General features: G+C 33.6%; 4 protein-coding genes and 1 pseudogene across 13 annotated transcripts; 1 reads left to right on the plus strand and 4 right to left on the minus strand.

Moving 5' to 3' along the window:
- Positions 1-7,945: 7,945 nt before the first annotated feature.
- LOC132305326 (VQ motif-containing protein 4-like) lies at positions 7,946-9,021 on the minus strand. The gene has a single exon (XM_059802989.1). It carries the CDS (start codon positions 8,899-8,901, stop codon positions 8,188-8,190), a length of 714 nt encoding a protein of 237 aa, XP_059658972.1. The 5' UTR covers positions 8,902-9,021; the 3' UTR covers positions 7,946-8,187.
- Positions 9,022-44,802: 35,781 nt separating this feature from the next.
- On the minus strand, positions 44,803-53,758 carry LOC132305337 (eukaryotic translation initiation factor 3 subunit D-like). 2 transcript variants are annotated; one of them, XR_009481620.1, is made up of 3 exons: positions 51,849-53,758; positions 45,846-45,902; positions 44,803-44,963 (listed from the first exon to the last, which is right to left on the minus strand). XR_009481620.1 is itself a non-coding variant. In XM_059802996.1 (2 exons), the coding sequence occupies exon 1, from the start codon at positions 53,572-53,574 to the stop codon at positions 51,871-51,873; it is 1,704 nt and encodes a 567-aa protein (XP_059658979.1). In that variant the 5' UTR covers positions 53,575-53,757; the 3' UTR covers positions 45,701-45,902; positions 51,849-51,870. The 2 variants fall into 2 exon arrangements, 1 of the variants encoding a protein (XP_059658979.1); XM_059802996.1 differs by lacking the exon at positions 44,803-44,963 and having other exon boundaries at positions 45,701-45,902; positions 51,849-53,757.
- On the minus strand, positions 45,701-103,355 carry LOC132305346 (eukaryotic translation initiation factor 3 subunit D-like). 3 transcript variants are annotated; one of them, XM_059803008.1, is made up of 2 exons: positions 101,511-103,355; positions 45,701-45,902 (listed from the first exon to the last, which is right to left on the minus strand). In XM_059803008.1, exon 1 carries the CDS (start codon positions 103,234-103,236, stop codon positions 101,533-101,535), a length of 1,704 nt encoding a protein of 567 aa, XP_059658991.1. In that variant the 5' UTR covers positions 103,237-103,355; the 3' UTR covers positions 45,701-45,902; positions 101,511-101,532. The 3 variants fall into 3 exon arrangements, with proteins under 3 accessions (XP_059658991.1, XP_059658988.1, XP_059658996.1); XM_059803005.1 differs by lacking the exon at positions 45,701-45,902 and adding an exon at positions 95,343-95,535 and having other exon boundaries at positions 101,511-103,353; XM_059803013.1 differs by lacking the exon at positions 45,701-45,902 and adding an exon at positions 97,977-98,177.
- Positions 103,356-118,232: 14,877 nt separating this feature from the next.
- Positions 118,233-123,005, plus strand: LOC132305364 (urease accessory protein D-like; annotated as a pseudogene).
- Positions 123,006-128,774: 5,769 nt separating this feature from the next.
- Positions 128,775-136,269, minus strand: LOC132305370 (uncharacterized). Of its 7 annotated transcripts, XR_009481622.1 has the most exons (4): positions 136,127-136,267; positions 135,038-135,760; positions 133,694-133,865; positions 133,089-133,454 (listed from the first exon to the last, which is right to left on the minus strand). XR_009481622.1 is itself a non-coding variant. In XM_059803042.1 (3 exons), the coding sequence occupies exon 2, from the start codon at positions 135,685-135,687 to the stop codon at positions 135,040-135,042; it is 648 nt and encodes a 215-aa protein (XP_059659025.1). In that variant the 5' UTR covers positions 135,688-135,760; positions 136,127-136,267; the 3' UTR covers positions 128,775-129,006; positions 135,038-135,039. The 7 variants fall into 7 exon arrangements, 6 of the variants coding, with proteins under 6 accessions (XP_059659025.1, XP_059659017.1, XP_059659014.1 ...); XM_059803042.1 differs by lacking the exons at positions 133,089-133,454; positions 133,694-133,865 and adding an exon at positions 128,775-129,006; XM_059803034.1 differs by having other exon boundaries at positions 133,076-133,886.
- Positions 136,270-144,179: the final 7,910 nt, after the last annotated feature.

The following is a 144,179-nucleotide window of genomic DNA, read 5'->3' on the forward strand; positions in this document are numbered from 1 at the left end:
GATAGCTTTTCTTTATATTTCACAATATTTTTCTCTTATCCTCCTTTCATACTATCTCATGTGCATAAAATGTAAGGCTCTAATGCATTTAAAATAAATTAAAAAAAAATAAAATTAAATGACGTATTTAAGTGGAGCGAGTTGATTCTGATTTTTTTTTAATACGTCTTGACGAATCAAAACGAAATTGTTGAAACTATATCCAAAAATGTGTCGGCTTCATATTGGCTTTCAGATAACAAACATTTGCGTAGTTTTCGACAAACCTACAACTAAGTGGGGAAGGAATTTGAGCACATCTATGAAAAAATATATATATATATATTCAACACCCCCACTTGGACGACCACTGACACGAGTCGCACACAACTTCAGTGCACGAATAGTATAAAGTGAGAAACTGAATGAACACAAGCTAAGCTAAATAGCTTTTGACATTATTTGATCCAAACTGATACCACCAATCTCAAACTTACATTCAATTCTCATAGCATCTTCTTATGACTTCTTTTACAAAGTCTATATATATATATATATATATATATGTGTATGTATGTTTATTGAAATCATATGAACCCTTTATGCTCCATTTGCCTTTTTAAAAGAAAAGGAAGGTAAGTGGTTAAAATGATAAGAAAACATCGACTTTCTTTCTAAAGCATTTTTGTGCATTGTCTCTTCTTTTAAACTTTATCTAGGCGCGCAAAGAGAAAGCTAGTATGTCACTACTAGTATTTTTCTGAGTTCTTGTTATAATTTTATGTATTTTTATAGATGGTGCTTTCTGTTCTTTAGAATAATTTTATTTGCACTGTACCGACAAGAGAAACTAAAGTGTTGATCGAGCTAATTTCTTGCGTCCTTGGATGCTTGATGGGAGATTCACATACTTATGTCCCGTTTGGTTGGAGCGATAAGAAAAATAGATAGAATGGAAAAGAAAAGGGATGACTGAGGCATCATGTGAAAAAGAAGATGTCTCTCTCAAATTTTGTTTGGTTGAATGAAATAGATAGTAGAAATGATAGATGAGGTGAAACATTATTTTTATTTGGTTGGAAGGAATAGAAAGAAAGTTTTTAGATTCTTTTTTATAAAAATTCTATATCCACTCCAAGTTCATAGTTCGATTAGAAATAGAAAATACATATTTTTGTTAATTGTTACTTGTTTCTATCTCCTCTTCCTCCCAAATTTGGCCGGATAAAAAAATACAAAAGAAAGGAGGGATGCTTCATCTTCCCCTCTTTGCTTCCTCCCTCTTTTTCCTTTTTTTCAATCAAACATGAAAAAGTTGTTTTATTCACTCTCCCTTCAATCCCTCTCTTCAACCAAATATAGTCTATGCAAAGAGATCAACTAGACACTTCTAATATTTTGGGCAAGTGTAAATAATAAATTTTTTTAGTATCCCCGTAAAAATTGACATCGCTAATTAATTATTTAAATAAAAATAATATATTTTTATAAATCATATCACTACATATTGATATTTAATTAATCAGTTCCTATTATTATCTTTTCTTATTTAAAAGTTTTTTTTTTTTCCACACCTCAACCCCTGGATGTTTTTCTTGTGGAGAGTAATATGATTGATATCTAGCCTGGCACTATGGTGAGTCACAGACGTTGAAAAAGTAGACTCGTGACTCACAAGCATTTAAAGGTCCCATCTGTGGTCAAACTTGTCATGCTTGAATTAGCTGTTACACTATGTTTTCATTTATGAACTGTTGAATATGTAGTTTGCACCTTATGGACCAACCCATTGTTGCTAATAATGAAGAAAATGAACTTTATTATTGGCAAATGAAACATTGACCAAACAGTGCACATGAAATTTTCAAACATTGCAATCAATTATCCACCAACCACAGGCCCAAAGTCTACAATTCTTGCCCATATAAACTAAATAAAAACTAGACAAACCAACAAAACACAAAGAAGCCATCCCCCACCACCATGTTTCATACCTTCTCATTCCCCCGCTCCCATAAATACATGATTTCGACTCATTAAAAGTTTAATATACAAAAATAATAATAATAATAATAATAATAATAAATAAATAAATAAATTATATCAAGTTGACACATTTACTTTTGTGTCAAATTGTGATCAACCACGAAGCTGACATAGAATCGGTGGGGAGGAATGCCCCCACTGGAATTTTTTTATTTTGTATTACTGTTTATGTATTTTGTTAAAATTTAAAAAATGTCCCCACTCAATTGTTATTTAGGATAAATTACATAAAGCTCCCCTACGATTTGTCATAATTACATAGACTTTCCCTGTAGTTTGAAAAATAACTCAGACCTCCCCCCTAAAAATGAAACTAATCTACACAAATCTAAAAAATTGTCTAATTTTTTTGGATCTAAAATATACTAAAGTAATCCGGCTCTCTCTCTCTTTAGGGTGTGTTTGAATGGGATGATTTGGAGGGATAGAGTGAGAAAAGAATAGAAATGATAGGGTGTGAGTGTGCTTTGGTGGGTTAAATGAAGAGACAATGGAGGATAGGGAGAGATAGGGAGGAATAGCTTTCTCTCCAATTAGTTATCCATCCCTATCCCTCATTTGCTTTCTCTTTCTCTCCAATTTTGAAGAGAAAGCAAATGAGGGATTTTAGTTGTATTTTGATAATATCAAAAATAACCTTCACAAATCAATATACAAATTTGTTATTCCATTCAAGTCCTAATAATTATAAAAGGGTAGGACAGTAATTTGGTTATTATTCTCTCTTTTCTTTTCTCTCATCTATCTTATCAAAATAAGAATGACTATCATTTCTTTTCTCTTATTCCCTGTATATCCAAACATGAATAGAAATTATTACTATCCTTTCTTTTCTTTTATTTTCTTTTCTTTCCTAACTAATACTATTCTTCTTTTTTTCTTTCTCTCCTATGTATCTAAACGCACCCTAAGTAATCAGGTTCTTATGATTATTATTTTATGTTTTAAAAAATTTATCTTTAAATTAGTTTTCTTCAATGGCACCCCTTCTCAACAAAATTTATGGGTCAATTGTTAGTTATGGTTGACCAAAATCATATAGTGTAGTAAGTTTTCCACACGATAAATACTCTCTCTCTCTCTCTCTCTCCCCCCTTCCTTTTTCTTTTCTTTCATCATCACAAGTGCCACTTCCCTCCCACCTTCACTTCCTTGTGTCTCTATTCATTTTGGTCTCTTTTGAGTCAAAAAGAGAGATGGAGGGTGTTTGATATAGAAAAAAAAAAAAGAAAAGAAGAAGAAGCAAAACTACCTATGCATGATTTCTTTACACCAATTCAAAGTTACATTAATTGCTTTTCCTCTAAGTCCACATATAAAATTTCGTGTGGTTGAAAGTAGTGTTCCAATTTGGTCATTCAGACCATTAAATTGGTAAATTTATTGCAATCGTTTAATTTTAACTTAATGACAGCTTCAAGTCGCCCATTTCTGAATACTATAATATCTCACATGATTTAATATAATAAGATTGAAAAAGTAAACAAGGTCATGTATAATGTATAATTAAAGGTTTTGAGTCTTAATCTTTTCACAACTCATTAGATATCTCAACTCATAAAATTACTTGTACTACATATATATATATATTATAATTTTTAAAAGGTCAACACTCACTCGATTGAATAGGACCCCATACATATTAATAGATGTTTACTTTTCCACCATGAACTATGGACCACAACAGTAGATCTAACCCACCAAAAAAATAAATAGAATTAAAATAAAAAATAAAATAAAATTGTTATAATAGAAAGAAGGAAATATTGTGGTTAATAAGAAAAAGAGTTTAATTTTCTAATCGGAATAGCGTGAATGATGGCAAAGATTCTCGATTCATTGTTGGGAGTTTGAATTCCCTTGAACTTATAAATAAAAAAATGAACCGATTTAAGTCTCTCTTTTACAAGTCATCTAAATATCTCAACTTTTAAAATTACAAATAATACAAATATTTTTAACAAAGAAGAATAGTTCAACACTCACTCATTTTTTTTCTTTTTTTTTTAAAAGGTAAATTGAGTAAGTGAGATCAACACTCATTTATTGAATACGACCCCATACATATTAATAGATATTTCCATTTCCACCGTAGACCACAACAGAAGATCCACCTCACCAAAAAAAATAAAATATATAAAATAAAATAAAATAAGTTTTTAAAATATGTGATGTTTAAATTTTTTTTGTTAGCTGCGGAAATGTTTTTAGTGATTAAGTTTCATTCTTTGTGCTGTTTTTCCTTGTAATATTTTTACTTTTTAAAATATTATCTCTAGATTTCGAAAGGTGCAATTTTAATTCTACAATGCACCACCTAAATATATGTGATTGTTTAAAGTTTAAACTATGTGATGTTTAAAATTTTCACATTTTAAACTGTTTTTTCTATTTTCCAATATTTTTAAAGAACTAAACAGGTCTGTAACTATTGTAATACAGAGCAAATGATGTAAAAATAATAATGAATTTAAAAATATATATACAGATCAACAAATTTAGTCCCATTCAACAGAGCTAAAATCTGTTTTTCAGAAGTTGAAAATTGAAAGCAACCTTTGTATTTTGTAATAAATTTTGTGGCTCACGTGGGCCGCATAATATAGATGGAAAGTCAATATGAGAAAAAAGTACAAAAAAATAAAGCATACAAATTATTGTTTTTAATTACTTTCATGTCCACATCGAGTGATATAGTATCATAGTAATTTTAAAAAATAATTACTTACATGTCATACTGACGTTCGTATCAATCATTTATCATTTATAAACGAACAATGCTTGTTTTATGTTGCATAAAAAAGAATTTCTTTCTTACGATGAAGTGTCCAAATAAAACATCAACAGGTGTTTAAGTTTTAAAAGAAAAAAAATAATTACTGCAGGCAATAGAAACTGTCTCTTTCCTCTTTCTCTTTCAATATATTATTTCTAAATTTTGAATCTAAAATCAAACATTATTATGGAGAATATATATATATATATACACACCACAAATTATAAAGAGTTGGGTCAAGTGGGAGGAATGACCCTAAGCCTACATTGGCTTTATCACGAATGATGATGTTCCCTCTCTCAAATACAAAATTACATATTATATATAAGTATGAATGACACAATATACCAAATTAAATAACTTTTTCGATAGAAAATTTTAACAAATCTATTTTTATTATTTTTATTTGGTGATAATCATCTTTAAACAATTAAATTTGGATGAGAAGTTTGTAATTAGATACAAAAGAAAAGAAGATGAATATGGAATGTTTTGAAATTTAGGAAAGATTGGGATGAGAAAAGAAAAGAAAAATAAAAGAAGATGAACATGAAAATTTTAAAAATTTATACATAAGCGAAAAAAAAAAAAAAAAAGAGGAAATTTTTAATTTCTATATCAACGAAAAAACCTAGAAAAAAAAAAATAATAAGTGGCTAATAAATAGAGTGCCAGTCTTTCACAATTCGTATCATGAAAATAAATTTATGATAAATATCATTCTCCATGAATTTATAGTAATTATTTGTCCCAACTCTCATGTATGACTGAAAGATGCCGATCTAATATATATATTTTCTTCATAACAATGTTCGATTTTAGATTCAAAATACAAAAATAATATATATCGCTGCGTGAGAGAGAAAGGCAATGGTCAGTTTCTATTGCCTATAGTTATCATTTTTTTTTTTTTTTTCATTTAAAATTTAAACACCTATTGATATTTTATTGGACCACCTCATCATAAGAAGGGGGTTCCTTCTTATGCGGTTTAAGGCAAGCATTGTTCTTTATAAATTCAAACCTTTGATATTTTTACCTGTGTTTAAATAAGTAGCAAATGAGAGAGCAAACCTATTTTTGTGATAAACCCTCAATTATGTTATTAAATCTATTCCCCTTTTGTTATGCAATTGTACCCGCCATTTCATTTAAGGCAAGTTAGGTTAGATGAAAAAAATAAAAATAATAAAAAAATTAATTCTTTGTGAAAGTTTTTTGAACTTATAATAATATCATTCTTATCAAGGTAGGTTTTGTGCTATTTAAATTATAAAATAATAATTTTTAATACACGACGAAAATTTATTTTACTTTTACTTTTCATCTGAAGCCTTAATGGAATACAAAATCTTGCGTTAGGGTAGAAAATTAAACCCTTTTTTCGATAAATTATTACATAATTGGATAATCATTAATCCCGACTAATCACTAGTTAACACATAAGTAAATATATCAATTTTATTTAACTTTTTGCTTATGTATCAACTAGTGGTTGATCTGGTCTAGGACCATGTATGAAACAATTATTGAGAAAATTGGTCTAAAGAGGATTCAAACTATTGACTTGTAAGATGTGAGTTGAGAGTTTTTGTTGTTACGCTATTCTGGTTAAACAAATTAAACTCTCAATCTTTATGTCATCTTTGTGTTACATGCACGGAATAATTTTTGAAAAAATTCTCTCAATTGGTCTTAAGGGGATTCAAACTCCCCGCTTTTAAGACATGAGCGAGTTTTGTCATTATGCTATTTCGGTTAGAAAATTAATTTCTCAATCTTTGTGTTAGCTTTGTGTCACAGAACAATTATTGAGAAAAATCTCTTAGTTGGTCTCAAGGGGATTCAAACTCCCTGGCCTTTAATATGTGAGCTGAGAGTTTTTGTCGTTAAGCTATTTCGGTTAGAAAATTAAACTCCCTATCTTTGTTCAGCTTTGTGCCACATGCACGTAACAATTATTGAAAAAATTCTCTTAGTTGGTTTCAACGGGATTCCGTCTTTTAAGATGTGAGCTGAGAGTTTTTGTCGTTACGCTATTCCATTTAAAAAATTAAACGCCCAATCCCTGTGTCAGTTATGTGCTACATGCACGGAACAATTATTGAGAAAATTCTCTCAGTTTGTCTCAAGGGGATTCCGGCTTTTAAGATGTGAGCCGAGTGTTTTTGTCGTTACGCTATTCCGGTTAGAAAATTAAACGCCCAATCTTTGTGTCAGCTTTATGCCACGGAAAAATTAGTGCAAAAATTTTCTCAAGTCTCAATTCAAACTCTCGGCTTTTAAAATGTGAGCTGCTATTCCGGTTAGAAAATTAAACTCCCAGTCTTTGTGTCAGCTTTATGTCATAGAACAATTATTGAAAAAAAATTCTCAGGTCTCAATTCAAACTCTCGGCTTTTAAAATGCGAGCTATTATTTCAGTAAAAAAATTAAACTCACAATCTTTCGGTCAACTTTATGCCACATGCACGGAACAATTACTGAAAAAAGTCTCTTAGTTGGTCTCAATTCAAACTCTCGGCCTTTAAAATGTGAGTTGCTATTTCGGTAAGAAAATTAAACTCAATCTTTGTGTCAGTTTTATGCTGCATGCACGAAACAATTATTGAAAAATTCCTCGATTGGTCTCGAGTGGATTTAAATCAACGTTAAAGATGTGAGCTGAGAGTTTTTATCATTACATAAGTAAGTTGGAGAATGTGTGTATAAAATTTTCTATTTTCAAACTAAAAAATATGTTTTCATCCAGTGAAGTACACTGTACTCAATTTTTTTTCCAGCACGGTACACCAGGCTTTCCTGGCATCTTTTCCTATGTCACAATGATAACGAAAGAGTCTGAATGACTAGAGATTCCATGCCCATTTCTCTACTACTGTATTTTATTGACAGATACCCCTTTTGCCAGACCACTTTGTGCCTTTTTCCTCATTCATTCGTACACCCACATAGTCCATTTCTCTTTCCAAAATTTGATATGTTAATATATTAAAAAAAAAAAAAAAATGAATTAGATTTTTTCAACCAAAAATAAATAAAAATTTGTATTGGATCTTGTTCATTCATTCCTTCCTTCATCAATCCATTTTACAGAGAGAGAAAGTGACGAGAGAGAGAGAGGGAGAGAGAGAGAGTATGCAATTATCCCGCACAAACTCATTACAATCCTTAATTATATTTCAAGTACCAAAAAAAATTAATCTTAGAGATACAAAAATTAAAACAAAAAAAAAAAACACAGATATACAATTGGAACAAAGAGACTCTCTCTATATATATCTTAATAATAGCCCATTGCAAATTTATAACAACATTTGCCACATTAAAGCCCAATTATATATATTTATATATAAATATATAATCATACAGTAACAAAACTCGTTTTAAGAAGAAGAAGAACCTGAAACTCGGGGCGATTTGACCGGAAACAGAGGCAAGAGTCGGGGCTCGGACTCTCTCGGAGTACTCGCCGGCGATGGATGCAAATAAAAACCCTTTTCCGCAATCGCTTTGTTCTCAGCTTCCATATCCAAATTCGCACTGCCTGGGTTGTGTGGAGATCTGTTAAACGGGTCGGGTATCAAAGGAGTGACCGGGCTGAGAACCAGCGACGGGAAGTCAAGCATGCTCGGCGACAGGATCTCCGGCTGGTTCGGGTTCCGGGGAGAGAACCCGGGATTGTGAACGAGGAAGGGGACGAGTGGGCTGATCTTGAAGTTCTTGAGGCTGTTTCTTCGCTCGTAGAGCTTGGAAGCTGCTTTCTCTTTCATGGGTCCGGTCTTGATGGGCGGAATCGGATTCTTAGGCGGGTCGGGTTTGGCGGCGGCGGCGAACTTCGCCGTCTCGGAGGATCCGGTGAGCATTTGGACTACTTGTTTGAAGGAGGAGGTGTCTGCTTGGACGAAGGTTGTTGGGTATGGATTGTTGGGCTCCGATCTGGTGATGGGTCTGGGTGTTGTTGGCGATGGTTGTGGTGGTGGGTGGTGGTGGAGTCCATTGCTGCTGCTGCTACTGGTTGTGCTATGGGTGCTAAGGCTGTTTGGGGATGGTATCAGAGATGGGTTTTGAAAATCTTGAGGTTTTGGTGAGTGTTCCATTGATGGGTCTGGTTTTAGAGAGAGAAGGAGAGGGTTTTAGAGAGAGAGAAAAGTGAGAGAGTGGGTGAAGACGAAGAAGAGGAGCCAGACAGAGGGTGTGAAGAACAAACTTTGATGAAAGATTAGATGAGATGAAAGTTTGGCATTTTGCTTGCCTTGTCACTTTCTTTGGTTTGGTAAGAAATGTTTTGTTGGGCACTTTGAGTCTCTAACTCTAAAACGTACGCACCCTTTTACTTGCATTATTTCACGCGCTGCCCTTATATTTGAAAATACTTTTTCCAAAAACATAAATAAATAATAAAATTGAAAGAAATATAATCAATATATTGATACGATTACTTTATATCAAGAGCGAGTTTAGAAATTATGAATGGAGTGGATTAACATTTTTTTGGATGGACTAATAGTAGTAATAATATATATATATATATATATATATATATATATATATATATATATATTGGGCTGGACTAAAATTAGGTATAGTAATTTTATTTATTTATTTTTAAGCCCACCCAAACTCACCCCTGAATCCGCAAAACAAAAAAGGGCAGTAGTAAAGAAAGGTGCGTTCTATTTGATTAATTTGTCACTCCGAAAATAGTTTTTGTTTTTAGAAAACTAAAAATACAAAACCTTTGTTTGGTTCAACATTCTATGTTATAAAAAAGTCGGTTTTTAAAGAATTGTCTCCTATAGTTCTCTGAAAAAAAAATTATATTTTTTGAATTTTGAAAAACAGTTTACAATGTTAGAAACTAAGAAAACTCTAAGATTATTAGATATATATATATATATATATTTTTTTCATACTGCTAAACAACTAGCATGTTGGTCAAGATTGAACCACACACGCATATGATTCGCCTGTGATAAAATTTTTGAATTTGTGTGAACTAGCGATCGCTAAGTGAGGATGCTGGAAGTAAAGAGATATATACTTGACCCACTCCAAACCTTGCAATAATTAGAGTCTGATGCACTGAATTGGCTCTTTTATTGTTTAATGTAGATTTAGTAATATTTTTTTTTTCCTTTTTGGGGTGGAGTGGCATAGGGTTTAGCCAAATCCATCCCAACTCCGCCCATTGCCATCTCTAACTAGAGTTAAGGTTATATATAGTTGACCTCTTCATACTATACAATAATGAGAGTCTCGTGTATTGAATTAAATATAGTCGGTTGTTGGATTTAGCAACAATTTTTTTCTTTTCTTTTTGGGGTTTTTGTTTTTTGTTTTCTTACCATGCTCTCGTAGGTGGGGTAATGGGATTGGAGTGTGGAGACACGCATTGGTAAAGAAAGTGGAAATGAGTGGGGGAAAAGAGTCCAATTGGTGACGGGCCATTGGGGGTGTTTGGAATTTCAGACCAGTGAGAGGTGGGGCTGCGAGTGAGCGGAGAAATTGTCAAACAAGTTTCAATATGTGCCATTGACTTGCAGGGGCCCGTGAAAGCTGACTATGTAATATCATATGTGGCCCACTTTTGGTAATGAGAGATGCAACTGCAAATTCAAATCAACAGCAGAACTTGTTAGATTTAGATGCTTCCGAGGTCCACCCTTTCTTTGCCTTATTACAGAATTGTCAACATTTGTGGACTATACTTTTAATTGTGCCCCTCTTAGCTTAGTGGCCCATGGCTTGTCGAATGATAAAGGTCCACTTAAATATCTAATATTGCACAATTGTGAGATTATGGTGCGACTGTCCACGGGCTAATTACATCATATTGATCCAAAATTTGTTTTCTTTTTGAATTTTGGGTAGGTAAGTTGAGTATATAAATAGAAAAAGGAAAAAGAGAATATGTGGAAGAGTCCAAATGCCTAAAACCACCCACCATGAAAATGCAGAGGTCAAAGAATAAAGAAACCAATCCTAAGTAAGGAAATATTTCTCACATAAAGGAATGGGTAAAACATAGTAATCCTTTTGGGCTCCGCTAAAGCCATTTAGTCAACTTCCATGGACCTGATATGGGTGATTCCTAACCTTATGAGAAATTGTAGAGTGCTTTGAGGGTGCCAATGATGTAATATTGGTCCAATTTTCAGAATTTTTTACGTGCAAGTTTATGATCAATTTTATTTAAATTTTTAATTGCGTGTCATATTGCGTTTGGTGAGACCATATAAATACTAGATACATAATAATTTATCCAATTCTCTCTCTTCCAAAAATGGCATAGCTTCGTATGTGTGATCTTTCATTTGTCATGTTTATTTTGTTTTACTAATATTTTCTGTTACGAAGTGTGTCTACAGATCAATTTGTAACCAATTTCTAATGCCATTTTTTGTTCTTAAAATTTGGGAACTAAAAGTTATTAAATGACCAAAACAAAGGAAAAATGAGGCTATAAATCATTAATTTGAGAAGAAAAAACATATTTGGGGTAAAAAGTAGGGGTGTCAAAAGTTGATATAATACGCTAAGTTGCTAACACAATTGGATCCAACACAATATTAATGTGTTAAGAGTTAACTTGAATCTTGTCAATTCCATTAATTTATCTAATTAATCATTATGTTTAGATTTAGGGAATATCAACCCGCTTAACCCGATTCTTATTTAATTAATCATGACAACTCAATCCAAATTTACCGTGTGGCATCTCTCAACCTTTATAGCTCAACCCCGTTCCTATCAAATTGTTTTGCTTGTTTGTTAAGATAAAATTCATAAATTTTCATTTAATACATTATTATAATTGTTCATATTTAAAAAAATAGTATATAAACATGTTAACAAACGAATCGCATTTGAATTGATTTAACACCCAATTGTCCTAAGTAGATAAAGGATAAATGGTGACGCTAGAAGAAGATAAGTTGGGTAAAAACAAAGGGATAAAAGGATAAAGATTGAAATGTTTATATCACTTCTTACCTATAAAAAAATAAAATAAAGATAACTAACTTTTTATTTAAACTTTTTGAGGAGTTCAATCTTGTCATGAATTCCCTCGAATTATCACCTCAAGACGGATTGATTGATGCTTGTTGCCAGGATCTTAAACCTACGTTACCAAAGATAAAAAGTGAAAAAGAGAGGTGAATCTAATTCTCATTTGTACAATTGAAAGCAATTGCCATGAAAAGTTGAAGGGACCACATCTTTTCTTGGTGTAATTCTCTCTCTTAATAAGAGATACTCTAATTTTTAATTAGGATTAAAATAAAAAAAATAAAAATTTAACTTTATGAGGTAACAAAAGAAGCTAGTAAAAATTGTTGTTCAGTCGCCGCCCAATTTTGCTGTCAACAGGTAATACATATATATGTATATGTATTGTTGAGAGCATATAATACATATATATGTATATGTATTGTTGAGAACATATAATTGTAGTAATAGGGGAGGGTTATATTGGTCTATTCATAATTCTTCTGTCTTTGTTAACTAGTCAAAGGGTTAAATGGTCATGGTGTAGTATATCGAAGGCTCAAAGTTCTGGAAGGGTGTGTATGCAAAATTTCAAACCTTATTGGGGGGATGGGATTAACCAATAAGTGAAATTGATTAAAATTTTAAAAAATTAACCCTAAATAATAATATAAGTGATGATAGAGAACAAAATGTCAAAACTTTAGTAAAGTACTATGTTAGTAAAGTTTAGCTGTACAGTACGTACCACAAAAGATATTTGGTTTGACAACTTAATTTAAGACCTCAACCAAAAAAAAGTTCGACTTGGTCGCATATTAATAGCAAATGTATAAATTTCTCAACAGTCAACAAAGCAAGGGCATACATCATCAATGACTCTGTACTTTCATCTTCACCATTCAATTTTGTAAAAAAATAGATATTTAGTGTTTACAATTGAAGGGTTATGTATTAATTATTATTGCTTTGTTTTACATGATTTAGTTAGACTTAGTGTGTGCACATATATGATAATTTAATTTTAATTTTCCTTTTCTTTTCAAATATATCCACATTTGTAAGTTGTGTTTGGTAATATCAGAAAAGTTTTGTATAGACAAGTCTTTTTTTGTTTTCTTGTTTTCTTTTAAAAAACGGCAAGAAGAAGAGATTTATGAGACTGAGAGAAGTCGAGTCATCAATGACCTCTGCTTTGTGAGACTTTGTATTATGACCATTTTTTCTACACCTTAAAGTTATATAAGGAATTTTGAGGAGATATTTTAAGTGTTTTGTACAACAACAATTTTAATTAATGATTGAATTAACTCTGAGCAAGCAAAATTGCAAAGAATTAAATAGCTAAATAATTATAGAAAAAAGTACGAAGTACATGAGAATGCATCATCTATGGAAGTTCTAAGTTTTTTTTTTTTATTTTTCTTTTGTCTTTAAACTAAGTAGAATTTGGCGTCTGCATTACTTGAGTAAAGTTGTTTGTGTAGAGATTGTTGAGTAGAGTTGGTATTTTAGAGTTTTCACATTTATGTGGGGTAGTGTAACGGGTAGGCGCTTGCCCATTTACCCGAAAGCTCAAACTATTGGGTAGCATACCTACCCATTTATACACACTTCAACCCCCATCCAAATTCGATGTGGGACAAATTTCACTTGTAACATTCTCCCCCACCCGAACCAACGCAACGCCCTCGTTGCGATTGGACCACCCTGTCTATCCGGAGGCAGACCTGGACGCCTTCCGGGTCCGGGTCGGGTGCTTGGCGTGACACCTGATTAAGGACTGGGTCTGACTCTGATACCAACTGTAACGGGTGGGCGCTTGTCCATTTACCCAAAAACTCGAACTATTAGGTAGTGCTGCATACCCATCCATTTATACACACTTCAACTCCCATCTAAATCTGATGTGGGATAAGTTTCACTTGTAACAAGTAGTGTAGAGAGAAATGAAGGATTCTAAAATATGGGAGAGTTAGTAGGAATTAATGATTGGAAATTTTTTTTTGAGGAAGTTGCCTATAAATAAGGAAGGATTTGTGTATACGGGTAATTATTTACTGATTATATTTAAAAGTGAGAAAGATTCACAAATATTACTAGAGATTTTGAAAAAATTGAGAGTTTTGACAATAATGTATAATACAACCCTCTTAAATCATATAAGGGCAATATTTTTAAAAGTACGACACTTCAAATATTGAGATCATTTTTTAAAAAGAGTGGAGGTAGATATTTATAGCGGATTCTATTAGGAAATGCCGTAGGGACTTCATATGCTACTACCATATCCCTCACTAAGGTGTTGTTTACTATTACTTTTTTGTAGGTTTAGATTTTTCTAATGTGCTGTGTTCCATTTACTGCCGAGGAGCTTTGCTGGTTTAGTCTGTTGAACTACCTTTGTACATATTTTTTTCTTTTATAAAGCTTATCCATTTAACTAAAAAAAAAGTGTTTGCCGAAATTAGTTATTTTAGTAACTCAAATTGCCAAAACCAATCCAAGCACCCTAAACCATCTAACAATGAGTGGTAGTATGTTTTAGACCACCCAAAATGCTCTATAGTAGCCTAGAATTTTAAACGAATTTTTTTTCTAATATTTAATATTTGATTATAAAAATATCAATTAACTACATATAATTGGATAGTCTCAATCACTTTGACCATAATTGGAGACGTATGCAATAATATATTCATTTTTGTTACCTATATAGTGCGGACTGTTATAGGCTTTCCCATATTCAAATGCTTAATCGTAAGGTACACAAAGCTCCTGTTTAATTAGTCTTGCTAACTAAATTAATGAATCTTGTCTAATTTACTAATTGGTGGGAAGATACTTAACTTTTATATTTGAAAATTGTTACAGGAAGAATCTGTGAAGTAGATGGTGGTTGATAAAGTAATCATTAATTATAATTTCCAGTATAAATATTATGTCCAACATGAAACTTGCATATGATTGGTAGTATAAACACCGATTCTACTGGTGAGACCTAATTCTATCTTCATAGAATTTTTTAGGTATTTTCTTACAAAATTTTGTTATAGCATCTATAACTGCTTCCGATTTTAGTGGACAACTCGGTATATAAACATACACAAGAATAGCTTATCAACTCCACGGACAATACTATTAAGAATCGATACTTAGCATTCCCCCTCTTATTTTAGTGTTATATATATCATCTTATGTTGGAGGCTAACATGATTGCAGCTTAAAGTAATGCTCATAGAGAGCCTTGCATTGTTAATACTGCTTTTCTTAATCAAGAAAGTAGAAGAGGGGAGAATGCTATCGAATGGGAAAATCTACTTTACCAATGGGCCTGAGCTAGCTACTATAGATACTTTTTTCAAATTTATCATGGCCCAAGCCCACCGGACCATGTGGGCCAAATTAATCACCAAGAAAATGCCATGATTACAAATAGAAGCACGGTAAAGGCGCACTGAACCCATCAGAGCACAGGGGAGAGTGGAAATCACTTCACTACTGCATTCACAATCCATGATTTCCTCAATGCACTAGAAAAAAGGATTCGAATTCAGATTTAAGAGCTTCTCTTTTCTTTTCCCTGATAATCCAAAACCTAGCTACATGGGGACAAGTGAAAGGCATGCAGATTGCAGAGGCTACAGATTTATAAGAAGTTGAAAGCATGCATGTGTGATACATCATTACATTGGTATTGATTACTACTACCATTTTCTCTACAACCACAATTAACCAAGTTCAAAATGTATTAGTAATAAACAACAATTAAATACAAAGTACATATTTATTTATTATGAATATCTATAGATATCACTTTATTTTTCACCAATGCAACACACGTACAGTACCAAGTACAACTCAAACAACCACTAAACAGTCTAAACCAACACACATGCATGATAAAATTAGTACTCTAATGGACTGTGACACACTTGAACACATAATATAGATCATAATTAACAAAGTAGTTGATGATCAAGGTGGGCATTTGATTTTGGCCGAGGATTGAAAGGCAAATGGACCAGCTGAGAAGAGCTCAAATGGGAGTTGGTGAGGGACAGGTGGCAGCTTCGAACGCCTCAACGTGGCACCCTTCAGTCCACCATGTAGATTTGTTGGCTTGTTGCATGTAGCCAACGATGATGAGACTATGAACACCCTGCACCTGTGGAACCCAAAGGTGCTGATCGTTTTTGGCGCCATGATGAAGAAGAAGCCATTCTTGTCTGTAGTTGCTACTTTCTCTATTCTGTACTTGGTGTTGTAGCATCGTAGTTTCACCACAGCACCTACAAAAACAATTTTACATGACTCACATATGGTCAATATTGATGCAGTGCAGCAAGGAAAGGAAAAAAAAAACAAAAAAAAAAAAAAAACAGATGTACTTCAGACTCTCTTTCTCTATATAATATAGTCAAACCTCTACAGACTACGGTCATGCATGAAAATCTGAACACATGAATACATTCAATGTACACACATATATATAAAAATTTACAACGTTCAAACAAGTTAATTCTAAGGTCAACAAGCTCAGAAACTCAGAATACAAAAAAAAATATTTTTTTCAAAAATTATAAAAAAACAGGTCTCTCTAAAGACATTCTATATATATATATATATATATTTTTAACTGAACCAATTCTCAGTGTTATCTCAAAGTTTAACTAAACAGACCCAAAAATAGTTTTTTGATTTTAATTTATCGAAAAAAAAAAAAATTTGACCAAACAAGCCCTTATTTGTTTTTTTAGTCTCTCGGCACGCATGAAATACTAACACACGTTACATGTATGGAAATGGGCATAAATGTAACCACTATACATATGCATTGTTTAACTTAATCTCTCTCTCTTACCAAGAAGTGGTGAAGCTCCCAAAAGGGTGTCAACCCCAGGGTACTTGCATGACTTGCAAAACACAACGCCTTGCACAGCTATAGGCTTCCTAACGGGACGATAACTGATCGGTGGGTGAGCGGGAGAGCTCTTTGGTGGTTGACTCTTGTGGTGGTGGTGGTAACCCGGAGGTGGAGGTTGATCCCCAATAGGGGAGTCAGCCGGAGCCAGAAGATGGTCATGACCAAACACATTGAAGCAGCAGCTCAGTAATAACACCGACAGCTGTATAAGCACAAATGCTTTTGCTGCAACGAACCCCATTTTTCTAGAGAGAAAACGATACAGTAGCTAAGATGTGAAGTACCCAATATATAGGGCCTTAAAAGTGTTTTTTTTTTTTTTTTTTATTATTATTTTTTATTCGTCTTTAACAGTAAGAGTATACTTTATAATAAGACACGTGAGAGATAGGGCTTAGAATGATTAAATTGAGACTGGGATTTGTATATGGCTTAATTAATTAGGCTCACTTTTATTTTTGTACTATTATTTTGAGATTGGGGTGGACAAGTGGCACATCACTCCACATGCAAAAGAGCAGATATTTTTTCGACTTCTAGCATCTTGCAACGCCCAGTCTCCACATTTTTTTTAACGGCTAATTAATAAAAAATATTATATATTTAGAAGCTTAATTTTTGAAAGGTTAGAAATAGTTACTAACGGACCAATAACCTAATTGTACTAGACTCATATTTTTTTAAAGAAGTTACGACAAACGTTATGGAGTAGTGCTGTTAGGACGGATCCATAATTTATTAATGGGGTGAGCTAATATTTCTTTAGGTGGCTAATAATTGTAACACTTTTTTTTTCTTTTTTTTTTGAGAGGGGGGGAGGGGGTTTAAAAAAAATTAAATCTTTTTGGGAGTGGGCTTAAGCCCACCAGAGCTCATCCCTAAATTCGCCCATTATTGAGTAGAGTAAAATCTTTTGAACTACAATTATCAAATTCATTAAATAATAAAAAAAAATAATATTACAATATATTGAGGTTAATTTTTAAACATCTATATAAATAGTGTCGGAAACTTCTTCTTTTTATTTATTCTCACAAAAAATATTTGTTATAATAAATCAAGTTACAAACTTACAATGATTTAAGTTTATCTAAGTTATCGATAGATGTACGTGAATATATACACTAATATATAGTATTTTAAGAAATTTTAAATTTTTTTATTTTTTAAACTTAAAATATTAAAATAAACAAATTTCCCCCCTTTTAAAGATAGAAGAGTAATGAGAGTTGTGACCTATTCTTCTCCAGCTGAATATCTACTGTCTAGATACGTGAGTTTATATTAGGCTTTATATATATATACACACACACACACGTATGGTCTGACCTCCATGCATTCTTAATTAGTTCATTTGTGCAGAAAGATATGATTCTCTTGCCAGAATTTGAAGCATAAATCTCTATACCCTAAATAACGCCTAAATTTTAGCTAGAAATCTTTATTATTTTTTTAGTCTTATAAAACTAGTGCAGCTTCTCTATCTGAATTTTCTAATGTCACATTGTTTTAAGAGAGTAATGTTTTAGAGTTTCACAAAATTAAACACTTGGTATTTATTTTTATGAAAATTTTGGAAATTTGGAGGCTATATATTCTAAAGATTTGTAATAAGATTTAAGCTGATAATGCAATTCAATATTATAAATTCATGCAAACAGAATAAACCATCCCAGAAACTAATTTTCTATCACATAATTCGAGTTACTATCGAAAAATTATGTTTGAACTGAGTAAAAAATATAAAAAAACTATTTTCCGGTATTCGAAATCCAAAAAATAAATAAATAAATAAAAAGGTATTATTGCAGAATCACTATTAAATACATTTCTTTAATTTCGATTACCATAAAGTAATTATTTGTTGGAGAGAATGACAGCGAGCAAAATCAAAATGTGATTAAAATAGAGATCAAAGTGATGAGAATCAAAGCAGGCCAGCAAAAAATCACGTGGTGGTGGGTTCCAAAGTCATGCAACGAATAGAGAGCCAGAATTAAAATACAAATAAGTAAATTCATATACTTTGGAAGTACTCAAAACTATAGATTAATTATTGATTTAACGTAGATCCCACTTGTTCTTCTTGGGTTTGAGGCCTTTTAATTGAATGGTTTGACCTTGGTAACCCAATCGAATGAGTAATTTTATCAAGTTAAGTCGATGACAGCGTTTACCGATTGATAATATTGCCAATTAATTTCCATAACTCATGCCATTTTTCATTGAAATTTATAAATAAAATAATAATGTTGCTTAATTTTCTTGGTATTACAACTTAATTAATTTATGCTATTCTATTTATATGGTTATAGCCATTTTTCTCTTTCACCACTGTCCTCCTACTCCTACCTCATGCCTTACCTCATAACAACTCTAATCTTTGTTGTAGGAGACTTCATTATGATTGATGACGTTCTCGTAACGTTATATACTGCGTAGTCGGATTAGTTTCGAGAGTCTGGTCTGAGTATTCTAAAATCTTACTTTTGAGATATCTAATAATTTCTCTAAAATACACTTTGAAAATTCTGAATCGTTAATGATATGATATCAAATAATAGTACATATTAAGCATTTTACTTATATCTTTTGTAAAATGACTTTAAACCAAACTCTTAAACTTATTTATTAGATTTAAGGATTCCATCCATTTGATGTAGTGAATGAGACCTGCCAGTAAATCCATCTGTGATCTTCAAATGAATAGAAACTCGTAGACTTGACAAATACGTCTATATACATCATTACTCTATTTTTCTTATTAAATAGGTAGTAGCATTTTAAGCCCACGCTTTCGTCAAAGTATTGGGCTCGGGGTGAAAGCAAGAGATGCTTTGGGCCCAACAATGGGTTTAATCAGTTCGCTTGGTTTGTGTGGATCTATGTTTGTGTAAATTACAAAAAGGTTTTATTGGATCGGATATCCGAAAAGGTAAGTATCGAATTTGGATTAAGCAAGGATGTCAGATCATTATCAGATCGGATTACTCATTGTATTAATTGGAATCGAATCGAATTGACACTCCACTCCGAATCCGACCCATTGTTCTCTCAATTTCCTTGAGAATAATATGAAATAATAATTTTTCATTGATTGAAATACCGTATTCTTAATATTGGCTATCAATACTTTCTCTTATAATGATGACGTGATATTACAGAATAATTAAACATAGTCACATTAGTAAAACACATTTATTATAGTGGATTACTGGATTCTATTATGTCAGTAAATATTTAGTGTGTTATCATTACACTTTTGTCCTCTTTATAGCTGTTCTTTTTTCTTCTTATTGTCTAAGCAGAATACTGATATGATTAATTGTACTCCTTTTATTATAGAATAACATTATAATATTATGATCCATTTATATTGCATGAGTCTGGGTTAAGATAAGTATGACTATTGCTTATAAAGCTACATTTGATCTTATCACATCAATTTTAGATATTGCAATTGATAAAGAGTAAGATTTAGATATTGGTATAGTATATATAAATATGGGTAAGATTTAGGATATTGGAGAAAATTAAACATTTAAATTTACTCGAAATATGAAGATCATATCCAAATATGAAGAACAATACAAACAAGTGTGTGACTTGTTTGTTTTTTTTTTTTTTTCGCCCTTAAAACGATGAGCAAGTCAAGCGAAGCACTGACTAAGCTGATCCTCTAAGAATGAGACTGACTGATGACTAACAACGAATACTAAGGTGGGGCAATTGAGCATTAGTATAACCTTTGATGTCCGAGATTACTCGGGAAAACTCTGTTCAACAACGATAGAGAAGTGTGTCAGTTTGAAAATAAAGGGTTAATGAGAATTATAGATGATTTTATAAGTATTGTTACATATTCTTGTAGTTAACAGAGATTGATTATTGATTTGTAGCAATGGTTTTTTTGGGTTAGATTTTGTTTTGTTGGGTTATTTTTCTTTTGGGCTTTGGCTACATGCTTTTTCGTTATATATACTTGACTTCAAAAATAAATAAAAAAGATACACTTGTGTGGATTTCTTTACTTGCTTCCCCTCATGTGATGGAGGTAGTGGTGTTTGAAATTATAATGTGTCCTAGTTTATAAGTACTAATATCCGACTTGCTTTTACTTTATTTGTAAAACATGATGGTAGGATGCTTTGATATATATATATATATATATATAAAAGTACTAATATCCAACTTGTTTTTACTTTATTTGTAAAACATGATATTAAAGTAAGGTAAAAACAAATAAAGTAAAAACAAATACAAATAAAGTAAAAACAAGTCGGATATTAGTACAGGACACATTATAATTTCAAACAACACTACCTCCATCACATGAGTCTATTCGTTCAACGATATAATCTCTTTCTTAAAACGAGAGGTAAAAAGTTTGAGCTTATACACAATTCATAAAAAATGTGTGAGCATTTACCAAAAAAAAATATAAAAGAAAATTAAGAAAGTCTTAGCTAGAATCTTCTAATTAGGGAAAAGAGTGGAAAAGTTTCATATTGAAGTAAATAAATAAAACTACTCAGATCATAAATCCTCGCAAACTTTTTTGTAAGTATCTAAAAATTACGGAGTAAGTTGTTTTAAACCTTTAAATTAATGAATACTACATAAAAATTTAAGAATTCAAGTCATTGGCAATTTGGCACTAAGTTTTCAGCTGGTCTAATTTACTTAGAGGTTACTCTTGATGAATCAAATCCCAAAGTAAATACAATTGGCGGCTGTCATTAAGATGTTCATAATAGTTATTGTGTAGATCATTTGCACGGAAGATAAACCATGGTACCTGTATAAATAAGGCTAATGGGAATTGATCAAAGAAAATAAATAAATAAATATATCTACACACACATACATTTTGAAGTTATTTATATGCCAAATCATAAATGTTATGAGCCATTGTTTGCCAGTGTACTTGGATTGTTTTTGACATTTTGTATTTGTTAATTTATTCAAATGAAACTACATTAGTCAAATACCACTCAAGAGAAAGAATCATAATCTTCCCTAATTTTTTTTTTATTTTATTCCAAGGTACTAAACGATACGGTGATAAAATTTAAAGTACAAAACGATAACATTTTGATAAATTTGTGCCATCGAAAATTCAAATAGTAATATTTGAATATTTCAAAAAAAAAATTGAATTTTCAGACCTAGCTAGAGCTCGTGATATCTTATGAGATGATAATAAGTTTGAGTTATTTGTTAGAATTTAAAAAGAAATAAATAAATATGTTCATAGTAAAAACTAATAAGAAGCACGTTAAATGATTTTGATTCAAAAAAAAAGAAAAAAAAAGTTTCAAATAGGGAGAAACAAAAGATTTACATTATTTTGTGTAAATTAAAAGAGAAAAATATATTCTAAGAGCAAACGAGGTGAAGACAACCTATCAAAACTTTCTAGACACCATTTTGAATCATTTTATGGTCCTGTTATAGTTAATTATTTAATTAGGCACTAATCTATTTTTCGAACATATAATACATGCAGTTGCAGAATATCATAGTCCAGAGCCATCCAAAATTCGAATCCTTTGTGGATTGGGTTGACAAATATGGGCATCTCCACTGTGAATTATTCAAGGTGAATATGCCTTCCTCAAGACACAATAAATATAGTTTTTCATATTTGTTGTATGTGTGTATATATGATATATTTTATGTGTATATAATACATGCATTTACCTGGAAAAACTAAGGAGAAAGGTGTGATCTATGACCATTGACCACTCGAGTATCTCAACCACTGCGGGTAAAAATCTCACCCACTGTGTGGATTGGATAAATAAGGCTCCCGGACTGTATTTTTCCTCCCCTTTAATATAGTCCTCTGTTTGGTGAAAAAAAAAAAATTTTAATTTGTAGAAAATCCTTGGTGATCCGATTCATACTCGCAATTTTGATAGTATGAACCATCGAAGAGCGAAAACTGAGATATCGAACCATGGTGAAATGCCTTTTGCTGATCACTCTAATCGAGTCCAATTACAGGGCATTCACGTTTTGGGCGGCAAGAATATAAGATCTTGTGGCCGCGAATTGATTGGTTGAGAGCAACGATGAAGCCGTCGAATTGTTGTTGGAATCGGAGTGGTGGAAACAGTTGATGTCGTCTAAGGAATGGATTTTTTTAATTCAATGATTTCCACATGAACTACATCTTCCGGACCAATAACGCCACCAAGATCAACACCAACGAACTGGGTCCCCAAACTGGAACTCACCCACTCGCTCTGCACTTTTCCCTTTTTGGTTTGAATCACCGCCGTCCCCGGTGAGTCGGAATCATCGCCATCAATAGTGATCCATCTCCTCCTCCAATCTCTTAGGTGAAGCATCGTGTCTCAGAGTTTCAAACCCGCCGTTTCCACCTCCGACCTTCCCGATCGCCGGCTTCGGCGAGAGCCAGAAACCCCATGCGTCGCAGCACCGGCGGGCAAGGAGAAGCTCGGCTGTGAGCGACGGCGGAGACGACAGACGGTGGTGAGAAGATGGGCTCGGCCGTGGATGAGAGGTTGTACCAAAGATTTGCGAAATGGGTATGGCTTTGAAGGTTGAATTGGGTTGTGATGGTGGGTTTAGAGAGAGGAATTGATGGTCTAGAGAAGTAGGTAGTGGGCAGGACTGAAGGTAGAAGATGGGGTTGTAAGAGATTGGGTTTGTAAAACCATTTCACTTCACCGTGTGAGATCAATCGCGCTGCCTATACTCTCTGCAGTTCCTCATCACAGCCGACCACCACCGCCGCTACCGCCACTTCAGCCAACGAGCCGCAGTTCTTCCATTGCCGATTCAATCCAGCCGGGCTCGTCGCCGTCGCCGTCATCCACGGCCGCTGCACCAATTGGAGTGTGATTCAGACAAACTTCGATTTTTCGGTGGGAGTGGTTTCACGCAACAGAAGACTTGGTTTTTCCATGGGAGTGATGCCGCCAGTGTACGTAGTTATGGGGACAGTGGTGATGGTGCCATCGGTGGGGTTGGCGAGGATGGTGGAGGAGTTGGTTTCGATTGTGCCACAAATGGGTTCACAATGGCGATGACGATCGCGATGAAGACATGTATGGATATTGAGTTGTTTTGGTCTGTAAAATTGTGATAAGGTTGTGTGTCGTTGTTTTCTAAATGGGGTCACAGTGGCCATGGAGATACAAAACTCAGAGGAAACAAATAATCTGACTAAGGTTGACGTGGTGCCCATCAACGGTGGATCTATCGTCACCTGATCTCAATTGTTGCGGTGGATATATATATATATATAGCTCACACACGTCTCTGTATCACAAGAACCTTCCAACAGCCCTAAATCAATACCCATCGGCTTATATTACAACATTCACTGCCAAAAAAAATAAAAAAATAAAATCCATCCTCAATCCTTCGCCAAACAGAATAGGCACGTACCACAAAAAGAAGAAGAAAAAAGAGTAGAAGACGAAGAAGATGAACAGAGGAAAGAAACAAAAGAAAATATATATATATATATATATATATATATATAAGGGGTGTTAGTGTCTTTTCATGCTCATAAGGGCATTATGGTCATTAAAATCATTGTGTGTGCCACGTGACCATCACATGATCACTTGAACAGTAAGATCCGGCCGGAACCTTGCCGGATGGGGCAATCTCCAATAAAAATGCATAGTTTAAAGGATTAGTTACAATTTTAGTAGTTTAGGGGGTTAGTTGCTGATTCTCCAATAGTATAGGGGTTTTTTTTTTACACTTTTCCCTTTAAATAATTCATGTACAAGAACTTGGAAAAAGAAAAATGGGGTGTTTCAATTACAAATTAACTTGCCAAACCTTTTAGAAATACTTATCTAACAACTCAATATAATCATTATTTTGTTGCATAATGCTATACTTTTATTTTTTATTTTTAAATTTTTTTTTTCCGCATAATGCTATACACCACCTCTGTTTTCGTCCTCAATCTGTCATTAACGATCATTAATTTGACTGTAAATAAAGAAATCTAAGTAAGAATATAAAGGGTGCTCTTTTTGTACAACATTGCCTTGCCCTAAGAATATAAAGGGTGCTCTTTTTGTACAACATTGCCTTGCCCAAAAACTAATATGGTGTCATTGCAACATAAGTACCACTAAGCTATCAAAATCCTCCCTATATATATATATATATATATATATATATATATATATAAAGGTATTCCACAATGCAACCTCGCAACATTTATTTTAAATTTATCTACATTTCACCCGAGAAAAACTTGAAATTCAAGTACAAAAATAAGTCTTTTGATAAATAGGTGACATGATTCTTTTGTTTGTAGTTAAATTCAATTATTATAATAAATGAGAGACGTAACACTTTTTGTATGTTTTTTAATTCATACTGAATTTGAAAGAGTAAAAAACAAAAACAAAAATGTACAAAAGTGTTACGCCACTAATTTATTAAAAATAAATAAAGCATCACGTCATTATATATATATATATATATATATATATTTGATAAATAAGTTGCTTGACAGTCATTAGATTAACACTTGAATAATTTATACTGAAAAAGATTTAAGGGATAAAATAGAAGTCTTTTTTGATAAATTGTTGGATTCACACTGTTAACAGTTGATTTAAGTTCCCATTTGTGTAAAATAAAAGATTTAAGGGATAAAATAGAAGTATTTTTTTCTTTCTTTCTATATATATTTTTTAAAAGAAAAATAAAATTCAGAGTAACAGCTGAAAGAGCACGTGAAAATAAATGAGTTTCATTTCAGTAAATACAAGTTCCAAAAAGAAAATAAAAGAAAAAAAATAGTAGAAAGAAAAGATATACTCGTATTACATTAATTTATGAAAATTAAAAGAGAAAAATATCTTCACTAAGGCCAAACAAGGTCAACGCAAACCCTGGACTCTGGAAGATCTTCCACCAAATCGTCCTTGTTGCATACATAAATCGACTTTGTTGTAGAGTCTCCGGCCACCCTTTTGGCCGTGAAACACCGAGCAGCGGCGGCAGTGGCGGCGGTAGAGCAAGAAGAAGAGGGTAGTGGTGGTGATGTGAGAAGAAGGGCTGAATCTGTAGATTGATGTCTAAGTAATTCAGACAACAGAAGAACAAGAGAAGCCATACAGAGCTGAAAAAAATACAATCCACTTTGATAAATTGATTTGAAGGAAATATGAGTTAGCTTTAGATTATATACCAAGAAAGAAAAAAAAATAAAAAAAAAGGAAGTGTGTCTGTGTGTGTTAAAAAGGCCATTGGATTAATGTTGGGTGAGACAGGTGTGACTTTAATGTGTTGTTATAAAGTTGATTTAATAAAGGGAAACAAGGGGTGGGGTGACAAAAGCCGTTGGCTGTTTGCTGATGGTTTATTTGGATTACTGTGTGTATGTGTGTGTGTCGTCCTATTTATGAAAAGGCACCGCTTCTCCTAATTAAAAACCATGAATGGAAGCCATTTGGTGGCGTGTCGCAAAATCTGGTATTTGGTGGTCAGCCATCTGTATTTATTTTCAGCCATATTTAGAGTTGCCCATCTGTTTTTATGTTGTCTTTTGAAGTTGGATCTTAGTGTAACATTGAAGTTGTTTCACTTTGATATGAAATCTCGATTGAAGCACAATAAACGATTTTCTTATATGCGGAAATACAACTTCGAAGATTTGATAAAAATTTTCACTACTCCAACGTATTCCAACGACTGACATTCAATTTTGATGTGCTAAATTTTTATACCCCTTCCATTTCAGTTGAAGTGTTGGCAATAGAACTGTACCCATCAAATAATAATTTTGGGTACAATTTCAATGACGACACTTAAACTAGAACGGAGGGAGTAATAATTTGTATTTTAATGACTGACACTCAACTTTGATGGAGTATAATAATTTGTATTTTAATAACTATCATTACCTATTTTATCTAGTTTTTGTTGTGTTCATGTGGAGTAACTTTTATTTGTGTTTTGAAATTGACATATTTAAATGATCAAGTAATGAAATTTCAAAATAACAAGTAAGATTTAAGATTATAATGACTGACTCACACTACTCAATTTTAATGTCCTAAAAAATAGAGATGACTGACACTATACAAATTATTTGTAATGCTCATTAACGTATTATAATGACTGACACTTAGCTTTGATGTGCTAAAAAATTTATTCAATTTTGTTGAAGGTGGTATCATAGAATTATTAAACATTAACACATTAGTAAATATGTTGTCCAAAAATACGGTCTAATTATACTATATACTATAATATTATTTATTTAAATATTATCGGATTAAAATAATAATTTATAAATATATAATTTCTTATAATATATAGTTTAATATAATCAAATAAAACTATAAATGAACCTGATTAAAAGTCGAGGTTAGAATTTGATTATATATCTTTAAGATAGATTCGCCCCGCTATGGTGCTAACGGATTCAGTAGCGTCTATCTGTTAAAATATGTGTGCCATAGCATAGCAAATTCTAATTTTGGATTGTAAAAGTCATGATTCCTTATCTAAATATTATTATTAAAACATTATACAATTGGTGAATGGAATATATTATTTTTCGATTCATTATGGAATTGATTGTGTCCACTTGATTACAAGATATATTTATATATGTATGTAATGGCAATTAATACTATGTTATAAATTAGTAATCATAAATGGTTCAAAGTCGGTAATTATAGAATAATATTTAATTAGTTAAGACTTGAACCGAGTCCACGATAGATTGAGATATATTGCGAGAGCTGTCGTATGCAATTGCTCTCTATCACAGTCATGACTTTTGACTCTCAAGCATGAGAGAAGTATAGACTTTTTTATTAATTAATAATTACTTTGATTTGTTCGGCGGATACCTCGGGATCCTTAGATCGACACTTTGGGTAGTTATGAAATTAATAGTTAGAGATCTATATTTTCAATATTTGCATCAGTGCTATTTGTATTTTTTTTGTTTTGATTATGGTTTATCACAAATTAAATTCGAAGGCCTTCGTATATTTTAGACAAATGTTTTCTATATATATTTATTTAGTAAATTATTATTTTTTTCAAATAAATATTTTATTGTGATCAAGCCGGAAGTAATCAAAGGTAACAAAATAATTATATTAATTATATTGTCGGATTGATGGCTTTAATTATCCGATAAATAATTAAGCATAGAGGGGTTAAAATACAACATTGACTTAGAGGTTATTTACTATTTAATTGGAGTGCAATTAATTTCTTTTAGTGGAGTAGAAATTAATTTATGAATTAATTGAATTGAGTCCATGGTTTGATGGACCGGACCAATTATTAATTTATAGGAGCCAAGAAAATAGTAAGCCCAAAAGGATTTTCACCAATAGCCCAAGTTAATATTGGAGTCCTATTAGAATTGAGAAAGTTGAATTAGAGATGGAGAATGATTTATTGTTTCCTTATTCTTATTTTTTTTTTTGTCTATATATACATGGGTTCATGTATAATTTAGGGGTGACTTTTAGAACAAGAAAAAGTAATACACTTTCTCTCTCTAGATTTTAGGGTTTGTTTTCTCTTCTAAAGGAGGCTACCACAAGCCTAGATTCCAAGGTCATTCATCAAGGCATAATGGTGATTCCTAAAGGGAAGATTTTAACCAAGAAGAATGAGTAAGGATCTTGCTAAAGAGATTTACAATAAGTGAGAACATTCACTTTACAAGAAAGATTAAAAGGTTTTACTCAGACCGTTGATGTAAGTATTCAATCTGTTTATTGAATTATACATCATCTTTTATTTGTCTTTGCATAAAACTTGTCTCTATGTGATAAATCAAGATCCATGATTGCAAGTCCCTCAAAAGTTTTTAAAAACTTGCACGTTTCCCAACACTATCTCCCAGAATACAACGACTTGTCTTCCTTCGGTAGTAGCACTGCAAACCAAAGGAATAGGCGAACCAGCTCGGTGTAGTACTCTCTAACTCGAACTTGACTGACTAAGGCTCGAACCCACAGACTAAAGAGAGGAGGAGGAAGAAGAAAATTCAGATGAAGAGAAGAATTATCTGAAATTTGGTGCGATTTGGAATGAACCCAAGGAGGGGTATTTATAGGTTAGATGGTGCCTTTTTCAAATGGGTGCAACCATTGGTTCACAATGGTTCAGAAAAAACTGCAGGTGGTTTATTTTGCAAAAGGGTGCAACCATTGATTTATAATGGTTCATAAATTAAAACCATTACTGTTCAATCCATTATGAAGCCAATTTTGCCATCTTAATAAGCCCAGCAAAATAAAATTAAAATCCAATCACACAAGCCCAATTTCATTTAATAAAAAATTAAACATATTTCACAATAAAGCCCTGCCCCAAGCCCGAACCGGGCGGGCAGCGCACGCGTGTGTGGTAGTTGGTTCGGACCCAAGCTTGCCTAGATCCTTCCCCTATTAAAAACTTGGATGCCCTTGGGCCCAAACCCAAATCTCATACTAGGCTTATTTAAACTTAAATTGGTTTTAATAATTTTCCGATATGGGACAAACATTTCCCACATTTTGCAAACCCATTTAGATTTTATCGAACACCTTACTTTGGAGCTAATTTCTCATTCACTTGGAAACGAATTTGAGAAAGTAAATATACTACGTTCATCTCTTTACAGGGAGGAACGGAATCTATTCAAAATCTCTTCCAAAGTTTATGTTTTTAATGTCCCTATTTCCAACAATCCCCCACATGAATGGAAATTTGCATAAATTGCAAATGAAGAAGATACAGACATTAGAAAGAGTACTATTGGAAAGTAACTGCATCGGGATAGGTAGCTTTTGGCCTTAAACCTTCCCTAACGTATTACTGTTGGATTTACTGGCTAACCAGTGAACATGATGTCTTGAACTGTTCAGCCGGTTGATGTAAACCAAGACAATAACAAACACACAATTCCTTCCCACACAAAGTCAGTTCTCACGCTTGTATTCATATGGCCCTGAACAACTCCTGGTATTTCATGAGTGCTCTAGAAAACTTAGTCTTAGAAGTTCTCATAAAAGCGGTCCCACTTCACACCCATATAGGTGACTTCTTATTAAGAGTATCCTACTATACCCCACTTGAATTTTCAAGGTATAAGAGTCATTAAAAGCATAGCTTATCCTACTCATCGATATAGGTAGCATTGTCTCATCATAGAAATGGGAAAAAGATTAAATCTTCCCTGTGCTTCTGGTGAGCCATTCAAAATTTCTGTTGTCCCTTTGAACCTAGATCTTGGGATTTCCAGTCAATTAGGTTGGGTTTCCATTAAGATGACTCGCTAGCTTTCGGCTTTAAACCCATTCCCCTCGATGAACTATACACTTGCTCCAAGTCAAACATTTTGTAAATAGATCTGTTAAATTATTTTTTGACCTGATATAATCTATTGAGATTATCCCACTTGAGAGCAATTGTCTAACGGTATTATGCCGTCAACGTATATGTCGAGACTTACCAATTGCTGATTGACTATCGCAATGTATACATATAGCAGGCACAAGTTTAGGCTAATTTGGAATATCTTCTAAGAAATTACGAAGCCACTCAGCTTCTTCACCAACTTTATCCAAAGCAATAAATTCAGATTCCATAGTGGATCTGGCAATACAAGTTTGTTTTGAAAATTTCCAAGACATGGCACCTCCTTCAATAATAAAGACATAACCACTTGTGGATTTAGAATCCTTCGTATATGATATCCAATTAGCATCACTATATCCTTCAAGTACTGTTGGATATCTAGAATAATGTAATTCATAACTTATGGTATATCTTAAATACTTTAGAACCCTAATTATTGCAGTCCAATGATTTTTTCTTGGATTACTTGTATATCTACTCAATTTATTAACCGATGCTATGTCTGGTTTATAAGTACTAATATCCGACTTGTTTTTAGTTTACTTGTAAAACATGATGGTTGGAGATATATATATATATATATATATATATATATATATATATATATATATTTTTTTTTTTTATGAAGGAGCCTATTCGTTTGATGTTATAATCTCTTTCTTATAAAGAGAGGTAAAGAGTTCGAGCTTATACACAATTCATAAAATGTGTGAGCATTTATCAAACAAAAACATAAAAGAAAATTAAGAAAAGTCTCAGCTAGAATCTTTTAATTAGGGGAAAGAGTGGAAAAGTTTCATATTGAAGTAAATAAACAAAATATATATATATATATATATATATATATATATATATATATATATATATATATATATTTATGAAGGAGCCTATTCGTTTGATGTTATAATCTCTTTCTTAAGAGTTCGAGCTTATACACAATTCATAAAATGTGTGAGCATTTATCAAACAAAAACATAAAAGAAAATTAAGAAAAGTCTCAGCTAGAATCTTTTAATTAGGGGAAAGAGTGGAAAAGTTTCATATTGAAGTAAATAAACAAAACTACTCGAGATCATAAATCCACATAAACATTTTGTAAGTATATAAAAATTACGGTGTAAGTTGTTTTAAACCTTTAAATTAATGAATACCACATAAAAATTTAAAAATTCAAGCATTGTCATTAACAAAGTTTTCAGCTGGTCTAATTTATTTAGAGGTTACGCTTGATGAATCAAATCCCAAAGTAAATACAACTAACGGCTGTCATTAAGATGTTCATAAAATTAAATTTTTTATATCATTTGCACCGAAGATAAACCATGGTGCCTGTATAAATAAGGCTAATGGGAATTGATCAAAGAAAATAAATAAATAAATATATCTACCCACACATACATTTTGAAATTATTTATATGCTAAATAATAAATCTTGGGAGCCATTGTTTGCTAGTGTACTTGGATAGTTTTTGACTTTTTGTATTTGTTAATTATTTCAAATGAAACTACATGTTAATAGTCAAATACCAATCAAGAGAAAGAATCATAATCTTCCCTAATTTTTTTATTTTATTCTAAGGTACAAAACGATATGGTGATAACATTTAAAGTACAAAATGATATCATTTTGGTAAATTTGTGCCATCAAAAATTCGAATCGCAATAGTTGAATATTTCAAAAAAAAACTTTGGATTCCTTGACCTAGCTAGAGCTCATAATATATTATTGAGATGATAATAAGTATAAGTTATTTGTTAGAATTAAAAAAGAAATAAATAGATATGTTCATAGTAAAAACTAAGAAGCACGATAAATAATTTTGATTCAAAAAAAAAAAAGTTTCAAATAGGGAAAAACAAAAGATTTACATTATTTTGGGTAAATTAACAGAGAAAAATATCTTCTAAGAGCAAACGAGGTGAAGACAACCAATCAAAACTTTCTAGACGCCATTTTGATTCAATTTATTGGTCCTGTTATAGTTAATTATTTAATTAGGCACTAAACTATTTTTCTAACCTATAATACATGCAGTTGCAGAATACCATGGTCCAGAGCCATCCAAAATTGGAATCCTTTGTGAATTATTCAAGGTCAATATGCCTTCCTCAAGAGATCATACAAAATATAGTTTTTCATATTTGTTGTGTGGGTATATATAATACATGCATTTATCATATATATATATATATATATATATATATATATATATATATATTGTAGACGCTTGATCCACTTAAATTATTTAATTAGCCCAACCGAGATGATTAAATAAATAGATAATTATTCTTAATAAAATATATTTGGAATAATTATTTTTAAAAGTAATTATCATAATATAACCGATCCGAACCCGTTATAATTTTATCATTATTATGAGAGGACACGTGTCATCATCCTATCAACCCAAGAAGCCTATAAATAGAGGCCTGGATGAAAAAGGAAGAGACACAAATTCAGAGTCCAGAAATCCAGAAACCCAAACCTGAAGGCGAACAACACCAAGTACATCCAAAATCGTACCGTTCTTTAACAAATCATTTCTGAAGACGAAGAACAATAAGCACATTAAATCAACCAAAAAGAAGATCGAATCACATTAAACCAACCAAAAAGAAGATCGAATTAGAGGACCTTATTCTTTGAAAAATTATTACAGAGGATTGTACTCCATCTTTATAAATTATTACAAAATTTGTGTGTGTATATATATATATATATATAGATAGGATAAATATGGCTCATTCAATCTACATATATATAAAATATATTTTGTGTGTATATAATACATGCATATACCTAGAAAAGAAGAAGAAACGTGTGATCTTTGACCATTGACCACTCGAGTACCTCAACTACTGTGGATAAAAATCTCAACCACTGTGTGGATAGGATAAATATGGCTCATTCAATCTAATTTGTAGAAAATCCTTGGCAAATCTGTAGATACATTGACGCTCATTTAAATAATTCAATGTACAAGAAATTGGAAAAAGAAAAATGAGTTCTTTCAATTACAAATTAACTTGCCAAACCTTTTAGAAATTGTTATCAAGAACTCAATAGAATCATTATTTTATTGCATAATGCTATACACCACCTCTGTTTTCGTCCTCAATCTGTCATTAAGGATCATTAATTAGACTGTAGATAAAGAAATCTAAGTAAGAATATAAAGGTACATTGCCTTGCCCCCGAAAATTAGTATGGTGTCATTGCAACTTAAGTACCACTGAGGGTATCAAAATCCTACCTCTCTCTCTCTCTCTCTCTCTCTATATATATATATATATATATTCGGGTATTCGACCATGCAACCTCACCACATTTATTTTAAATTTAAGTACTTTAAATGATAATAAATGAGTGACGGGATGATTTATTTATTTTTAATAAACGATTGACGTGACATTTTGTTATATAGTTGAATTCACACGGAAAAATATTTAAAAGGGTAAAAAAAGAAAAAAAAAATTGTCTTTTGATAAATAAATGGCCTAAATAATGGCATGAGTGACTCTATGACATGTTGTTGGATTCACCCGGTTAACAGTTTTTTTAAGTTTTCATTTGTGTACAGCCTAGGAATGGTAACGGAGCCGCAGTGCCCTTTCCCATTTTTATCGATTTTGGATAACTGTTTAACGGATTCGATGGGATGGATTTTACGAAAAAAAAAAAAAAAAAAAAAAACTCGCATGGATTCGATGGGGAGGGATTTTACAAAAACAACACTCGCACGGATTCGATGGGAATGAATTTTACGCAAAAAAAAAAAAAAAAAAAAAAAAAAAAAAAAACTGGCACGGATTCGGTGCGGAGGCTGGAGGTTATAAATCTACTAAAATACCCCTTTCTATATTAATTACATACTATATACCAAATAAAACCAGCGCCCCCCTCTCATCATCCCAATTCAAGGTCTCTCTCTCTCATCATAACGCACAGTGGCGCTAACCCTCTTTTTCTCATCGGCGGCTGGACCATCCATCTCTCTTTCTCAGCGATGCCATCTCTCTCTCTTTTTGTCCTTTGTATATTTTTGACTCTTCAATTCCTCTGATCAAATGAAATATAAGGGTGTTGAATGTCACTGTACAGGACTGTGTCTCTCCTGTTTTTGTTTCTGGGATTTGCACAATATCAAAAACTCTGTCGATTTTTCATTTTGATTTCCCAATTATTTTATGCTGATTATATTGACTTCATATTTAATTATTGTATTTTTTTATCTCTTGATTGGTGAATTCATATATTCATGTGTCCACTTATCTATGCTTGAATCTTGAATCTGATTGAATCACCTTCCATCTGAACGTTAGTTGTATTTGGGAAAAAAAAAATAAACAGTGAAAATTTTTGAGAGTAAAGTGCGGGTGCCCGCGGGGTGAAACGGGGATATGGGGTGGTAGGACACTCCGTTTAGCCGGTTTTGAACGGGCGGTTTGAGGAAATTTAAACGGTTGCGGGGGTGGAAGTGGGGGTGGGTACCCATTCCCGTTGCCATCCCTATGTGTACCTAGTTAGAGGTAGTGATTTTTAAAAAAAAAAATTCTCAGTATATATATATATTTAAAAGAGAAAACAAAAATCGCAGTAACAGATGTGAAATGAGTTCCATTTCAGTAAAGACAAGTTACAAAAAGAAAATAAAAGAAAAAAATATATATATTACATTAATTTATGAAAATTAAATGAGAAAAATATATTCACTAAGGCCAAACAAGGTCGACGCAAACCCTGGACTCTGGAAGATCTTCCACCAAATCGTCCTTGTTGCATACATAAATCGACTTTCCTGTAGAGTCTCCGGCCACCCTTTTGGCCGTGAAACACCGAGCAGCGGCGGCAGAGCAAGAAGACGAGGGTAGTGATGGTGATGTGAGAAGAAGGGCTGAATCTGTAGATTGATGTCTAAGTAATTCAGACAACAGAAGAATAAGAGAAGCCATACAGAGCTGAAACAAATACTATCCACTTTGATAAATTGATTTGAATTAAGGAAACATGAGTTAGCTTTAGCTTTATATAGAAAGAAAAAAAAAGAAGTGTGTGTATTAAAAACTAAAAAGAAGCCCATTGTTTTGATGGGTGAGACAGGTGTGACTTTAATGTGTTGTTATGAAGTTGATTTAATAAAGGGAAACAAGGGGTTGGGGTGACAAAAGCCGTTGGCTGTTTGCTGACGGTTTTTTTGGATTAGTGTGTGTATGTGTGTGTGTCGTCCTATTTATGAAAAGGCACCGCTTCTCCTAATTAAAAACCATGAAGGGAAGCCATTTGGTGGGGTGTCACAAAATCTGCTATTTGGTGGTCAGCCAGCTGTATTTATTTTCAGCCATATTTAGTGTTGCCCATCTGTTTTTATGTTGCCTTTTGAAATTGGATCTTAGTGTAACATTAAATACATTTATTAAAGTCAATTTTATCATTATGAATCAATATTTAAGTATCAAGTGATAACTTGTTATCATTGCACTTTTGTCCTTTTTGTAGGATTCCTTTCTCTTTTCATTGTCTCTTAAAAGAAAGCATAATATTGATATGATTAATTGTACTCCTTTTGTTATATAATAACATTATAATATTATGATCCATTTTATATTGTATGTTTTTTTGGTTAAGATAAGTATGACTATTGCTTGTAAAGCTATATTTCATCTTATCACATCAATTTGAGATATTGGAATCGATAATCAGTAAGATTTAATTATTGGTATAGTATAATATACTATATCACCATTACAGATATTAAAATGGGTAAGATTTAGGATATTAGAGAAAATTAAACATTTAAATTTATTGAAAATATCAAGATCATATCCAAATATGAAAAATAATGATGCAATCCGAGGACAACAAGTGCTCTTTCTTCACTGCGTGTGGCTGGTTTGTTTCTTTGCTTGGGTTTGTAGCAATGGTTTTTTTTGTTTGATTTTGTTTTGATGGGTGCTTTCAGTCCTTTGTGTTTCTTTATGTGGATGGAAATGGTGTTGTTTGAAATCCTATTAATAAACAGGGAGTAAATTGTTTTAAACCTTTAAATTAATGAATACCATACAAACATTAACGGAGTTTTCGGCCCGTGTAATTTATTTAGAGATTAGTCTTGATGTATCAAATCCTAAAGTAAATACAATTAACGGCTGTCATTAAGATATTCATATCAGTTATTGTGTAAATCATTTGCATAGAAGATAAACATGTTGCCTGTATAAACAAATATATCCACCGACACATACATTTTGAAGTTATTTATATACTAAATCATAAATATTGGGGCCATTGATTGCTAGTGTACTCCGATAGTTTTTGACTTTTTGTATTTTGTTAATTTATTCAAATGAAACTACATGATAATAGTCAAATACCACTCAAGAGAAATAATCATAATCCTCCCTAATTTTTTTTTAAGGTAAAGTGCACTAAACCCCCCTGAACTATTAAGGTATGTGCAAGAAACCTCCCTGAATTATAAAGTTTCAAAAAATCCCCCTAAACTATTAGGGTATATACAAGAAACCCCCCTGAACTATAAAAGTTGCAAAAAAATCTACCTAAACTATTGGGGTATGTGCAAGAAACCCCCTAAACTATATTTTTTTTTGCAGTTTACCCCATTCGCGCGAATTGATTGACTGAAAGGGACGATGAAGTCGAGGAATTTGTTACTGGGATCGTTGGGTCTTTGTCATAACTCCATCATAGCCGTTGCACCACCTGCCAGATCTGTCGGCCATATATATCGCACTTCTCTGCACCGTTGCGTCAGCCCATCTCCTTCACCACCTTGCCCGCCATTCAGCTCACCTTGCTCGCCGGTCCATTCCACAGTCCATTCCAAGCTCACCCGGCCCATTCCGCCATCTCCATAGCCGAGCACACAGTCGTCCCTAGTTCACCGTCGAGCCCCCTTGAGCTCGCTGCTGCTTCCACAGTTCACGGCCGAGTCAACCGAGCTTTCTTCATAACCGAGTCCTCCGCGCATAAGTCGCCATCATCCTAGATCGAGCCATCCCGACGACCTCGGAGTTCTTTGGTCTCTTCTCTCTCTCTCTCTCTAACTTTCTGTTTTGGGTTGTGTTGGGTGAAAAACATCTTTTGGCAGAAGAAAAAAAAAATGTAAGAAATGTATAAGTTAAAACGATGTAGTGTGTTATAAGGGTAAACTGGTCTTTCAAAATTTTCGGTGCCGGAAGCTGATGTCATAGGGGTAAATTGCAACAAAATCATAGTTCAGGGGGGTTTTTTTGTAATTCAGGGGGGTTTCTTGCAAATGACCAATAGTTTAAGACGGTAAATTGCAACAAAATCATAGTTCAGGGGGGTTTATTGCAAATGACTAATAGTTCAAGGGGGTTTAATGCACTTTACCCTTTTTTTTTTTTTTATTCTAAGGTACAATAAAATTTAAACTACACAACAATATCATTTTGATAAATTTGTGCCATCAAAAATTAAAAAAAACTTTGGATTCCTTGACCTAACTAAATAAATATGTTAGAATTAAAAAAAGAAAAGAAATAAATAAATATGTTCAGAGTAAAAACTAAGAAGCACGTTAAATGTTCTAAGAGCAAAAAAAAAAAAAAAAGTTTCAAATAGGGAAAAACAAAAGATCTACATTATTTTGTGTAAATTAAAAGAGAAAAATATCTTCTAAGAGCAAACGAGGTGAAGACAACCTAAAAAAACTTTCTATACACCATTTTGAATCATTTTATCCTGTTACAGTTAATTATTTAATTAGGCACTAATCTATTTTTCTAGGATATAAAACATACAGTTGCAGACTATCATAGTCCAGAGCCATCCAAAAGTCGAATCCTGTGTGATCTTTGACCATTGACCACTCGAGTTCCTCAACCACTGTGGGTAAAAATCTCAACCACTGTGTGGATAGGATAAATATGGCTCATTCAATCTAATTTGTAGAAAATCCTTGGCAAATCTATAGATATATTATTGACGCTCATTTAAATAATTCATGTACAAGAAATTGGAAAAAGAAAAATAAGGTCTTTCAATTACAAATTAACTGGAAAAAAAAAAAAAAAATTACAAATTAACATGCCAAACCTTTTAGAAATAATTATCAAGAACTCAATAGAATCACTATTTTATTGCATAATGATATACACCGCCTCTGTTTTCCTCCTCAATCTGTCATTAAGGATTATTTAATTGAACTATAAGTTAGGGGTGGCAAATGAACGGGTTGGGTAGGGTTTAGACAGGGTTAAATATAAACGGATCCAATATGAGTTGTGCCCCATATTTAACCTGCTTTTAAAAAGAAAGATGTTAATTTGAGTTAAATAGAGGTTGTAAAACTAAATCTCTTATATAATGGATAAAATATGAGTCAAAATGAGTGACTTATATTCAACTCAAAAACTAATATGGTGTCATTGCAACTTAAGTACCATTCAGAGCATCAAAATCCTACCTACATAGGGACGGATTCACATTGAAGACAATTGCTTTTTTTTTTTTCTTTTTTTTTTTTTAAGTATTCTTCCTTTATAATTTATTCATTTTCAATAATATACTTATGAAATATTACATTTGTCCGTCTTAAAATTACTAAAAATAATATACTATTGCCCCCCAAAATTCATCCCCTCTACCTTGTACATCCTAGCTCCGTCCCTGTATATATATCAAAAGACTTCTTTTTGTACCTTGAATTTCAAGGTGTTCTACATATATATATATACACACACACAGGTATTCCACCATGCAATCTCACCACATATATATATACACACACACAGGTATTCCACCATGCAATCTCACCACATATATATATATATATATATATATATAGAACACCTTGAAATTCAAGATACAAAAAGAAGTCTTTTGATAAATGGGTGACAAGATGTTAAATTCACTTATTATTATTATAAATGAGTGACGTGATTCTTGATTCATTTTTAATAAATGAGTGATGTGACATTTTTGTATGTTGTTGAATCTACATGAGAAAAGATTTGAAAGGGTGAAAAAAAAAAGAAAAAAAAAAGAAGGGTTGTCTTTTGATAAATAAGTGAGAGTCATTCGATTCACACTTAAATAATCTATACTGAAAAATATTTAAGGGATAAAATAGTAGTCTTTTTTGATAAATTAAGAGACTTGAGTGACGTTTTTCTATGTTGTTGGATTCACAACGATAACAGTTTTAAGTTCCCATTTGTGTAGCTAGCTAGTGATTTTTTAAAAAATTAAAGGAAAAAAAATCGCAGTAACAGCTAAAAGAGCACGTGAAATGAGTTCCATTTCAATAAAGACAAGTTACAAAAAGAAAATAAAAGAAAATATATATATATATTACATTAATTTATGAAAATTAAAAGAGAAAAATATATTCACTGAGGCCAAACAAGGTCAACGCAAACCCTGGACTCTGGAAGATCTTCCACCAAATCGTCCTTGTTGCATGCATAAATCGACTTTCCTGTAGAGTCTACGGCCACCCTTTTGGCCGTGAAACACCGAGCAGCGGCGGCAGAGCAAGAAGAAGGGGGTAGTGTTGGTGATGTTAGAAGAAGGGCTGAATCTGTAGATTGATGTCTAAGTAATTCAGACAACAGAAGAACAAGAGAAGCCATACAGAGCTGAAAAAAATACAATCCACTTTGATAAATTGATTTGAATTAAGGAAATATGAGTTAGCTTTAGCTTATATAGAAAGAAAGAAAGAAAAAAAGAAAGAAAAAGAAGTGTGTATTAAAAAGAAGCCCGTTGGATTAATGTTGGGTGAGAGAGGTGTGACTTTAATGTGTTAAATGAAGTTGATTTAATAAAACGAAACAAGGGGTGGTGACAAAAGCTGATGGTTCGTTGGATTAGTGTGTGTATGTGTGTGTCCTATTTATGAAAAGGCACCGCTTCTCCTAATTAAAAACCATGACTGGAAGCCATTTGGTGGCGTGCCACAAAATCTGGTATTTGGTGGTTGGCCATCTGTATTTTCAGCCGTATTTAGTGTTACCCATCTGTTTTTATGTTGCCTTTTGAAGTTGGATCTTAGTGTAACATTGAAGTTGTTTCACTTTGATATGAAATCTCGATTAAAGCACAATATATGATTTTTCTATATCCGAAAATAAACCTGTGTAAATGTAACTAAAAATTTGACTCGTCCAACGTTATTACAATGACGCAATTCTCGTGCACAGATCTTTAACATGTTAAATTTTTTATTTTTTATTTTGGTACTTCTTATTTGTGTAACCTTTAACAAAAAAAATAATAAATAACGGTTAAATGCAAAAAAGTCCCTTACTATATAAAAATTGTGCAAAAAAACACTACTATTAAAAGAAAAAAAAATGCACATAACTCTCTTATTATTCATCTTTTGAGCAAATTGTCTCCTAATGAATAAATCTGATGAAAAATAGTCATTGATGATGTCATTTTTTTTTCTAAAAATCCAAAAGTTCCCTTTTTGTGTAAAAAGAAGGCCTTAATTTTGTATATATTTAAACAGTGAATGGGTTTATTTGGATGTGCCTAAAAACCTATCCAAGAAAATCTTTCTCTTTAATATTATTTTTCTCTTTCTAAAATATTTTTATGTTGTCGTTTAGCAATTTGTTTTCAAGAAGACATCATTTTTATTTTTTTATAATTCTATATTTTATTTGGTATGTAAATTGAGATTGTGGCATTTGTACATCATCTTTAATTTTTTTTTAAATTTTTTTAGAATATTATTTATTTCAATATATATATATAAACATAATCCTTCTTGCAAATATTCTTCTCTAATTCTATAACTTCTATATATTTTCCTTTCATTCTTAGAAGTTACCTTCTACTCCGTATAAGACAATATAATCTCTCTCTAATTTTTTTTTTTTTTTTCTCTCTTAAAGAAATTCTATTAATTATGTTTAGTATTTTGTTAATTAATTAATAAAATATCAAAGTAACATGAGAAATCAATATCTCATTCTTGCAGGCTTTCGAGTATGGGGTTATTCCTGGTTTGGCTTTAAGCGCTATTGATCTCCCAAGATCTTCTAATATTGCTTTTAGTACTCTGAAACAGCATCTAGTGTTTCTCCCCACAGCACAATATGACGAGAACTAACAAATTCAATGAATTACCATACTTTATAAGAAAAAAAAATTAATTAAATAAAAAATATTCAATTAGCATATTTGCCAGAAGATTGCGCCACACAAATGCTGAGCAAGATTCTACATAGCTGAGATATATGAAAAATTAGTTGTTTTAGAGTCAATTAAAAAATTGTAGAGTATTGCAGAGAGAATTGAAAGATATGAAGTAAATTGAATGATATGTGAGATTTTAGAAAATTTTGTAATGTTTTAGATATTTTTGTAAGAGTTTAGAATGTAAATAAGACGTCTATATAAAGAGAGGTGTCATCATAACTTTCAACATCTTGTAGCTGATTCCTATTAGTAAATAACTAAATATATAAAGTTTTTAACTTAAAATTTTGAAATATATTTGAGAAATAGGTTTGCAGAGTATTTGGTTGGATATAAATGGAATTTCAAATTTTGAAAAAAAATGTAATAATTGTGGGAGCTTTAATTTCAATTTTAAGCCAAACTCAAAATCTAGTTTTGGTCGGAATATAGTGTAAATTTTATTTTAAAATATTAAATAAAATATAAAAATTCAAATATCTTTGAAAAGGGTTTATACATATTATAATAGTGACCCATTTTTGTATTCTCTATTTTGTAAATATGCCATTACTCCAAATAGAAAAACTTCAGTGTTTAAAAGAAAATAATAATAATATATATAACTAAACATTAATTCAAATTGCGAATATCAATAACCAAGAATGGACAATTAACAAGATCATTGGTTGGTGAAGAGTGACCCAATTTATGTATCACTTACTAAACATTCTTTTGTACCAGAAAATTACATTCTTTTGTACTACAAAATTAATAAGACAGATAACCCTACACTTTAATGCCCCGTTGGGTAAGAAGAAAAAATTTTGAATAAAAGGAAGGGGAGAAGGAATGAATGAGGCATTCCTAAGAAAGAAATTGTATATATATATATTTTTTTTAATTGGATAGAAGAGAATAAAATAAACTCATAATTTACTATGTAAGATAGAAGGAAGGAAAATGTTTTAATTATTTTTACCATTATATCTAATAATATTTATAACATTTTATGAAGGATAATAGTGTAATTTAAAACTTGTATAGTTTAGGATAGTATTTAATTTAAAATTTTTATAATAGTCTACTTGTCTTTCCTCATTTCTTCCACTTATTTTTTGACCGATAAAAATTTGTAAATAAGGAATGATCTAAGTCACATAGAAAAGGAGCGGGAGTGAGAGCGAATTCAAGAGCATAAATGCGAAAGCGGCAAAATTAAGTAAAAAATAGTGAGAATTTGAGCAAAAACGCGCACTGAGAGGGAGAACGCTCAGAACATGAGAGCGATACCTGTTGAAAAGGATTGTGTGACTTAGGGAAGTTTCTTTGTGAATCATCCTTCATATTATCCTTTCTTTTCTTGTATTATCTCTACCGAATAAAGAAAGTTCCTTCATTCCTTCCTATTTTCTCTCTACATCTCTTCTTTCCTTCTTACCGAACACAACATAAGTCACATAAGGCGAGGCGGGAGCGCGAAAATGACAAAATCTAAAATTTGGTCAGCGCAGTAGGGGCCTACACTTATATAATATTATGTGTATATAAAATAAATTAAAAAATGTATTTAAACTATAAATAACCTTATTTCTTTTGTATTAAAAGATATATAATATTAATTTTAATTAAAATACAAAATTTACATCGTATTTTTTTTTTTATATAAAGAATTACGACTTGAAAAATTCATCTATTTATTCTAGATTCTTAAAAAGAGAAGAGATTGTTTAATTTTTCATACATGAAATGATTACTTTAAATAGTTATAAAATAATAAACATCTTAACTAATAAAAGTAAAACTTAAAGTATCTATATATTTTGTTTGCAAATATATACTATATGTATATTTATACAATGTACACACATCTAATATTTTTAGACTTAAATAAGAAAACAAAAATGAGCAATACGGTTATGATATGTAATTCTTTTTAACAATGTAGATTTATTATTCAAATTTTAAACCTTTTTTATTTAGTATTAAGCATATTTTGTCATTGCCATTAATAATAAATGTCCCGTGTAGTTTTTCATAATTCAATGAATGAGAAATCATTGTGAATTCGAGAATTCATAAATTAAATTCGTGAATTGAAAAGATTGAATTTGCAAATTATAAAAGGATTTGCTCTCATAGCAACAATTCGAACGTGAAGCGCAAGAGGAACACCACTTTAGAAGGATTGTGTGAGTTATCTACACCACTAAAGTCCGCCTCCCCAAAGGGGTAAAATAAATACAAAATAGATAGAACTTGAAGAAAATAAATCTGATGGTAGAGGGTCATATCCCACGTTGGATGAGAAAGTGGGGGTATGTATGAGGTTTTGTCCCATCCGAATGATAATAGTATATATATAGGTTGGATGTTAGCGGGAGCAAATCCTTTGATGTACAATTGCCACGAAGTTCCCTATGTTTGTTTTACTTAGCTAATATTTGGCCACGTGGGTTTTTACTAATGCTCAATAATTAATATCACATATCAATCTAAGTGTTGCTATTTAAAGTTAAATTTTACTAAAAAAATTATAGCAACCAAAAATACACTTCCATATGTTAAAGAGTTTCATCTCAAGATTAAAGTGACTTGGGCTAACTTTAGATAACAAATAAAATATTCGATGATTTCCAAAATAATGAAAAAAGCAATAGACATTTTTTATTTTTATTTTTTTATTTTTATTTTTATTTTTTTGGGTCCAAGTATTAAAAAAGCATACATTTAGTTATTATCTAAAAGTGAATCATGGAGTTCTTTAATAGAATTTTTAAAGAGTTCCTATTACTTTTGGACCAATGAGTTAACGAAAAAATCATGACAAAGTTTGGTATTAATAGGTTGAATTGAATTAAATTAGTTAATCCGCACTATGTGAATACCTTCCTTTGAAAGCGAAGGTGGTGAATAAGCAAAAGATAATTAATACCAAACTTTGTCAAGTTTTGTTTTGATATTCTAATGGTACCAAAGTAACAAGAAACTCTATTCAATGTATGTTTTTTTTAATACTTGAAAAAAAAATGTCATGGCTCTTTTAATTATTTTGGGGATAACTATTTTATTTGTTGTAAAGTTAACCAGGGACGGATCCAGGATATAAGATAAGTAGGGGCAAAAATGAATTTTGAGGGGCAATAGTGTATTTTTTTCATAATTTTAGTGGGGGCAAATGTAATATTTCATGGATATATTACTAAAAATGACTAAATTATAAAGATAAAATAGTAAAAAATTAAAAATTCAGTGGAATCAATTGCCCCCACACCCTTGGCTGTAGATCCGTCCCTGAATTTAACCCAAGTGACTTTAATCTTGAGATAAAACTCTTTAAATTAATATATGAAATTATTTTTTTGGTTGCTATATTTTTTTTTTAAATAACATAAATAATAAATTGAATCGAGTTTGAATCGAGTTAGATTGATATGTGATATTAGTTATCCAACACTTTGTAAATTCCTTTTTTTGGGGGTGAATACAGTAAAAAGTAAGTCAATATTGTGATATTAGTTATTGAACTCCATGTAAATCCCTTTTTTTTAGGGTGAATATAATAAAAAATAGTAAGTCAACATTGTAATTGCCGCATCCAGAAACAAAGACCCGGATGTTAGCACCACAAAGCTTTTAAGTTTTTGAATCTAACCGCAGAGCATCCCGACCCGTTACAACTGCCAACACAATGGTCAAGGAAAGGGGCCATCCGTCACTCCATGCTTACAATTCCATATTTCATGACAAATGCGCAGAATATTCTTGGGAAATTACATTTTAAACATGCTTAAACCGATAGTAAACAGGTTGGGTGGTATTCATGTTGATCCCCTACATTTAATTAATAAGTCAAATAGACTTAAATTTTGCAGATGAAACACGAACACAATACATTTAATTAGCATGTGCCAATTCGAATAAAAACTATTACGACTCTTAAACACAATTAAACAAAATTCAAATATACGTGTGCAAGTCATTTACCGTGTTCAGTTAAGTAAAACAAAATTCAAACTATTACTACCCTAGTGATTGAAAATTTCCTAAAGAACATAACCAAAAAGACAAATCCTTGAGGCCTTCACCAGAATCCTAATAATCAGATTTCGACAAAGAATTTTATCATGAAATTCAGATTGCTAAATGCTTGTAATATTTCCCTTTCGACATCTAAGAAGTTCTATCCTAAACAAAAATTCGATCAACATGCATTTGGAATCTCAATGACAACGGCAAAAAAACCGTCCACCTAGCAACCAAGAAGTCAGTAAAGGGAGAGGAAGATAAACAGGTTTAGTGTTTATCTATATATATATTAAGGAAACTAAATCACCAACGTTTAAATGACTTCCCAATCACCAAAAAAAGAAGACATTCATCAATTGAACAAGTCCAATACACTACTGAACACCTGTTAAATAAATGTCCTTGCAAATATTAATTCATAATATTCAAGTACAAGCAAAAGCTGAAAACGGAAAAGAAAGGACATTGTTGATCAAAAAGATTACCGAACAAAAATTCAGTAAGAAGCAACAATTATAATCCATAACAGATACCTCGGAACTTTCTATTCTGCCTCTTCCCATTGCTACCAAGTTGATATATTTGAAATCCTGGAATTTTAGGATACAATTATCAGTTCACCAAATGAATAAAAAAAATAGAGTGAAGCATCAAATCATGTGAAAGGGGAAAAGGTGACACCGGATGGAGCAAGTAAACTCAAACCTACAATATACATCATGAGAGGGCTGCCACAGTCGAGATCAACCAAGTGGTTATTATAATTTACTTGAAATAAGATCACTAGTTAAAATTCCGAAATCAACCGGGGTGTATTTGGAATTAAGACCATTTTATTGTGGTTTCTCAATTTGTGAGAACATGCAACTCCATAGTATTAACAGTATGAAAAACCATTATGGATCAAGATAACAAAGATACTAGTTTCAATAAGATATTCCACATCAACAAAGAAGCTGCAAGCAAATATATGTTGAATAACAGTTATTAAAACGAATGGCCGCTTGTTTAATTCTTGAAAATGATGGCAATAGTTCTGATTGAAAGTTATACAAAATTCCTAAACAAGACCATGGGTGAAATGCATGCCATCATATAAACCATGTATCGAAAAAGTGTGTTTGCAAATAACACAAGCCATAATGGAAACCAGGTTTAACTTTTAATCTAGCTTAAATATTTTACTCAAATACAAATGAGTAATCTAGCTTAAATATTTTACTCAAATACAAATGAGTATAAATTTCAGGCGAAAGTTCAAGTTTCCATGCAGAAAAGTTTAAAATCAGTGAGTTTCAAAAAATAATAAAAATCAAAATCAGTTCAAGACCTGAAGCTTTCTCCTTCTTTATCTTTTGGTTGAACATTGTCAAAAATAACTAGTGATCACTGTTCACATTGCAACATATAGTATGGCCAATTTTGATAGTAGGTGCATTATTGGACAATTCATGCTCATGTCCCTTACATTAAATCAAGATGAAGAGGAACAACAACTTGCATAGACAATTTGAAAACAAATGGTCAAAAAGTGTTTCAGTAAAAAAAAAACCAATTGCAGATCTTAATCAAAACTCTAACTACGTAAATACATGAAAAACTAAAAAAAGCATGAATGGGCGAAATCCGTATCATGTCATAGGGAAAAATAGACATGCAACACCTGTGTTGACAATGTAACATCCATTGTGATATTTTTTTATTTTTTTATTTTTTTTTTTTAGATAAGTAAGATTTCATTAAAGACACTCTAAAGGGAAGCACAACAAAGTGTGTGTGTGTGTGTGTGTGTGTGTGTGTTTGTTGTGTGTGTCAGTGAGAGACAGAGAGAGAGAAAGAGAGTTATGCAATGAAAGAGCGACTAAAAACCCTTCTACTCAACTTATAATTGGTCACATTCTGTTTCTCATTTTTATCTTTTGTTTTGATAAGTAATTATGTTTCTGCATTTGAACTAATTTATTATTAAGATCAAATATTAGTTCTCTCTAAAAGCTAAATATGCTTCAAATGTTGAATGATTATCTAATTTACCAATAAAATATTATGTTATATATTTGAAGCATATTGTCATGGTGCTTCGCAATTCGACTCAAAAGCTGCCAACTCCCTCAACCTTATATGCCCAAGACCCTCCCCATCCAGATCAATTGTGGGACAAGAATCATGACAATATGCTTCAAATTTTGAGGGAGTTACTAGCCTGCAACTACTAACATGCCCAATCATACAGCCCTAAAAATAGCCATGGTGCTCAACTGCTTGCCCAGGCCCTTTCACAGCACAGCTTACAGCCAGTCAAAACTCCTCAAATATTCAATCTTGTATAGTTAACAGCATAGAGTAATAAACTCAATCCACTAGCTCCTGTCCCCACTATTTAGCTTGTTTATCAATGTTCTTATGAAAAACAATTTAAATTATGGATGGGTAATATCAAATATGTGAACTCAAGTTGCAAGACCATAGTCATTCACAAAATATAACCAAATCTTAACAAAATAGAAGGGCATACATTACCATAATTAAAGTATATATAAAAAAAAATACATTACCAAATTTAATAAAATTGATGTCTAGAAGACTAGGAGTACGTCGCAAAAAATATAATGTAAGTAGGCATTCAAATAAGTTATCAAACAAAATAGTATGCATTCAAATATATGGTATGGATAATTATGAAAAAAATATATACATATGGTATGGATATAGAACACCACATATTTACACATATACATACACATGATAACATGGAGGCACACCATAACTAGGGTACACATAAAAGAGCAACCTGATACTATATTACTACATTGTGGCACGCAGCACACTGTTTACCAAGATATGGAACCAAACCTATCCCACTACACAAATGCTTCTTGTTGAACACATCTAGGCCCCTAAAAAAACTCCAGTCTCGTAACATCAAAGCTAAAGCGTTTTTTTATTAAAACTCGTGTACACTATACAAATGCTTGTGTCTCACTAAAAACGAATAGTTTGCGAATATTGTTGAAGTAGAAGATATAATGACAAACGGAGGTCAGCACATAGTTGATAAACAAATACGCCTATGTAGTTGATAAACACGCCAATGCCCTAAAAACAGAGATATCAAGCGAAAGCTAAAAGTGCCTCAACCTACCCCAGGCAAGGCCACTTCCATCAGAGGCATATAAACCCTCAAACACAAACTTCCAGTAGGCTCAAAGCAAAGAAAGAACGTGCCATTATTTTTTAACAATTTAATCATATCATATAGCTTCTTTTCTCTCTTTTATTTTTTCTCGTGGTCTCTTTTATTTTTACCCTATTTGGCTTTTTTATTTTTGATATTCTACGATTATGATTAGCTACTCCATCAAAATTGTCAAGTGCTTAATCTTATATATCTATTTTAATAGGGTAAAGTGCAAAAAAAAACCCTAAACTATACTCTCCCCCTAAAAAAAACCCCTGAACTTCTATTTTTGCAGTTAACCCCCAGAACTATCAAAAAATTTGCACAAATTACCCACCGGCAAGGTCCGTTCAGTTCTTCCCAGTAAATACGCGTGTGATAACCACACGCCATAGCAATAATTCCAAAATGACAAAACTGTCCTTATTACATTTAAAAACTATTATGACAAAAATAAGCCTATTAGATCCTGACATCTCATAAGGATAAATGTCCATTAATGTAATTTTGAAAGGAAAAAAAAAACCCAAAATCCCCTAACCCACTTCGTATTCCCCTTCCTCTCTCTGTGCGCGATGCCGCAACTCCACCCGCCTTCTCTCTCTCAATTTCACCACCGCCGCGTCCTCAGCCACCGCCGCGACTTCACCACCGTTGTGAACCTGATTTCGTCGTCACCGAGACAGCCACCCCGCTGTGAATCTGCCAATCTCCATCTCAGGCAGCGTCTCCATCTCCGATGCCGTGCTCTAACCCTGAACTTCGACCAGCCATAACTTCAGCTATGGTTGAAATATCAGCAAGGAGCCGTAGAATATGGAGTTTTGGTGGCGGTGGCGGTGGAGATGGTGGTGGTGGTTTGGGATGGAGGATGGTGGTGGTGGCGCCACAAGTGTCAGTTGTGGTTCATTCTCGGATATACCGAGTTGGTGGTCGTTGTGGGGTCAGGATGGTGGTGGCAACACCGATTGTGGTGATGTCGGTGGTGGTTCTCTGGCTGGAATACAGTGGCAATGGTGGTTTGGGGTAGAGACGATGGTGGGTCATTCGCCGGAATACAAATGGTGGTGGTGGTGGCGGTGACGGTTATGGTGATCGGGATGGCAGTGCGGTGGCGGCTGGTTGGTTGCTGGTTGTTGTAGTTATGTTGCCGTCGCTGGTCACTGGTTGTTGTCGTGAAGTTGCTGGTTGTTGTCGTGAAGTTGCCCTCACTGGTGGTTGTAGTTGCCATCACTGGTCAATGGTAAGGGAGTGTTTGTTGCTGAAATGAGTACTGTTGGGGAAAGGTCATGTTTGGCGCTGAAATTAGGTGGGTGATAAGGCGCTGATAAGTTGATGTTTTGTCAAATTTTTACTAGTTATTGAGATTTCTTTTGACACATCAGCAATAGTTTAGGGGAGCAATGCTCAATTCAGGAGGGTTTCGTGCAATTGCCTAATAGTTTAGGGGGGTTTTATTGCACTTTACCCATTTTAATATAATATATGTCTGCATAAAATTTAAATGACCAACATTTTATTGTTTCACATTTTTAAGCAATCTAGTAAATCCAATGCATATTTACATTTAGCTGACCCTCTTAGTTCTAATATACCAAAAATTCATCAACAAAGAAGTTATGAATAGTTCCATCGCATATTTTGAATTGTGTATTGATAACTAAATGCACTGCTTTAGCCAATCCATAGTTATGAAAGAATCAAGGCGCACTAAGGCACCAAGGTCTCCTGGAGCCTAAGCAGTATGCAAGGCACAAGCCTGATTGAAGCAAGGCAATTATCTGATAAAAAGGAATATTAAATATAATTTAGGGAAACAAATATTAAAATGCAACACAAGATAGTTAATATAAACATGTTAGAAAAGAAATTCAACATATCAATTCAATGGATTAGGTAAATTAACATCCATGGAGATCTTTTCAATTTGCATATTAATTAAATTAATAATGATGTAAAAAAAAAAAAAAAAAGGTTATACAATCAGGTAAATTAATGTGCATATTTGATGCAAATATTATATGCATTTTTTTTTGGTAAGTAAATTTTATTGAAAAACTGCTCAAAAGGGGAGCGAGACCCAAGAACAAAATAACAAGGCCAAAACGCCTCAAGCCTTCAAAGAGGCCAAAAAAACAACCAACTCCTCAACATATCAATAATCCCTCCCTGAAATCCAACAAAAAAGAGTGAAAATAAAATTTGTGCAACAATTGGAAAAAAAGTGAAAATAATGTAGATTTTAAACATATATTATATTATCATAACGATTCAGAATCAACCACTAGGCACAATTAGTGTAAGTAGTCAACAATAAGGGGGGATCTTTGCCTTCAAATATAGACAACACTTACCCTAAGTGGTCAAATAGTTTTAATTCACAATATCAACTCACATAACGATAATTACCACAAGGTATCGGAAGTGTTGGTCAATGTGTAATTACAATCAATTAAATTATAGTAGCTGTAATTTTTTAATCACTAGCATGGACCTTAAGCAATAAGACCAAGTCAAAGGTAAGTGTTTATATATGTGTGTCGGTGTTATTTCTTGAAATTCACATCAAGACAATTGTAAAAGAAAAAAGAAATTAAATAATAAACAAAGGTAAGGGGATCCTAACTGGGGAAAGGTATTTCCAATAAACAAAGATTAAAACGATAATTTAATGAAGGTTAAACAATAGCTAGATTAGTCACCTGACACCTTCTGAAATCACTTATTTACCCCTTTAAAAATTTTCTTACCAGAGAACTATACCCTTCCACTATATATATATATATATAAATATTCACCTCATTCTTTCTCTCTCCCTAAAATTCTCACCAATTTCTCTCATCTTCCATTGCATTACTAACAATTCAACCACCATATAAATGATACACACAAACACACACACAATACATATAATGGACAATCACTTCTCTCCTAGCAATTGAATGAACCATCTCTGATATTAGTGTTAGTGTTAATTTTCGCAAACATAACAACCTAGTGTAACAACGGCTAACTCAGGAATCGTCAGGGTCCTATTATTTATTACCAATTCAACATTACAAGGATTGAAAGGTAACAATATATCTCAATTATACGGCAACAACAATACTAAAACAGATCCTTGTCTATGTCAATATCACACAAGCCACAAAGTAAAATTTCAGTTCCAAGCCATTCTCAGAATTAGATCCATTTGAAAAAATTTGCAAGCTCATTGTGCACATCATCACTTGCATAGGTCTCAACACATTAGACAATTCATCCATATTTGAAACTAATAGTCTTCAACCCTGAAGCATATTGAATTTAACCAACAGAAAGAAAGACATTGTAGGAAAAACTAGACAGAAAATCATACTCAGCACAGCAGTCATTATCCTTCAAGCCTCGGCTTTAATCTCTTTGGCCTCCACCTCACTTGTAGCTGCATTTGCTTCCCCACCATCCTCATTCTCTGCAGGTGGCTGCACCTGTTCATCCTCTGGCAGTGGTTCCTCCACATAATCATTCTCAAATGCATCAGCTGGAACCTCATAAATCCTCACTTGTGGCTTTGACGGATCCTTCACAAGCACATACTTCCCCTCATTCAATTTCATGCACAAGTCCACAATAGACTTCACAATACCCCACATATTCGAAGTGTTCAAATTGATTTGTGCCGCAAAGTCCCTCGGCTTATATCCAACCACAGCCAATATAACATGGTTAAAATGATCACGAGGATGAACCCTAGAAACATAACCCAACTTCATCATATCGGCACTCGCCAACAGAGACTGAGCAGTCCACTTAGCCAATTTGTTAGCATTGTTCTTCAACTCGGTCGCCAAAACCGCACCTCTCTGAGTCTCCAACTTCTGCCTCCAATCAACACCAGAGTACTTGGGATCAAACTCATTAAGGGCATTCAAAGTAAGAAACGACCTCTTTTCGTTAACCTCAACAACACTCTGAACCTCACACCGAGCCACAAGATACATTTCATCATCAAGCTTCCACCTTCTGTACCTATACCCAACAGGGGCAACCTCTTCGCCCTCATTCGCGAATGGGTTCGGCTCTTCGAAGGTCACCTTATTCCCATCCCTAATAAGAACCTGCTGAGAGAAATTCTGGTTAATATAAGCAGCCTCAACACTCAATGAATGCGCGGAATTGATATCATCCTTGGCTTCAGGCAACGGTTCTTGGGATGTTTCATGAACAGAAAGCAAATCTAGCTGTGACCCATCTCGTTTATCAAAGAACAATTTGTTCCCAACTCGCTGAATCACAATATCCCAAGAGTACACTGACCTCGGAGCGCACATCAGAGTCGAGAGAATTGAATCGGTGGCGAAAACCGTGGCCTTGTCCTCGTTGGCGAGTCGGCGGATAACAGGGTCGTCGGTGGTGGTGACCTTGAAAAAATTTCGATTCTTGAACCGCTCGAGACGTCGCTCGTTCCTCGGCGTGACCCGATCGTAGGATCGGTCGTAGAACTCGAGCCCGCCGCAGAGTAGGAGATCCTCCGGTTCGGGGACGGAGAAGGAGAGCTTGGTGAACGTCGAGAAAGGTATCTGGTCGAGCATGTTCCACTCCGGCTGAATATCGACGGAGGATTTGAAGGCGGCGGCCTCGCGGCGCGGCGCGTTGCCGCCGGAGCGGTTGAGGTGGTAGAGGCGATCGCGGCGAGCGCGCTCCTTCTCAGCCTCGCGCTTCCTGGCCTCGACCTCCTCGTCGCGGCGTTGGGGGAGCTGGTTGCGCTGCTGCTGGAACCGCCATTTGGGGCCGAACTTGGGGCGCGGCGGAGGCTTGCCGTCGACGAGGCGGAAGGAGGAGTCCTCGTCGGCGGCGACGGCGCCGAGGGTGTCATCACCGGTGAAGTCGAAGACGGAGTCGGCGGCGTTCCGGGGGTTGTTTTGGTTGCGGTTCGGGTTGTAGTTTCGGGTCCAGTCGGCGATTCTGCCGAGCTTGTCGGAGCGAGAGAATGGGGCGAAAGGGACGTTGACGGGGTGGTTGGAGAGGAGAGGGGAGGAGGTTTCCGGTGGACCCCAGCCCTCTGAGTTGAACGGCACAGCACCTACTTCGAAACCCACCATCGTGAACAACCCTAGCTCAGAGAAATCTAGAGAAAGACGATGAAGGAGAGTAGAGAGAGAAGATGAACAAAAAACCCTAGCTCAGCTACTTCAGATTTTGATAGAGAACGCAAAAAACCCTAGTTCAGCTACAACAGATTTTGATAGAGAGTGTTTGGGATTCTGGATTGGGATTCCTATGCTATCTTGGATCTAGAAGTTCAATTTTTTATGGGCTTTAAGTCCAGTAGTTATAAATACAAATATAGCCCATTGTCATGCAAGCATTTTTTGTTCATTATTTTATATACGGAAATTTTTATATATTGGAGATTCATCATTTTATTTTAAGGAAATTTTTATCAAAGATTTTTATAATTATTAATTTAGTTTTCCTGCAGCCTTATTATTTATTTTATTTTTATTTCCTTCTTGTATTCTGTGTTCGATTATTGTCTTATTGTTTTGTTATCCCTTGGCTTTCAGGTGTGGGCATAGCCAACCTACACGTGAAAATTTGAGGGTATCACATCATCAGAGCGGTTCCACAAATGTTCAATCAAATCTTTCTTTAACCGAGCATTTACCTCTTTGTTGCAAATCTGGGACTGGCGAGCGTATATTTGTGCCGCTAAAATCGATGGTTGTTGACTAAAAGTGAGAATCGAGATTGTATCCTCCAATAGTGGAGTCCATATTTCTAAATTGATGTGCCACTCATCTTCGACAATCACGTTAATTGTGAAGGATAATGCACGTTTTCATTATAATGCATAAATCTTCTTTCTTCCAAAATTTGATTGGTCCTTGTGTGATTGCCCACTTGATCTGTAAAATCCCTAAAACTCGTTCCACATCCTTCCTATTGGCCTCTTGCTTTTTAGCAAATAATATTTCTTTCGTAGTGGTTGGGTACCGGATGCTCTGCATCAAAGTTTTCCACTTAGGGTATATACCATCAGCCAGGTAATACCCCATTCAATATGCATGCCCATTCACCAGAAAATTAACCGGAGGCAATTGACCATTGATGATACTATTAAATATAAGGGAGTGATTAAACACATTTATATCATTGTGTGAACCAGTCATTCCAAATAATGCATGCCACATCCACAAATCTTTTGAAACAACCACTTCCAATATGAGATTAGCCCTACAAGAGTGTCCCTTATGCATGTTATGCCACTCCACTGGGCAATTCTTCCACTCCCAGTGCATATAGTCGATAGAACCTAACATACCCAAGAATCCTCTAACCTCCCCTTCTTAGAGCAGTTGTGCTATGTCAACTTCATTGGGTGCACGCATGTACTCATCTCCATACACAACAACAATAACATTACAAAATGCCTTCAAGGTTTGAATGCCAATGCTCTCACTGATTTTAATATATTCATCGCAGTGATCGACTGCATAATCATATGCGAGTATACGAACAACAGTTGTTATCTTTTGTATAGAAGATAACTCCAAACGACCCGTTACATCCCTTTTTTGGACAAAGAAATCAACATAAGCTTTAGCCCGATTCAAGATATGAATACATAGTTCTCGCCGCGTCCTGAATCGTCTGTGAAAGTACTCGGTGGATATATGCAATTCTCGACAAAGTAGTCTTTCGTTAGCTGGCGATGGCTTCCCTCCTAGACACGATAAATGTACCGTTTCTTATGGACTTGAAAGACTTCCTCTACTATCTTTGGCCCATACAATGCAAAAGTTGCTGAGCATAATCGCGATTCCATTGAATCAACGCATCAATAGTGTCATTTGATGAGGTGGATGATTCAGAAGATGACGAATTTGAGTCTAGCAAAGGAAAAGTTTGCGATGACGAAGTCATTGGAATTTTGAGATTGAATGAGATGGATACTTTTATTTTATTACAATGAAAGAGATGAATGTAGTGATGATTCTCAAATAATAAGCAAATTAGTTATTAAAGAAGTTTTATATATATATATATATATATAAAACTTCTTTAATAATATATATATATATATTACTAATAAAATATTATTTTTAGAGAGCAAAAATTCGAAGAGGCTACTAGAGTGCAAAAATTTGTAGAGCAGGACCTATCTACGTGGCTCTTGAAAAAGCTGACGTGGCTCCTTGAAAAGCTGACGTGGCTAATTTAGAAAGCAAAATTTTAGAAAGGCTGCTGCAGATGGCCTTACAGAGTCCAATTTTTCTTCTTGAACATTATTTATATATGGATTAGATTCGAACTAGATCGTAATTAAACAATTGTTTAATTTATTGGACGAACTAGAATAAGCTTATGTGCCTGGTTTTCGACTCAATTGCAACCGTACACACGATGCATTGACTTAAATATTTTATATGGATGATTTTAATTGGTATGTTTATAAATATACATACAGTAGTGTTCAACTACTCATTGATGAGTAAGACCAATATACTCATTTTTAATATTAGCTTTTGAATCTCACTCAATGCATGTAGCAATAATTGTGTTAAACATAAAATGAGAAAAATGCACAACAAAATTAAAGAAAAAAACTTTTAAAAAAAAATCAATTTGGTGTAGCAATAAACATATAAGGTATGGAACAAGAACACTATATATATATATATATATATATATATATATATATATATATATATAAAACCATGTGCGATGCACGTAATCAAAGGTTATTTTATAATTTTAATTAAAAATTATAGAGAATTATCAAAATAAATTTTATTTTTAAATAATTAATTAGAAACTTGTTTGAGTAATTCCAATTTTAAATATTAATGAAATCAAATGTATTGTTTCCTCTTTTTTTTTTCTTTTTTTTTTTTTTTTGCATATTCATGAATCATGAGCAACAAATAGTATTCTAGGAGTAAAGATTAAAATTGAAGGAGTTACAAATTTTTACTTAAATAATTATTAACCATGATATAAGTACTAATTTTAGATAAATATTAAAATCATAATTTTAAACCATTAGTCATAATTGTAAATCATAATAGGTCAACAATATAAAATAGTAAAAGATAAAAAGTAAAACTTATTAAGTATTAGGTTTGCATATGCAGAACTTATATCCTAAAAATTATTTCAACTAAGTGTATAAAATAGTTCTAACTACTTTTTATACTTTGGGTGTGAAGCTTTAATAAATTTTTTATTTTTTTGCTTGGACAAGGTAGCTCCAGCGGAGTTCTTATCACAACATAAGTTTAGCAATTGAGTGATATTGGTGATGATAATTTAAACCTACCATTTGTGAATGTTGAATCGTGAATAGCTGAAAAAATGGAATATGAGACAAATATTGTGAAAAAATCACAAATACAATTGAATTTGTGACTTTGTGTACTTTGATTCTTACATATAAAATCTAATTAGGATAGTATGATTCATTTCTTTGGTTAGGAGAGAATTCGATTTCAAAAATAATTATTGATTAAAATTTTCATATAAACTATAAATACATCAAATTAAAAAAAAAAAAAAAAGTTCCGACACAAAAAATTTGAAGAATATTGAAAAGAAATATATTGATTTTAGTGAATCATAGTTTATTTAGTGAGAGATTAAACTTGTAACAGTATAAAATAAATTTTCTTTTTGGATTAAATTAAGTAAAATCATATAGAACAAATAAAAACTCGTGTCACAGTTTAAAAATCTATATTTCCTTTTGAGTAAAGTAAGTTTATACTAATTCCTTGATGAATGGAAAAATCAATGAGAAAAAAAAATTTGAGAGATACCTAATATTTGAGACATGATTTATAGTCAAAAGAGTCTACGGAAGAAATTGAATATATTATTTGATCAAACCTGATGGTCCTGAGTACATAAATGATATGCCATATTGGTGGAAGGAATTATCTTATTTAAGAAGAGTTTGTCTTTTAGTGGAATTTGGGTTAAATTAATAGTTAAAAAATAAATAAATATTAGTTATCTTATTTAATTCATATAGAAATTATAATAGATGAAGAAATAGGTTGTTAGAAAAGTAAATCGTTATTAGAGAAGAAAATTGATAGGAAACAAAGAAAATTAGTAGGAAATTTTTAGAGAATGAAAATAAAAGTTTCGGTTGAAAGAATTATCTTGTTTAAGAGTTAAAAACTCATTATAATTAGTTATATTTGTATAGTAATAGTATAGATTTATTTTAGTTAGACTTTGCTTATTGATATTTTATTAAATTAATTATAAATCAATGATTTGAAATTTTATAACCCCTTATGTTGTGTTTGATGTGCAGGAATTGAATTGAATGGAATGTCCATTCTAACCAGTCCATTGTTTGGTATGCAATTTAAAGTGGGAATGGCCATTACATTGGAATGAAAATTCATTCCACAACTAAACCTATAGAATGGCCATTCCATTCTCACGTAATTTTTTTTTAAAAATCAACTTCCCAAAAAACTTTCGTGTTTCAAGTCTAAAAACAACAATTACCTTTCACCACAACCACCTCCGCCTTTCACCACCACTACCGCCGCTTTGCACCACCGTCGCCGCTGCCATCGACTTTTACCATTACCCACTACTTTCCACAATAGCCACCGACATTGCCACTGCCTTACACCACCACCACCGTCTTACACTACCACCACCATAACCTCTATCGCCTTTCACCATCGCCGCTATTACCACCGCTGCCATCACCTTCCACCACCGCCACCACCTTCCACCACCGCTGCCGCCTTTCACCATATATAGCCACCGCCTTCTACCGCTACCTTCTTCCATCACCACTACTACCTTCCACCACCGCCACCGCCTTACACCACCACCACCACCATCGCGACCATCGCCTTCCACTACCACCTTTCACCAACCACCGCTGCCACCGTATTCCACCACTTTGCCCCACCACCACTGCCATCGCCTTTTATCAGAGGTTGAGCCAAGATTATATGGTTGGGGGGGCCGAACTTACAATTAATATAAGACTATTTTAAGCCATATATATATATATATATATATATATATATATATAGATATATTCAAGAGCGGATCCAGAATTGCAGAATGGGGTGAGCTAATCTATTATGGGGTGAGCTAATAATACTAAAACCCTTTTTTTTTTTTTTTGGTTGGGCTAAAATTACCTCTAGTAAAAAAATAAATAAAAAATAAAAATTTGGGTGGGCTCAAGCCCACCAGAGCCCATATTATCGATTATAGTCATACAAAAATTTATCAAACCAACCGTTAGCCAATTTGTGTAAAAAATAAAATAAAATAAAAATAAAAATAAAATAGGCCTATATCTAGTAAAAAAAATGACATAAATATGTATAAAAATTAACCAAAAAGACCAAATAACTTCTACAAAAGACCAAATAATTATCTTTGAAACAATAAAATTCATATATTATGGATTGGTAGCTTGACCATTGGATAACCAGTTAACCTAAAATTAATCATTCAATTAGTTATTTAAAGAAGCTTTATTTATTTTATCAAACTTCCATAACAAATACAAAAAATAGACAATAAGACAATTAAGTCAAAATTTAAAAAACTTTCAACCCTAAAATAAAGTGAATATGTTATCTATTATTGCAATTAGGCTTAGTTTTAATATAATATTGAAAGGTTTAAGGAAAAAAAAAAAAAAAGTATAAGAAAGTCGTGTATTTTTAATAGAAAGTTAGAAACCATTTATAGTTAGAAAATATTTTGGAGGGCAAGTATGCATTTATCTATACTATTTTTCATTTTAGGTTATACTAATAAAAGTTAATAAATTTTTTTTTTTTTTGGGGGGGGGGGCATGGCCCCTGCTCGCCTCCCCCTGCTTCCGTCCTTGCCTTCCATCACCACCACCGCCACCACCTTCTACCACCACCACCACGACTTCCATTGCCTTTCCACCACTGCCACAATCACCTCTATTGGCTTCCACCACTGCCACTGTAACAACCGTGATTTTTTTTATAAAAGATTCGTGTTATATATATATATATAAAAGGAGGTAAAACTACGAAATGAGGTAGGTTATTTGACTAGCTTATTTGACGTAGATTATTTGACGGAGATAACGCTATCATTCAGTTTAGTTTATTTTTTTAAAAGAGTCCTTATGGAACTCAACTGCTAGTTATATATCTAAACTTAGTTGTGTATTCAGTTTAGTTTTTTTTTTACGTACGTTGCTATCCCCGAGGATTTTTACGCGTTTATTGTTGGGAAGCGAGAAAAAACTTAAATGGTGATTGCAATTCAGGCAAGTTAATTCTTGCTTATATCTTGTATATTTTTTTATGTGATTGATAGTAAGATGATTATCTATGAATTAATTATAAACTCATGATCGTGGGTATACTTATTCTGGGATTTTAATCTTGTACATAAGGTGAATATACAATAATAGGTTGATCCATGAAAGTAGCATGTATTGATTATATTATAAATTGTTATTTAGAGTTTTTAGTACTGATTGACATATACATTAATACATTATTACTTGAATGTTGGATCATTGATTGGGAGATAATTATTTGATAATCTAGTGTAATGGATCCAAAGTGTTAGAGTTGTAGAGTTGGTGTTAATCTTTTATATATTCTATGCATGTATGTAAAAATGGGTGTAGTTGGGATTACACGATATTATAGCAAGTGGGTTATTTTAGCAAATGGGGCAGTAGGTAATATATTTGATACGGGCAATCTACCTATGAAGCCTACAGGTTTGGTACTGTTGAGGTTAGTTTTAGTTAATTTTTTTTTAATCATTGACTTTGGATTGATTAGAGATTTAGTAACTATTGGATATATTTAATCTATGGTTTATATAATCCATGATTATATAGGTGTCAGTTAAGGATCCGTGGGTTTCAGTAAAGAAATTGAACTAGTATTAGAAGTTAAGCCATGGTATAGATGACGGTGAGTGCAGTTAAAGTTAACTCAGATTGGCTGATAATGAGGGTGATTTTTAGAATGTAAGTTAATTAGTAGGTTGCAAAATCTTAGACTATGAGTATGTTATGGTATGTTTTTTTATTTATTAATTATTTAAGTAATTAATTAAGGTATTTGGTGTACTCGGGAAATTATGTGTTATAATTACTAAATGGTAAAGATATTTATTAAAGCAATGCTTTTGGTATTTAGATGAGGTATGTGAACTAGAAAGAGCGGTAGTTCGGGACTACCCTCTTAATGATTGGTCGAGATTATCGGATCAGTTAGGCATGGTCAGGGACCAGCTTTATGCGAGTGCATTATTTTGTGTTATGGCCATGGGTGAGTAGACGTACAACCTAACCACATGTGTGTATTTGGTAGTCAGGGACTATGCAATTCACACCATTTATTCGGAGTGGAGCCAGGGGCTCATGTGAGGTAATGGCATTAGAACGCCAACTGGTTGAGGGGAGCCAGGGGCTCATGTGAGGTAAGTAGAATTTTAGTAATTTAAATTCCAGATGGGTTACAAGTTCACAGTTTGAGTTGATGTTATAGAATAACGATGAATAGTAGATATTTTCGTGGTCACTTATATATGTATATTTATACAAATTAAGTAAGGATTGACTTGCTGAACGATGATAGTGTTTAGCAATTTATTACTGAGCTTATAAGCTCACCCCTTTATTACTTTCAGGTGCACATGGATTTGGCTTGCAAAGGAGGTTCAATGGGAGATGGAGATTTTCCGGATTTCCACATTTTGATTTTATTATTATGTCATAGCAAAAACTTTGTAATAAGATTCATTTAGTTGGTGGAATTTTAATTAGTTGGGGAATGTAATAAATTTCCTTTGGATTGATGAATTTATAAATTAAATGTATTCTTACTGATTTAATTATGGTTTTTGGTGGATGTATGATGTGAGTCACGAACCAAATTTTAGTATAAGACAATAGTTCTTGTGTTAGAATTTTGCCACCTTCACCACTATCTTCTTCCACCACCTTCCACAACAGTACCACTACTACTTTCCATAACCGTTGTCGCTGTCTTCCACCATTGCCACCACCGTCGCTTTCCAACACCACCACCTACACCACTACCGCTTTCCACCTCCACCATCATCATCACCACCATCCACCGCCGCCATTGCCATAATTTATTTTTAATTTTTTTTTTAGAGAGTGTCATTTTGTTTATTTAATTTATTTGTTAATAAGAGGGATATTTTGAATAATTTAATTTAAAATTTATTCCATTCACCATCTTCCACCACCACCGCTGCCACTGCCACTGCCTTCCACCATCGCCACCACCTTCCACCACCGCGACCGTGACCTCCATTGCCTTCCACCACCACCACAGTCACCTCTATTGGCTTCCTACACCTCTATCTCCTTCCACCATCACCACCACACTACTGCCTTTGCCTTTCACCAACACCACTGCTACCGTCGCCATCTCCGCCGCCTTCCACCATTGCCACCACCGCCACTTTCCAACACCACCACTTACACAACTACAGTTTTCCACCTCCACCATCATCATCACCACACCCATCACTGCCGCCATTTATTTTAATTTTTTTTTAGAGAATGTCATTTTGTTAATTTAATTTATTTGTTACTAAGAGGGATATTGGATAATTCAGTTTGAAATTTATTCCATTTTAAATTTTAAATTGGTCAAACCAAACATTAGAATGGCTATTATCATTCCACACATTTCATATTTACAACCAAACAATAGAATAAGAATGGTCATTCCATTCCATTCCCATTCTCATTCCATTCCCACTTGCATTCCATTCAATTCCTACACATCAAACGCAACATAAACTTTTAATAATAGTATGTATATATATACACACACACACCAAACTATCTACGTTCTTATTTTTATTTATTATTATTATTATTATTTTGGATAATTTACACTGACCTCCCTAATGGTTTGCCATAATTATAAACGGCACCCTTTCTGTTCTGGAAATTACGCGGACCTCCCCTATTTTTGAAAATATCCTACACGGACCTCCCTTCCGTTACGGTCAACGTCAGTCAACGACGGAAATTGATGACGTCAGCTATTATTTTTATTAAAATTCCTAAAATACCCTTGTCTATATAATTAAATAAATATTATATTATATTATATTATTTATATATATATATATATATATATATATATATATATATATACACTTGATATTATAATTGATTAATACTTACGGGATTCAGAGGATTGTGTTCTTTGGAGCTTTCTTCGAGATAAGCCGACTATTCCTTGGAGAGTCTGAGTTTCTTCCTAGTCAGACCGTTTTATGTTTTTTTGGTTCAAGTAAACTATTATTTGAGGTGATTAGGGTTTTGAATCATGATATTGGTATCAATTTGTTTGATCTATTATGATCAGCAAACCTTGACAAAATCTCCTTCCACTTGCATAGAACACAGTCTGTCCTTCTTTCAACAACAATGGCGAGTCATTGCCTTCGCCGACCCCCATCAGACTAAAATTCTTGTCGAAAATGGAGTCTTTGGTGGCGAATTTTGCCGCCCAAGACAATGCAATGTTCCCATTCTCTCTCCTACCCGTAAAGCAATTGATTGTAAACATAATCAGAAATGAACCACACACAATCTCGACAGTAAACGATCGCGAAACATTAACATTCTTAGGATTCGAAATCATTTTTGAATCAGAATTGGAATCAACGAAAATGGCATTATTTTCATCAGATTTTGTGGTTTTTGGGATTGGTTCAACAGGGATGCCTTCGAATTCATCTTCATCTCAGTAATCAAAGGAAGCCGATGAGGGGTTCGGAGGAAGATCAGAAGGCTGAGACGAATCGGTCGTTTGTGGGTTTGGTGATGGAGTGCTGGTATCAGGTGGGCCATAGTGGGACTCGGGATCGGATTGAGTGATAATTGGCAGTGGAGGTGATCGGAGGGGGAGATCGATGAGTTGGAGAAAGTCGTCATCTAGAGTTTCGTCATCGTCGGCGCCGAAGCCTTCGAAGTGGGAGTTGGCGGCGGCGACGGAGGAGAGAGTGAGGTGGTGGATGAGGAGAGAGAAAGTGGAGAGGAGGGCTATAATGTAGTAGAGTGTGTCACCTCTAGGAAGGAATAGAGGTAAGAGAGGAGAGAACCAGAAAGAAGAGGAAGGTCGCTTCGCCATGAGATTGTGAACTCGTATTTGTTTAGAGAAAGAGAGACACTGAACTTTTAGAGAGAGAAGCGAATGAGAGGTGATTCTTTTTGGTAAAGATGACAAGCTAATGTTATGCCTACCTAATAAATGAGAAAGGTAGTTTAGTAATTTCAGATGGCAAGGAGAGGGTATTTCAGTAATTTTGATAGCTCTATTTAACGGAGGTCCACGTAATTTCCGAAACAGGAAGGGTGCCGCCTGTAATTATGGCAAACCACAAGAGAGGTTAGTGTAAAATACCCTATTTTTTTTAACTGTGCAAATTTATAATAAAATAATATAATTAAAATCCTAGTCTAACACTAGAAAGAGTTAAAATTTATAATAAAATAATATAAATCCTAGCTTACCCCTTCTATCTCTTTTATGTAATAGAAACTCTTTATTCTCCATTTACAAATAACCGCCTTAAGTATTTGCAAGTAATTGCCTGGAGCAACGTTTCTTCTACTCAGGTCCTTCTCTCCTCTTCTCTTCTTGAGGCAATCTCTAGGGATTCTCCCATGATTGTTCAAAATCCCGAAGAGCCTATCGACCTCGAGGATACTAATACTGAGGCTAGTCTTATTTCACCTGCCCCTCTTCTTCTTTCCCAATCAGTAATGGAACTCCCTCTTCCCAAACTCTGCACGACCAGGAAAGAGAGGGAAGCGATTATTAAACTGCTGCAGGAAAGGAAGAACGCCCTTGTTGAGGGGAGTAAGTTTTCTCCCTCTTAGAAACAAAAGGGGGTTCAACTCGAGAAGGGGCACAAATGCTCCTCTACAAAGGATGATCCTTCTTCCAAGCGCCCAAAGCTTATGGTTGGGGCTTTTGGGGGCAAAGGCGCCCTTGTTTCTTTTACTACTGATACTGCAGGAGGCAATTTTGCGGGGTCCACCGAAAGGTGGTTTCCCGAGATACTGAAAGCTGATGGCTCTCCTATCACCCTCGGTGATTCTGGAGCTGAAGACCCGGAGACACTGATAGGTTTGGCCAAAAGGATGTGGCCACCCAAGGACGAGATTCTGCAACAACAGATGAGTGTTAATGACCTCATTTCTCTTGTTCCCAAGTCCATCATGGAGGTAATTTTGATAACATTCTGCTTCCTTTTTGCAGGGCTCTTTTTTTATTTTTGCCTTTATGAAGAAGCTATCAGCTGATTCTTTTTAGGTAAACCAAACAACTGCCCTTTAGAAGAGGGTAGATTATCCAGAGGCTTACCTTGTTGAGGCTAAGAATGAGAAGGCTCAACAGCTCAAATCAATTGAGTACTTGACAAGAGGGCTAAGGAGCTCGAGAACAAGGCGACTGAGCTTGACCTGTAGCTTAGGAAAGCGAATTCCTTGATCCAAAGCTGCAAGGACGAGGGTTTGGAGATGTTGAATTACTTCTCCCAAGTTGTGAATCTTAGCTATGCCAAGGGTTTCAGACTTGGCTTTGCCGAGGGACAGCTTCCTTCTGAGGAGAGAGACTATGGTGATGCTGATGAGCATGATGCTGAGCAAGGGCTATTGATCACCAGGGAATATGTCGAACCGTTTGCTGGGCCTAGGGAGATTGAGTTTGCTACTCTACTGAAGGGTGAGGTGGCTTCTGAGGTTCCATCTCTTCTTCAGTATCTTTCGAGTTCTCAGGGTATGCCCCCTTTAGCTCCTGATGCTTCCCTAGCTATTCCAGCTAGAGTGGAGCTGGTTGACGCCTTTACGCAGAAGTTTAACATGAAAGGTGGGGCCGAGACCATAGATGATCCCGTACACGAGTAGTTAATGTTCATTTTTTTATTTTTATTTTTTATGGAGGTGTAGGGTATTTCCTGCCTCCAATGTAAAAAAAATTTGATTATAGAAGCTTACTTTTCTTCACACTTCTTTTGATCATTCGTTTGAGTTTTTGTTGCAATCGACTCTTGTGGTCGTTCGGCTTTTTTGGACTTGATCAATTTTTTTGTCAAATCTGATGAGGCGTTCAGCTCTTTGGGCCTTTGCCTGTTGTTGCGATCGGTTCTTTTAGTAGTTCGATTTTTTTGGACTTGATCTTTTTATTTATTTATTATTATTATTATTAAATCTGATGAGGCGTTCGGCTTTTCGGGCCTTTGCCTGTTGTTGTGATCGGCTCTTGTGGCCGTTCGGCTTTTTTTGATTTAATCATTTTTTTTTTATCAAATCTGATGAGGCATTCGGCTCTTCGGGCCTTTGCCTGTTGTTGCGATCGGCTCTTATGGCCTTTTGACTTTTTTGGACTTGATCAATTTTTTTGATCAAATCTGATGAGACGTCTGGCTCTTCTGGCCTTTGCCTGTTGTTGCGATCGACTCTTCTGGTCGTTCGATTTTGTTAGACTTGATCAATTTTTTGATTAAATCTAATGAGGCGTCCAGCTCTTCGGGCCTTTGCCTGTTGTTGCGATTAGCTCTTGTGGCCGTTCGGGTTTCTTAGACTTGATCAATTTTTTGATCAAATCTAATGAGGCGTCCGGCTCTTTGGACCTTTACCTATTGTTGTATTCGGCTCTTGTGATCGTTCGACTTTCTTGGACTTAATCAATTTTTTGATCAATTCTAATGAGGCGTTCAGCTTTTTGGGCCTCTGCCTGTTGTTGCGATCCCATCAATAAAGTGAGGGATTTCCGAACCTTCCCCATCCTCCCCTCACTACCTTCAATAAAGAAGCCCCACTCCCTAATAAGGGGGCTCTTGTGGTCGTTCAGTTTTTTTTTTTTTAATTTTTTTTTATTGGACCTTGTGAAGGTCTGAACCTAGTGAAAAAATGGAGTACATACAGGGAGAGACCCTTACTAATGGGCCACCGTAATCAATGCGGGTTTATCTCTTAATAATGGGCCACCATTTGCTAATGGACCCCATTATTAAGGAGTTCCCCTCGCTGATTTTAAAGTCAAATGGTTGTACTTTAATAATAGAGAAAGAGTTTCCTTTTTAATCAATGTGGGACATTTGTTTGAAAGGAAACAATTTATTTGAAACACACGAATCAAAAATGAGGCGTTGTGGGGGGAAACCATTGATTATGGTTCCTTTTTGATAATTATCAATGGGTTTCCATAATCAAGTGGTCCCACTCGCTAACTTTATAGTCAAGAGGTTTTTCTTTAATAACCAAGAGATATTTTCCTTTTTGGTTAATGTGGGACACTGTTTTAAAAAGGAAACAACTTTATTAAAAAGGTGGGGGGAGCATAGTAGAGACCTCTGATAATGGGGCATTTGATAGTAAGTTTATCATCAATGGGTTCCCATTATTAAGGGTCCCACTCGTTAATTTGTAAATGAACCATATATGTTATAAAAATAACATAGAGGTCCGTTTTTTAATCGATGTGGGACATCGTTTGAAGATAGAATAATTTTTGTTTTTGGAAACAAAAGTAAAAAGTGTGAAAGGGAGACCCTGAATAGTAGGTCCCTTTGTGGGTTGTTTACTACTTGGGGGACCCCTTCACTGTTTATAAGTTGTATTATTTTTATTTAAATAATAGCTGTGAGTCTTATTTTCGTTTGATGTGGGACTTTCAAAGAAAAAACAAAAGATAACTTTATTCATTTGCCAAATAAAGTACTAGAAAATATTGTATGGTTTCTTTATTGAAAGTACCTTTCAATTATATTGCATTCCTTGGTTTGGCCATTTCAGTACCATCCAGGTGTTGGAGTCTGTATGTTCCTTTCCCAATCATATCTGAGATACGATACGGACCTTTTCAATTAGGTTCCAACTTCCCGACATATTTTTTTTGACTTTAAGAACACCAGGTCTCCTAGGTTGAAGCCTCTATGTTTGACTCCTTTGTTGTAGCTATTTACCAACTTCTGTTGATACGCAGCTAACCGTACTATTGCTGTCTCTCTTTTCTCCTCCAAAAGATCTAGATTGTGCTCTAGAAGTTAATCATTTGACCCCTGTCCCCAAGCTAAGCTTCGGATAGTTAGTGTCACTACCTCAGTTTGGATTACGGCTTTAGTTTCGTAAGCTAAAGAAAATGGGGTTTCGCCCGTGGAGCATCTTAGAGTGGTTATGTATGCCCATAGGACATTTGGCAATTCATCCAGCTACTTTTCTTCTTGTCTTCGAGTTTCTTTTTGATGCAGACAAAGATTATCTTGTTGGTTATTTCAGCTTACCCATTGCCTTGTGGGTGGTACACGGCTGACATTTTTTGGTTGATCTCATATTTGTCGAAGAAACGCTAAGTATACTGATTGCTCAGGTTCGTACCATTATCTATGATGATGGATTTTGTGATTTCGAATCTGCATATTAGATTGTTCCAGATGAATTTTCTCACCTGAACGTTAGTCATACTTGCGTATGCTTATGCCTCTACCCATTTGGTGAAATAATCAGTGGCTAATAGGATGTACCTCTTTTGTGATGCGGCTAGTGGAAGAGGTCCCACTGTGTCCATTCCCACTGAGTGAACAGCCAAGGGCAACTCATTGTGTGTAACTCTTCTGGAGGTTGATGGACAAGGGGAGCTTACCTCTGGCACTTATCACACCTTCTGGAATACTCCTCGGTTTTTCTTGCCAAATAGGGCCAAAAATAACCCAGAGTCAGAGCCTTGTGAGCTAGTGATCTGCCCCCAAAGTGATTTCCACATTCTCTTTCGTGCAATTGCTTTAGAACTTCTCTGGATTCTGTGGGAGTCAGGTATCTAAGGTAAGGCCCTGAAAATGATCGTCTGAAGAGCTGTCCGCCTATGATTGAGTATTTGGCAGCTTTTATTCTTAGCTGCCGAGCAGCTTCTTTAGAATTGGGGAGCTCTCCTCTTTCGAGATATACTAGAATGGGGTCTATCGAGCTGGGCTCCCATGGAATGACTAGCACTGGTATCCCTTTTAAGATACTTGGTGTATCCAGAATATCGATGGAGATGACCCTAATTAGTGACTCGTCTGCTAATGATGCTGCGTAAGCTAGACAATCAGCAATTGGGTTCTCTTCCATTGGGATTTGCCGGAATTCTATTGTGTAAAAATGTTTTGCTAGCATTTCCACCTCTTCTCTGTATGCGTTCATTTTTTCTTCTCTAGAGGTGTATTCACCTGTCACATGTCTGGTGATGAGTTACGAATCACTATGAGCTCGAAAGTGTTTTACCTGAAGCTTTTTGGCCAGCCTGAGCCCTACCAATAGTGCCTCGTATTCTGTTTCATTGTTTGTGGCTGAAAATTCCAGTCGGATTGCTTGTTGGAGTTCGTTCCCTTCGGGAGTTCTGATCTTTAATCCTGCTTCAGCTCTATTTTAGCTTAAAGAGCTATCCACGTATAATTCCCAGCATGGATTTTCTATGATTGGCTGTTTATCTCCTGGACCAGTATTCAAGAGGAAATCTGCAACCACCTGTCCCTTTTTTGCAGTGCGTGGCTCATATTGAATATCGAAGGAGCTTAATTCAATCGCCCATTTAGTAATTCTGCCTGAAATGTCTGGCTTACTGAGAATTGTTCTAATTGGATGTGTTGTGGGGACTACTATTTGATGAGCCTCGAAGTAGTGCCAGAGCTTACTTTTTACCTGGATTAAGGCAATGATGACTTTTTCAGCCATTGGATACCTGCTCTATGAGTCTGTCATGGTTTTGCTAGAATAGAAAACGGGGTGCTGCTTCTTGCCTACTTCTCTTATTAATGCTGAACTAGTTGTCGATTTAGATACTGCTAGATAAAGGTACAACGGTTCTTCGAGTTTAGGGGCAGATAAAATTGGGGGATTTGTTATATACCCTTTGAATTTTATGAGAGCCTCTTGCTGTTCTGCCCCCCCCCCCCCCCCCCCAAATGTCTCCCTTCCTTGCCTTGATGGCATCGAAGAACAGTTTACATTTATCTAACAGTCTGGATATGAAATGGCTAAGAGCTGTTATTTGGCCAGTGAGCACTTGGACATCTTTTATGGTTTGAGGTTCTTTGTTCTACAGTAGGTTTGTCAGTTAAGCAGAGCTAGCTTCTATTCCTCTCTTGTTCACCAGATGGCCTAGGAACTGGCCTGAGGACACCCCGAATGAACATTTCGCCGAATTTAGCCTCATCTTATTTTCCTTGAGAGAATTGAATACATCTTGCAGATGTTGCATATGATCTTTCTTTTCCTTACTCTTTACAACCATGTCATCTATGTAAGCTTCGACTGTTCTGCCGATCTGCTTTGCGAATACTTTATTAATCAGTCACTGATAAGTTACCCATGCGTTTTTTAGTCCGAAGGGCATCACCTTATAGCAATAGGTACCGCGTTCGGTAATGAAAGAGGTCTTCTCCTTGTCCAATGGGTCAATCGGGAATTGGTTGTGTAATAGCCCCGAATTTTCACGTGTAGGTTGGCCAAGCCCACACCCGAAAAACCGGGGATATCAAAAACAATTAAGGTATTTAAATAAGCACGAAATACAAGAAGGATAAATAAGAATAATAAGTAAGTTGGAGGAAAGCTAACTAATGAATAATAATCCTTAAATAAATAAAATATCCAACTAATACAACTTGGAAATTCGGAAAGCTAACTAATGATTAATAATCCTTAAATAAATAAAATATCCAACTAATACAACTTGGAAATTCAATATGCAAGGACCCCTAAATAAAATCTCATAAATCCAAACATCTGAAAGTCTAGGTTTGAAAATAGGAAACAAAGATAAAGAAACAGGATCGTACATCGTAGCAATCCGGAAGAGTGATGAAGAACGTCTCTGATCAGTAATTACAGCTACTCTAGGTTTGGAACGTCCGATAACCTGAAAACAATGGTGGGTTAGACCCACAAATAAGTTCTAATCTACTATAACCTATTCAGAGACCTGATACAGATAACATCCTTGGCCATACTCATGCAATAGGTAAATAGTCAATAAATATAGACACACTAAGACGCTCAGTACAATATAGGATAGACTCAACCGGATAGATAATACCAACTAGCAAAACGCACATAATGGTGGACTAGCATATCACATATACTAGGGCATGCACATCTCCTATATTTGGTTATTGGTCTCGGGCAATATACGTCTCAGTCCTAACCACCGATCAGGAGACTCACGCTCGTATCGGGGCCATACATATATATCTATATATATACACATAAGCCATATCCTGACAATGGCACACATATCAAGGAGACTAGCCTAATAGCTATCTCAAAGATCTCACTAACCCACACAACCATTTCCTGAAAATGGCATACATATCAAATAAACTAGCTTATTAATTATCTCAGTGATTAACACAACACAACCATATCTTGACAATGGCACCCATATCAGAAAGACTAGCTTATTAACTATCTCAGTGATCACAACACACCTTTAGTCATATCCTGACAATGGCTCTCACATCAAAACAGACATATATATATATATATATATATATATAAGATCAACAATATTTAAAGTGAACAGTTTATGTAAGTTCCATCATTTAAATGCAACTAATAAAATCACATAAGCATTTAAATCATCTCAGCTATAAATATGAATAGCTCACATACTAAACAGGATACAGACCATGTATAAGATCACATCAACAATAATACATATGATTAAAATCATAAAACATTTTATAGAATTTAATGCACAGTTAAAACATTAACCTAAATTAATTTGCAACTTATTTGGTTGAATTAATTTCCTTTACAAATCAACGTGTAGTGTGATACCCCTCGACTCCGAGACATGGGTTAATCAGGCCCAAGCCCAAACCCGAGGGAATATCAAACAATTAAAGTATTTAACAAGTATAGAATACAAAATGGATTTAAGAATAAAGAATAATAACTGAAAGAAACTAAATAATAAAATCCCTATTAATTAATCCAATAATAAACCTCCAATGACTAAATCCTCTGATACCAGTAATTAATTAAAGGGTAAAGTACAGCCACACCCCCTGAGGTTTGGCAAAAGGACACTCGGAGGAAACTTATTTATTTTTTGGACAAAGATACCCCCTGAAGGTTCAAAAATGGACAAAGATGCCTCTTTACATGAAAAATTGACCAAATTACCCTTTGACCGTTTAGGAGACTTTTTTAACTTTACAATTTTAATAAATTGGACCATTCTACCCATATGAATAATTTATGCATAAAAAAAAAAACTTTATATTGTTACTTTTTTTACTTTATAAATGTCCCAACATCTTAAAAATGTAGACGTCTAAAATGATTTTTTGATTTAATACATATATTTTAAATAAATTATATTTTGTTATTACTTCTTTTTCTTTTAAAAAAAAAAAATTAAGATACTTAATTCTTTCATCTAAAAAATTAAACAAATCTCTTTTCTTTAAAAATAAAAAATATGGTACCAATATAACTTTGTGTATCTTAAATTATATATCAAATATTATGCATTTTCCAACATAAAAGAAAATAGGTACCCGTATAACTTTATGCATGCCTTTGTTTTATTTGTTTTTTCCCTTTGTTGTTGTTTTTTTTTTTTTTTTTTTTTTTTTTGCCCTTTTATGTTGGGAAATGCATAATATTTGATATATAATTTAAGATGCATAAAGTTATACTGGTACCATATTTTTTATTTTTAAGGAAAAGAGATTGGTTAATTTTTTTAAATGAAGGAATTAAGCATCTTAATTTAAAAATAAAAAAGAAAAAGAAAAGAAGTAATAACAAAATATAATTTATTTGAAATATATGTATTGGATCAAAAAATCATTTTAGACGTCTACATTTTTAAGAAGTTGGGACATTTATAAAGTAAATAACAAATTAAAAAAAAAAAAAGTGAACAATATATACATATATTTTTTGTTACTTTTTTTTTATGCATAAATTGTTCATGAGGGTAGATTGGTCCAATTTATTAAATTGTAAAGTTAAAAAAGTCTCCTAAATAGTCAAAGGGTAATTTGGTCAATTTCTCATGTAAATGGTTGTTTTTGTCCATTTTTAAACCTTCAAGGGGTGTCTTTGTCCAAAAAACAAGTAAGTTTCTCCTGAGTGTCCTTTTGTCAAACCTCAAGGGGTGTGACTGTACTTTACCCTTAATTAAAATTACAACTTGAAAATCCATCATGTGGACCCCTAATCCAAAATCCAACTGAAATAAAATAATATTTAACTAAAATAATAATGAGGAAATCCTACGTTAAGACAAATGAGTAAATAGATCGTCTTTACTTAGCACGAAAAATAATGGTGGGTCAGGCCCACAAACAAGTTCTAATCTACTACATCCCAAACAGAGACTCAGAACTCATATACATCCTAATTAATTCAACAATAACTAATAGTCCCTATATATATACACACATACACTAAAGCAGATGAGTGAATAGATCGTTTCTGCTTAGCACGAACAATTCCTAAGTCTGGAATTGACGAACACCTGAAAAATAATAGTGGGTCAGGCCCGCAAACAAGTTCTAATCTACTACATCCCAAGCAGAGACTCAGAACTCATATACATCCTAATTAATTCAATAATAACTAATAGTCCCTATATATATACACACATAAACTAAAGGAACCTCACTAGACTATAGAGTTGTCTCAACCTGAATAGTAGGCAACATGTAAAACGCACATATATTGGGTATGAGTACCTAGACCTACCAGGGCACACAACTACACAATATCTAGCTACACATCCCTGGCAATAAACACACCCTAACCATGATCCTAAGACTCAAACTCATATCATAGCATAGCATATATATATATATATATATATATATATATATATATATATATATATATAATCCGTCCTATCCAAACATAAAATAAATATCCGTTATGTCATCCAATTGATTCAGTTGATCTGACATTAAAATAGGTAGAACTTAACGTTTTTAGGTAATCCGCCCCTAATATATCACCATCCTATACTAGTGCATATAATATATACAATTCATAAATGACGCTATAGTTATGATATCACATCAAATAAATCCATACATAGCATGATATAAATCATACAGATATTTCTTTGCATTTAATTGAGCAAAATATAACAATTTTAAGTAACATGTATTGAATTTATCTCATAAAAATTAACATGCATCTCTAATAATTGTACTTCTCTGCAATCTGATCAAATTTATTTAAAACCAAATAATTGATTAAAATAATTTAATCCAACCATATTTAATTAATTTAACATTTTAAATTAATTAAAATTCATTCTTAACATGTGTACTTAAATCATGTTTTTAAATTCCTCCATAATTTAATTTAACAATTTAAAAATCATTAAAACAGATTAAACAATATATATACACACACAATATACAAAACCCATTATATAAATTATATAACTGTAATTTCAGAGTTTTTCATGCAAATAGGTTCAATTAATTAAATTAAATATCCTGGAATTAATTTAGGTCTGTACAGAATATGAATCAAAGGGAAAGAGAAAAAAAGAACTTGCCTTAAGGATTTTGATAAAAACCCTAACCTCCTTCTTTCTTCTTTCTTTCTCTAAACTCTCTTCCTTTTTCCTCTAAAATATACTACGTGATTTAATTTCTAGCCCCCTTTTACTAACCTAATCATTTTTCCAATCCAAGTCAACCTAATAAAAGAATATAATAAAATTAAAATATTTAAAAAGTAATTAAAAATATATTATGTACATAATCTATGTATATCCTTATTATACAAATATATAAAATATATACATCAGATTATTAATACTAAGTTACAATAATATTAATTAATTAATTACCTTCCTTATATATATATATATAAAACTATCCATGGGTAACTAAAAATATGTTACGTATATAATCTATATATATCCTTATTATACAAATATAAAATATAAAAATCAGATTATTAATACCAAGTTACAATAATATTAATTAATAAATTACTTTCCTTTTATATATATCTATATATATAAAACTATCAATGGGTAACTAAATTTATGTTACGTATATAATTTATATATATCCTTATTATACAAATATAAAAATATATACATTTGATTATTAATACTAAGTTACAATAATATTAAATAATAAATTACTTTCCTTTTATATATATATATCTATATATATAAAACTATCCATGGGTAACTAAGAATATGTTACGTATATAATCTATTTATATCCTTATTATACAAATATAAAAATAAATACTTCAGATTATTAATACTAAGTTACAATAATATTAATTAATAAATTATTTTCCTTTTATATATATATATATAACAATCCATGGGTAATTATCCTTACCCATTAAAACTCCTATACAAGTAGTCCACGTGACTGAATTGGTTGGTCCATTACTATCAACCATATCCATTAAATAAAATAAAATAAAATAATTATTTAATTATTTAATCTACAATTAATTACAATTAAACAAAACACATCAATTAAATCAACTAATTCAAATAACATTCAAGCACATACCTTTAATTAATTAATTAAGTCAAATAAAATATTTAAGTAAATAAAATATTTAATTAACAAACTCATTTAAACACATAATCAAATAGCCAAATAATCAAGTAAATAAATAAAATGCAATTAAAACATTAAAAATAATACCGAGACTATCCTTTTAAAATTAGGGGTATTACATGTAGTAACTTATAACACGTACACCATCAAATCAGCCCATATAACATTTTTCCCACTTTCCACTAAAGTGGTAAAACCGACCAACCACTAGAATAAAAGTGGTTAAAACAAACGTTATCTAACATATTACACATTTTACAATAATATCTATTTTTATATATCAATTTAAAACAACCAATACTGAGTTATCCAAATAATTGGGTAAAATAATTAAATATAAAATATCTAATTATTTAATTTAGGAAATGTTGGTAAAATCAATCAACCACTAAACAAAAAGTGGTTAAAATAAACATTATTTAACACGTTACACGTTTTAGAATAATATCTATTTTTATATATCAATTTAACACGTAACCAATACTGAGTTATTTGGTAAAATAATTAGATATAAATATATCTAATTATTTAATTTAGGAAACGTTGGTAAAATCGACTAACCACTAAACCGGGTTAAAACAAACGTTATCATGTTACACGTTTTACAATAATATCTATTTTTATATATCAATTTAACACGTAACCAACCAATATTGAGTTATCCAAATAATTGGGTAAAATAATTAAATATAAATATATTTAATTATTTAATTTAGGAAACGTTGGTAAAATCGACCAACCACTACACTAAAAGTGGTTAAAACAAACGTTATCTAACACGTTAGACACAATAATATCGGTTTTTATATATTAATTTAACACATAATTAATATTACGTTATCAAAATAATTGGGCAAAATAATTATATACAAATGTATCCAAATAAATAATGGCATGTGCAAGTCAACAACTTTGTCCCAAATAGTCACATTGATCACACCTAATATCAGCTTCCGTCGATAAGGCCAATGAAGCAAATTTTTGCCAAGTTGCATCACTACTAACATCTATTATAGAATAAACAACAACTTAATATCTTCCACAATACTCGTGGGCAGAGGGTTTGAAGTTGCTTGCTAATCGGATATACTTATCTACTAAGACTTGTATGATATATAGAGAATTCATCCATTCCACCCGTTACGATGCCCTAGCCCCACCACTTCCACTAACCCAATAATTATGTAACACATCGTTCATAAATCTAAACATTAAAACAGAGAAATTAAATATGAAATTTTAGCATTTAAAACCAACACATCAGCATATATAAATCAGCACAAACACCAGGTTTCCAGGCAATAAATTCCATGATTCCTAGTTAATTGAATTCTGGTTTTAATCATTTAATTCAGTCCTAAAATCTAGCATGTGATGGTGAATTATCAAAGTCAAATGAGAAAAATAGAAAAACAACTTGCCTTAAGGATTTCAGATTGAAACTCCAACAAATATCGCTTCTAAAACAGCCCGATCTTCTTCTCTAACTCCGACAACAATGTGCTACTGTCGTTCCCCGAGGTGGTGGCCTGATTTCCCTCTCCTTCCTCCTTCTTCCCTCTGGCCGAATCTCCCTTCTTCTCTCTCCTTCCTCCTTCTTCCCTCTGGCCGAATCTCCATTATTCTCTCTCTCTTTCTCTTCTCTGTGTTGCTCTCTACTCCCTCTTCTATTCACGTGACCCTTTGGCTTATTACGTATATAAAACTAATCTAACCTACCCTAATCATTTTCCCCATCAAATTCCTAATTCTAATAAAATAATAATAATAATAATAATAATAATAACCCTCATATATGAAATAATATATATATAATCACCAAATAATAAAATATATAAATATATATATATTTATATGCATATATACAATATACCTATGGGCCTTTAGCCTACGCCATCCAACTAGGCTTACTCCCATTTCTCCAACTAGTCCAAGGCCTATTCTTAGGCCCTAAATATATTAAGCCTAATCCATTAATAACTTTACTAAACTTAAGCAATTAAGCAAACTATTAATCAATTTAAATAAACAATCAAATATTAACAATTAAATTTCAACACAAGCAAACCTACATATAATTAGAGTATCTATCACATAAGTAACACAATAAAAAATTCAAATAACATTAGTCACAAAATTAAAATACTTAATTAAATACCCATACAAATAAATAATTAACTCAATAACAAGTGAACAAAAAAATACACTTAGCCACATAAGCAATTTTAAACAATTAGATTAATTAAAATAAATCTTTGAAAATTAGGGGTATTACAGGTTGTAACTTGAATAGACATCAAGGAAAGTTAGTCTATCATATTCGGTCGTGGCATTAACCATTTGATTGATTTTGGGTAGCTGGAAGCTGTCCTTTGGGCAGGCTTTGTTCAAATTTGTAAAATCGATGCATAATCTCCATTTGCCATTTTTCTTCTGGACAACAACTACATTTGATAACCATTATAGGTATTGGACCTCTCGAATGAATCCTGTTTCCAAGAGTCGGTTGACTTCTTTGGCAATGATTCTATTTGTTTCACCAAGCGGTAACTCGGGTCCACATTTAGGTTGTGAAATGCTATCTTCGGGCTAATTCCTAGCATGTCCCAGTGATTCCAAGCGAAGTTGTCTGAATTTTGCCGTAGGACTTCAGTTAGCTCTACTTTTTCCTGAGGCGATTGGAGTGCCCCTATAAAGGTTGCTTTATGTTATTCCTCTATGACTATCTGCACTACCTCTAGGGGCTCTTCGATCAGATGCTCTTCTTCGGGCTTCTCATTCTCCATGGGGGAGGAGGAGCTTGGTAATTGCTATTTCAGCAGCAACTATTTTCCTTTGTTATCTGGTTTGATTGTGGTATGGTAGCATTCCTTCACTGCTACTTGATCTCCCCATATATCAATAATCTCTCGCCCGTTGGGGCTAACGCATCTCATGACTTGATGCAGAGTCGATGGGACTCATTCCATTCGATGGATCCATCCTCAACCCATTAGCAGGTTATAGGTCGGGTGGATGTCTACAATCACAAAGTTTTCCTTTAAAGTTTTTTTGGCCGCTGTGACCGATAGAGTGATTACGCCTATTGGTTTTAACCTTCTTCCATCGAACCTTACCAAGGGGTTTCCAGTGGGGCAAACCTGATCCAAGGCCAATTTCAGTTGGTCGAATGTCCATTTTGTTCTGATGTTAGCGCTACTGCCAGGGTCAACGAGTACGCGCTTGACTAAGCAATTTGTTGATAGTAGGCTAATCACTGGTGGATCTTTATGTGGATGCTGTACTCTCTTGAGGACTCCTTCATGGAAGGAAATCTATGCAGAGCTTAGCTTACATTTGACTGCATTGATCTCACCAACCCTTCGTAGTTTATGCGTTTGCTTGAGTTGAATCCTGTAGGAATTCTCTGGCTGTTCGTCTTCTTCTGGACGGCCATGGATCATATTGATAACCCAAATGGGTTGATTGTCTGCTGCAGCCTTCTGGTCTGGTCTGGCTCGCTCAGATTGTCTCTGCTTGGCTGAGTTGGCTAGATAATTGGCCAATTCACCGTTGGTTTTTAATGCCTCCACCTATCTTCTCAGACTTCTACAATCATTTGTTAGGTGCCCAAAATCACTATAGAATGCACAGTGCTTACTTTGGTCCCTCTGTTCCATTGGCTGTTTGATTGGTGGAGGGATTTAGAAAATGTTCCTTCCCTTAGTTTCTTAATACAATTTTGCCAGTGTAACTTTGAGAGGTGTTGTCTTCTCGACTGTTCGAGATTTTTTCTCAGGAGCTCTTCTTTTAATGCTCGGGGGTTCCTGTTGGGCTTTTGAGGTGCTCGGGCATTCCTTTGGTCGGCTTTCTACCGTGACCAATGTCGCCCTCTGCTGCCTTGTCATCTAGTTCTCTTCGAGTCTAATGTAATTTTGCGTTTTTGAATTTAACTCCGACATGTTGACTGGAGTCTTTTTCACTAGTGAAGAATGGAAGCGTGTACCTTGTATCATGGCTATCTTGAATGTTTCTATGGCCGTATCCTGGTTGCAATCCGGGATGCCTGAGGATTCTATGTTGAATCGAGTGAGAAAGGTTTGTAGGCCTTCCCCGTTCATTTGCCGAATCGTGAAGAGACTAGCAATGGTTTTTTTTTTTTTTTTTTCTTTTTCTTGTTTCCGCAATATTGGGCTAGGAACGCAATACATAGTGTCTCAAAGTTTGAGACTGATTTGCATGGTCGGTTCTTGAACCATTCCAGGGCTACTCCCATCAGACCGAACGGAAACATTTTGCACATTAAGAGATTATTTCGCGCCTCTAGGGGATCTCCTGGGTGTCGTGATCGAGATGTTAGAGGGGGTCTTCGGTTCTGTTGAACTTGATGAACTTTGGCATTGTGAACTTTTTAGGCCTTGCGACCTGTTCTATTTCATCAGTAAAGGGAGTTTTGACTATAGAAGCAGTGAACTCCCTCACCATGTCCTCGGGTGTTTAGGCCTTCGGCCCTTTGATACGTTCATCCATTTCCTTTCAGAATTTGGTAATGAAATCATTCCCTAGCGAATGTTGATCGCCAACTGGGACCCACGCACTTTTTCTTCCCGATTCAGCATGATCTTCTGAGGCTGGGACTTTTGTGGTTCGAGGTCTTCCTATCGTGGAGTCTGCCGGGATGCGAGATTGACTTGCTGTTTCTTCGGTATTGTTTCGAGCCAAAGTGTCGTTTTCGATGTTGAACGGCTGTCGTGGAAACCTCTGCTGCGGAGGAGGGTTATTGAGTCCGGGCGCCAGGGTGGATTTACTGGCTCGTTCTAGCGCTCGGGTTGAGGGATGATTTGTAATACCCCTAATTTTAAAAGGATAGTCTCAGTATTTATTTATTTGTTTTAATTATATTTTTTAATTATTTAATTAATTATTTGACTAATTGCTTATGTGTTTAATTGAATTAGGTATTACTTGATTATTTGATTATGTGTATATGTATTATTTGTATTTGTGTATGTGTTAATTGTTTAATTAGATTATGTGCTTAAATGGTGTTTTGATTAATTGTAAATTAAATGTTTTCTTTTCTTTTATTATTTTATTTTATTTTTCTTTTATGGTTATGGTTAGTAGTAATGGGCCAATCAATTGGGTCCAATGATGGACTACTTGGATAGGAGGTTGGATGTGTATGGATTATTACCCATGCATAATGTATGTATATATATAGATATATATTATATACATATATAAAAAGGAAAGTAAATTATTAATTATTTTTATGGTAACTTGGGTAGTAATATTTAATCTGATGTATATGTTTTATATTTAAATAATAAAAATATACATAGATTTGATACGTGTTATGTTTTAAGTTACTTTATAATATTATGGTAACTTAAGTATTATTGGATAATCCATTAATAAATAATGGAATGTGTATAATTTATTTATTTAATAAACATATACATAAATTATATACGTAACATATTTTACTTACCTTTTTAATATATATATATATATATATATATATATATATATATATATATATATATATAAAAGAGAAAGTAATTTATTAATTACTTTTATGGTAATTTGGGTAGTAATATTTAATCTGATGTATATGTTTATTTAAATAATAAAAATATACATAGATTTGATACATGTTATGTTTTAAGTTACTTTATAATATTATGGTAACTTAAATATTATTGGATAATCTATTAATAAATAATGGAATGTGTATAATTTATTTATTTAATAAATATATACATAAATTATATACGTAACATATTTTGCTTACCTTTTTAATATTTTTATTTTTATTTTTATTTTTTTTTTAGTTGACTTGGATTGGGAAAACGGTTAGGGTTATTTTATTTAGCCTATAAATATATAGCTACAGGTTGTAAAAGGAGGTTAGAAATATTCACGTGATATATACTGGAGAGATAATGTTAGAGAGGGAAGGAGGAAAAGGAAGGAATGAGGAGAAAAACCCTATTGAGAGAAGAGCAAGGAAGAAGAAGTTTAACTTTCGATCTGAAAGTTTAAGGCAAGTTCTTCTTCTATCTCTTTCCCTTTGATTGGTGTTTCTGTACATGCCTAGGAAATTCCAGAATTTATTAAACACATAAAATTAAATAATTATGCATGTTAAATTGGGTTAGAATATAGGTTTTATGAAATTGGTTCATATCTGTTCTTGTGTTATGAATTAATAAAATGCATGATTTTGATTTGATTTCTAATGTGAATTTTTACATGTTTAAATTATATATTTTTCATATCTGTGGAATGATGGAACGTAAAAACATGCTTAGGATTCCTGAACATTAAATAGGGACTAGGTTTGGGTTTTAATAAATTTAAATAGACTCAATCATAATGATGCTTGCTATTTGAATGTTTTAAACAAACGAATGGATTTAATCTTTTAAAATATTTTAACAATTGAGATTAAATGTGTAGGATGAATTGAATATAGAGAATCCTTATAAGTCATTCCTATTATGTGATAACTTGATATCATATTTACCATAGTTATTTATGAAATGTTTGATGTATTTCCTTAATTGTTACATCAATTGTTGGATTGTGTGGTTTAATGCACCGGTATGGGACGGTGGCATTCTAGGGATGGATTAACTTGTCAGTTAAGTCCTACCTATTTTATATAAGGGAATGGATTAACTAAAATATTAAATCCTAATTATATTTAAGTCAGGTCAGCTGAACAAGTTGAATGACTTATAGAGGATTAATTTATTATATAAAGGAATGGATTAACTAAAATGTTAAGTCCTACTTATATTCAAGTCAGGTCAGCTGAACAAGTTGAATGACTTATGGAGGATTAATTTATACTGGATAGGATGGTTACTAGATTTTATATATATAAGTATGGTGCCATGATATGAGCTTGAGTCTCAGGATCATTGGTTAGGGCGCGTATATCGCCAAGGATGTGTAGCTAGATATAGTGTAGTTGTGTACCCTGGTAGGTCTAGGTACTCATGCCCACTATATGTGCGTTTTGCATGTTGCCTACTATTCAGGTTGAGACAACCCTATAGTCTAGTGAGGTTCCTTTAGTGTGTATATATATATATATATACGGACTACTAATTACTGTTGGATTGACTAGGATGTATACGTGTATCGGATCTCTGCTTGGACTGTAGTAGAGTAGAACTTGTTTGTGGGCCTGACCCACCATTATTTTTCAGGTGTTCGTCACGAGTAGAGGTTGTTCGTGCTGAGCGGGGATCAGTCTACTTCATTCTTCCGATGTTACATAGGAGTTCCTTTATGATTCAGTTTCTTGTTTTAGATTACTGTCATTTGTTTAGTTTGAATTTTCTAGGGGTCCACACAGTATGGATTCCCGAGTTGTATTTTGGAGGATCAGTTGTATCAGAAGAGTTTATTAATTAATGAAAATATATTATGAGGTTTATTATTAGATTATCATTTTAGTTTCTTGTCAGCATTTTATTTATTCTTCTTTATTCTTTTGTACTCTGTGTTCGTTTATTATCAATTTGTTTTGATATCCTCGGGTATTCGGGCCTGGGACTGGCCAACCCGTATTCGGAAATTCGGGGGTATCACAGTTGGTATCAGAGTACTCTAGGTTCAAGTGTCCTTAGGAGTGTCTTTCGTTATGTGACTTCCGCGTTGTGTCTCTTAAAACTTAGAACCCATATTAGGATTCGTTGTACTTTATTTACGGTTTGTTAAGAGGAGCTGATGTCAATTATATTCTGTAGTCATAAAATGGTTAGCACTAGAAAAATGATGGGTTCAAGGCGAAAGCAATAAAGACCCAAAGGAGTAGAGGAGTATGTTATCGATTTCGTTGCCAGAAGGCAGAGTTAAGGATTAACGGTTTAGGTTCGTTTGGCGTTACTTTAAAAGTATAAGCCAAGGAAGGATTTAGGTGTACGTGATAGGTCACCGCATATCAGGACCAACACGACTTCAGTTGATCTCAAAAAGGAGACAAACAAGGAGTAGGAGGCGAAGAGGATCCTAATGGAGGAGATTTATGTGTATCCAATAGAGAGGGTACTAAATCTTAAAAAGGGATGATTGCGCGAGGTGATCTGAATTGCTAGTAGTATATCGAATTTTATTAGTAGAATTGGAGTTGATCAATCTACAAATAATTAAATCTTTCTTATTATCTCTAAAAGAGGTATATAAGAAGTATTGTTCAGGAGTTTGGGGATCGGATGTATTCTTATTAGAACGAAATACATAATTTTTAAATCACATACAAAAAGGTATTGGTATTATGTTGTGACGTTCTAATTCGATTTATAAAGTCAAGTAAAACAATTTACATTCCGCATATAAGGAAGATGAGGGTTAAACCCTTGGTATTTGCTTAGGAAAACATTTGTGCTTTTAAGCGATATTTTAAAGGATATGTTTCGAGGTTGAATGATTATTTACGAAACTATAAAAGGAAATTTTGAAACAATCTAGTAAGGTTGATTTTAAAGGAGACTTTCTTTTCCAGAAAGAACGATGTCCTAAGTAGGAGTATATTTTGTTCTATTGTGTTTATCATACGTGTTTTATTTTATTTTTTTGTTAATTACTCGGGATTTGGTATGTGGTTTAGTTGGGGACATAAGTGTGTGATCAACCAATTATTGTTTTAATAACATGGAGTCATAGCGCTATTTACGCTAAATTTGTGAGCATACGGTCATAGAATTTGGTAGATACACATAAATCTAACCAATCTATTGGACTTGGACATGTGTCATTATGGTGTGTTTTGGGATGGGATAATTAAACCATCACTACGAGTCAAACAATCTAGAACGATTAATTTGATATACTTTACGTTAGGTATGGATTCGTATCATATTACAACGTCATGATATTGGTGATTGTTAATATTTCGGTATGCGTGAGGTAGTGGTAAATAAAGATCACTAAAACGCCATGATGATATATCAGAGGTGCTGGATTTGCTGAACATCTTCTTGAAAATTTCAGAAGTTGTTACCAAGTCAGAAGGAAGATTTAGCACTGGATTAAGTACTTATTGGAATGACACCGAGTGAGGATAGGAGACTGAATAAATATTCATCTGTAAATTCTTAATCAAGAATTTATTCAAGAGGGTGTGTCATTGGGAGGAATTTGCCGGTGTTGCACATGGAGGAGGATACTAAGTCTCTTCATTTCCATAAATAATATGGAATTATTTTTAGTCACAATTTGCAACAATTAGCTGTTGCAAGGAAATTGATGACTTATGTAGAGGATGGGAAGATTTCATATTCTTTTGAAGTTAGATAAAGAAGTCGGATTGTCATTAACTTGTCTTAAAGAAGCAGGGTGTGTCAAAGACAAGATGGTGAGACCAAATACTTATATAAAGATGAGGTGCATGGTATGTATGGAAAGGTCGTAGTTTGTTGACTTTTGTTGAGTTAAAGTTATAGTTAACTATTGATAAATTGAATTACCGATTGATTTTTAATATCGGCAAGTTTATCACGGATCAGTGGTGGATAGATTTAGTTACAGAATTCGCTTTTGAAGATGCTCCAATTTAAATAATGGGTACAGACGAAAGCTGGTGGTACCGGACTAACGGTACTTTCTGTAGACAAATTTGATGGAGGATGTAAGGATTGAGTTTCACAACTCTTAGTTCTTTATTCACCCTAGTAGAAACATGATACTTCACAGTATGAAGCAGATGCTTGGAGGACATGCAGGAAGAGGAATATAGTGTTTTTTTTCTCTAAGTCTAATATTTATTATATAGTAGAGATGGACCATCAGAGATCACTGGATTCTTGCAGCTATTTTTTATACTGAAGTGGAAATGATAGAGCATTTTCACGGATTTAGTTAAGGGATTGCTGATTTGATGTAAGGGTCAGGATTCTAGATGGGATATTGGTTAACTGATAAAATTAAATCAGTTTCATTTTGTCTATTTTGATCGAGCTGGTAAGATATCAGTTCATACGAATATAACGGATCACGAGACGGCTTAGATGGATGCGAAGTGTGAATAATAACACTTGTTATTACCAAGGTAGTTCAGGAGGTCAATTTTGAATATCGGAGCTGACCCTAGAGAAGGTGTTACTTTACTCAGATGGAGTTTAAGGTACTGGAGGAGGAGTTAGTAGTTTCTATAAATAGTGATATGACTGTCGGACGACTGAGATGGAAATTTATAATTTTTCTTGGTACACCCAGACGGTTAGAAAGTACATCACGACATCAAATGTCAGTTTTGGTGAACAGGTACGGATAGGGACGTGTATATAATTGCCCTAAGTGTAAAACCTGCTACAAAGGTGGAAAGTTGATCATTAGATATCATAGGAATCTTTAGCCACTTCCTATAACAAATATGGAAGTTGAACTAAATAGGAGTGGTAGTTGGTGGGAAGGATCGACATTGATTTGGATTAAAAAATTTCCATATGGAATCCGAGTGGTGGATTGAGAAAGATCGCTTGAGGACATAAATTTGACTGATGCTTATTTTAGAACTTCATAGTAGTTATATAGTTCAGTGATAGTGGTATTATAACATGTGGATGTCCATATTAGTGGATGCAAAGTGCTATTTCGAATGAGCTTTATGAAGATTTTAGAGCAGCAGCTCTACTTCATATATATAGACGGAGGAATTAATCGAGAGATTAAATTAGACCATAAAGGATATGTTTGAGGCGTATATTCTAGATTTTCATGGACTGTTGGAAGTGTCTACTTCACTTGTCGGAATTTTGTCTGTGATATTGTTGGCACAAGGAGGTTAGTGTGACAACTTTGGAGGTTTTGTATCTTTCACAATGCATACCTCTCATTTGTTGATTGGAAATGGAAGTAAGGGTTGTACAATCAGACCTCGACTTCATTTAAAAATATGTCAGAAATAGATACTTCCCTTTATATTGAACTGCGCGCGGTTGGGAGGCAACAATAGGATGTTGTAAATAGTTGAACACGTATACTAGAGTTTTTCTATCAGGGAGTAGTTTGCTCGTTCTGTTTTCTATGTAGGAAGAAAGACGATTTTTGGAGAAAGGTCAATTTTACTTATTACATTGACTTTTAGACGATTGTGTTTCGCAATTGAGGCAGTCACCTCTGAATTAGTGTTACCAAATTATTAGCGCTGGGTGCATAGGAGTTTGTGTGTATATTCTATGGCACTTGGAGGTATGTAGATCATTCCCTTGTCGACATAGGAGGATTACGTTGTTATTTGATACAACTTACGCATTGTATGATTATTGTGTTTCTTAAAATATTGGAACTCTGTATACCACTGGGTATATTGGAGTTAAGTGGAGCCCTTATAGTGAGGTTGCGTCTATTTGGGAATATTGGGATGTTTTTCGCTCACAGTTCCAAGCATAATGGAAGAAAGTAAGGGCGAATTCCGAGGACGGAATTCCTTTTATTAGGGGGGAAGAATGTAATACCTCTAATTTTAAAAGGATAGTCTCAGTATTTATTTATTTGTTTTAATTGTATTTTTTAATTATTTAATTAATTATTTGACTAATTGCTTATGTGTTTAATTGAATTAGGTATTACTTGATTATTTGATTATGTGTATATGTATTATTTGTATTTGTCTATGTATTAATTGTTTAATTAGATTATGTGCTTAAATGGTGTTTTGATTAATTGTAAATTAAATATTTTCTTTTCTTTTATTATTTTATTATTATTATTTTTTTTTATGGTTATGGTTAGTAGTAATGGGCCAATCAATTGGGTCCCATGATGGACTACTTGGATAGGAGGTTGAATGTGTATAGATTATAACCCATGGATAATGTATGTATATATATAGATATATATTATATACATATATAAAAAGGAAAGTAATTTATTAATTATTTTTATGGTAACTTGGGTAGTAATATTTAATCTGATGTATATGTTTTATATTTAAATAATAAAAATATACATATATTTGATACGTGTTATGTTTTAAGTTACCTTATAATATTATGGTAACTTAAGTATTATTGGATAATCCATTAATAAATAATGGAATGTGTATAATTTATTTATTTAATAAACATATACATAAATTATATACGTAACATATTTTACTTACCTTTTTAATATATATATATAAAAGAGAAAGTAATTTATTAATTACTTTTATGGTAATTTGGATAGTAATATTTAATCTGATATATATGTTTATTTAAATAATAAAAATATACATAGATTTGATACGTGTTATATTTTAAGTTACTTTATAATATTATGGTAACTTAAATATTATTGGATAATCCATTAATAAATAATGGAATGTGTATAATTTATTTATTTAATAAACATATACATAAATTATATACGTAACATATTTTGCTTACCTTTTAAATATTTTTATTTTTATTATTTTTTTTTAGTTGACTTGGATTGGGAAAACGGTTAGGGTTATTTTATTTAGCCTATAAATATATAGCTACAGGTTGTAAAAGGGGGTTAGAAATATTCACGTGATATATACTGGAGAGATAGTGTTAGAGAGGGAAGGAGGAAAAGGAAGGAATAAGGAGAAAAACCCTATTGAGAGAAGATTAAGGAAGAAGAAGTTTAACTTTCGATCCGAAAGTTTAAGGCAAGTTCTTCTTCTATCTCTTTCCCTTTGATTTGTGTTTCTGTACATGCCTAGGAAATAAATATATAAAATTAAATAATTATGCATGTTTAATTGGGTTAGAATATAGGTTTTATGAAATTGGTTCATATCTGTTCTTGTGTTATGAATTAATAAAATGCATGATTTTGATTTGATTTCTTATGTGAATTTTTACATATTTAAATTATGTATTTTTTATATCTGTGGAATGATGGAACGTAAAAACATGCCTAGGATTCCTGAACATTAAATAGGGACTAGGTTTGGGTTTTAATAAATTTAAATAGACTCAATCATAATGATGCTTGCTATTTGAATGTTTTAAACAAACGAATGGATTTAATCTTTTAAAATATTTTAGCAATTGAAATTAAATGTGTAGGATGAATTGGATATAGAGAATCCTTATTTAACGGTATAATAAAATATCATCATTTATAAGATTCAGTTTGTGTAGGACATATGATATAGGAAGTTTAAAGAAATAATAAGTCATTCCTATTATGTGATAACTTGATATCATATTTATCATAGTTATTTATGGAATGTTTGATGTATTTCCTTAATTGTTACATCAATTGTTGGATTGTGTGGTTTAATGCACCGGTATGGGATGGTGGCATTCTAGGGATGGATTAACTTATCAGTTAAGTCCTACCTATTTTATATAAGGGAATGGATTAACTAAAATGTTAAGTCCTACTTATATTTAAGTCAGGTCAGCTGAACAAGTTGAATGACTTATGGAGGATTAATTTATTATATAAAGGAATGGATTAACTAAAATGTTAAGTCCTACTTATTTTCAAGTCAGGTCAACTGAACAAGTTGAATGACTTATGGAGGATTAATTTATACTGGATATGATGGTTACTAGATTTTATATATATAAATATGGTGTCATGATATGAGCTTGAGTCTCAGGATCAATGGTTAGGGCGCGTATATGGCCAGGGATGTGTAGTTAGATATAGTGTAGTTGTGTACCCTGGTAGGTCTAGGTACTCATGCCCACTATATGTGCGTTTTGCATGTTGCCTACTATTCATGTTGAGACAACCCTATAGTCTAGTGAGGTTCCTTTAGTGTGTATATATATATATACGGACTACTAGGTACTGTTGGATTGACTAGAATGTATACGTGTATCGGATCTCTGCTTGGACTGTAGTAGAGTAGAACTTGTTTGTGGGCCTAACCCACCATTATTTTTCAGGTGTTCGTCACGAGTAGAGGTTGTTCGTGCTGAGCGGGGATCAGTCTACTTCATTGTTCCGATGTTACATAGGAGTTCCTTTATGATTCAGTTTCCTGTTTTAGATTACTGTCATTTGTTTAGTTTGGATTTTCTAGGGGTCCATACAGTATGGATTCCCGAGTTGTATTTTGGAGGATCAGTTGTATCAGAAGAGTTTATTAATTAATGGAAATATATTATGAGGTTTATTATTAGATTATCATTTTAGTTTCTTGTCAGCATTTTATTTATTCTTCTTTATTCTTTTGTACTCTGTGTTCGTTTATTATCAATTTGTTTTGATATCCTCGGGTATTCAGGCATGGGCCTGGCCAACCCGCATTCGGAAATTCGGGGGTATCACACGATTGGTGGATCATTTTGCCGAGCGGTAACCCAGAGACCTTCATTCTCTCGACGCAGAGCATTTATCTGTGCTATGTTGGCTTCGTTGGCTTGTTTCAGTACATTGATCTGCTCGGTACTGGCTTCATTGGCTTGCCAAAGGATGTCAAACTGTGTTTGCATCTCTTCACGTATCTTCTGAATGATTTCCTATTGTTGTATTTATGCAGCATCTGATCTTGTCGCCATCCCGGAGCGATGTAGCATGAAAGTGATAGTGAAAAGGCTTTTTGTAAATGCTTCCCACAGACGGCGCCAAAGTGTAGGTGCAATTTTTCACACCCTAGCACTGAAGAAATTATATCAAAGGAATTATGAACAATAGAATAGAGACAATAAACAAATTTAACAGTAAGAGCAATGTGATTGGAATTTGATGGATTTATTTTCTTATTCATGCTTTATTTATACGCCTGTAAAGAGATTTACATGGAGCCATCATTGGCGGATTTTGGACGTGGGCATTCATGGCCCCTTAGTTTGTGGCATTCTCTTTTATTGTGGGCGTTATGGAAACTCAAATGTGCCGATCTTGGGCCATTCGTTGGTCTGCTTCTTGTTGAACGGACCTTCTTTCTTCAGTTGGGCCGAATTGACCTTTTTTTAGGTCTTTCCTGTTAGGCCTCTGGTTTGTGTTGAGCTTTAAGACTATTTTGGTTAAAGGAGGGCTTTACACTCATTGACACGTAGTATATTGTGATTGGTAGGGAATTTTCCCTCCACTATTTCCTTTTATTAAAAAACTCATAATATCACACCTTATTTCCTTTTCCATTAAAAAACTCATAATAAATAGGTAATTTGAGAAACTCTTCTAAATACCTTATATTAATTAAAAATAATAAAAACTCATAATAAATAGATAAATAGGTAATTTGTGTTAAAGTTTTATAGAAATTTTTTTTTTTCTTTAAATATTTTCTTGTCTAATTAGATTTCTTTTTATTAAAAAACTCATAATAACACACTTTATTTCCTTTTATTAAAAAACTCATAATAAATAGGTAATTTGAGTTTTATAGAAACTTTTATTATTTTTTATTTTCTTTAAATATTTCATTGTCTAATTACATTCCTTTTTATTAAAAAAAACTCATAATATCTAAGCACTTTATTTCCTTCTATTAAAAAACTCATAATAAATAAGTAATTTGAAAAACTCATCTAAACACCTTATATTAATTAAAAACAATAAAAACTCATAATAAATAGATAAATAGGTAATTTGTGTAAGAGTTTTATAGAAACTCTTATTATTTTTATTTTCTTTAAATATTTTCTTGTCTAACTAGATTTCCTTTTATTAAAAAACTCATAATATCACACCTTATTTCCTTTTATTAAAAAACTCATAATAAATAGGCAATTTGAGTTTTATAGAAACTTTTATTATTTTTATTTTCTTTAAATATTTCCTTGTCTAATTAGCTTTCATTTATTAAAAAATTTATAATATCTAAGTACCTTATTTTCTTCTATTAAAAAATCATAATAAATAGGTAATTTGAGAAACTCTTCTAAACACCTTATATTAATTAAAAATAATAAAAGCTCTTAATAAATAGAAAAATAAGTAATTTGTGATAGAGTTTTATAGAAACACTTTTAAAAACTCTTTTTATATTAAGTAATAAATATTTTTTACATTTATAAATAAATCCTGAAATACTAAACTCTTTACACTTTTAATAATAGTACTATAGATATAGATAATAAAAGAATTGCCTATAAAAAATAGGAACATAATCTCCTGTGGAGTTTCGAAATCAACTTGTTTTAGGTGCATTAGATGAAAATGAATTGCTGGAAAAAAAAAAAATAATAATTAGTTTATGTTTTTGACATCAATTGCAACCATCGCGTCCAAACAAGCTAAATAGTTTACCAAAATCGTTATAAATGGGCCGGAGTGAGGTACCAGTCCTCGGGACAAATTGCCATCACATTTCCAAACCACTCATTTTTCCATTTACGTGATTAAAGACATTATTTTTTTTTTTAAAAGAAAAAAAATAATGTCATGCCCCTACGTCATTGTCATCACACAAATAAATATTCAAAATTGCTACCACATTCAACCAGCAAATAAGTTTAGCACCTCACAAGAATAAAAATGAAACTTCACTCATTATTAAGTACAATAAATATAAAAAAAAAAAAAATTAGAATCCCCAATACATGTCAACTATTTTGGGACAGAGTTAATATCTAAACCATCACCTATTAATTAATTAAATTTAGCATGATAATAAAGTTGAACAAAAAGCTGATAAAGTTGAATTTATTGATAATTATAAAAAAAAATTAAAGTATTATCAATTTCATTCAAATGAATATTTTTTCCAAGACATTGGTAGTCATAATTTTTTTTACCTTTTCGTAAAACATTCCATATGAATGAACATCAACACTTCATTATTAGAGAAGCTGTGGATAGTTTTGTTTATAAATTGATGAGCAACAAGTAAAACTTCTTATCATTTAGACAAACAATGTGTTTTCTCTATTTACTATACTAAATGAAATAGGGAAGGAAATTAAAATAATACTATGACTTGTAAATTCAAATAAAAGAAATAAAATATATGTTACATTAATTTATGTAAATTAAAAGAGAAAAATATCTTCGCTAACGCCAAACAAGGTCAACGCAAACCCTGGACTCTGAAAGATTTTCCATCAAATCCTCCTTGTTGCATCCATAAATCGACTTTCTTGTAGACTCACCGGCCACCCTTTTGGCCGTGAAACACCTAGCAGCAGCGGCAGTGGCGGCAGAACAAGAAGAAGAGGGTAGTGGTGGTGATGTTAGAAGAAGGGCTGAATCTTTAGTTTGATGTCTAAGTAATTCAGACAACAAAAGAACAAGAGAAGCCATTAAGCTGAAAAATAAATTGATTTGAAGGAAATATGAATTGCTTAGCTTATATAAAGAAATTTTTGTGTGTGTGTGTGCATGTGTATGTAGTTTAATATATATATATATATATATATATAAGTAAATAAAGTGAAGCCCATTGGTTTGTTGGGTGAGACAGGTCTGACTGTGTGACTTTAATGCTTTATGAAGTTGATCTAATAAAGGAAAACAAGGAGGGGTGACTGGTGATAAAAACAGTTGGCTGTGTGCAGGATGGAGCCGATGAAGGGTCAGGGGACACGTGCCCTGCCATGCCCTCTATAATATACTCCTCTGTTTTAAAACTGTTGTTTATTTATTTATTTATATTTTTTTTTGAGATTGTTCCAAAATATTTATCTACTTACCAAATTTAAACAAATATATTTCACATCTTTTCATAAAATACTTTTAAATTTTAAAAAATTTCAAACTTGATTATATATATATATATTTAAACTTGAAAGAGTATTTTGTAATTTTTTGCAGTAATTACACGTCCTCTTAAAAAGTGCACAGGGACATCTATCATGGGACGGAAAGTATCCTTTTATATTTTTTTTTACTTTTCAAATTTAAAAAAAAAAAATTGTTAAATTTTACTTCCTTAATTAAAACTCTTAACTTTTTCCTTGTAAAATTCGGCGCTGATGATTTTTGGATTAATTGTTTTTTGTGTTTATGTGTGTGTCCTATTTATGAAAAGGTGGAATGCCACCGCTTCTCCTAATTAAAAACCATGAGTGCAAGCCATTTGGTGTGTACCACAAAATCTGGTATTTGGTGGTCAGCCACCTGTTTTTTCCGCCAAATTTAATTCTGCTGTCTGTTTTTATTTTGCTTTATGAAGTTGTTTCGCTTTGATATGAAATGTCGGATTGTGAGAGCAATAAATAGCTTATATGCGGATGTAACGCAATGAGGTGAATTTGGTACACTCAATTATTAAATTTCAAATTAAATTTCGTAAATCAACGAGGTGAATTATATTTGGATGTAAAATATATTTTAGATTTTATTTTTTGATATTTGATTTAAGTAAGATATTTATGAAAAAAAATATTATTAAAATAATTTATCTATTAATTTTAAATTATTTTACACTACTCACCCAATAAATTGAAATAGTTTGATGTATTCAATAGGAGTGACAATGGTGGTTGGGTCCCATCTCAGTTTTAGTACTAAAAACCCATCTTGTCTAAAACCATTTTCTCTCTCCCCAGTCCTGCCTCAATCAGTCATTTTTAAAATTAAAAAAAAAAAAAAAAAAATTAGGTTTAGTATTTTGTTAATTTATCAATGAAAAATCGAAGTAACATCAGAAAATCGCTATATTAACATCAATGAAAAATCGCTATATGGTATTTTGTTAATTTATCAATGAAAAATCGAAGTAACATCAACATCTAATTCTTGCAGGCTTTCGAATATGGGGTTATGCCTGGTTTGGCTTAAAAGCCCTATAGATCTTCCCTTCTTTATTATTTATTTTAAGGAAAAATGCTTATCACAATTGTGTATTTTTATTTTTGACAAAAACTAGCCAAATAAATAAGTCAAAATGATGAGAAAGGGACTATTTATTTTTGGAAATAATTAATGAGAGAAAAAAAAACGTTTCCCCGAAAAATTAATCTTGCAAATTATTTTGTTATCACTCAATCTAAGATTAGTTGTGTATCTTATTCATAAATTGCCCATGAGCGCTTGCAGGGGTGACAATTCCATCCATATAATTTGTATCGTGGCATAACATTGGTATCATATATAGGTTGACACAAAAATTACCCAACGAAGAAACAACTAGTAATACAACAAGAGCTGCAAAACCTAGGTAATAAATGGATCAAGAACCGACAAAATGCATAACAAATGTGCCACATATTCTTAGGATATTAGTAAACAGTAAGGATGGCAATGGAGCGGTTTGAGATGGGACAGGGTTCTTATTTTCCATCCCCATCCCCGTTTAATTTTTTTTACCCCCATAATCATTCCAAAACCTGTTGGATTTTTCAAAACAATCTCCATCCTTGTCCCTATTTACATAATCGGTTCTTCAAAACCGCCCCAAGCGGGATGGGACTCTGCCAGGGTGGGAATTTTTGCCATCTATTCTCGTGGCTCTTTTTTTATTTTTTTTCGCGAGACTTCAGACATAAAACGAAATGAGGGCCAGGGTTTCTTCTTGTGTATATACATAATTCATTTAACTTATTTTAGTAATATTATAATATATCATAGTATGTCACATGAGGTTGATGGTTTGATAGGTTATCGGCGACAATGGATTGATCTTGCCGTCGCCTCTCTGTCTCTCAAGCGTCGAGATCATGAAATGAAATAAGGGGCTAGGGCTAGGGTTACACACACACACACACACGTACTTAATCTAATTTAGTAATATATCATAATATGTAAAGGCAATTTAATAAAATTAAACAAACAGGATGGGTTGTAATCATATTGACCCGACATATTTAATTAAACAAGCCAAATATAAGGTTATCGACTTTAAGGTTGTCGGGTCAAAATCGAAAGTATAAGGTTACGACTTGGTATTGAAACTCCGACCTCCCCATTTTTCAGAAAAGCCAATTTAACAACACTCAGTCTTCCCAACTTTAAAAAAAGCCAATTTAACAACCCTAAATTTCGCTTCATATGGTTAGAAAGTGGAATCCCAATCCTCCTAAGATATGAAGTCAAAGAGCCCCATACAATGCACATAGCAATGGCTGATCAGGTACCTCCAACTACCCCATTTTATTCTTCTATCCTTGCTATTTTGAATTTCTTTGATAAATGACTCTTTAACACTATTAAACAAATTCCAAATATATTTATCTCATGTCGTGTTCAAGTCGGCAACCAAAAAGCCAGTAGAAGAAAAGAAATAGGTTTAATGTTTATCTTTTATATATTAAGGAAACTAAATCACCAACGTTTAAATGACTCCCCAATCAATCCCCCAAAAACAACATTCATCAATTGAACAAGTCCAACACCGTAATGAACACATCTGTTGAATAAAACCCAGATGTCCATGCAAATATTTATTCATTCATAACATTCAAGAGCAACGCTGAAAACAGAAAAAGAATTCATAACATTGTTTGATCAAAAAGATTACCGAACAAAAGTTCAGTAAGAAGCAACAATTATAATACATAACAGGTACCTCAAACTTTCTATTCTGCCTCTTCCATTGCTACCAAGTTGTTTTATTTGAAATCCTGGAATTTTAGGATATAACTTATCAGTCCACCAAATGAACGAAAAAAATACAGTGATAAGACAAAATCAGAACAGGAAGCATCAAATCATTTTATAGAGGGGAAAAGGTGACACTGGAAGGAGCACGTAAAATCGAACCTACAATATACATCAATAAAGTGAAGCCACAGTCAAGATTATTATAATTTAGATCATTCGTTAAAATGCAACTCCGTAGCATCAACAGCATGAAAAACCCATTTTGGAGATAGATAATAAAGATACTAATTTCAATAAAATATTTCACATCCACAAAGAAACTGCAAGCATATACATTTTGGATGACAGTTTTTAAATAAATGGCCACTTGTTTAACTCTTGAAAATGATTGCAACAGTTCTGATTGAAAATTACACAAATCATATACAAAAAGATAATTCCTGAACAAGACCTTGGGTGAAACGCACTCATCATATACACAATGTATAGAACAATCGTTTTCGTAAATAACCCAGGCCATAATGGAAATCAGGCTTAACTTTCAAATCTGGCTTAACATTTTTCATTTGGTTGAATACAAATATTAAATATCTGAGTTTAAATTTCAGGCAAAAAATGAATTTTCCATACAGAATAGTTTTAGAGTCGGGTTTCAAAATAGAACAAAAACTAAAAAACAGTTCAAGACCAGAAGCTTCTCCTTTATCTTTTGGTCAAACATTGTTAAAATAACCAGTGATCACTGTTCACATCACAACATAAAGTATGGCCAATTTTTTGCGAGCAGGTGCATTGAAATCAAGATTAAGAGGAACAACTTTCCTAGACAATTTGAAATTGAATAGTCGAAAAGGGTTTCAGTAACAAAACTAATTGCAGATCCTAATCCAAACTCAAACAACATGAAGAGGCGAAAAGCTAAAAACAAGCATTCATATCATGCCAAGAGCAGCTAACCGTACTACTAGAGCCGACCCTTACACAGCTGATTGATTATTCCAATTAACCCATTCATGTCATAGGGAAAGGTAGTCATGGTATAATCGTGAAGACTATATAACATCCATTGTGTAAACATAGCACACTGTGTGTGTGTGTGAGAGAGAGAGAGAGTTACCCAATGAAGAAGAGACTAAAGACCCTTCTACTCGACTTATAATCGGTCATATTCTGTTTCTGCATTTGTACCAACATTTGAAGTAATTTATAATTAAGATCAAATATTAGTTCCTCTAAAAGCTAGATATGTTTCGAATGTTGAACTATTATCTAATTTACCAATAAAATATTATGTTATAGTAGTATGTTTAAAGCTTACGCTTCAAATATTGATGGAGTAACTAGTCTGCTACTAACATACCTAGCCATATAGCCCCCTAAAATAGCCATGTCACTCAACTACTTGCCCGGGCACTTTCACAGCACAACTTACAGCCAGTAAACTCAATCCACTAGCTCATGTTCCCACTATTTAGTGGGTTAATCAATGTTTTTATGAAAAACAATTTGAACTATGGATGGGTAATATGAGAACTCACAATAGATATCTTTTGATCTCTTTTCATTCTTAACCAAACCTTTAAAAAATAGAAGGGCATACATTACCATAATTAAAGTTTATATTAAAAAAATATATTACCAAATTTAATAAAATTGATGTTTAGAAGACTAGGAGTACATCCGCACATAAATACGCAGCAAAATATAAAATGTAAGTATGCATTCAAATATATGTAAGTATGCATTCATGTACACATATACTAGGTTACTGTGTTACTACAATGTGGCACATTGTTTACTAAGAAATGGAGCCAAACCCATCCCACACTACGTAGGACATACCACGCCTAATCAGATATCATTTATTAGATGGTTCAAGTAAAATTACAGTTGTAAACTTGTATACGCTACACAAATGCTTGCTGTTAAACACACCTAGGCTCCTAAAAAAAACTCGAGATTTGTAGCACCAAAGCTAAAGCTCCTTTTTATTAAAACTTGTGTACATTATGAAAATGCTTGTGTCCACTAAAAATGAATAGTTTGTGAATCTTGTTGAGTAGAAGATATAATGACAAATGGGGGTCAGCACATAGTTGTTAAACACGCCTAGGCCCTGAAAAGCTGAGTTATAAAGCGAAAGCTAAAGTGCCTCAAACCTACTTCGGGGCAGGCCACTTTCGTCAGGGACACATAAATCCTCAAATGCAAACTTTTAGTATGCCCAAGGCTAAGAAAGAACATGCCAATAGTTTTTAACAATTGAATCATATCAAATACTTTTTTTATTATGATTAACTACTGCATCAAATATGTCAAGTTCTTAATTCTATATACTTATTTTAATATAATATATGTCTATATTTATATGACTAACATTTGATTGTTTCACATTTTTAAGCAATATTTGATCTAGTAAATGCAATGCATATTTGAATATAGATGACCCTCTTGGTTCTAATATGCCAAAAAAACCATTAACCAAAAAGTTATGAATAGTTACGTTACATATTTTGAATTGTATATATTGATAACTAAAAGCATTGCTTTAGCCAATCCATAGTCATGAAAGACTCAAGGCGCACCAAGGCACCAAGGTCTCCTAGAGCCTAAGCACAAAGCGGAATGCAAGGCGCGAGCCTGTTTGAAGCAAGAGACTTATCTGACAAAAAAGAATATTAAATATAATTTAGGGAACCAAAAATTAAAATATGCAACACAAACTAGTCAATATCAAAATAAAGAAAATTTTCAGCATATCAATTCAATGGATTAGCTAAATAAACATCCATAGAGATCTTTCCGATTTGCATGGTAATTCAATTACTATTCAAAGTTTTTTTGAAAAATAAAAATTTTGACATATCAACTAATAGAATCAGGTAAATCAACGAACATATTGTCATTGGCAAGAAACTCACACCCCCATTTGCCCCTATGGAGACTTGAACCCTCACCATCCACTTTGGGAGGTAGAGGAGATACCACTAGGCTACAAGGCCCTTGGAATAAACATGCTTTAACTAAATCAAATATAATGAAAATTGTGCAACAATAAAAAATAAAAAGTAATAATATTGTAGATTTCAAACATGTATTACATTATCATATCAATCATTAGGCACAATTAGTGTAAGTAGTCAATCATAGGTTCATGAATTCATTCAAATATGTGATAAGATTAAGTAATGTGACTCCATGGAATACGACTAGATGTTGTCCATGTTATCCAGATTCTAATAAGTGTATACTGTATAGAGTGCAGGTGTGTATGTAAGTGTTGGACATCCTCAAGTCCCGAATCTTAGAATATGGGGAGATTTGTGCCCAAAAGTTAGATAAACACATACCAAGCATTTAAAAAATTTGTGTGTTTTATTATAGTGTAATATTTAATGTTATTCTTTTATAAGAATATACTCAATTATTACTCAAATTAAATGGAATGTGATAAAAGAAAAGGGTTTCCATCTCTCTCGCAAATAGGAAATTCATGTCTGCTCTAAATTTTGAGTTTTTTTTTCTGCTTCAATCAAGCCACGTGAAGGATTGGGATGACCAATTTGGGTTCGTATCCAAACCCAGGTCGTGTCATGTTTACATGGGCATTTTAAGGAAAATAGGAGAGTACATGTAATAGAGGATGTTACGTATAGCAGGTAATTTAAGGATGTTATGTAGAGCATGTAATTTAATGATCATTTATAAAGAATAGAAAACGATATGATAGATAATTAAAAAATAAGACGCATTATTTTAGCCTGAAGCCAACGAAAACGCACAAGTCTGGCTGAAGGAGCAGAGCCTGTAGTAGGCTGAGAAGCTCTGATTGAGCTACTAATGAGCCTGAGGCTTTTTTGAAGTCTAGGTGTACCTTTAACAACTATGCCAACCTACCCAATTACTACTTTAACAATTTAGTAAAAAGATTATTACCCAATGTGGTCGGCACTAGTTATGGAAAACTAGATATAGGCCTAATTCCACATTATTTCACAAAGCGACTGCTCTTAAGATTCAAGCTTGTTTTCTAATACTTGACAACCTCACTGCACCAAAATGGCCCTTAGCAAAACAGGATTTAAAGTAACAACCACATGACCATTCAAAACCAGATCAAATTTGTCGAGGACGAGCCATTAATGCTCTAATGGGGCAATGACTACAATGCTGTTAAAGGTTGTTAACAATGCTCTGGTCAAATGGTCTCAGACTATGGTTCCATCTCCTTAACTCAAGGACACATGCATACGAGCCTATGGAACAGGTGTTGAAAAATAGAACAGGCTCGCGTCTTTCGTTTAGCCTTGTGCACATGCTATGAGACCTCTAGGAGAGGCAATATTTGACTTTAACACGACTTTAATACAACACGGAATAACTGGGTTTGGGTTAATCGTGTTTGTGTCATAATCGTTCGACTTGAATTTATACAGTAATTAAAGATGTCATGTTCGTGTTTGACCCACCAACCCGTTTACAACACGATGAACCTGTTTAAATAAACATGTCAATTCGTGTTAATGTCAAAAAGGATCCGTTTAGTTAAATCTGTCAAATAAATGTGTTGTGTTTGTCGTGTCATTTTGTGTCGTGTCAAGTTTTGACCTATTTATTAAATAGGTTATGCATTACCCGTATAATAATCGTGTCGTGTTCCTTGACACGAATAATAATCATGTTGTGTTCATGTCAACCCATTTATCAAGTTACCTATGTCTTGACACGACATGAACACGGCCCACCAACACGAATTGCCACCTCTAGAGACCTCGGTATATCAATCCTCAGCTATAACTATATAAACTTAAAAGTACTAGCTTTATGACAAAAAGAAAGAACCGGGTGGGGGGCGGGGTGACAAAATACTTATAAGTTTAAAACTACGTGGTCAAATAGTTTTAATTCAAAATATCAACTCACATGATGATAACTATCACAGTATAATGGTATCAGAAGTGTTGATCAAAGTGACTTATCTAAAAAAAAAGGAAGTGTTGGCCAATGTGTAACTAGAATCGATAAATTTTATTAGCTGTAGTTTTTTAATCACTAGAATGGACCTTAAGCAATAAGATCTAAGTCAAAGGTCAATGTTTATAAGTGTGTGTATCTGTTATTTCTTGAAATTTACATTAAGACAACCATAAAAAGATATTAACAAGTAATCTAAATAATAAACAAAGGTAAGGGGATCCTAATTGGGTGAATGTCTTCTTCTTCTTCTTCTTTTTTTTTTTTATATAACGGGAAGGTCTTTCCAATAAACAAAGATTAAAAGGGTAATTTATTAATTAAAGGTTAAACAATGGTTAGAAAAAGGTTAGATTTGTCACCTGACATCTTCTGGAATGACCTACTTAGTATTTACCCATTAAAATAATTTAGTAAACAACTATACAGTCTATACCCTTTTCACTGTATAGATATATTCACCTCATTATTTCTCTCTCCCTAAAAAATTCTCATCAATTTCTGTCTCATCTTCCACTGCATCACCACCGATTCAATCACCATATAAATGATACACACAAACACATTATAATTATATATATCGAAAGATCGGACCATCACTCCTCTACTAGAAATTGAATGAACCATCTATGATAGAGGTGTTAGTATTAGTTTTCGCAAACATAACAGTAAAAACTCAGGGACTTGTCAGTTTACTATGATTTATAACCAAACCTACAACACGTGGATTGAAAAGTAACAATATATGTCAAATTCACAGCAACAACAATGCTAAAACAAATTACTATGTATGTCAAATTCACACACACCACAAAGTAAATTTTCAGTTCCAAGCCATTCTCAAAATTAGATCCATTTGAAAAAAATTGCAAGCTCATTGTGCACATCATCACTTGCATAGGTCTCAATACATTAGACAATTCATCCAAATTTGAAACTAATAGTCTTCAACCCTAAAGCATATTGAATTTAACCAACAGAAAGAAAGACATTGTAGGAAAAAGTAGACAGAAAATCATACTCGGCACAGCAGTCATTATCCTTCAAGCCTCTGCTTTAATCTCTTTGGCCTCCACCTCACTTGTAGCTGCATTTGCTACCCCACCATCCTCATTCTCTGCAGGTGGCTGCACCTGTTCATCCTCTGGCAGTGGTTCCTCCACATAATCATTCTCAAATGCATCAGCTGGAACCTCATAAATCCTCACTTGTGGCTTTGACGGATCCTTCACAAGCACATACTTCCCCTCATTCAATTTCATGCACAAGTCCACAATAGACTTCACAATACCCCACATATTCGAAGTGTTCAAATTGATTTGTGCCGCAAAGTCCCTCGGCTTATATCCAACCACAGCCAAAATAACATGGTTAAAATGATCACGGGGATGAACCCTAGAAACATAACCCAACTTCATCATATCGGCACTCGCCAACAGAGATTGAGCAGTCCACTTAGCCAATTTGTTAGCATTGTTCTTCAACTCGGTCGCCAAAACCGCACCTCTCTGAGTCTCCAACTTCTGCCTCCAATCAACACCAGAGTACTTGGGATCAAACTCATTAAGGGCATTCAAAGTAAGAAACGACCTCTTTTCGTTAACCTCAACAACACTCTGAACCTCACACCGAGCCACAAGATACATTTCATCATCAAGCTTCCACCTTCTGTACCTATACCCAACAGAGGCAACCTCTTCGCCCTCATTCGCGAACGGATTCGGCTCTTCAAAGGTCACCTTATTTCCATCCCTAATAAGAACCTGTTGAGAGAAATTCTGGTTAATATAAGCAGCCTCAACACTCAATGAATACGCCGAATTGATATCGTCCTTGGCTTCAGGCAAGGGTTCTTGGGATGTTTCATGAACAGAAAGCAAATCTAGCTGTGACCCATCTCGTTTATCAAAGAACAATTTGTTCCCAACTCGCTGAATCACAATATCCCAAGAGTACACTGACCTCGGAGCGCACATCAGAGTCGAGAGGATCGAGTCGGTGGCGAAAACCGTGGCCTTGTCCTCGTTGGCGAGTCGGCGGATGACGGGGTCGTCTGTGGTGGTGACCTTGAAGAAATTCCGATTCTTGAACCGCTCGAGACGGCGCTCGTTCCTCGGAGTGACCCGATCGTAGGATCGGTCGTAGGACTCGAGCGCGCCGCAGAGTAGGAGGTCCTCCGGTTCGGGGACGGAGAAGGATAGCTTGGTGATCGTCGAGAAGGGGATCTGTTCGAGCATGTTCCAGTCCGGCTGAATATCGACGGAGGACTTGAAGGCGGCGGCTTCGCGGCGCTGCGCGTTTCCGCCGGAGCGGTTGAGGTGGTAGAGGCGGTCGCGGCGAGCGCGATCCTTCTCGGCTTCGCGCTTCCGGGCCTCGACCTCCTCGTCGCGGCGTTGGGGGAGCTGGTTGCGCTGATGCTGGAACCGCCATTTGGGGCCGAACTTGGGGCGCGGCGGAGGCTTGCCGTCGACGAGGCGGAAGGAGGAGTCATCGTCGGCGGCGAGGGCACCGAGGGTGTCGTCGCCTGTGAAGTCGAAGACGGAGTCGGCGGCGTTACGGGGGTTGTTTTGGTTGCGGTTCGGGTTGTAGTTTCGGGTCCAGTCGGCGATTCGGCCGAGCTTGTCAGAGCGAGAGAATGGGGCGAAAGGGACGTTGACGGGGTGGTTGGAGAGGAGAGGGGAGGAGGATTCCGGTGGACCCCAACCTTCGGGGTTGAACGGCATAGCACCTACGTCGAAACCCACCATCGTAAGAGAGACTGTGAGTGAGCGTAGAGAGACGATGAGCAAAACAAACCCCTAATACTCAGCTAAATTAAAAAGGTGAACGATTTTTTACTTTCTATTTTTGAATCAAATATTTGAAATTAGAATTGGAAACGGAATTGGTTTCTACTTAAAATTGTGTTCGGAAATTAAATTATACTTGAAGAATAATAAATCTTGCTCCATTGTATTCCTGTAAATATTTATTTACGGAGTATATTCTTTTTTAGTTGCATAAGTTTGCAAATTTAGACCAAACTTATAAAACAATATAAAAATAAAGGGTTAGTTTTACTCCATCACTCAAATTTGACCAAATATTACATTTAAATATTTTTTAAAAATTATTATGTTTATTTTTATTTTCACGCGCACTTTGAAAATTACTTTTTAAATGCGTCAAACCAATATTACATTGAAATATATTTTGAAAATTATTTTCACTAATATTACAAATGTTTGTTTCTTTTTTCAATCACACCCCACAAACTACGTTTTTAAATATGTTATACCACTTTTATATGTAAAATGATATTATTACTCTTTTAACTTACAAAAAGTTGAAATGATATAAATACCTTTTAACTTTAACTTTATAAATTCATAATTATTAGCATGTAAATGCCATATGGGATCAATTATTATTGGAGTATATAAGATTATTTCCTGCTCTTATTAGTATCTCTACTAAGCAATATAAATGCAGTTTTAAATATTAATAAAGCACAAAAATAAGAGAAGCACCAATAAATAACATAATTGGAAAACCCAGTTAATAGAACACAAATAAATGTCCAAAATAATAATAATAATAACAAAATAAATGAGAGTATTAACATTTTTTCCCGGAAAAATAAAAAAAAAATGTTGATACTCTCATTTAGAGTGTGACTGTATACAGAGAGGAGGAGGGGAGAGGACAATAAATTTATGACACAAAAACAAAAACAAAAACAAAATTAAAAAAAAAATTAGTACGAGGAATTTTGTTAACCAAATGTAAGAAAACTAAAAATATTACCGCAATACTTTCTCATATCATTGAAACGTTTTTGGGTTGGGTTTTAGGACCAAATTGCAGAGAGTGAACAGAGAATGAAAGTGTTGTAGCTGTTGTCAAATTGATGGTATTGCGGCCAAAAATGGGTTCATGGCACTCCGCAGTTTTCATTGCACTCAGTATACGTACGATTGGTAATTGGATTGAACACCACCAATTAGTGCTTCAATAAGATTATGAAGTCTATTATCCATAACCATGACAAGGATGGGTTGATCAGTTCTTTTTCGAAAAAGAGAAGTGATCTTACTTTGAACCATTTCTATATGGGTATATGGAGCTTTAGGATATTGAGATTTCCATTTTGCAATTTCCTTTTATGTTGAATGTTGTCAGGAAAATCACCAATTTTTATGGTTACGTGATCTTATAGTTTTATCCCTTTTTGTAGTATAATTTTAATTGTTATTGCATGTATTACCTTTTTGCTAAATATTTTGAAAATTGCAAAAATAATTTGATCAAATATCAAATGGCTTAAATAATAAATTGAGCTGTTGTTTAGTGCATAAATAGTAAGCGTGGAGAAGAAAATAACTCCTGGTCCATGAAAACTTGTCAATCGTAAAAGATAGTGGGGTTGGGATGGAATATCCATAAAATGGTAGAGGTAAAATGAGCATTTTAGTTAAAAATTTATGGGCAAAGTTATCTTTTTTTCTACATTTTTAACAGTGCGTGACGAAAAAATGAAATTGAAATAGTAATTCTTAAAAGGTGTTTTAATATAATATTTGACTAATGAGTCTTAGAAAAATTAATTTAAAAATAAAAAATAAAAGGGATGAGAGGAGAAATCCAAAAAGACAGAGAGATAAGGGATAATTTTGATAAAGACACGTGTAAGTGTCAGTTACCAAATCTCCTCGAACCCTTCCTCTTTTTTGTTTTTTTTCCCTAGATTTGTCTGCTTCCATTTTGTTACACTATAAAGCACATGGTGTGGCCTCTAGTTCTCTCTCTCTAAAAAAAAATAAAAAATAAAAAATAAAAATAAAAATAATAATAATAAAAATAACATGTTTTTTTTTTTTTTTTTTTTTTTTACCTCTTCCGAAATAGTTGTCACTATCTTTTTTTCAAACAAAATATTTTATATCTTTCTATATATATTCTTGGAGTTTAAAATTTTAAACTCAATATTCAAAAGGCAAATTAGTAACTTTATAAGGAGATAAGCCATGTCCTGTGCATTCCCTTAAAAATTTCTATTCCCTAAAAATAACATCTAAATTGAGACCGAAGGAATATATTTTTATGTTTACCTAATTACTGTCACACATATTTCACAAATGGCCCATCACGAAATTCAATCCTTCATTTATACACGGATTAGATTCGAACTCTGATCATGGTTTGATTTATTGGATGAACTAAGTTTTTGTGCTCGGTTTTCCACTCAATTACAATTGCACACAATACATTTGAGTTGAAATCCACTGGGCGTTTTTGATGAAACTGAATTGCTGTAATTTTATTATTATTATTTTTAAATTAGTCTATCTTCTAGATATCAATTGAAACATTAAGATGCAAACCTGTAAACTATAAAATATAATCCGTACCAAAACCCCTATTATCTAGCATTAATATTATAATGTCTTGCATGATAATAAAGCTGAGCAAAAAGCTGATAAGTTAAATTTATTGACATTTATCAATGAAACTAGACTATTATCAATCGAATTCAAATGAAATTTTTATTTATTTTTGCATGACATTGAATGATTTTTTTTTTTTTTTTTTTTTTTCATGCCATTGCTAGTCACAATTTTTTTACCCTTACATGTAGCATTCCATGTGAATGAATATTAGCAACTTACTATAATAAAAGCCTCATAGTTTTATTTATGAATTGATAAGCTATAAGTAAAATTTATTATCATTTAGTTAAATGACGTGTTTTCTCAGGAATTAAATATGGAGGCAACTAAAATAATATTATAATTCTTGGATTAGAATACTACTATTTGCTTAATCATAACTTAGCTAAATAAGGTTACGAAAAATCGTAAAGGTTACGTTATATGAGGTTGTAATTGAAACTTTTAATAGTAATTTTAGGATTTAATCCGATGCACAATATTAAAACCGTCTATTTTTTTATGAATTATTAATTGTGTTAGAACATAAAATGACAAAAAGTGCACAATAGAGTTAAAGGGAAAAAACTTAAAAAATTAAAATAAATCAATTTATTTTAGTAATAGAAGGCTTAGACGCAAGGACACATTCATCAAAACTACCAGCACTAACGAACAAGAACTTTAAAAAAACATAAAAATAAAAAATAAAAAATAAAAAATAAAAACTCATGATTTCTCAATTTATTATCATAATCTCCTTGTGGAAGGTTGGAATTTCTAAAGTTCAATTTCATATATACGTAGCAAGTATAAACAAACGTACAGGCCTAGAGAATGTGTTAGCCCAAGGCTAACCCTAAATACCTTACATACTCCATTGAGGAGTGACCCAAGCCCATTAATTTATCCCATCTCTTAAAACTTCAAATGAATATTTTTTTGCATGACATTACTGGTCACAGTTTTTTTACCTTTACCTATAGCATTCCATATAAATGAATATCAGCAACTTATTATAGAACCTCCATTGTTCATGAATTAATGAGCGACAGTAAAACTTCCCATCATTTAGATAAAACAATGTATTTTCTCCCTAATGAACTATGGGAGGAAACTAAAATCATACTATGACTCTTTGGATTAAATTACTTTTTATCGCATATATGGACAGTATTAAACATTTTATAGATAACTTTACTTTCCTGTCTACAATATTCTCATCCGTGGTCTTTATATCAATGATCATACTTAGAACAATGATATTAAATAGAACATTTTATTATCCGATTATTTTATTACTTAAAGACTTATTTTTAAAATCGCGGATAGTGTTGTATTGTGTATAATAAGGTATATTGAAAATTTTGAAATTAATAGTAAATATTAAATAAATAGAAAGAAACCAAAAACATACATTATAAAATTGTCAAGGTACTCGTCATATTAAGTAGAATTTTCTTGAGTCGGGAAAATTCAACATCATAAGTTACTTAGGGCCTGTTCGGAGGCCCATATTTGATATTGTTTTGGTGTTTTGGTTTTGGTTTTGGGCCAATATCATGTTTGGAGCGGGTTGATATGGTATTTAACAGTGCCAAAACATTATCATTTTTGGGCCAAAACCCATATCAACATTTTGGTGATATTAGATTGATATGGCATTGTAGCGGTGAATTGTTCTCAAACCAAAACCAAACCAACCCTCGTTTTTACTGTAGCGGTGATATCACGTATATAAGGTCGCATATCAGATTTAAGGTATTTTTTCAGCGTCGTTTCTCTTTTTTCGCGTAGCTCCTTGGAGGCGACTTCAGTGGCGATCCAACCTCTTCCATCACCGATCTGGCAGAGCTCCTCCACCAGGTACCTCATTTTGTGTCTCTGTTTGTATCTATAGATCACATATATCTTCGCTTTTGAGATTTACATTTGGAAGGTCCTTGTGTTTACTTTCTGTCTCTAAAATATTGTGACAATCACTTTCTCTCTCGCGTTTCCAAGTTCTGATCTTTATTCCAATCTTGTTGTGAGTGTTGTAATTTAGGGCATTTGTGTCCAGATCTCAAGTTTCATGAGGCTGTGACGGAGATCTAGGGTTTGATTTTAGCCCTTTTCTGGGTTGTTTCTTCTATCAACCATGGTTCTGATTTAAGGGTTTATGTGTCATCCATCGATTGTGTGTGTTGCAATTTCATATAATTTAATTCTTGAATGACAGTCTCATCAATTTTACTCTTTTCTTTAAAGGCCTCTTGGACCTCAGCTTGTGCCTTCTCCAGTCTCCATTACTCTTGGGTTCCATATTATGTCCTGAAATTAAAAAATGATTGAGCTACCATGAAATAAAAAAAAGACCATGAATGTCAATTAATTTGTTAGCATTACTGAATTTCCATATTATGCCATGTCTATTTAAACTAAATCAGTACTACTTCTAATTAATTTGTAGTCCAAATTAATGGTATTACATGAAATGAATATTGCCAGTTATGCTAGCAGTATAGTACTTTCAGATGCTGGTCAATTCATGTTCAACTCATGAGTCCTGACTTCTATTCTCTTTCATCATCCTCGTGTAACATGAACACACGAGAGCAATCTTCGTGAGTGCTTTTTCAGTTCAGATGAGTCTCATCCAGTGTGTTATACTGTTATGTACCACTTTCCTTCACCTTGCTCTTAGATATGCTAAACTAGTAGTTAATGTACAAATTTTGACTACAATTTTTGTTTTATTTCTGCAAAAAACAATTTTAAAATGTTGAAAATTGTTTTATATCTTAATCTTTGCAGTGCTTCATGTATACATGTATTATGTGTGGATATAAATATATACATGAAACATTTTAAAATTGTATGAATATATACATACCAAAATCACAACTTTGATGTTGTCAGTTGTGAGAGAGAAGTTGAGATCACTGCTCTTCTCAACCTTTAGGAGAACATCAACTAGAGAAATGGAAACTTATCCAATTTGAATCACCTAGCTTATATAGAAATTGACTTTGAAATTGAGGAAGGAGACTGATTTTTAAGAAAATCATGTGGTTGATTTAATTGATTTTGATAAATAGAATTTGAATTGAAGAAAATGGTGAGAATTTGAACTGAAGAAAATGAAGAAAATGGAAGGAGACTGATTTTTATCACATTTTTACTTCATTTTTTCTTCTTTTTTGCCCCTTATTGAAGTGTTTTATAGACAGTACCTTCTTTACTTATCATTGACGTGTTGAATTATGAGTCAAAACACAATTCAATGTACTAAACTGTTCAATTATTTAATAATAATCAGATGGACATGAACAATGACAATGTTGAGCAATACCCATCAAGAGAAATTCATTCTCTTGATGGTGAGAATGGTGAGGATGTTGTAGTTATTGAACAGGCCGATGCCGCTGTTTGGTGTGATGTCCATGAAGAGAAATTCATGCTCTTGATGGAGGAAGAGGTTGGAAAAGGAAATCGTACAGGCAAGACTTTTAATCCAATTGGGTGGACACATATTGTGGACGTAATGTTATTGGAAACTGGAAAGAAGTACACGAAGGACCAATGTAGACAAAAATTCAATAATATAAGAGCACTGTACAAAGATTGCAAACAAATATTATCTGAGACTGGTGTAGGGTACAACAGTGAAACTGGGATGATTGAGTTGGAAGCTGAAAGATGGGTTCGATTATGCAAGGTTAGTATTTCAATACGTGTTTATTTACCATACATACAGTTAGTAATTAGTGATTTAGTATTAAAAGGGTTTGATGAACAATAATTGTAAGCTAATAACGTGTAGGTTCTCAAGCATGGCAAAAAAATAAAAAAAAATAGGGGTGTAAGAATTATGAGCAGATGGTAAGGATTTTTGGGAATACACATACTACTGGTAAGCATGTTCATCCTTCTACAAAGCCACCCAGACCTCACCAAGTGCTAACAATGCCTCAAGTGGCAACACATGAAGCTCAAATTCATAACACTGGGGGCAATGCGGGTATGACTGATGTAGAACGACCTAATGTAGAAGGACTTATTGACCTCAGTCCTACTCCTAAACCTGTAGCTAAGAAACAGAAGAAAGAAACTCTTTCATAAACAATGTCTTTAGTGATGGAATGTTTGACTAATGTTGGGAACGCGAAAGCTGATAAAATTGCAAAAGCCATAGCAGAATCATCTTCTAATTGTCAACCATCTCGATTTACCGAAATGCCTGAAGTGACATCTCCCAGTAAAAAAGAAAAAGAAATGGATCCCCAGCTTAAATAGTGCATTAAGATCGTCAACACATTAGTGGGGATTGATGATACCTATTATGTTAAGATCATAAGGATGTTTGGTGAGGACAAGGTGTGGAGAGACATATTTCTTCTCATTCCTGATGAGAGGAAGGTTGGGTGGGTGATGAATCAGCCTCTGTGATTTCTTCGGTATCTTACTTTTATGTGCTTTTGGATGACTGTTTTATAACTGCTTTTACATTACTGTTGGATGACTGTAATGAATTTTTCTTATCTACTGCTTTTACATTATTGTTGGATGACTGTATTTAATTCCTCTATCTACTGTTTTTAAATTAATGCTGGAAAACTATTTATGTTCTATATCTATTGCTTTTACATTATTGCTGGATAATTGTATGATTTGGTATGTCTTTTCCATTTTGCTTAATTTTTATTACAATAACTGCTTCTGTTTATTCTTAAATAGGATAGTAGCTATGGATATAAGGACAATATTAACCATTTATGATGATAATGATGAGGAAAATTTTTTTGTTTTGATCGCAGCCGTATATGAGTACTATCATAAACATTTTGATAAGCAACGTTGTAGGGATTCCATGTTACAAGGGGAAGATTACATATTCGAGCTCTTAAATGGACATGAAGATAGGTGTTATGAAAAATTTCAGATGTACCCCAACACCTTTAGGGCATTGTGTCGTGAGTTGAAATTGTTAGGATTGAAAGATTCAACATTTCTAACGGTAGAAGAACAAGTTGCAGTTTTCCTACTTACTGTGTCTCACAATGAAAGGAATCGTGTCGTTGCTGAAAGATTCCAACACTCTACATCCACAATTTCATATCACTTTCATACTGTATTAAAGTTAATTTGTGAGTTAGGGACTAAGATTATTGTTCCCCCGGATTTGAATGAAATTCCTAAAGAGATAAAGAACAATCCAAAGTTTTACCCATACTTTAAGAATTGTGTAGGAGCCATAAATGGTGTAATACCCCTAATTTTAAAAGGACAATCCGGGAATTTAAATTAATTGTTTAAATAGTATTTTAATTTAATTAATTGTTTAAATTGTGTTTTATTTGATTAATTGATTGATTGCTGTTAATTTAAATTATTTGTGTGCATTTTTATTAAATTAATTGTTTAATTGTTTATTTTGTTTGATTTATTTGACCTAATTGGATTTTGTTATTTTAGTTGATTTATTTGGTAAATTTTTTTTTATGATAGGTATTTTCTGTCTTTAATTATTTAGTTGTATTTTTATTTGGCTTTTATTTATTTAAGGAAGTTAAGTTAAAGATTTTAGTTATTAAATTAGGGTATAGTTTTAATTGTATAATGGAATTCACGTATGTAGCCGACACTGTTTTAAAACGTAGGTGTTGTTATGGGCCGACTACATTAGGGCTCTGTCTATAATTATACACGGATTAGGGTTTTAATGGTAAGCCTATAAAGACTCTGTTGTGTCTTAGCCTAGGGTTTTAAAATTACCAAAAGCTCTGTCACGTCTCAAAGTTACAGAGTGAAAACAGAGAGGGATTTTGTAAGGACAGAGCATTGTAAGGTTTGTCAAGGGAAGAATAGGGAGGACCAAGGAGGTGTAGTGGTGGTGGACTACCTAGAACAGAAGAAGGTTGGATAGAGGGTTGTGTTGTCGGAACAAACAAGGGCTGAACAGGCAAGTTCTTCTCTTTCTCCTTCCCTTTGGCTTGTGTTCTGTGCACCTAGATATACTCTAGGGTTTTAATGGAATAATAATTGAATCAAGCATGTTTTATATGTCAAATTAACCTAATCTTTGCCGTGAATTAATTCGATGATGGGTTTCTGAAAGTTCATTATAGTACTTGTGTTATAAACATGCGTGGTCTGGGGAACTTGTTGATTTGTAATTTGTTTGTAACTTCTGTAAACACATCTTGGGACTATACTGGACTGAGTTTTACATGTATCTTAGATGCTATGTTGATAACCTAGATGTGTTGGAAATCTGTTATTGATGGTTCGTCCATATTTGTTTTAGTTATGTTCTTAAAGCATGAGGAATCTGTATAACTTGTAGACTCTGTATCTGTTTTTAATTTCTATAAGTACATCTTGGGGACTATACTGAACATAATTAGGACTCCTAAGAAAAGTTTAAACCCAATTAGACAGGTTGCAACTGGCCGGGGATGAGGCAGAAGGTTGCAGAAACTTCAGACGGGGGAAAGGGCTCTCACAGAGGGAGAGAGCCGGCTCCATGGAGAAGGAGCCGGCTCCCTCCTACAATGGAGCCGGCTCTAGGTTACATAGAGTCGGCTCTAACCCAATGGAGCTGGCTCCATGGTTTAAAGGAGCCGGCTCAACTCCATTTTGGAGCCTGCTCAATGTTTTAAAAGAGCAGGCTCTTTCCAGTTGATGCGTTCAGTGGGTTTTCAGCTACTGTTTAGGCACTTGGGGTTCAGGAAAAGTTTTGAAACTTTAATGGGGGTTTTAAACAAATACTTTAACATGAAATCAAAGTTTTGGATTGCATAAAATACCCTCTTTTTATTAATGGAATTAACAGTGCGCAAATTAACCACTTTGCGTGCGGTTAACGACTGGAAGGTAATTCATTGTCTAGTTCTAATTTGCTAATTTATGGTGCTAAAATAGGATTCTAAATTAAATTTTAGATACACGGAGAAGTCTTTTAATTGATGAATTAGACTTATGGATAGGCTGGGGCTCTGTGCTAAAGATAAAACAGAGTACAAGTATACAACTCAGTACGCTGTTACCAGATGGAAGGAAATAAATTGCTTAAATTAATTTTAACAATTTACTGGACTATAATATAATTATAGAATTGATTTTAAATACGTGATAGAGTCAATGATATATTAGATTTGATTTATACATATCTGGATGTTAATTGTTGAGTTATGAAATCACAATCTGCAACTATATGGTTTAATGCTTGGATTTAATTGCTGGAACTTTAACTGCTTTCCTGCAATTACTTGGATATTGGTTTTGGATTATATATATGTGGAATTTTAATTGCTAAATTAATATATTCTGTCAATTATATGGTTATGGAGGATTGTGTGCACCGGTACGGGACGGTGGCATACTAGGGACGGTTTCGCTCAAAATGCTAATACCTAACCTATCGGATGAAAGGGATGGATTGTAAAATATTGAATCCTAAACCTTGTTTAGTCAGATCGACTGATTAAGTTGAAAGACTATCTGGATTAATTGTGTTTGTGTGTAGTCGGATCGACTGATTAAGTTGAATGACTACCTGGATTAAATGTTGGTTGTGTTTAAGTCAGATCGACTGATTAAGTTGAATGACTAAACTGGATTAAAATTCTTATGTCAATTCAATAAACAATAAAATGGCATACCTTGGGTTAGACGGACTTTATATATATGTTATGGCACCACGATATGGGCATGAGTCTTAGAGTCGTTGGTTAGGGAGCGTATATGCATTGGGATGCATAGCTGGATATGATGGTTGAGGTGTACCCTGTTAGGTCTAGGTATTCATGTCCACATTTGGGTGCGTTTTTGCATGTTGCCTTCTACTCAGGTTGAGACCCCATTATAGTCCAGTAAAGGTCCTCTAGTGTGGATATATTTATGTATGGACTACATAGATATTGTGAGATATTTAGGTGTATCTGCGTATCGGGTCACTGTATGGATTGCAGTTAGATTAGAACTTATTCGTGGGCCTGACCCACTCTTATTTTTCAGGTATCGGACGGTTCCAGTCTTAGGCTTGATCGTGCTGTGCAGGGATTATCATTCATTCCACCGACGACGTAGGATGTCATTCCATATTTTAGTATTTGGTTTTATGTCAGTTGTTTACGTTTCAGTTGAGATTTTTATTTAGGGGTCCACTAGATGGATTCCCGAGTTGTAATTCATGGAAGTTTTGGAAGTTGGATTTTATTAAGTTTTATCAGGCTATTAAGGATTTTATATTAGTATTCTATTCAGCTTTTAATAGTTATTCTTATTTCATTTTTTTCATCTGTGTTCGTTTTAAAATACTTTAATTGTTTGATTTCCCTCGGGTTTGGGTATGGGCCTGATCAACCCATGTCTCGGATCTGAGGGGTATCACAAATGGTACTCATATCCAAGCTGTAGTGCCAGTTGACCAACAAATACCCTTTCGTGGTAGAAAGGGTGATACAACCCAAAATGTCATGGCCGTGTGTTCATTTGATATGAAATTCACATACATTCTAGCAGGGTGGGAAGGGTCTGCTAATGATTCGAAAATTTTAAATGAGTGCATTCAGAATGAGGATTTCAATTTTCCATCACCACCCGAAGGTAAAAATATTACCTTTCCATATTTATACATTTAACATTACAAATACGTTAATTTTAATACTTAACATGACAGGTAAGTTTTATTTAGTGGACTCTGGGTATGCCAATCAACCGAGATTTTTGGTCCCTTACCGGGATCAACGTTACCACATGCAGGAATATCGTAGACATACTAGAGAACCACGTGGTAGAGAAGAGGTATACAATTTTAGGCACTCGTTATTGAAGAATATTATAGAGCGATGTTTTGGGTTGGTAAAGATGAGATTCGCTATATTGAAGCAAATGCCCCTTATCACTTTGACACTCAAGTTCTTATTGTCATTGCTTGTTGTACATTGCATAATTTCATAAGATCCCAAGGTGAATCTGATGAAAATTTTGATTCTGAAACCCCTCAATCTTCACAAAATGAACCTGATGTGGATGACGATGTTCAGATGGTCAGTGCTACTAATACACAGATACGACAGATGGATATTTATCGTGATGGTATTGCCAACCTAATTTGGGAGCACTATAATCACTAATTATAAAACTGTCTAATAGTGTGTAGAATTTTAACATGGATGACTGTAATAACTAATTATATTACGTAAATTAAACTCAGATGCTCCTTATTTATGGATAACTGTAATAACTAATTATATTAGGACATCAAATATTAAATGCTTTAGTACTTGTAGGCACACTTATGTATAGGCTTGAAGGTAAGCGACCATAATGTGTATGTGGTAGAGGTCCTATTTCTGTTATTGTTTCCTAATTATATAATTTATATTTCTTGTAGTCACATATGAATGCATTTATGTGGGTAGATGAGTTGCACCAAGGTGCACAAGTTGAAGAACAGGTTCAATCTGACTTGAACAGAGTTATTGCAGTGATTCAAAATGAACAATGTAGACAGAAGTACATACTTTTCCTAGGTTGTGGATGTCTTGCTATCACAATCATGTTTATTGTGATTGTCCTCTTGTTGCTCATTATCGTTGTTATTGAAAGATGAAGTTAGATAAACTTCCATCTTTTGTAATATATGACATGTAATACGTATTTAGTTAATTTCCTGTGTTTCATTTGGTATGTAATATATACTTAAATGGTATATTTTGAACTGCGTATTAGTTACTGTTGTGTTCTCTTCTCTATCATTTTGGGAGTGAGCTTTAGGTCATTTGTAAAATTTGCTACTGAGGTCATTTACACTCTATTTGCAACTTAGTTTGAAAAAAGGTTAGATATATCTTGTTTACTACTTCTAATTATTTCATTCCTACCGTGTATTATGTGTTATTTTGTTTTTATCTAATGTTGTTTATGTGTTTTGTTTTGCATGAAGTCATTTACACTTTAAATTTACAACTAAGTCTGAAAAAAAGGTTAGATATATCTTATTTACTACTTCTAATTATTTCATTCCTACCGTGTATTATTTTGTTTTTCTCTAATGTTGTTCATGTGTTTTGTTTTGCATGAGGTCATTTACACTTTAATTTTACAACTAAGCCTGAAAAAAGGTTAGATATATCTTATTTACTACTTCTAATTATTTCATTTCTACCGCGTGTTATTTTATTTTTCTCTAATGTTGTTCATGTGTTTTGTTTTGCATGAGGTCATTTACACTCCAAATTTGCAGCTTAGCCTGAAAGAAGGTTAGATATATCTTGCTCGAATTAAATTTGTGGACGGTGTCCCTTGTTGAAATAATTTTGAGGGCGGTGTCCCTTGTTAAATAAATTTTGTGGGCGTTGTCCCTTGTTGAAATAATTTTGTGGGCGGTGTCCATTGTTGAAATAATTTTGTGGGCAGTGTTCCTTATTAAATGAATTTTGTGGGCGGTATCCCTTGTTGAAATAATTTTGTGGGCGGTGTCCCTTGTTGAAATAATTTTGTGGGTGGTGTCCCTTGTTAAATGAATTTTGTGGGCGATGTCCCTTATTAAATTAATTTTGTGGGCGGTGTCCCTTGTGTTTATTGTGTTTTGAAATTTTGGAAATGTTCATTTTTAAGGGGAAGTCATGTCGGATTTTTTAAAAATAAAATAAAATAAAATTGAATTTAACTTTGCTTTATATTTTACTCCTATAGGTAATGTCTTGTTTTACACTCAAATTCATTTTTTGCTACTACATTGAAGGACATGGCAGTAAGTTGTAGGTAGTGGCACCAGTGGGATTGATAGGAAGCGTTCTCCAGTTGCTGCAACTCCAGAAAGCTAGTGATCTCTTAGTTAATCAAATGGAGGCCTATGCAAGTATGAAGTGGGTGTACATTTTATGAAATGAATATTAGTGATCTCCAGTTGTGTGTACATTTTATGTAAGTGTAATGAAGTGTGTGTGTACACACATACTATTTTTAAGGAATGTCTAACTCCTTATATGTGGAAGTATATATGTGAATGGTGCAACACTCAAGTTCTTAAGATTGTGATGTACAAAACAAAACTATACGTGGAAGTATATATGTGAATGTTGTTCAGTCTTGTAAGAGGGATCTTCCTTGATTGCTTGCTTTTAATCTTTATTCATATTTATCAATTCTGCTTATGGTTGGATATTGTATGAAATATTCACAAGTCCGTTATTAAAATAAATACTCAAGAAAAGGGAAAATGGTCTCATGACTAAACAAAAAAAAATATTACCAATTTGAAGGACCTCTACTACAAAATTTCAAACTAACCTAAGTGAAGTAAAACTATTCACAAGCTTCAATGTCCACCAAATCTCAACTCTGACCAATTCAAGACGATCAACATTTTGGCTTTGTTTCTTGTTAGTTTCTACTACAAGGATCTCTCTCTCTCTCTCACATTCATCATGAATTTATATAATATATATATATATATATATATATATATATATATATATATATATATATGAAACAAAACAAAGTTAAATGGAATGTAAGTCAAAAGAAAAAGATAAATGGAGTGCAAAGATTTGGTCTCATTGAAAGATTATTACAAAGTTAGATTTGTAATTTGGTTGCCATTAATCATATTTATGCAGATTTATTCATTATTACAAAGTTTAAGATTTGTAGTTTGGTTACCACTATACATGTAAATTTATTCATAATTTTTTTTCCCAACTCTAATGCAGAATATATATATATATATATATATATATATATATATATATATATATATATTTTAATTTTAACAAATTATCTCAAATCATAAAGAAAAATGGACTATTTACACATAATTGTATTCATATATATAATTTTTCAAAACAAGAACAAAACAGTTTTTACCAAACTGGCATTCTGTTATTGATTCAGAATTTTTGATAACAAAATATTAGTCCCAAACGTGTTTTGTTTTCGAATTTCTTAAAATGCATGACAATACCAAACGCGTTATCATATTTATGATATACAATTATCAAAAACAAAACAATCGTTACCAAATATGAATCCGATTTCTATTAAAAACATACCAATACCAAAACAGTTATTTTCCTATCATACCAAATCATAACATATAACGTTATCGTCATCCAAAGAGACCCTCAGTGGTCCAATCTAATTAAAATTTATATTGAGGGTTTTTTATAATATCTTATTAGACTTTGATGCATTTACTTTGATTGGACAATAACACATGGCCTTTCAGGTTTTATAAATATTATTAACTTTATTTTCTGAGAAAATAAATCTAATATAGGATAGGGTTTGATGCCCTTATCATACTATCTTATCATATACCGTCCTTTGTATTGGCAAATGTGCACAAAATTTCTTCCATAATCTTTACATATCTCTAGCTATTTGTCACCAAATCAAGAAATATTCCATCACTACAAAATAATAGAACAGAGATACTGAAACTCAAAACTCATCATGGTATCTTAAATTGCCAGCAGATATTGAAAATCAAAATCATATGGTATCTAATGTAATATGTGAATATAACAGCAGCATGTCTAGAGAGAAAGTACCAGTAGGGTTTGTTGAATGCAGAAATTGGAAATAGCGTTAACCTAACCTTTTTCGAAAACCGAGAGCGTGTGTGAGAGAGAGAGAGTGAACGGATTGAGAGAGAGCAGACTGTAGTCACTGTACTTTGGGGTTTAAGTTGGTAAAGTGCAAGTAGAGAACAGGCGGGTAGGAGATAACTGGACCATTGTCGATGCAAAAGTAAAAAGGGTTATCTTTGGTTTCAAAATTTCCAAAACAGTGATTTCCAAGTATTTGAAATATTTTTTGAAGATCCATTTTGCTGAAAAGAGTAAAAAGAGTAACAAAATACCATTCTGTTGTAATTTCCCCCCACAACCTCTAAAAAGAATTAATAATTGCTCTCTCCCCCTCTCTCACACTCAGGCACTCATTCGATCGAAACAAGCAGAGAGAAATGACAAAGGGGAAGGTGGTAGCGGAGAGAGTTGGAGGGAGGTCAACGGTCACCCGATGCTTCTCAACATATCCTCTCAAATTCATCGGCCCCAGAAAGGTCAGTTACTAGTCCCCCAGTCTCAATTTCAATTATCATTCTACAATGATTAATCATCAAATCACAAGTTCATGAAAATCAGAGAAATTGTTACATCATTTTTGCTTATATTTGATTTTGATGGTGGATTTCTCAGGTGGGTCCTTCCCAAACAGACTAGTTTGGTGGATTTACACCCTCTCCTATGGCGGAGGCATTGTTTCTGTATGTATTTTTTATACCATCTCTCTTATCACTAAACATACTGGGTATGTTCTGTTTTTCATTGATTTGATACTAAAAGATACTGGTATGTTCTGTTTTTTATTGTTTGATACTAAATCATATTGGGTATGTTCAGTTTCTCATTGATTGATACTAAAACATACTGGGTATGTTCAGTTTTTCCTTGATTGATACTAATACTTTATATTGGGTATATATAGGGAGATTCTATATCATGTGATTTTACAATTGGAGATGGTTGCACCACAGTTTTGACCACCCAGGCTTCTACAAAGGTCAGTTTTTGTAATTTTATTAATTTTATTTTATATTTTGTATAAGTTGTGTTTCTATAATTTCATTATATTTAATTATATATATTTTTATTAATGGGTTATATTTTGTATAAGTTGTGTTTTTTTTATTGGAAGTGCATAAGCTGCATTTTATGTACTTCACTGAGCTCTATTCAAATTTTGATTTCTTATGTTTCTTTTAACTTCTAGAATTTGAATATAGGTATACAAGTCCATGGGATCAAAGTGTTCTGAACAATTCTTGGAGGTAATAGTTAACTCTGATAATTGCAAGTAATAGTTTTCTGAGGGGACCATGATAGGATCATATGACATGTTCTTTGCACTGTTTTGTTGATTATTTGCATTTGCATTTGCATTCTATAGGATTGCAGTTTTTTAATTGTTAAAGAATTGGTTTTTGAAATTCAAGAAATTCAGTGAGAACATGGTTGTACTTCATGAAGGAATTCCTATTTATGCTTTTGTTTTGTGTTTTCATACTTTATATGAAAACACAAGACGGCATTTATTGAACGACATATGAAACATTTCAAGCAACGCTATTTTGTAAGAATTTGTTGTGACAGTGATTGTTGAATTTTGGAAGCATCGTTCACCTTCATTGTTTTTATGTCAATCATGGCTGAATTAGGCACACATATTACTACAAATCCATTTGTATTTGTAAATATGATACAAGTTGGAAGGAGTTTTTTGTGATTTAGGATAGAATATAAGTAAATATTATTATTATTGTTACTACTACATTTGTGTTACAAAAGGTTATTCGTAGAGGTGGCTATTTTATGCCATGCAGTAGGAGAAAATAGGATGCAATGCTCTTTTGGTTGTAATTCCAGATCCAGTGACATGCTTTTCTACCGCAAAATACTCCCAAAAGCAAGTCTTGAGAGTGGTATCAGACTCGAGCTTGGTCATTGTTGATTGGATTACTAGTGGACGTCATGAAAGTGGAGAAAGGTGGAATTTTGAACTTTACAAGAGCACTAACCACATCTTTTTAGAAGGTGAAAAGCCTTTGTTTCTTGACACGGTAATATTCTTGTTCCACCACTTCCTGGTCAGTTGCATAATGAACTTGCCAATGCTCATTACAATATCAATGCTAATAAGGAGGGGTTATCTTTGAAAAGTTTGGAATTTTTTACACATACGTTCTTTTTCTTTTTTTTTTTCATTCATCAGTCATTGGTTCGAATGAAATTTGCTACTTAAGTTAACTTTGTTTTTGAGTAAGGGTGCTGCATGCATATACTGGGTTTTGCATAGATCATCATTTCATTCTAATATGCCAAATTGGGTTATTGGCCATCACTTTAGTAACTTTCATCCATCGTTGAGGGGTACCCCCCCCTCTCCTCATCCTCTCCTCTTTTCTTTCTTGGTGGGAGCATTGGGTTTTTGAAGTTATATCTTTGTAATGTTATTAAATGCAATTATTCTGTTTTAGATTATCAACACTTCTTTTCAGGCAACAAGCAAGCACTTATATCATTGTCAGACAAAAAGGATCTGGCTTTCCTCGGCAATGGACTTCAAGAGTTGGGGTGAATTTTCAGAAATTTTGTTCCCCTCTATTCTTGGTGCACTGTTTGAGTTTGCTTCATAATAAATCTCAACAATCAGATATTTTTTCCTTCTTCAATCATTTTCTTCAATTATTGATTCAGAATTTTGTTTGAAAGATGTCTACTACAGTGCAGATTATGTTGGGATCATTGCGATAATTTATGTTAAATCACAAAATTTAACATATTTTATCAAAAATACAAAAATTTAATATATTCTTATATATTTTATAAAAAATTTAAGGAATTATGTCTGAATAAATCACAGCCATGGTAACATGCCTTTTTATTCTTGCACTTATTGAATCATAGTGGATCTGTTTTCTGTTAATAAAACTGAATTGAGCCTTTGTAGAAAATTGAATCTGGTACTTGTAGCTTATTACTTTTTAGTGCATGTCTGCTGATACATCTACGTTCAATAAAATTATAATAAGAAATATTTGGTAATTTACATGAAATTAGTTATTGTTTCAATTTATTATTTGTTTTTTGTAATAATGTTGGCATACTATGTGACTTCCCACGTCGCCTGGGGGAAAAGAAGGGGGGGGAGTTGTTGAGACTTATAACTGTGTAGATGTGTTTTGAAAAAAATCGTGAGCATCAAGAGTTGAGTATGCAAAGCGGACAATATGTACACGGTGCGAGGTGGGTCGAACAAATGGTATTAGAGCCAATCTCCAACCAAAAATGGGGGGGCTTGCACAAGCCCATGCGGGTCACATAGGAGGGTCCCAACTCTCAATAGGGGGTAATTGTGACATCCCACATCGTCTGGGGGACAGAAGTTGTTGAGACTTATATGTGTGGACACCCCCTAACTGTGTAGACGCGTTTTGAGGAAACCGAGAGGGGAGCGTGCAAAGGGACAATATCTACACGGGTGGGGTGGGTTGTGACATACTAATTTGCGTTCTTAGTATGTATGGTACAATATATTTATATCTTAAAATGAATAATAAAAATTTTGCTATACAGGTTTGATATTGTCAGATAGTTAGCTACCATGTGCCTCTTGTAGAGATGTGAATTGTTGTATGTAATGACCTATTCTATAACCTGCAGATGCACAATTGTTTCAACCGGAGGAACAGCATCTGCTTCGGAAAATACTGGGGTGTCTGTAACCAAAGTGGAGCAACTCACTTGTTTTCCGGAAATGGTGAGCTGGTTCTTATGCTGTCTTGACCTATATTGGTTTGGTTTGCCGTTGTTTTTCAGACTTTGCATCTTTGTTTTAATTTCCCTCCTAGTTTGCTTTTATTTCTCCATGCAAAGTCTTGCACTTTCCATTGTGCTTTTGGTTTTTGTGGCTATTATACAAAATTATCTGTTTTACACTTCATTTGCCTTCCAATTGAATCCTAGAATATTCCGTATCTGATTTCTGAATATATAATTCTGCCCTTCCAGAGAAGAGAACTTCTGGGGTGCTCATTTTATGATTGTCCCTTTCTTTCAAAAGATTAAAAAAGAACAGCTCTCTCTCTCTCTCTCTGAGCATCCAATGCACACTTGGCATGCCCCCTTAATATTATCTCTAGTTTGTTATAGATATGTGTAAAATTATGTTTTTACTTAATGTTGTTCTTGTGATACAATGAAAATTATTGTTCTCTCTAAGACCTTGCAAGGTCAATAAAGAAACCTCTACTTTAATTAACGATGCATAATTATTATTGTGTTTTTATTCTTTTACAGCTTGATGGTCGTGTAAAAACTTTACATCCTAACATACATGGTGGTATTCTTGCTAGAAGAGACCAAAAACATCATATGGAAGCTTTAGACAAGCATGGAATACGTGAGTTCTACTGCACCATTGCAGGAGCATGGGATCAAATGCAGTTTTGTTGTGCAATTACATTCTACTATGTTTTGTTCTTCTAGTCCATTTTGTTTTGTTGGGTTATGATGGATATGAACCAGCTTATTGATTAATTTTATTTTCAATTATTTTGTAGTATTTTTCTTTTTGAAGTTAACTTTGTCTAAGTGGACATTCATTCTTTTAATGGGACTTATAAAAGAGGAAATTGAAGATTAGAAGATGGATGAAGGCATAATAATAAACAGAATATATATATCTCGCGCACATATATCTTACTTGTATTATAAATAGAAAATGATATACTAGTGGGTGAAGGAATCATACAAGTTAGTGTACAGTAAAAATGGGATGGTATAATTTTTAGTTTTTTAACCTGGCAAGATAACTGTCATACAGCATCTACATAGGTAAGAATAGTGGACCATACACAAAAAAAAAAATACACATACAGTGCCAAAAGACACTAAACTATCCAAAACAAAACTAACACCTACTAATGTCAAGATCACAGCTTTGATAACAACCGAGAAGGTGTCAGTGCATCGAGAAGGTGCCAGTGAGAGTGGGAGCGGTAGCCTCCACAAGTAAAGCTAGCAAATCGAACCGCTAAAGATATATATTTGCACCGTCTTACACAAATGCTTAGCATAGTCAAGGACCGGGTCCATCAACAGCGAAAAAAGAACATTGAAAATATCGTGCCTAAACTTCAACCATGACGTTAAGGTTGCACCACCCGAAAAATCACAGACCGACTGCCAGAGCTGGCCCATCGAGGAACTGAGCACCACATCGCAAGCACCAGAGACATGGCACTCCGGCGCAGTGCTCAGATGCATCAGATCCACTCCCCATTGCAAACTGCTCCATAAAGGATCATTCATACAGATCCATCTCCGGTGACCTAGGAAACATCCATCCTTTGAGACGGCTCAGAACATTAGATCGGAAAACATAAACTCTCGATGAAATGAGAGAAACTCTGCTCACAGAGACCCTTGACGACTACAAGGAGAGAAAGAACAGGATTACCTCCCCACTCCCATAGAAGGGAGCAGGGAGAAAAGCAGAGGGGAATAAGGGGTGTGAATAATGGCATAGTTATCATGAGTTGTAGTCAACATTAATGGAGTAGAACTTCTATGATATGCTAAACCAGGAGATGTCTAGCAACCTTCTTTATGTTCAATCAGTAGTTTTACTCTAATGCATACATATAAATGTATATTGTTTGTTCTGACCTCAAAAGTGGCTGCACCTGTATTCTAATAATTCCATCATTTAAGTATCATTCAACTGATTGAACTCAATTATAGTAATAAGATATCGATGCTATAGGTGATCGGGCATGGTCTTGACATCAGTGATCATAGATTCATTTCAATTTAAAGAAGTAAAGGGGTAATGACATAATCATATTCTAGACATCAATGCTCATGTTTATTGATTAGTGGCTTGGTGTAACCAGAAGCCCATAAATTGAACTTCAGGGGAAATTAAAACCATAACCTTATTATAATACCTGGGCAATATGTCTCTGTTTTATAGGTCCATAGCAATTAGTTTGATAAGCCCATAACAGTTGCTTAGTGTTCTTTTTTCTTCCTTATGTCAGGTCCTGATTAACACATACATATTGAACAGAATCACAAGGATGTCTTGGTTGTTGTTGATTCACAAGACTATCCTGCACTCCTAGAATTTCTTCGAGGAGACAGAGATGATCAAGGTTTCAGAAGGAAGCTTGCCTGGAAGGCTTTTTAGCATGTTGCTTCTTATAATTCCGCAGTTTCAGAGTGGTTGTGGAAACAGACTGGGGGAGGTACTCTGCTCCATATACTCTTTATTTCAATTTAGGTCCATTATTACCAAGGCACCCTCCCTTTTCTTAGAGCATGGCACACACCCCCACAATTGTCCCGTACGGGGGACTTGAACCTTCAACCTTGCACTTGAAAAGTAGAGAGATACCAGTAGAGCTAAGTTATTGGTGCGGGAACTAGTGATATGTTTAGTGTAGCTCACTTTGTGCCATTCTTGGATATGCTGTTCAAGAAGGCTAAATTGTCTGCTATATATATATATATATATATATATATATATATATATTTATGGACTATATATATCTTAATTTAGGGAGAACATGCATCAAAACTGAGGCTGCAAAATGGGTTTGATTGTGTTTGTTTTAATATTTAGATATTTGTATTATTATCAAGATATGGAACACTGCATTTTTATAGTGCATAGTAGTTGCACAATCTTTTCATTAGGAGCACTTCTGAGTTAAAACCACATCTACTCTTGTCTAATGCTGGAGCTATTATGGTGGATGTGAAGTAAAATGGTCCCAGGTAAACAGAAGCAGAAGAGGGGTAGCAACTGCTGAAAGGGAATTATATTTACTTACTGTTTAAGGGTCCTACCAGAAGTTTTTCATTCTCTTGATAGAAGCATAGAAGCCATCAAGTCAGCAACTTTTTCACAAAAAGAAAAAAAATTTAAAAGTAAAAAGAAAAATAAAAAGAAACATTGATGAGCTCTTTAGTATTTGTGAGTATTTGTTACTTAGGACCATAATTATAACAGGATCACTGTTAGTATTTTATTCTTGGAATAATTTCATAATAGGCTCTTCATTTGTTACTTCTGTTGATTAAAAGTAATTGGGTAAAATTGACGTACTCAAATTGAGAGCCTGACTAATATTATATACAAGAGAAAAATTACAAATATGGAAAGAGAATAAAATAAAATCATAATAAAAATCAAATCCCTAAACATTAGCTTATAATGAACACCCAATAAATCTGCCACAATCATTGAGTCAACTTATAGATATGATTTTCAACACTCCCCCTCAAACTGGAGGAAATATGTCGATCAAGCCCAACTTGACTATGGAAGACCGGAGAAGAGAAGGCCCAACAGACTTTGTGAACACATCTGCACTCTGTTCTGAAGAGGGAACAAAAATATGATTAATGATACTTGATCGAACCTCTCTCGAATGAAGTGAATGTCTATCTTAATATGTTTCGATCTTTCATGTAAGACAGAATCGGAAGCAAGTATAATGGCTGATTTATTGTCACAAAACAGCTTTGAAAAACCTTTTTCTTCAAGACCCAACTCTCCCAAAATTGATTGAAGCCAAAGGAGTTCACAAGTACCTTGAGCCATAGCTCGGTATTCAGCTTCAGCAGAGGATCTGCAGACAACGACTTGCTTTTTACTCTTCCATGATATGAGATGATTACCATAGAGAGTACAGAAGCCAGAAGTAGAACGTCTATCTGTCTTACATCCAGCATAGTCTGCATCAGTAAAGCATGAGAGTCCAGACTAATTTCCTGGGGCATAGAATAGACCAAGGCTAGGGCACGACTTAAGATACCTCAAAATATGGTAGATTGTATCCATATGAGTTGAGCGAGGGGCATGTATGAATTGACTAACCACACTAACATCAAATGTCAAATCGGGCCTTGTGTTAGTCAAGTAGATAAGATGACCTACCAAACGTTAATACACGGACGGATCTAGAAGTAATTCCCCTGTTTCAACAGAGAGTTTGAGATTAGGGTCCATAGGAGTGGAAGTGGGTGGACACCCAAGCATGTCAGTATCTTGAAGAAGATTTAAAACATATTTACTTTGAGATAAGGAAATTCCACGATGGGATCTAGCAACCTCAATTCCAAGAAATATCGAAGGGGACCTAAGTCCTTCACATCAAAGGACTTTTGAAGATGAAGTTTCACCTAAGCAATCCCTAAAGCATCATCACTTGTGATAATGATATCATCCACATATATCAATAACATAATGCAGCGACCATCACAGCGACGTCGAATAAAGCAAGTATGGTCTGAGTGGAAGCGCACAAAGCCCTTGGATAGAACAACATTGCTGAAACGACTAAACCAAGCTCTAGGAGATTGCTTCAGACAATAAAGAGACTTCCGAAGCCGACAGACTTTCCTACCATACTCCCCCTAATCCCGAAATCCAGGGGGTGGATCCATATATATAGTCTCAAGTAATTCTCCATTAAGAAATGCATTCTTGACATCTAATTGATACAGAGGCCAATAATGGGCAGCAAATAAGGAGCAGTCGCACAGACGTCAACTTTGCCACAGGAGCAAAGGTAGCACCAAAGTCTTTGCCCGGAATCTGAGTAAAGTCTTTTGCCACCAACCAAGCCTTATACCGATCAATAGATCCATCGACTAAGTACTTCACAATAAATACCCATTTGCAGCCAACCATTTTCTCCCCAGCAGGTAAAGCAACAAGTTCCCATGTATTATTACGCTGTAAAGCATCCATTTCTATTATCATGGTAGACACCCAATTGGGATCCTGGAGGGCCTCTGACACTGATCGAGGAATAGAAACAGTCCCAATCTTGCCCAGGAATGATTTATATGCACTTGAAAGACCATTATATGAGACATACTAGGAAATAGGGTGGTTAGTGTTACTAGAGAAACCATACCAATTAGGAGGGTGATGATCACGGGTAAGATCACGGGAAGTATGCTCAGGAATGGTAGGAGCCACAGGAGAAGGAGAGTTACCTGGACCTGGTTCTGAAGATGATTCTGGCAGGGGAGGTTGAGTGCGATGGCGACGAAAGTAGACCTGCAAAGGTGGAGGGGAACCCTGCATGGATGGAGAAGGAGATTTCAGGGCAGTGATATTCAAAGAGAGGAACAGGACGGACAATAGTGTATTTAAGTAAAGTGTGGCAAATTACGTTAACAACGTGATTGTTATTATTGTATTAGATGTTATAATGTATTTAATTTCGTATGTGACTGTAGTGGCTTGGGTGGTTGATTACCAAATATTGGTGTATATTGGTTTCCATTGGACAGAGGGAAATAGAGTGAAAATTTCCCAGAACCGGTCGACGTGTAGCTTCCCATATGTCGATCGGTATCTTTACAGTGAGTGATTGTTGTATACGTTCCAAACCAGTCGACGTGTGGCTTCCCATACGTCGACCGGTATCATGTCCCAAACCAGTCGACGTAAAGTCTCATACGTCGACTGGAGAGATCTCCTTTTCCAGACCACAAGAGAAAGAATCCTGTACCACAGAATTAGTACTATAAAATGGAACAGTTTCATAAAATGTCACATTAAGAGAATGATACATATGTTTGGCCACAGGATCATAACAACGATATCCCTTTGACATAGCAGAATACCCCAAGAAAATACACCTAATAGATTTATCATTAAGTTTATGACGAGAAGGACTATGGTTATGAATAAAACAAGTACAGCCGAAAATACGAGGCAAAAGGTGAAACAATGTATAATCAGGCTGGAGAATCTGAAGTGGGGCTTTACCACCCAATACTCGACTGAGAATACGATTAATCAGAAAAACAACTGTAAGAATAGCCATATACCAATAGAATTTAGGCATATGCATACCACTCAGAAGACATCGGACCACAGACATAAGATGACTGTTTTTACGTTCAGCCACGCTATTTTGCTTAGAAGTATGGGGTAAGTGAGTTGATGTAAAATCCCCTTTTTATTAAGTTTAGTTCGGAACTCATTCGAAACATATTTACGTTCATTATCAAACCGAATATTACGAACAACAGTGTTATACTAGGTTTTGATCATTTAAACAAACTGGGTAAATAAAATAAGCACATCAGATTTCGTTTTCAATAAATAAACCCAAGTACAACGAGAATAATCATCAATAAATGTCACATAATATCGATGCCCAGATAAAGCAATAACTGGGGAAGGGCCTAAACATCAGAATGAATAAGATCAAACATACTAGGAGCATGACTCATATGAGAAATATCGCTAGTTCTAATATGTTTAGAAAGCTCACAAACTTCACATTGAAACTTATGGTCCTTGCATGTTTTATTTAACGAAAGAAATAATAAACATAGATACTGAAAGTTTACATGCCCCAAACGTGCATGCCATAGACTAAAAGTGTGAAAAGAAATATCATAAGCACTAGAAATAGGTAGGACAGAAGCTTGAAGACCTGTTCCTGGTGGTTCCCCAAAGTAGTAAAGCTCATCACGCTCATAACCGCTGCTAAAAAATCCTCTTCGAACAAAGGTCCTGCAGCAGACAGTGATCTGGTAAGAATATAACTGCACATTGGAGGTTTTTTGCAAGCCGGCTAACAGATAAAAGGTTAAAGGCAAATTTAGGTACATGAAGGACAGATGAAAGAGTAATATCATGAGACAGACAAACATCACCCTTACTGTGAATGTAAGATGTAGAGCCATCCGCAAGATACATAGATTGGGTAACATGTATGATATTGGAAGAAAAAAACTGATAACTCACCAGTCATGTGATCATTGGCCCCAGAATCTAGAACCCAAGTAGGCTGCCTGGCCTTAACATGAAATGTAATAGGAGTACCTGTAGAAATAGTGGCAGTGGGAGCAGTTGAAGGAGCACCAACTCTAGAAGTAAGGGAGCCAAGCTGGTCCTGGATCTGCCCAATTTGAGACTGAAGCTGGCTTAGTTCAGGAAATACAGTAGATCCACCAGTAGTAGCAGGAGTCTTTGCAACAACAACAGTACGAGAAGAACCAGTTCCAGATAAACAGTTCCTAGAAAATTTCTGCTTCAGTTCAGGGTGAAATTTGAAGTAGCGAGCCTTAACATGTCCAACCCCTCCACAATGTTGGCAAATAATCTAACCTCCAGAAGTACATGATCCAAAGTTGGCTGCAAAAGCCATATTATCGACAAGTGAGGGCTGAATTAAACGGTGCCTGTGTTCTTCACCATCAACAGTAGCAAAGGCCTCCAATAGGGATGGAATTAGTGATGCATTCAAGATTTGAGACTTAAGTGGTTCAAATTATGGGCGTAATCCCATAAAAAACTGATAGGTATGCTGACGATCAAGAAATTTGACAAGAAGAGAGGCTGCCTCGAAAAGAAATTCACTTAGAGGCTCATATTAAGCCAGTTCCTCCCAACGAGATCTCAAATACCCAAAGTAATCAGTTACAGACAAATTCAGGCCTTCTTGCGAGGCCTTAGCAATATCTTGGTATAATTCAAAAATACGGGCATCATTCCTAGAATGAGTATACATTTGTTTCAAAGCAGTCCACAAGTCATTAACAAAGTCATAAAATATGAATATATTATAAATTCGTTCCTCTATATAATTAAACATCCATCCTAAAATGGTGTAATTGTCCATATCCCACTGAGTATATTTAGGATCTTTAATATCTGACATCTTTTCAATGCCCAAAAGCCACCCTGATTTGCCTTTCCACCAATATAAAGGCGGAGGGAACGAGCCCAGGATGCAAAATTACGGCTATTCAACAGCACACTAGTAACTCGTTGAGCCGGTGTGTGTTACGCCTAAGAGAGAGTTTTTTAATTATTACTTGAATCAACCATAATATTAAATAGAACAATTCAATAGATCACCAATAATTTCAAATAAAGGAGGAATAAACATAATTTTGATCAAACCAAGAAGCCGGAGACATGGAGGTCCGATCCGAAAATGCTGCCGAATATCCCGGCAGCCCCAAAAGAATTGCAAACACGTCTTCTGACCTTTAGTGTATGAAAAAGACTAAGGGGATACCCCTATAGGGGTCGAACCTAGAGGAGATTGGCTCCCCCTAAGACTGTCGCAACAACGACCTGAAAAAGAAAGAGGGTCTGTGTAATGTTTATGAAAGAAAATATATATATATATATATATATATATATATATATATAAAAGTTAAAAAATGAAATTTTAGTAGCTGTGGGGCCCGCCACTAATGAAAGCCTTTATCAATGACCTTATAGTCATTGCAGAACCTCTCCCTTACAGTAGCTTCAGTTTTTATTTTTATTTTTCCTCCATTTGAGCTTCATTATTTCTCCTCCATTTTTTCGGCCAAACGATTAGGTTTTCGGTCTTGGCTCCTTGACGGAAAACGTCCCTCTCGTCGTTCTCTATCACATAGTCAAAGGATTTAATTTTTGGAGGAACGGTGATTATTTTACGAATTTTTGAATTTTTTGGATGTAAGGCTTCGGAGGGGGTTTTGGGCTACTTGGAGTCGGATTCCGGAGCTAAGCCTTTGGAGCAGTAGAATCTCCTCGTCGACGGTTACATTCCCACCGAATAGTTTTCCGTTCCGCCACCGTTGACTGGAGTTGACCGGCATTGACTGCGTAGTAGGGGTGTTCTAATACCCATTTCTTTGAGCTTTGTGAATTGATCTCCTTTAATTGATGCACAAGCATGCTTATATTGTGTTAAATTCTTAAGATGTAATTTATATATTGTATATATGATTTTTTTTTTTGTGTTGTAGAAAGTGTGTGATTATGTGATAGCCGCCTTGTTAAGATGATACATGCTTAAATGATGTTAATTTAAGCCTTATGTATTTAAGCTGTTGGATTTGCAAATTGAAAGTATGTAAAATGCCATGAATTAGAAATATGAGAATGTGATATTGTGTGGAAATTCATATTTTAAACATGTCTAAATGACGTGGATGATATGTACAAAATTTTTATATTGTCATAGCATTGAAGGAATTGCATAATTCATGCATTACCATTGGGAAAGTAAAGGGAAAATTTTATTTTTTTTAAAAAATAAATGAAATTGTTTTTGGGAAAATATTTTCAAATGTGTTTGCGAAAATCGGACGCCTAGAAGAAGCCTAGTGGTCCGTGTTGTTAATGTAGTCTAGAAGGGAGTATGGTTGAACTAACTAGGCCGGATGCGACGCTTTGGAGGTGCCTTGTGGTCGTGGATAGTTAGTCAACCCTCCATTCGTGACGCCTTGGAAGTGCCTTGGGACGGATTGCACTAACGATTTGGAAATTGAAATGGTATTATTTCAAAAATGGGGAGCGACATTGCATGGCATGGCATTGCGTTGGCATACATTGTATATTTGGTGGTTAGACGACTTGCGTATGTATTTGTTGATATCACTGTTGCTTTACTTACTTTCCTCGAGGCATGATTCCATTTACTTGTATTCTATTCCTTGTATGGATTCACGGGGTCGAAAAAGGTGTGTCTTAGACGCTTCCTACTGAGCTGTTGGCTCACCCTATTTTATTATTAACATTTTTCAGGATACGGAAGGGAAGTGGTGGATGACGCTTCTCTACAGTTTTTTTGACGGGTTAGTTGACTGTTTTGACATATTTTGTAGCTATGATCCCATTATTATTATTATTATTATTATTATTATGTATTGACATAAGAAATGATGGTAGTGCCCTTAGTTGACCTCGGGTTCGAGTAAGGACTCGGTTAACGATTCGGACCCTCGAGTTCGGATCGTTATAGTCTGTGGAGAAAAGAAAAAAAAGAAAAAGAAAGAGGGAAGGGGCTATGACGAGATAGAGAGAGATCAAAAGAGGCGGTGAAAGAGAAAGAGAGAGGAGAGGCGTAAATTTGAAGCTCTGATACCAAAAGTAACTTTGTAAATTTGGCGTACTCAAATTGAGAGCTTGACTATCATTATATACAAGCGGAAAATTACAAAGATAGAAAGTGAAAAAAATCAAATCAGAATAAAAATAAAGTCCCTAAACATTAGCCTATAATAAAGACCCAATAAATATGTCACAATTATTGAGTCAACTTATAGATATGATTTCCAACAACTTGTTATTCCATTATGAGTGCATACTAATTTGTTCTCTATCATAGATAGGGTACAGGTGGTCCATGATGCTGAAATTGAAGAGGAATGTTGAACCATTTTTTTCCTTCTTGGTGTAGGAAATGTCATATAGTAACTACTTAGATGCTGATGCAGCTTGGAACTGTGTGTGTGACTTTAATAGGCCTACCTGCGTAATTGTAAAGCATACAAATCCTTGTGGGGTAGCTTCACGTGATGATATCGTTAACGTCTATCGGCTGTAAAAGTTGATCGAGTGAGTGCATTTGGTTGTATTGTAGCCTTCAATATAGAGGTTGATGAGGTACGTTGATTTGAGTTTTTCTTTTTTCTCCACAGATCTGGCACATAATTCTTTTTTTCTAATCAAGCTCTTATTCAGTATTAGATTTTAATTATATCACCAATCACATTGCATCACACAAGATAAGCAAGGGGTGCTGTAATTTCCTAGAGCAGGGGAGTTCTATTAAATCATCACTTTTCTTCTTTAATCAGAATAGGTCTTCGTGTACCTTGATGTTGCCTAATATATAGCTTTAAGGAAAGCGAGAGATGAGATCAAAGGAGCAGCTTTGGCCAGCGATGCCTTCTTTCCCATTTGGTAATTATTACAGTTTTAAGCAATAATAATTTAGCATTTTGTTGATCTACCCGTAAACTAAACTAAGGAGTAAAAGTGAAGAGGATACAGTAATCATTGGGATATACATGAGTTTTTGCTGAAAAGAATACAGATTGATAAACAGCCAACCTTCAATTAAATGACCTTTTTTTCTTCTTCTTAGTCACTCATGCTTCCACCGAGGCTTCAACCTCTGATCTCCCTTTGGAATGTAGAGGCCTCATACTGCTGGACCACTGGTTATCCAGCTGAATATCCAGCAGGAGTGTTTGATATCAGCAATAATCAATAGGAGGTGTGACGCTTGGAAGGCAATAGTTATATGACCATGACTATATTGTGCAGGTGTTTACAGATATACATAGTATATATATGTGTGTGTGTGTGTGTGCGCGCGTGTTGGAGATGGAAGATGGACATAACTCATGGCAATACGGTTGGGATGCTACTTACCACTGGTGGAAGAGAAAAGCAAACGGGTACTTACTGAAACAATAGTGCAGTTGGACTTCGTAAGATTTTGCCTCATGATTTTTCTCTAGGCCCTCTGTTGAAGGGCACAGTCCTCATCATGCATAAGGTTTGGAGTTCTGTGGTTTCAAGAAAGTTGTTGGAGGAAATGTCTGACGTGCCAACGCCGTCCGGACCATGGTCTACACCTACGAGGGACATCTTCTCGACTTTAAAAAACTCGAGAGAACAAAAAAAGAAAGGGGGAAAAAAAAAAAAAAAAACTCTTAATTAGAATCAAAATATGTAAATTGTTATCCAGGACAAGCAATGGTGGGGGTTAAAAAAGGTTTAACGATCTGCTAACTAAATACATGTTGCTTATAGTTCATATTCCTGTATCAGATTTTATACAAGTACATCTAGCAAGATATGTCCATGTTCAGTCAGTTCTCATATTCAGGCTCACATTGAACTAGTATACCAAGTGTTTTGAGTATGACAATAGCTTCCTCTTCCACCAAAATTTGGCCTGAAGAGTTTCTCCATTAGAAATATGGTAATCACAAAAAGGCTGTACCTACTTCCTCACCTTCCAAAACAGAAGGTCGAGGGTTCAAGTGTGTGTGTGTTTCTTGCCGTGGTAAAGAAAAAGAAGAAAAAGAAATATGGTTCAGTTATCACAGGTATTCCACCAATCCTTCACTTGGAGCTTAGGTAAAGACTTTGGCCAAGTTCTCAGCAATGTCACTACTTTGTCATCTCCAACATTCTGCAATGAGCAATTCTTGTCCCTGTAATGTTGACCATCCTTTATTTTCCTGCTCATCTACCCCAGATTCTCTATGTTTTAACTCAGCACACAAACACAATCCGAAAAGCATGTAAACTTTGACCAAAAGCTCAAGCTACCAAATTCTCTATAACAAAAAATTATATATTTTACGCGAGAAAAGTAAAAATTAGAGTCAGAAATGCTTCTAGTTTGTTAAACAACAAAACCAAATAGGCACCAAGTTTATTCCTTGAACCAGAATAATCTGGTGTTCTCAGCATTTAACAAGGAAAAAAAGAGGGAAAAGACCAATAAAGTGATATAAAATTTCCTCCCTTTATGTTTGATATTTAATCATTTTATAATTGTGAAGAAAAAACAACTAAGGAGATTCCAAAAAAGGGCATTATTTGAACATTCTTAATCAAAATTCTAGGTTCCTAAGCCAAGAGAGATCAACAACATCAGACAGTAACCACTAGCAAATTATTCAACTCAAACTAAGTTAAGATAAAGACACCTCAAGTAGGGTTCATTTCAAACACCTGATACATTAACAGAATTCATAAAATCTGTAAGGAACAAAATATTGGTGATCATACGTACTTTCATTCCATAATGACCTTTGCCCCGAGAGCTTTCATCTTCTCAATTATCTGCTCTCCCTCTTCTTTTGACACGCCCTTTTTGAACACTGCAGGTGCCTTCTCCACTAAATCCTTTGCTTCTTTGAGACCCAATTCGGTTAAACTCCTGACCTCCTTGATTATCTTAATTTTCGAAGCTGCCTCATACGACTCCAATTTCAATTCAAATACAGTCTTTTCAGGTTTCTTCTCCTCTTCCTTGGCTGCCGATGGTGCCTTCATTGCCATTCTAGCAGCTCCTGCTTTCATGACCCCCACAACTGGGGGCTCCTTCATACCCAATTTTTTCATCATAATTGATGATAACTCTGCAACTTCAACCAATGTAAGCGCAGATATTTCATCTACAAGCCTAAAAACCCGATCGGTGGGAGGACTCCGGTGCATTGAAGGATCAAAAGTTGCCGGATCATAATCAGCTGGAAGCTTCCTTTGATCAAACTCTACTTCTTCGTAATCCTCTTCTTCCTCTTTCCTTGCAGGTTGAGTAAGGTGTCGTCGAGACACCACATTAAAATTACACCCATTCAATGCTATCACAGAACAAGGAACACCTCTTCTGCATAACCCATTAAGTAAATGATTCCTTAAGCTTGAGATCACACTCATTTCCTGAATTCTAGAATACCCTTTTCAACTTCAATTGGCAATATAAAGAACCCATTTCTTAAAAAGCTACTGCCTGAAATCCAGATAAAGAAAAATGGGAATGACAATCAAATTTATGTGCTGTAACTGGAATTATCTGGACAAGAATACTACAAATCAAATATGTTGATAAATTAAAATACCAAATTGGGCTGAAAAATAGAAATGTGTGAGATTAACACTTGCAAAGTCGATATAAATTGCAAAGAAATTAGAGAAAGAGTACATTTTATTTTGTTCTAAAGAGATCAATCACATTTATTCACAGAAAACTCATTACAATGACTTAAAAAAAAAAAAAAAAAAAAAAAATTACAGGAAGCGTGTAACTAAATCAGCAAATTACCCGAGTTTCTTCTCTTCAATATTATGATGAGTGAGGGTTGAGAGAAAACAATACCTTCTGGTCTACAATCGGCAGTCGTTATAAGAGAGATGATGAGTGAGGATCCAGAGAAAGAAGATGAAAAAAAAAAACCTAACTCAGCCAAATAAGGTTACGTTTCTACTTGTTTTTTTGATAGAGGGTGTTTGGGACCCTGGGTTGGGCTTGCTAAGCTATCTTGAATCTAGAAGTCCAGTTATTTATGTACAGTGGTTTGAAGTCGAAACATTTATGGCCTATTTATGGGCTTCAAAGTGCGGTGTCTAATACAATAATCCTATCAAATTTGATTTTGCTACCAGATCAGAAAACCCATGGCAAATTTATGAATTTTTTTTTCTCATCCCTTTCATACAAGTGTTTTTTTAGGTAAGTACTCGCACACACATTTTACAAATTATCATTTATATCCCGATTAGATTCAAACTCAGATGGTAATTAAACAATTGTTTGATTTATTGGGCGAACTAAAATAAGTTATATGTTCGGTTTTCGACTCCATTGCAACCTTGCACACAAAGTTTAATTACGATCATTAATATTATTATTTAGGACAAAGTACAATAAACCCCCCTTCACTATAGGCCTTTTTCAGTAAACCTTTCTTGTCTAATTTTTCACTAAAAAACCTCTTCAACTATCTGAGGGATAAAAGAGTGGATGTTTAGACCAAATTGCCCTTATTGCTATTTTATTTCAATTATAAATTCTAATTCATCCTAAGTTCAAAAATTGGGAATGATCATTCATTAAAATGAAAATCTATTCCACAATTAAACCTATGGAATGATTATTCTATTCCCAAGTAATATTTTTTAAATAGTCAAGTTCCTAAAAAATCCTCATGTTCCACGTCTAAAAATCACTACTACCGCCTTCCACTACAACCACTGCCGACTTTCATCATCACCATCACCTCCATTGCCTTCCACCATTGTCACCATTGTTTCCACCTTCAACCAACACATTGCCTCCACATCCACATCCACATCCACCTCTACCTCTACCACTACCGGCACCTCCACTGCCACCGTTACCAACTTCCATCACCACCACCGCTGCCGCCCATCTCCACCTTCCACCATCACTGACTTCCATCACCACCACCACTTGCCGCTACCACTCCACCTCCACCTCTACCACCAACGCCTCCTCCACCGCTACTGCGATCGACTTTTATCACCACCTTTCACCAACATCGCTGCCACCTCCACCTTTACCGCCACTGAATTCTGTCCACCTTTACCTTTACTGCCACCGAATTCTATCACCACCACCTCCACCATTGACTTTCATCACCACCACCACCTTTCACCCACCGCCACCTCCACCTCCACCGCCATATCCACTACCGTCTTACACCACCACCACCACCCTCAACTCCACTACCTTCCACCACCACCTACACCACTGTCGTCTTCCACCACCAACATGCCACTGCCACTGCCATTGCCTTCCACCATTATCACTTACACCACTGACGCCTTCCACCATTACCACCATGCGCCTTATACCAACATCCTACTCCTTTCTGCTATCACAGCCTTCTAACACCACCCTGTTGCTTCCGTCGCCACCACCACCACTACCGTTTTTCACCTATACCACCATCAACCATCGTCATCATTTCTTAATGTTATTTTGTCAAATTAAAATTATTTGTCACTAACTGGGGTATTTTGAAGAATTGAATTTAAAATTCAAATTTTTTTTTTTTTTTTTAAATTTTACATTAGTCAATTCCTATAGATTTCATATTTGCAACCAAATAATAGAATGAGAATGATCATATTATTCCATTCTCATTCTCATTTTTATTTCATTCCCACTTTTATTCTATTCCATTCATGCACACCAAAATAGCATTAATAGTAACTTTTCACAATATTAAAACCATCTCTTTTTCATGAATTTAGGAAATTTTAAATATTTTTTCAATTATCATTAATTGTGTTGGACATAAAATGACAAAAATGCACAACAGAATTAAAGGAAATTTTTTTTTTTTTATAAAAATACAAATCAATTTCTTGGAGTAATAGAAGAGCACAATTCATGAGCACCAAGGAACAAGAACCTTTAAAAAAAAAAAAGTTTCCATAATCTCCTTATGGACGGTTGGAAATCCATTTGTCTTGATGAATCTGGATTGGGTTTTTTTTTTTTATTTTTTTATTTTTAATTAGGTTATCTTCTTGACATCAATTGAAACATTAGATGCAAGTGTGTAAACTATAAAATATACCAAAGCCCCTATTATCTGTCATTAACATTATAGTGTCATTAATTAAATTGAGCATGATAATAAAGCTGAGCAAAAAGCTGATATGTTAAATTTATTGACAATTAATAATAAAACTAAAGTATTATCTTTTTTTTTCATAATTTACTAAAGTATTATCAATGGCATTCAAATGAATAATTTTTTTGTATGACATTATTAGTCACAATTTTGTTACCTTTACATATAGCATTGCATATGAATGAATATTAGCAACTTAGTGTAATAGAAGTCTCCATAGTTTTGTTTATGAATTGGTGAGCGACGTAAACTTCTCATCACTTACATAAACAATGTTTTTTTTCTCACTAATGAAATTTGGGAGGAAACTAAAATAATACTACGACTCGTGGATTAGAATATTAAAATACTAACTTCTTATAGATATATTTATCTTTGGTTTATAATTTTTCATTTCCAGTACTTGGGTTATCATTCTATCAGTTATGATAGGACAATTTAGTAACTAGAATAATTTCAATTGGTATTCTTGTGGTTAGACTTTTGATAGATTATATACTCGGATCAATTCACACGAAATTGATTGCTATTTTTTTAATTTTTAAATTTCTTTTGTATTTTGTCATTTTACATACTAATACAACAAAGTACAATGGTAATCAAAAGAAAAACAAAATTTTCCTATTCTAATTGATCTCAAAAGTCATGGCGCACCTATGACACTGGATTTTTAGAAAATTATACTCTTAAACAGTAAAATATTAGATAATTTTATAAATGTCCCATAACTTTTACATTTTTTTTTTTTTTTTCCGCACCCATATTGCACCTAAACATTTGCTAAGAACTCTCCATCATCTCTAGTCTCTATCATCTTTAAATAACTAAGTAAAAAAAAAATATTTCTATTCTTTTCGTTAACAATCCATCCCTTCCCGGAAGAAGTGTAAATACTAAGATAATAAAAAAAAGTCCTAATTAATTTATGGTTGAGAGATAGAGGAGACACCAACGAGTACCCTTATGGTATAAAGTTAAGGACAATTGTTAATCTATAACTAAGTTTATTAATATTATTTTAGTTGAATATTTTTTTTTCACTATATTATTGTTTAATGTCGCCCCACTGAAACAAAATTTTAGATCAGTCACAGCTCCAGTAGTAGCTGAACACTACCATATATATATACAGCTCACAGTAATAGCTGAACACAAGTATATATATTTATAAGGACTGCTAAATACAGTCGCAAGTAAGACCGTGGATCCGCAGTTGTAACTCCTATTGGATAATTTTAAATGGTTTTGACTTCCGCTTCCACTTCCACTCTTTTTACCGTTGTTTTAAGTTACATGTTGGCTTTCCACTTTTTTAGTGACTCTTCATTAACCGTTATTTTTTTCACTATCTTTCTCTCATTACCTTACAAACTAGAAAGCTTTTAGACTCTATTTGGAGAGGCCTCAAAGCCGCCCATATTATTGATCCACCGGTGAAAAGAATAAAAGGTGGAATACTAACATAAAGTATACACAAAATTCATGATATTAACAAAAGATAAGATGGATAAAAAAAAGTAAAATAAAAATAGTAAAAATATTAATAATGCAATACATGTTCAAAACCCTTTAAAATAATAAGAATAAGAATAAGAATAAAAATAAAAATAAAAATAGAGCCTAAAAGCATTATATTCTGTAAGGTAACGAGAGAGAGAGATAGTGGGAAAAACAGCGGTTAATGAAGAGTCACTAAAAAGGTGAAAAAGCAACATGTTGGCTGTAAACACGTGACTTGAAACAACTGTAAAATGAGAGGAAGTCAAATACAGAGAGAAAGTCAAATTCATTTAAAATTATCCAATAGGAGCTGTGATTGCGAATCCACTGTGTTTAGTAGTCCTCACACACACACACACACACACATATATATATATCTCCAAAATTATACTAAGGCGTTCCACTTATATACTCCCTCCGTCCCATAATAGATATCCCTTATGGGGAGTAGAACTTTTTAAGGGGATATGTAATTATTGCATTGTCCCTTTTGAAAATTACAAAGTTACCATTTCAAGTTTAAATATATATATAATCAAGTTTGAATTTTTTTAAAAATTTAAGAGTATTTTATGAAAAGATGTGAAATATGTTATTTAAATTTGGTAAGTGAATAAATATTTTGGGACAACTCAAAAAAGAAAGATGGACAATTATTATGCGACGGATGGAGTATCTTTTAAATTAAATGACAAAAACAACCTGAATTCTTCCAATACAGTTATTTCTTTCTCTCCTCTCTCCCTATCATTTCTCTCTTCTCTCCCTACCATCTTTCATCTTCTACTGGCATATGGATTGTTCTAACATATTAAAGACAAATCATTGTCAAAACTATCAACTTAAAATATAAAAAGAGAGATTAATCCGAACAATACAAAAAGAACGTGACAATGAAAATGAGGATAACAAGACAAATATGGCCTAATAAAAACCTCAAAGGCTATATTAATAATAAATTGTGGTGTGTGTGTGTGCGCGTGTGTGTGGGGCGGGGGGGTGGTGTGGTTGGTTAAGTAAAAATCTAAGTGAGTGATTTGCCGGAATTATGCATATTTTTATTCACCATTGTTACAAAATAATTAATATTTGATAAATATGTATTTGTAAATGGTAGGGGTCAATGATTTGAAGCATACAAAAAGGGAAATAAAAGAGATGGAAATGAGAAAAGAGATTTTTTTCTTAGGAGAGTAGTAGAGATCAAAGAAGAGAGAAAAAAGAAGAGAAGGGTTAATTTTGTCATTTAATTCACAAATAAATAAAAGTGGAGCTGCGTATAATTTTGGTGCTTGAATAACAACTCCCCATATTAATTATTGTTTTATTAGTTTGTGTCTTGCTTGCTATGCTATCCTTTTCATAGGTTTCCATCACTTTTTGAAGGATTAGAAAATTACAATGCAAAAGGTTAGTGAACCCCTGTTCATTCATTCTCCCTTTAAATTCTTTCATTTCCCTCCACTTTCTTTAAGTAAGCACAAAATAAGGTTTTCCTTTATTTTCCTCTCATTTTTGTCAATCTATTCATTCACTGAAGAGAATGCTCATCTCGCTTCGAGTTTGAAGTTATTTGTGAATAGACTCGTTTAAAGATTTGTTCATCTCGTTTAATGAGAGTCGAGTGAAGTTCAAACTTGTTAAATAAACAAAATGATTCCGAATAATATTAATCTTGGCTAATTGTGTTGGCTAGCGTTCATGGACGTAGGCTAACTCATGAACACATTCATAAAAAATTAAAAAATAAAAAAGAAGTTATTGTAGGCTTGTATAAATTCATGAAAGTAGGTCTATGAACACAAAATGAATATAGGCACTTGTAGACTCATATAAGTTCATCAAAGAGTCAAGTCGATCTTGAAGAATAGTTCCCTCAAAAATGAATATATTATTAATGTTGATAAATGCACAACCAGCGGGCTAAGTCCAAACAGATCCAAGTTCAACTTTGGTTCCGTTGCAGCCCTAGAAATATAATACTACCTCCGTCCCAATAAAAGTGTCATTAATGAGGAATCGTGTCAGTTCAATTTGTAAGAGTAACGATTTTTTAAAAGTGACACTTTTTATGGGACGGAGGGAGTAATGTCTAGTAAATCTCTCTCTCTATATATATATATATATATATATTCAAACACTAATATCTACTCTAAATTATTGCAGAGGGCGTATTGTAGGACCCAATTCTCCATCGCATTATGTATTACTTCCCCTCCGGGTATGTGTGCATTGGACCCAACATTAAACTGCACCCTTAATGGCTGTCATTGTAGGACCTTTCCTTTCTGTACCTAAAGATATATACATAATAAAGAAGCTGTGCTATGTCTACTTAAAAAAAAAAAAAAAAAAAAAATTCTTTACTCAGATGAAGTGTTAAGAGCAGAAGATCAAAGATAGGGATTTTCTATTTCTTTCACACCCAAATATATAGATATATATCCTCACCCAAATATATATGCTTGATTTGGTGCTTAATTCACTATAATTGAAAAGCAAAATTAAACAACTATACTTATTCACCCACTCTAAATCTTTTTCACACCACTTCTGCACTGCACATATCACAATATATATAAGAAAGTTCAAATCTAGGTAACTAAAATTGATTATTTATGATTCAATTCGGTTTGATTCTATTGCTTTTAACTGTTGCACACTTATTAAATTCGAGAAGATTGCTCTTTGTTCCGAACCAATGATATCCAAGTCCAACGACAGAGCCAGCTTGAGGCCAGAGGCACAGTCTGGTCTATTAATATTTTTATTATTATTATTATTATTATTTTTTATATACATATAGGTTTATTATTTGTAAAGTATTAGTTTGTGGCCCCCTGATTTTTTTTCTTCTTTCTAAACTGCCCCTGGGCCCAGGCTGGCCCATTAAATATTATATATATATATATATATATATATATATATATATAGGTATATAATTTGTAAAGTATTACCTGGTGCACCCCCTATAATAATAATAATTATTATTATTATTTAAATATCTCTAATTCTTTCTTTCTTTTCTGTTTTACTCTTCTTATTCCTCTTCAGTTTTTTATTTTTAATTTTTATATTATTTTTTTTATTTTTAATTTTTATATTATCTTTAAATAAATTTCCATTTCCTTTCTTTAATTAAATTTTAATTTTTTTTGAATAGGTTATTTTGACCATATATATTTAAAAATAGTGATTAATATTCCTATATATTTAATATTCCAACAAACTGCATTTGCAGTTAAGTAGGAATAATTTTTACAAATTTTCTATGATTTTCGAAAACGAAACAAATTGTATAGCATTACCTGGACCGGTTTCTGTGGCCATAATCAAACCTGCCCAATATTGATTGTGAGTCAATATTGTATATTAACAACTCAATGTACCCGATATTTAACCAACACACCCATCATTTTATTAAATATACCACTACACCATTGTAAGTTCCTTTAGTTAATTTATTTATTTATTTATTTTTTGATCAAATACAATGTGTGTCTGAAATTAAATTCTGACTCCATCCCGAGACAAACCAAGTTTTCTTATATTTTATCCTAGTTTTTGTGGAAAATAAAAAAAATAAAATTCTTTCAACACTTTTGCATAAGTTGTAGCATGTCGCATGTGTAAACAGAGCTGCAGCCTTGGTGCATGAGTTATCATGTGAGTCCATTGGTGTTGGTCGGTGGTCCGAAGAGATGGTCGACATTGGATTCATGTTTTTTGGCGGTGAGAGTGAGAGATAGGTTTCAACTTTCAACTTTCAACTTAAAATTAATTAAACCACTATCAGACATTTTAAATGTCAATTGGACAAGACATTTACTCCTCATGTCATTTAACCAACCAATTAAATTCAGAAATTCCTAATCAGCCCATCTTTTTGGTCCATTACATAACACAATTCCTTGCAATATATATATTTGTAAATGGAAAAAAGCCAAATCTTGATAGTGAGCCAAAGTTGTTTCCTGGTTGCAACTTTGGCCTATCCTGATTTTATTTCTTCTACTACCAAAAATCTGACTAGATTTTTAACCCTCTCTCTAGAAAAAGACGATGATGACAATAACCATTTATTGCCCACTTATGTACACAAGAAATGAAAGACACTCCATCAAGGGCGGATTCATGATTTCTCGTTGGGGTGGGCTAATATTAAGTATAAATTTCATAACAAAATTTCTTACGCAAAAAATAAATATAAAAATTTATAACATAATATAGATAAATATTTAAATTCAAATAGTACAAAATATGTAT

The sequence above is a fragment of the Cornus florida genome, unplaced genomic scaffold, assembly GCF_030987335.1.
Source record: "Cornus florida cultivar Cherokee Brave unplaced genomic scaffold, ASM3098733v1 CherokeeBrave_3.0.0_Hap2_Chr01, whole genome shotgun sequence".
NCBI lineage: Eukaryota > Viridiplantae > Streptophyta > Magnoliopsida > Cornales > Cornaceae > Cornus > Cornus florida.

Coding starts and splice junctions, on each gene's coding strand:
- LOC132305326 (XM_059802989.1), bottom strand. CDS start 8,901: ATGGAACACTCACCAAAACCTCAAGATTTTCAAAACCCATCTCTGATA.
- LOC132305337 (XM_059802996.1), bottom strand. CDS start 53,574: ATGGTGGGTTTCGAAGTAGGTGCTGTGCCGTTCAACTCAGAGGGCTGG.
- LOC132305346 (XM_059803008.1), bottom strand. CDS start 103,236: ATGGTGGGTTTCGACGTAGGTGCTATGCCGTTCAACCCCGAAGGTTGG.
- LOC132305370 (XM_059803042.1), bottom strand. CDS start 135,687: ATGAGTGTGATCTCAAGCTTAAGGAATCATTTACTTAATGGGTTATGC.